Here is a 144,179-nt window from a genome sequence, read left to right as displayed (position 1 = left end):
GAATATAGGGCTTAAGCCCCCATTTGTGACCATAAAAGAGTTTCATTTGTTTGGCTATGGCTGCCGTCCGGAGTTTGAGATCCTGCACGTGAGGGATCCAGGTCATCTTATGATCAAAAGTGACCCCTAAATATCTTAGCTGGTCCACTATCTGCAGGCGTTGGTTGTTAATCTTTATGGTGGGGCGTCTTACTAAGGATCCTCCTTTTTTCGGAATTAAAAGGACTTTTGACTTATGTTCTGCAATTGTGAGCTTAAGTTTGGTACACTGGTCATGAAAGATCGCGCAAACTTCATTGCAATTCGGCCCAGCGCACGATCCTTGCGGACATCCTCTAGTTTGCACCTTTTCGATAATGCCTGCATTATGCACCGCCAATAGCTTCCGATCTTGCAGGTAGTTGCTTATTATACTATATATGTTACTTGGGCAATTGGCCCTTCGTAATGCCTGCTTGATAGCCGGCCACCACAGCGTATCGAAAGCATTCTTTAGGTCTATGCTGACCATAGCCGTGTGGTGGCCGCTGTGTCTATTTTCCAGAATTGCCTCCTTTATATTATGGAGAGCATGCACCGTCGATGAACCAGTCCTGAAGCCATATTGGCTGCTGCTGAGATAACCATTGAGATGCAAGTGGTGGCGCAGTCTGTTGATGATTAGCTTCTCCAACACCTTCCCCATCGCCAACAAAAGGCAGATGCGTCTGAATGATGAGGCTTCTGAAGGATCTCTGTTTTTCTTGAGGAATAATACCACTTGCCCTATTTTATATGGTTTTGGGAAAAGTCCTACTGACAGAAGCTTATTGAAATAGCTTACGAAGAATGTAGGGTATGCCTTTATGGTAGCTTTTACGATTGTGTAGTCCATGCCGTCTGTCCCGGGGGCTTTCTTTCGCGGCAGATTTGCCAGCACTCTCTGCAGTTCTTGAAGCGTGAATTCCGGATCTGTTTCTGTGTCTACACTATTTGTATCTGCTCGAAGGGCAGCTTGTTCGGCGGTGTCTTGCTCTGCATCGTCCTGACTGAACACAGTTTTTAAAACTACATTCAAAGTGTCAGTCGTGTAGCTTTGGCTGCTATCCAGTGATGACGGGATTTGAAGCTGCGAAGGCTTGAACACCTTCCCCGTTGCTATCTTGTGATGCAGCCCGTATACTTCTTTTGTATTGGAACAGAACTCTTTCCAAGATGTTACTTTGGCCTAGATGATCATCCTTTTGTATTTTGCTCGCTCTCTTTGAAAAATGGTGAGTGTGTCCGAGGTGATCTCTAGCCGCCTCTCGTACTTCAATCTCCTTCGCAAAGCCCTGCATTTACGCTGTTGTTTCTGTAATGCGCCCGTCCACCAGTGCATTTCCTTTATCTTCTGAGTATATTCCGAATACTCACTCGATACCGAAATATTCTGGTATCGAGTGAATGGTCAATATTCCATAATCGGGGTGAGCGGCAATCTTGGCGAGAGTTTTTTTATTTGGCGCGATTTTTACTTGGTTGTGGTTTCCGACTGTATGTTTTCTTTTTCTTGTGGCAAACCTCGAGCTTTATTTCGGTAATTGTAAAAGTGCGAATTCAGTGTAGCCAGAAGATTTTTTTAAAATTTAATTTTGAAATACTGTGTTTGTTTTTAAAAGTTTTACTGTTTAACATTATTATATATATATTTACACATATATATGCTTAATATTATATTTATATAAATATTTGCAGAAGGTTAAGCTGTTCTCCGTGGGAGAATGTTGGATTTCTGATGACGTGAAGTTATGAATATTTTCATTTAATTTTATTTAGTTAATTATTTGTTTTAAGTTTTGTTTCTTGCATGTGGCAATTGAAAGATGTGGACGTTGTTTTATCATTTTTAAAGTTTTTAAAGCTATTTAAAGTTTTGAACGAAAGTTGTTTATTGTGTTGAATTCTACGACGTTGTTTTATCATTTAATCAATTTCATTTACTATTCTGTTTGTACATAATAATCGCTGTTCACCACTGTAAATAAAATTTTGTTATTCTATTTACTTTTAAAACTCACTTCGCAGGGCTCTGATCTGATAAGTGTATATATTTATTTACTCAATAATTATTTACAAGAATTGCTCATTCTACTATTTTATGATGAATTACGTAAATAAGACTATGTTTTTACTTGCAAAACTGATGTCATCTCGCATTTTATCATCTCATTTTACTATTCTGTTTACATAAAATAACGGCGTTTCGCTACTGCAAAATTTAAAAGTTACTATTCTGTTTACGTTTAAAAATCACATCTTAGTGCTTTCATTGCCGCCAAAAAAATTCATCAAATTTTGAAGGCCAGAATAGTTTGTCGCCAACTTACCCCGGTTATGGAATATTAGCCTAAAATACACATAAATAAGTAATATGTCTTAATTGGGATAAATAATTTTATTTTATATCAAAGAGCGCTTTCATCATTAAAATGAATGCTTTTACAATGTCTAAAACTAGTATCTTATCTCTGTAGGGAAATAACTTACCTCTGTCTTTCTTTCTATATATCATATGCTTAGATTTTCTGAAATGAACTGTGGGTGGCTCAGTTTCTGGAATATCTATCACGGTGCTTCTTTTTCTTTCTTCTTCATATTCCTTTCCCTCTGCAAAAATGTAGCATTTATCAAACATCCAATAATTAGATTATATTTTTAATAACTCGTGTTTCATTTTACCCGCTTTTCATACCTTCACTTATTTCGCCTTCCATTTCACTAATTTCAGATTCGCTTGAAATATCTGCATTTTCTTCATCAACAATGGCTTTCTCTTCATCTGATATATCCAACATTTCTTCACTTGCAGCATCCGTTAGCTGTTCTTTGCTAGAAATTTCACTTGAAGTATAAGACACCCCTTCTCCTGAAATTTCTGATTGCTCTTCTGAAACCTCAAATTTATCATCAGAAACAGCCGATAACTCTTTACTTGAAATTTTTGGCCTTTTTGACCTATGAATTTCTGCTTTTTCTTTACTTGAAATATCCATCCGTTCTTTACTAGTAACTTCCTCTTTTTTTGAAGCTACAGATTCTTCTCCATCTGAAATTTCTGTTTCCTCTTCATCTGAAATTTCTGTTTTCTCTCCGGCTGAAATTTCTGCTTCCTCTTCAGCTGAAATTTCTGTTTCCTCTTCATCTGAAATTTCTGTTCTCTCTCCGGCTGAAATTTCTGCTTCCTCTTCAGCTGAAATTTCTGTTTCCTCTTCATCTGAAATTTTTGTATACTCTTCATCAGAAATTTCCGTTTCCTCTCCATCTGAAACTGCTGTTTCCTCTCCAGCTGAAATTTCTGTTTCCTCTGCAGCTGAAATTTCTGTTTCCTCTCCAGCTGAAATTTCTGATTCCTCATCATCTGCAATAATTCCTTCCATACTAGAAACACTGAGCTGTTCCTGAGGTAATCCTTTGTGACCTTCAACACTTGAAGGCTTTAATATTTCTTCACCTGAGATTTCTTCATTTGAAACTTCCAACTCTTCTTCACTTGTAGTACGTTTAGTAGAAATTTTCCTTTCTTTTTCTCTCAAAGTATCCCTCACTTTTTCGTGTGAAAATACATCCTTTTCTTTTGAATCTTTCGTTTCATCTGAACTTGAAATGCCTAACTCTTCTGTACTGAAATATTCCGCAGCTGTTTCTTCTTCACTTGGCATGCTTTCTTCACTTGAAGTACTTGATCTTTCATCGGTTGAAATACCTAGTTTCTGTTCACTTGTTTCGCTCATCTTCTTTTCCCTTGAAATATCTGACTTTTCTTTAGTTGAAATACCTGGTTCCACTTCACTTTGATCAGTTTCTGAATCTGTTTTGGTTTTTTGCCTTTTGGACGTCTTCCTCGCCCTTCCTAGTTTTCTAGGTTTAACAGTACTTTTGGCCCTGTCCGGAATTAAATCTTCCTCTAGAATGTTTGACGACCTTCGACGAGATATTTCATCACTATATTCGTCTTCAAATTCATAACTTTCTACTTTAAATGGCCTTATACCCTTCTTCAGCGCCACAGGAATCTTTGCTTTTCTAAATCCTACGAAACCTCCTCCTGGTATATTAAATCGAGCCATTTTTTGATATTTAAAACTTTAGTGTTTAGTAGACTTACTTTGCTTAATTTAGCAATTCCACATTCAAAGACACTACTAAAGTCTACAGGCAAGCGAAGAATTCAAAAGATAATGTAAACATACATCCTCGTGAAATGCTAATTAAGTAAACTATTGTTTCACTATACGCAAAATAACTGCAAGGCATTTAGTAGAGATGAAATGTGTTGTATCTATATTCATTTAAATTTAATATGAGTGTTTCTTATATTGATCCTGGCACGTGATAAAAACATATCATAAATTTAACGCAACGAATGTTAAACATTTCCCGGCATTTTCATGAAAGAATCATGCGATTTGAAATTGAAATTATGTTATTACTAATTCTCACTTGTTAGTAAAATTGATATAGCATAAGTTTAAATTGAGAGTGCACTGAGCAAAGAGAAAAGTGTGTACTCAGCGTCAAAAATTAATATATTATAACCCTGAACCATTTTTAATTTTTTCCCTCCCAAATTTATATATTTTCACAAAATTTTCAGCTCTTATTTTAAAAACAGATGTTTTAGCTTTGATATGCCTGAATGAAGCATAAAAGCATAAATAAAAGTACTGATGTGTACACCACATGACTTCCTTGTACGGAATATTAAATTATACGTTGTTGCATTTCATTTAAACTTATTTCCTCGAATTTCATTAGAGATAGATTTCTCATTCAATTAATTCAGTTCCCACTTCGCGGCAAGGCAAAAGTGCATAAAATCCTCAAAATATCTTTATAAAAAATTGAAAAATATATAAAAATACGTATAAAACACCAAATACAGTTAGAACAATTAAAAAATAATTTTTACAATTAAAATTAGAGTTTCTACGCAAAAACGAGCAATACGGCCTGCAGGTAGGAAGGCAAATATTTCGGTGCACAAATCTAAAAGATTGCTCTTGGTCCTACTTGGCAAAAAAACATTGAAGTTGTAGAAACTGACTTAATTCACTATTCTGATAAGTTTCAAATGCAAACAAATATGGTTGCTATGGTAAACAAAAGGCACGCAAAGGCATGCAAAGAAAGTGGGAGAAATACCTTATAATGTTAATAATTTTAAACTTCATTTTTGGTATTAACTACACTGGTGACCAAATATTAAAGACGAGGTGGAGAAATTAGCATAAAAGCGAAACAACACAACAGAATGGAGCGGAAGACCAATCAGGAGATCTACTTGGGATCAGTAGTGTGCGGCATGTGCAAATATGGTCCATAACTTAGGCGGAGAAGTATCAGAAGGATGTAAAGCACACGGGCGGTGTACGCTGATCTGCTCGGTGGAAGTTATTACACGGTGTATAGTGATTTCAGTGACGTCGAGTTGCTACTACCGTGTGATATGATTAACAGGCAATCAAGAATATACCATTTCGATGACTTAGGCAAACTTCCGCCATTGGGAAATAGAAAGGAGGTCGAAGTGCGACAAGTGGGGTGGAGGAGTACCGGATCGCTCCTAAAATCATTTCACGACCCCGGAGAGCATTTCAAACGACAGGAACAATTGTCCGAAAGTTCAGTATTGATTCCCATGGGTAAGAAAGGTGTTGAACGATCGGTATATTGTCCTCCTGGCGAGAAGAGACAAATGGGTGATATCGCAAGGCACATGCAGCAGACTAGTGAACGCCCAATATTACCTTTTACAGTGTCCAGGAGGCTGCATAGACGCACTATTTACAGTACAGTGTGTACCATTACCGCCTGCTCATTGGAGACGTTGGTTTCTATGGTGCCGGGAGCTGACCAGAAGAGTAGTGGTATCGAGTGGTATCGAGTGCTCTTTATGGATGAGCTATAATTTATTCTGAGGAGCGAGTGTAGACGTATACACATCTGAAAGGGAACACGCAATCACCCTCCTAACATAATCGAAAGAGAGCGTTTTTGAGTTAACAGAGTTCTCATTTTGGGTGGTATCATACTTGTTAGCCGTACTGATCTCCATATGTCCCCAAAACGTTCAGTCACTTGTGTCCTCACCGACATTCTCTTGTCTAAAATGCGTCTGTTTAGAGATGCGATGCTGTGGATCCGGATTTCCTTTTCATGAACAACACTGCTACAACTCATCGTAGAGTAGCTGTCGTAGAACTCTTGGAGGATGAAGATGTTCAACTCATGGAGTTACGTGCAAAGCCACGAACCTATGGAACTTGTTTGGGTACCTTTTTGGGAATACATTGGCAACTGTCAGCAACTCTTTTAATGCTGAAATTGGCCCTACACGAGGAATAGCGAGCGATGCTTCAACAGCTCCTTGTCCTCAGTATGGACAGACATTTTAATTCCAGAAACGCAGTCAGGGATGAAGATATCACTTCTAAAAACTGGAATTTTTTCGCAAGGCCCCTGTCACATGGACGTTTCTGTTTTCTCAGCATTTGTGGAGAAGGCTACTTTTCTAATAAGTGCTTTTTATCCTTTGATTGGTTGTTTGGATAGTTTTGCTCACTTGGTCCATATTTTAGCATCTTGGGGATCTTATGATATGATTTGAGTCAATGTATACCATTTTTGAAGGATATTACATTCGAAAATTAATCTCGTCTTTAAATTTTACCTAGAAAATGTAGTTCAAATTTTTAGATTCAAGTGCATGTTCTAGTAAATGATTACTTAATTACACTTATTGCTAATAACGTGCCTTGTGTAACATTAATTTAATGAAAGTCAGTTGCTTTACTGCTGCAAAGAATTATGACTCCCTCCTTTCTGCTCCTTAAGTCTACAAATCGAACCCGTTCTTTGAAAGTCCATGTTCGGTTCTGCTTAAGAATATTGATTTCAGTTGTTTTTTTACTTCACTTCCTATTTATTTTTCTTTTAAATTTAAATGTTGTAACGTATTTATTTTTCGTACAAATCTATGCATTTCTTTTTTCTCCAGTGTAACGCTTAAGATTTCAACCATGAGTTATAAAACATTTGTCAGGCACTCGGTGATTCTCCTCCGGCACGTAGAATAAGTGCTCTAAATTCGGATATAAAGAAATCAAATTCAATTTTGAAAGTCTTCTTATGCTTAGAAAATGACTGATGAACTCGAAAGTAATCTTTAAAGTTGAAAGGTGAATTGCTGAGCATGAAGCAGTTTTTCTTGACGTGTTTTCGCGTGACATTCTAAGTATATTTGAAGAAAATTTAATCCTTTGTCAGAAACGTTCGAGATAAAAGGTCGTAAAAAATAGAAAATTGCATTTATCAAGTAATGATCCTAGCTGCTATCAAAGTAGTCCCTTGGTTATCTGTACACAGCTGCCAACATTTCTGGAGGTCTTGGAGGCAAGCGGGGAAATTCTAAACTGCGATGCTTGCAAACTCATTTGTCACAGCCCTTTGGATGTCTGCAATAATTTTGATGATGATTTTTTTCAGTCACCTTTTCACTCACGGAAACAAGAAAACAATCCCAATAATCTTTGACACAAATATGGGATCACGTCTGGCTCTATCCAATAGTTTAAAAGAAATTCTTCGCTTTTTCTCTTTCTTTTCATCTGTTAGTGAGTGAGGGATGATTCTTGCATTAAGTTTCCGTTTCCCTATATCTAAGTCTTATGACACACATCACGATTTAAATTCAGTTCTTCTGACATCATACGCAGAGTAACACGACGGACTTCTTGCAGTAACTGCCTTACACGCTCCACGTTTGCATCGGTATGTTCTATAGAGGGGACCATCTCTGGGATCGTCTTGCACTGAATCTCTGCCTTCACAAAACCTTTTGTGCCACTCGAAAACACGACTTCTTCTTGAAAATGCCTCACCTGCGTATGCTTGCTTAATTATGTTCCTCGTTTCACTGGGGTTTTCTCGAGCTTAACATAGAACTTGATTTTCACTCTTTGCTCACAATCAGCATCCATTATGTCACCTTAACGAATGCGGGAACAATCTGAACAGTGTGTTGCTAAGCGCAGGCCTTCCATTTAGTAAGTTTTCATGGAAACGTGGCCAAGGTCATGTCAGTTAAGAATACATAACAGGTCAGATAAAAACAACATTTCTTCCTTTTTAGTACTGCAAACTCGGAAATAAAAAAAAATGTCCTAGAACCTTTCTGAGAAAGGATGTGTTACAAAGTTAAGCATGAAACTGCCCGTAATTGTTAAGACATTAAAGGTAATAATCCTTTTTAAGAAATGAAAAGTGCATTTGTGATTTGCATCACAGCATTACTTTCAGCGATTATTTTAGAAAAGATTAAGGGATTTTCAGAGATTTTGCAAATATGAGACAATTCCACTAATTTCAAAGCTTTTTGTTTTTGTAACATTTATTATAAATTTAAGTTTACAAATGTAAATATCAATTGGGAAAAATATATATATATTTTGTTATAAATTCTTTATTTAGGTAGCTGATTTCAGTAGAACTGACATTAACATTGTTGAATTTCCTAGTGCAATGCAGCGCCAGACAAATTTTAAAAGAAAGCTATGCTGAAAAAGTAAGAATACACATGCATTTAACTTTGCGTATAGGGATATCCCGGTAATTTGTATTGAAACTGAATAAATGTATTGACCACTATGTTAGCTGCAACCGTTATTTCATCTTCTTATTTATTGCTTTCCAAAAATCTCGAGAAACAGAAAGTACTAGAAATATCTCGCTACGGGATGAAAGCCATAAAACGGTATAAAAACGAAGAGAGAGTCTCCGTTCAGTTTATTCTAGTTCATGTCTGGCGCAAAGGCAACCTATGCTTCCACAAGCAAATAGTTTCTGCATTTGTTCTTCCACTGTAAATTATAATCCGAACTTGTGAAGCACTCTTTACTTCCTTCTAAGAAGTAAAAAGGAAGTATTGTAATCACAAAAAGTTTCATGCAGCATATTTCAAAGAAAATTTTGACCGCTATCGAATGCAATTTAGCGATGTTTTTGCGTGACATCTGTACGTAAGGACAGAATAAAAGACTCTTTTCCTCCAAAAAATTATAAAACTGCTTTAAAATGAATTCTGAAGAGAATTTTTTGTGCCGTCTGTACGTACGTACGTATGTATCTCGCATAACTCAAAAACGAGTAGCCTCAGAACGTTGAAATTTTGTATATAGGACTGCTATAACATGTAGATGTGCACCTCGTATTTTGGTTGCAATCGGCCGCACCAAACGTACATAAATATATTTATATATATATATATATATATATCCACTCTGTTAACCGGCTCAGTGATCTCAGTTTCTTTACTCTTATACGCTTGTAAATTGTGCATTTTTTTACTTTAACAATGATTGAATTATGTTGTTCTTATCTTCCGGTTAAGGATATTATGCCTTAGTAAATCTGCATGCAATATGTTTAGCGTTATCAAGTATTTAAAAGTTGTTAAGCCTAATTATTTTTGCGATGGCGGCGATGTTTATTTACATTTGAAAAATTTTGTAAAATAACGAATTTGTTGCCAATCTAGAGAAACTTGTAAGGATCCTAAGTTTTACTAACGTTTATTTTATTTTAAATCTTTACTATCACTTTTTATTTTCTACTCCGGCCAGAATTAAAAGCTTTAACTTATTTATGCAAATTTGTCTGGCGAATGCCAAGTACTTAAGTTGTGGCTTTTTGCCAAGCGAGAGAGAGGAAGGAGTTAGTCGAAGCAGGCCGCTTGCCTTAGCAGTTTTACTCGGTTGCTGGTTGCCTTCAAGGCCAGAGGTTTAGTCCTCTTGATAATTTCAAACGTATCGTAGTTTTAGCAGCTCTCTGTACAACATACGGACTTTTGTTTATTAACGGCCAATCTTAAAGCTAGGCACTTGTATATTAATTCAAAGTTAGTTATAGTTAGAGTTTTAGTTAGTAGTTTTATATTCTTACGTTCAGACCACAAGTGGTTGGTCTCTGTATTCAGAAGTTCCGGAAATCTCTGTAAAGATAGAAAAATAAAGGGTTTCGTATACCCTTCCTGTGTGTATTGTCTACTTCCCAATTTATTTAACATAGCTTGAGTAAGCTCCCTGTTCCGAGTCAGGACATTTCATGTTTCCAAAGAAAGTCAAAAGGAACACAAGTCCTGATAGTGGCGCCCGACGAAGAAGAATAACCATGGCCGAGTTACAAGAAGAACCTGTGCTGCCTGCAGAAGCGGCTCAGAATCCAGAAATGCCAGCTGCCGCCCTGGAAGGATTTGGTTACATCGTCCAGACCATGCGCGCTTTGATGAAAACAGAACCGTCAATGGAACCGGCCATGGAATCTCACCGGTAACCAGTTTTTTGGAAAAATTGGATGACCACTTCATGCTGTATCCAGTCCATGAATTCCAGAAAGTCACATTACCTACCAGCGCTTTGAGGGGCCAAGCGCTTAATTGGTTCAAATGTATAGGCAGAAACCTCTTGGGTCAAGCGGGAAGTCCCACCTATACTTACGAAAATTTCAAGACTGCCTTAGTAAAAGCCTTCCCTGTCGTAAGAAATCGTGCAAAGTTAGAAGCGGAACTCTTCAGCATATACCAGCAACGAATCGAAAATCTTTCCACCTTTATTTTAAGAAAAATTCACGTCTTTAAACTCTTGAATGGAAACCGTCCGGATCCTGAGGTAATCCAAGTAATTTTGCCTAGGTTGCTTCCCCAAGTACAAGACTTTATTGAATTAAGGAATCCGACTACACTGGAAAAGTTATTTGAGCTAGCAATCCAGTTTGAAAGTAGAATGGCGGACATTGAAAGAAGACGCCAGTATGAGCAACGAAGCCAATTTGGTGCGCCAAGACCACAGCAAAGGCAAGAACACGGCTACGGAAGCAAATCTAATCAGTGGGCAAGGAAACCTGAGTATCCAAAAACAACCGGCGAACGTCGACAGTTCAATAGTAAGCCAGAAAATAAGTCTGAAGGCCAGCGGAAAAAGAAAGAAGGCATGGAAAGGAAAAAAGAAAATTTAAACTAAAACGGATTTCTGCTGACGGGAGGGTGCGGAAATCCGAAGGCCAAGAAAACCCTTCTTCCTTCAAGTTAAATACAGTTATTTTGAAAAATTTGACTCTTCCAAAGATTGAAGTTTTGGTGAACAACATCCCAGCCACCGCACTCCTGGATACAGGCGCGCAGTGTTCCTGTGTGGCAGAAGATTTTTTTAGGAAGTATTTCAGTAGACACAGAATATATAATTCGGATTATACGACAGTGTTAGCTGCGCAGGGAGAAAGATGCAAATGCATAGGTAAAATACCATTATACACTGGTGTGCAAAAATTAAGGACGAAGTCGAAAAATTAGCATATCAGCTGAACGAAGAGGCAGAGCGGACAGAAAGAGCAATCAGGAGATTAAGTAAGGTGATATACGGTAGCACATGCGCAGATATGCAGGTAGACGCAGTGGGGGAGTGTCTGAGTAGTATAAAGCATGTTGTCGGTGTAAGATCAGTATTTCTGGCAAAGAGATTGCACGCCGTATAGCAGTTAAAATCACACCGAGTTGCTGCCTCAGCGAGAAATGGCAAATAATCAATCTGTTAGACGACATCTGGATGCTTTTACCCGAGGTCGAATCATTGAGAAGTTGGAGGAAGGCCGCAGTGTGACAAGTGTGGTTGCAGAGTTCGGAATTGCTCACAGCATCGTTTCACGACTTTGGAGACAATTTCAAACTACAGGAACAGGTTTCCGGGGGTTTAGTAGTGGTCGTCCACGAGGAACCACACCCGCAGATGACCGGTATATTGCCTTACAGGCCAGAAGAAACAGGCGGCAGACAGCGGGAGAAATCGCTAGACACACGACACAGGCGACTGGACGACCGATATCGCGTTTTACCGTGGCCAGAAGACTGCACGGTGGTGGTCTGTTTGCACGACGCGCTGTACGGTGTGTAACTCTAACGCCTACCCATCGGAGAAGGTGTTCTCTGTGGTGCCGGGAACACCGGAATTGGAGAGACAATGAATGGGGACGAGTACTCTTTACAGAAGAGAGTAGATTCAGTCTGAGTAGCGATTCTCATCGCATACTCATCTGGAGAGAGCGGGGAAGCCGCAATCATCCCTCGAACATCATTGAAAGGGACAGGTATGAAGGTGGCGGTGTTCTCGTTTGGGAAGACATCACGCTTGGTAGTCGTACAGACCTTCACATCTTCTACGCAGGTTCAGTTAACGGGACCCGTTATTGTAACGAGATTCTTCTTCCATATGTGCGTCTTTTTAGAGGCGCTATGGGTCCGCAGTTCCTTTTAATGGACGACAATGCACCATGTCATCGCACAGTAGCTGCCGAACAGCTGTTAGAGAGTGAGGATATTGAACGTATGGATTGGCCGGCACGATCTCCGGGTCTCAATCCCGTCGAGCATGTATGGGATTTTCTAGGCAGACGCTTGGCAGCTCGTACCTTACCACCAGTAACGATTCCGGAGCTTCGATTGGCGCTGCAAGACGAATGGGAAGCAATGCCTTAACAACTCATTGACACCCTCATTCTCAGCATGGACAGACGCTGTGAAACCTACCTAGCAGTCAGGGGAGATCATATCCCCTATTACAGACCGCATGTTTCTTGCTGGACACCCATCACAGGGATGTTTCGGCCTTCAGTCGCATTGCGCTCCATGCTACTTTTTCAATAAAGCTTCTTTTTATCCCTCTGATTTCTCTTTTAGTAAGTGTTGCTTACATTACTCATGTCCTTACGTATTGGGGATCTTACGGTATTAAATGTGTTGATTTGGAAAGCTTTTGTACAAAGTTATATTGAAAAAACCGTCTCGTCCTTAATTTTTGCACACCAGTGTATATTAGCATTAAGGACGAGCAAATAAAGATCATGTTTTTTATCGTAAAAAATCTACAAGCACATGTAATTCTAGGGATAGATTTTCTTTCAGACGCAGAAGCAACGCTGGATTTTAACGAAGCGTCCCTTAAGCTGACCATGAAACCAGTTCTGGAATGAAAAAGAGAACCACTCACGTTAAATCTCACTCACCTGCCTACGGGAGAGCAACAAAAAATTCGCCAAGTGGTAAGTGAATTTACTTCGTTATTTAGTGATATTCCCGGATTTACTCAAGTTACTAACCATAGTATCGACACAGGAGATTCACTGCCAGTTCGCCACAAGCCGTATCAGTACGATAAGAATAAAGAAAAAATTATAGAATGGCACATTCGAGATATGTTACGTAAAGATCATAACTCCCATCTCAAGTAGTTATGCTAGCCCGCTTGTGCTATGTAAGAAAAATAATGACTATCCAGTAACACATCCGAAAATGTTGCATTTTGCAATTGACTATCGTAAATTAAATTCCATGACTAAATATCCGGTATATCCGTTACCTATTATTGAAGACATTTTAAGGAACAGAACTTCTACGAAATACATGACTACGTTAGACTTAACGACTGGTTATTTTCAAATAGGTGTTAAACCAGAAGATGTGCCTAAGACTGCTTTTATAACCAAGTCTGGCTCTTATGCATTCTTGCGTATGCCGTTTGGCCTTTCAGGGGCACCGGCAACATTTCAGCGATGTATGGACATTGTGCTAAGGCCTATTCTAGGAAAGACCACATTTATCTATTTAGACGATATCATTATTACTAGTGATAATCTGGACCAACATGTACAGGATTTAAGACAGGTGTTTTCATTATTAAATGAGGCCGGTCTAAAAGTTAATGTCGAAAAGTGCAAATTTGCAGCCCCTGAATTAAAATACTTAGGTTACAAAATATCTCAGAAAGGAATCGAGACGGAAGAATAAAAAATAATCGCTGTGCAAAAGTATCCGCCACCAAATACGGCGAAGAAGCTGTCTTCTTTTCTAGGACTTTGTTCATATTATAGGTCCTTTATAAAAGATTTTGCAGCTATTGCTGAACGATTGTTAAAATTAAAAAGGAAAAGGCAAGATTCTCGTGGACGGCCGAAGCCAATAGTGCTTTTGAAAAATTAAAGCAAGCATTAATGTAAGCCCCTGTTTTGAAATTTCCTGAGAACGATGAGAATTTAGAAATTTCAGCGGATGCTTCGGATTATGCGGTAGGAGCTGTACTTTCGCAAAATCAGCAGCCCGTGGCATTTTTTAGTAGAACTTTAAATCAAACACAAAGAAATTATTCCGCGACTGAGAGAGAGGCACTTGCAGTTCTGTTAGCAGTGCAAAAGTTCCGAGTCTATTTTGGAAGGGTGCTAATAACAGTGTATTCTGATAATGCGGCGGTAACTACATTGTACTCAGGGAAAAACTTATCCCAAAGGTTAATAAGATGGGCACTCAAGTTACAAGAGTATAATTTGGTAATTAAGCACACCCCCGAAAAGGAAAATATCGTAGCAGATTCCCTATCCAGAATAAAAATAGATGAAGAAGGTAATACTGTAAAGGTGGCAATGCTCACAGCATGTACGATGCATTCCCGGGAAACTGTAATAACCGAACTGGGTAAGGATCCGGAATTTAAAAATATTTATGATTATTTAAAAGATCCTGAAGATTTTAGCCACCAAGATATTGTGGCGATAAGAAATAGGGCGGCCCATTACGAACTAATAGATGGTCTATTATTTTATACAAAAACTACGAATTCCAACAACGAATTTCGACCTGTTATCCCAGCTAGTCTTAGATTAAATATACTGCAGGAGTTGCACGACTCCCCTTTAGCTTCTCATGGTGGTATTCGAAAAACCATCCAACGCGTACGCGAAGCAGTTTATTTTCCTAAGCTGCAAAAGTTAACAATGGCGTATGTTCAGTCCTGCCCAACATGTCAAGCAGTTAATTATATTAATTTCCGCCCGGCTGGGTTTCTAAATAGCATTAAATCGGAATTTCCAAATGAAATAATTGGCATGGATGTATTGGGCCCTTTCCCGAAAAGTCAGTTAAATAAAAGTCGGTATCTCCTTGTTATGGTTGATCATTTTAGTAAGTGGACCGAAATTGTTCCCTTAAAACGAGCCTCCGCGAAATTAGTTACTGATTCTATTTTAAATAAATATATTTTAAAATACGGAGCGCCCCTAAAAGTTATATCGGATAATAGTCCTCAATTTGTAAGTAATATATTTGAAGACATGTGCCAAAAACTGGGCATACGTCATTTAAAAATGGTCCCGTATCGGCCGCAATCAAATATAGCGGAACGGGTCAATAGAAATATAGTGAAAATTATCCGTAGTTATGTTAAAAATTTTCATAAAAGCTGGGATAACTATGTCAATGAATTAGCTTTCCCCCTTAGGACCGCAAAACATGATACGACGGGCAAAACTCCTGCTGAGTTATTTTTAGGCAGAAAGTTTATAACGCCGTTAGATAAAGTATTTTATGTTCAACAAAGAGCCCCAGAATTTAAAATGGGGGATATAGAAAAATTAATTAAAGAAGCAAAAAAGAACACTGAAGTAGCACAAAGAAAACAGAAGCTGTATTATGATATGAAACGACGGGGAGTAACTTATAAAGTAGGGGATGAAGTGTTAAAAATTAAGCATTCACTTTCTTCAGCACCAGAAGATAAAACTGCCAAATTTTATCCACGATTTGAAGGACCATATGTCATAGAAAAAGTAACTCAGGCTGTAGTGGTGTTAAAAGCCAGGAATGGTGAAACCTGCATCGCAAACGTTAACCAGATAAAACCATTCTATGACCGTAATAAAATGCAAATATTTAAAGATCTTTTGCAGGATCCGGCACGGCAGGCACTGCAGGCACAAGCTCCAGAGGTGGAACAACGACAATCACAAGGGCAAGCCATTAAGAGGCAGGAGCAATTGAAAAGAAAGTTTCCCCGTTGGAAAATTGAAGGTAACAAGAAAAAGAAGCCGTTCCACTGACCAGAAAAGAGAGCGCACGACCACCCCCAGAATGAAGGGAGAAGTACGACGAATGCAAAGAGAGCCAGGAGAAATAACGGCAACTATAACCCGGCTCCCAAACGGAAGATCTAACCATCGGACAGGAGTCTACGCAGCAAATATCGACGAATTGTGGAAGGAACACCAGCTGCGGAGGCAAAGAAACAAGAAAAATTTGAACAGCCAGCAACGAGATCCAAGCAGGAACGAGAGAGAAGTGTCCCGGTTCCGCCAAGACCAGCTGCCATCAAACGGCCATGACCACAGGCAGAGGCTAAAAAGAAGGTCTTCAAGGGTGACCGAACTGGAAGGAAAAGAAATCTCATAGAGGAAGGAACTGAAGGGCGAACCCGCACAAGAAGGAAGATAAACCAGACGGTAGTCTTCGCCACTTTCCAGGACTGGGCAGAAAAAAGGATGTCTGAATATCACAAAGATAAGTAAAACTTTATGTTACTTTGAAACTTTTAAGTTAATTTTTCATTCTTACTGCAAGTGGCGGAATTCAAGAACTTTTACCTCGTGTGAGGCCTATCTTTATCGCCAAAAAGGCGAGAAAAGAGTTGTTACCTATTTTGGTATTATGTTTTTCAATTACTCGCGAGTAAACTAAAATTAATGTATAATAGGAATGTGTAAGTACTCGAATATTGTAAAAGCATTGATAATAAAACTGCTCGTTAACCTTAAGAAAATTGTAAAAATGATTGTATAAAATTTTATTTAAAAGATTCTGGCAAGAAAGAAGTTTTAGTCTGAAAGACTTTTGAAATGTAGTATTTCAGTCTAGAAGAATTGGCACTTGCTTGGAAAAGAATAGAAGTTAACAAACAATGTACTACTAATGTATGTTTTAAAATGCGTAAAATTAACGGCATGTTAATATGTCCTTATATACAATGTGAACTGTTATCTTAAAAGTTAAGAAATACTGTGATATGTTAAAAGTGAAAATATTAGAGTAATGCCAAAAAAAATTTTTTTAACTTATTGGTGTGACTGTAAAAAGAGCAAATTATTGTGAATATGTGTTAAAGGTTGAATGAATGTAGTTAGGCTCTCTGACGCTACACTTCAGAGTTAGCCACTTTTCAGAATAGTACCTCAGGGTTTAGAGATGATTATAAGGTGTGTTCTGAGGTCTTGTTATGTTGAATTTTAACACGTTAGTGTTTTGATTGCAGGCGGTAGTGTTGAACACTTGTACATAGACACGCACGTGTTTGGTGTTTTTCTTTACAACACATGTCAGAGAGCACGGAGAGATAATTAAATAACGTCATGAATGAAATAAGAATTTTAAAAGAGAAATATAAATATTCATGTTACTTGGCATTTGATTGTGTAACATTTCACTAAACTTCCTTCCAGATCTCTGGAAGGAACCAGATTCAACCAGATTAAGTCTTGCTAACGCCAAGTACTTAAGTTGTGGCTTTTTGTCCAGCAAGATAGAGGAAGGAGTTATTGGAAGCAAGCCGCTTGCCATAGTAGTTTTACTCGGTTGCTGGTTGCCTTCAAGGACAGAGGTTTAGTCCTCTTGATAATTTCAAACGTATCGTAGTTTTAGCTGCTTTCTGTACTACATACGGACTTTTGTTAAATAACGGCCAATCTTAAAGCTAGGCACTTGTATATTAATTCAAAGTTAGTTTTAGTTAGAGTTTTAGTTAGTAGTTTTATATTCTTACGTTCAGACCACAAGTGGTTGGTCACTGTATTCCGAAGTTCCGGAAATCTCTGTAAAGATAGAAAAATAAAGGGTTTCGTATACCCTTCCTGTGTGTATTGTCTACTTCACAATTTATTGAACATAGCTTGAGTAAGCTCCATGTTCCGAGTCAGGACAGTTCGTTTCCAAAGCAAGTCAAAAGGAACACAAGTCCTGATAAACTAAGCTTCGCAACAACAAAGATAACGCCTTCTTTTATCATTGCGAATTAAATCATACTTAATCCATTTTGGAATTTATTCGAAGAAATAAGTGTTTAAGATTTACTTCGTAATTTTTAATTTTAGATATTTTGAGTTTTTATGTATTTTTGCTTTGTCGCGAAGTGAGAACTGAATTAATTGAATGAGAAATACTGAATCGTCTGTGAAAACTGTTTCTTTTTTGTTTTGTTTGCTTAATTTCTCTTATACATCGTTCTAGATTTATTATAGTATTTGAATAGAACATGTGGAAACAATTAGATAACTCTTCAAATGATATAAATTTTGTGCATTCTGAGTTATAAAATGAACTGCAAATTGCGTTTTTCATCATTTCACTTTCCAATTATTGCTTATCAGAAGAATAATTTTTATGAAATTTTAAAAATGCCTTACAATACATCCTTCAAGAGATGGCGCAAATAGAGCTCCAGTGAACTAAAATGCTTTTCATCGCTACTAATAGATGGCGCCACTCGAGCGCCTCATTTGTTCAAGTTTACTTATTCTACGGACGGCGGCACAGGGGCCTCCGTCGCGAGTAATCTCTGAGTTCTATCACAGCATGTGCACAAGTACTTCCATATTAGATACAACTTACTCGATTCCTCAAGCATTTAAAAGAATATTAATTTAATATTCCGTATAAGGAAGTCATGTGGTGTACACATCAGCTTTTTTCATTTAGTTTTTGAGTTAGAAACTTCGTAAATATTCGGCGAAAGCAAACTTGGTTTTTACTACAATAACATCACTTTGATTGAAATTTCGTGACTACTCATGTGTATTCTCGCCTCTGTGCGTTGTTGCTTTAGTTAAAGCATCTTATTTTGAGAGCATAGCAAATGTTACTGTTACGAATTTCATTATACTGGTAAAATCTCTCAGAAGCTATAGGCCAGGAGTTAGTTTTCTTTTTTAGATGCGCTTTGTATTGCGTCGTATTTAACGTTTTGAGTAGTTTGAAGTAAAACTACTAATTATACTGCGTGATATTGTAAACACTTGTACGAATATCTAGGAGGAAAATTCCAGAGTTCAGGTATATTTCTTTTGATAAGAACACATTTTTATTGACCTATTATCGGACTTGTGCATTCAATCTATTACAAACCCTTACGCACGCAACAATATATTATGCCTTTTTAAAATCACTTGCTAATTATTTGCTTTACAATTTCAGGGAAAATAGAATAGAAATTTTAAAATTCCTGAAAGAAGCGTTTAATGTTTTTATAAGCGGATTTCATGTCTTGATAAATGAAAAATATTGCTACATGATTGAAAATATTTGCAAGTCTTTGGCTGAAGGTATCCCATCAAATAAATAGATTGTTACATCTTCAGTAACCAAACCTTTTGTTTTTTAAATAACCTCACCATTCCATGTGTTAATTTATGCTAAAATAGCATAGTAATATTTGTTCTATTATTTAGATTTGCTGTGTTTCACCCTTAGTACTCGAGGGGCGCCGCTACGGTGCCCGGCCGATTTGAAGCGTCCACTCACTGGTTCGCCAGAGTGAAAAAGGCCTCCATTGCAAAGGTCTTGTTTTAACTATAATACGGTCCGCTTATTCGACTCCCTGGTTAATAAACTCAGCAGCTTATTAAGCTAAAATTTCCAGGAACAAAAAGTAGTATTTACTAAACAATAGAATAATTTTTTTTTTAAATTCCTAAGGCTATTTCTGTTAGCTTGATTCGAACTTAGTATACAAAAAAATAATATTGTGACTTCCTGACCACAACGTTCAAAAATTGCTATTGCTCGCGCCAATAAATATAAAGACATTAAAGAGCAACTGCAAGTTTTGAGCGTTGTGGTCAAGAAATCGTATAATTATTTTATTCTATACTTTTCAGTGCGAATCAAGCTAGTTCACTATTTCTATTTCATGTTAAGGATTTAGTACTGTATTTTTTTATTTTATAGAATATTTTTAATTCAGATAATTACAAACAGCCACAACGTCTGAAGCATTTCCCCACACAGAAAGATGAGTAAACGGCGATATACTCAAAATTTTATAAATAATTTGTTAGAAGATCAGGAGTTAAAGTATAGAAAACACACATTTAAAACAAACAATTTTAGTTTATTATAAAAAAGGCGTCTTATATTATTTGTTGTGGATGAAATTACCGAGTAGCACAATGTACACAGTCTGCTGACAGAATTCGTTCTCACACTTTACCTAATATGCTCATAAATATCACTGACATAGCTACAGCATCATTGTAGCCTTGACCTCTCATATGTTTCATATCTGTGTTTATTAATGTCCAATTATCTATTGAAATATTCTTTCAAGTTCTTTCGCATATCTTACAGAAACAAATTGTGGGTAACCGGCGGCAAGTAGTGCTGACTCCATGAATGATCAGTACATTTGTGAGGTTGCGTAATACTTTCTGCATTTTTTATCCTAAACCACATTTATTACAATTACGAGAAGTTCTTTTCATATATGTACAGTTCATGGATAGCATACAATAATTATTGTAGTGAAGTATAGTCCGAGTGACGTAAGGATCCTGTTAACGAGGGTGTCTCTGTTCCTCTATTCGAGAGTTCAAGAGCATACTGTTCGGTTGGAAAAAATCTACAGACTAAACTAGCCACGCCTCCTTATTTTTTCAGTTGTATTTTGCATCCTCTGATTCGTTGTATCTGGAACGATATCAGAGGAGAAACAAGATCATTGGTTCGTCAGTCCTCCTGAAATCGAGAGGCTTTGATGACAGACACAATGCAGAATGCTAAAATCTCTTGACATTGGTCGCGAGGTTATGTCTCTTGTACTGTGAACGGGAACGAATTATTGCGTTTGCGATGTCAGACCATTTCGTGTGACACATCGTAAAAGCTTGAAAACAGTGACTTGCGGAAACCGCACTCATGATTTTCTTATCTCTGTGTGGTCCGCCGCAAGATGCTTTATCCTTGAGAAGAAATGTCTGTAGTTTCATCAGTTATAATGGAGAAGAATTTGCTTGCATTAGATTTTTCAACCTTTTTGAAATTGGCTCCTGTTATGGCTTGATGGCTGAACTTGTTTCGCCCGGGATGGCCTGGGACTTCACCCCTTACAACAACCTTCCGAAAATAATTTTATTGCAAGTACTTATGATTTCTGTTAAAATATGCATTGGTTTTGCTGCAGGATTCTAAATGATTTTTATACGTCTTCTCCTGCATCTACTTGAAATCTGAGGATTAGAAAATTTTCCTGCGTCTTTATGAGATTCTACATTAGCATAATTTACTTTCGTTTTCCCAAAATGAAGACGGCCTCTTAATGGAGATCCATTTCTCTCGCAGAAGGTCACTGTTTGTATAAAAGCGTAACATTCTTCCATTACCTTTAACTTGATGAACGTTGGCGACATAATTCGCATTAACAGTGGATTGTTTATGATCAACAACAATATTTTTAAAAATTATCAGCAGATAGTAAGAAATGCTTTTATACAGGAAACTTTCGTTAGTATTCCTCTAGTAGCGAAAAGACTCATTCACTAATTGTCATCAAATCTTTATTGTCTGATTGGTATGCACATTCCTTGGCAAATATTATGGAATATTTACCACATGATCCATCTTTAATTTTATAAAAATCCAGTCTTGGGTGTTGAAATAAATAGCATATAATTAACAATTCTATTTAAACTTACATCGCCAAATGATGAGCTTGGAAACACGTACGTTGCTATTGGATCCGAAGTATTTTTAAAACATTCAAGTTTTTCTTCATCAGTTAATTCCCAATTTACGAAAATTAGTATGCCGATTTTTCATCTTGAAGACGGGTTTTAATTGCAGCTAAAGTGTTCTTATAGATTTCTGAATTAGAATCAAATGTATCTGTAGAAGTAGAACTTAGTGATTGAGTTTCACATTGTTTGCTGCTGAGTCTCAGCTTTCATCTGTTAGTATTTGATACTTTTTTTTTTTTTTTAAATTTCCTTGTACGAAGTAAGAGAGTTATTGTAATCACGAAAAATTCCGGTTGTCATATATCAACGAAAATACTCATTTCGACCACTCTCGAAATTATTTGAACGATGTTTTTGCGTGACATCAGTATTTACGGACAGAATAAAGAACTGTTTTTGCCCAAAACGATTGTAAATGGGCTTAAACTTGATTCAGAAGATATTTTTTTCTTGACGTCTGTACGCACGTAAATATGTACGCACCTCGCATAAACTCAAGATCGAGTAACCATACAACGTTAAAATTTTGCACGTGAGACTGCTATAACATGTAGGTGTGCACCTCCCGTTTTCGTTGCAATAGGCTACGCTAGTCTTATATAGATATTTTCCAACTCTTTTACCTGGCTCCGTGAGCTTAGTATTTTATCCTAGAAGTTAGTAAATTGTGCATTTTTTTGCTTTAAATGTGACTGAATTATGTTATTCTTATCTTCCGGTCAAGGTTTTTATGCTTTTATTTAATCTGCACGCAATAGTTGTTGTTGTTTTTGTTGTTACTAATGCTCACTTGTCTGACCTATAGTCAGCCCAAGTCCACGAAATTCCTCGTGGCAAGGAGCGTAAGTGCACGCCTATCATTGGCAACAGTCTTGAACACGATGCAGGTGACAGTGCTAGTTAGCACCCCGGCGGGACGTGTCCGAGGGTCTCCCACGACTACCACAACCTCTTGAGAGGACTTTCGGTTCGCCACATGTTTAGGGGGCCCCAGTGTCGCACGGACACTACACATTTACAAACATACATACCTTTCTCGGGATTCGAACCCGGGCCCTTCGGCACGGCAGTCAGCGACGCCACAATAGTTGTAGAATTATCAACAATTTAAAAATTTAAGTGTCGAGTTAAGCCTAACGAACCATCATTTGTTTACATTTGAAATTCAGTAGAAAAGTCAGTTTCTGTACCTTCTGTATCTTTTTGCCGAATGAGACCAAAAGTAAGCTTTCAGTTTTGTGCACCGAAAAACCGGCCATCTTTCCCGCTGGGTGAATTGCTTGTCTTTGCTTAGAAACTCTAATTTTAATTGTTAAAGAAATAATTAATGTTTTAACTGTGTTTGGTGTTTTACGTTTTTCTACATTGCACAATTTTGAGTTTTTATGTATTTTTGCCTTGCCGCAGTATGAGAACTGAATTAATTGAATAAGAAAAATATTTCTAATGAAATTCGAAGAAATAAATTTAAATATAATGCAGCATAAAATGTGTATAATTTAATAGGCCATACAAGGAAGTCATGAGGTGTTCACATCAGACTTTTAAATTCAACTTTATGACAGCTATTAATAGAATTTAAGAAGGAATGTTGTTCTTTTTTACTCATTTTGAAATTAGTGGATCAATAGGGATTTCTTCACTATGTCACTCTTTATCTGAATTACTCGATGATAAGATAAATACTAATTAATTTTATTGAATCATGTTACTCTTCACTAACTTTACAAGTTAAGAATAGTCTAATTCTACAGAATCTGCAGTCTGAGTCTTAAGTCTGCAGAAAATGTGAAATTAATTCTCTTGTTTTAGCAACACTACCACCTGATATTAAAAGAGATTGTAAAACGAATGTGAGGAAGGAAAGCTAAAGAATTAATGAACACCGTTTCAGTAAGCATACTTTAGTCGCATTTCTCTTTCAGCAGCACATGGGAAGAGAGAAAAGAAAGCATTGCTCAAGCAATGGGGCTTGGGTTTCTAAAGGAACTCAAGCATCTCTTTCTTAATTTTTTCTTTTTAAGGCCTATTTTGGTAAACGAGACCTGATGTGGAGCTTGAGGCTCGCTCAGAAATTATCCGCAGGACCCTAGTTGACTGTCTGTTGTCTTTCAACATACACTCACTTCCAAACGTTAAGCACGAAGATGTAAAATGCAAAAAAATCAACAAATACTGCTTTGATTGACACACAGTTCAACAGGAAAGTAGGATATATATTTATGCATAAAACAAAATCAATAATTATATACAGAAATGAAAACAATATTAAATTTTTGTAAGTTATCAGATAATGACATACTGGAGACTTAAACAGAATTATGTATAAAGTGAAAATAAACAGAATAAAATAAAAAAAGGACATTAATAGGGTATGTGATCCCCCCTTATCTGAATACAAAGTGACCATGTTTTCAATTAGGTGCTCAACCACCTCAGAATTAAGCAATCGCCATTCTTCTTGTAGAGCAGTTTCCAGCTCAATAAGAGTGGCTGGAGGTAGGAAACGTGAAGATATAGCACGCCGGAGATCATTCCAAAGATTTTCAATGGGATTAAGGTCGGGCGAATATGGTGGCCATACCATACGCGCAATCAATTCACTCTACAGGTAGTCATCGACGATGTCAGCTCTATGGGAACATGCGTTATCGTCCATTAAAACAAAAGTAGGCCCAACTGCTGCAGCGTACAATCTCACAATGGGTTCTAGGACTTCGTCTCGATACCGGACAGCCGTCAAAGAACCCCGTTTAAAGATGTGCAGGCCGGTACGGTATCCTAATAAAATCCCTGCCCACACAATAATGCCTCCGCCTCGGAATGCGTGATGTTCGGTGATGTTTTGGGATTGATTGCGTGTTAGTTGTTCACGCAATATCCTTATACGCTTGTCATCTGGCTCCAGAGCAAATCTTGACTCATCAGTAAACATGACATTGCCCTAGTCAGACACATTCCAATTGACATGTTCCCGGCACCCCTGTAATCGTGCCCCTCTTGATTGGACGAATAGAGGAACACAAACTCGAGGTACCCGGGCGTACAGTCCACTCATATGTAATCTTCGGCGTATAGCAGCTGCAGATATCGCCTTACAAATGGACGCTGTAGCCATAGATGTCACACGTGTGGAGGTCACTCTGCGATTCCACTTGGCTACAATAGCAAAATCTTCCGCGGGGGTTGTAACCCTTGGGCGACCGGCTACAGGCCTTCGGACAACTGTCTGTGTGGTTTGGAATTCTTTCTATAAATGTGAAATTACAGAATGATATACGCCGAAGAAAAGAGCAACATCTGTGATCGACTGTCCTGCTTCAATGCGCCCCACAGCACGCCAGCGCTCAGAATCTTCCATTCGTCTTCTGGAAGTCATAGAAACACGTATGTCTTTAAAACAAATTGTACAACACCTTCTATCAGCACTTACAATCAACTTCTGTAACCCTTCATAAAGCTGGCTTCTTATAAGACTGCCTTTTTTTTGCATATTTCTTGACATGAAAGCGCGAATGGCTGGTACCTAACATATTTGCATACTTCCGTCTACCTCTGAAGCGAATTGCATCCTCTTCAATTCTGATTGACTTCCGGAAATTAGCATTTTCCTCTCCGTGCTTAACTTTTGGAAGTGAGTGTAGTTTAAATTTGGATGGGACTTCGCGAATGAAATTGGCACACCCCATTACTTTCTTGGGGATTTCTTTTCACAAATGTGAATAGTAACTTTCTTTCACACATTCAACCATCTTCTGAGATTCACTAGCTTGAGAACTACATCTTATCTTCATCCACATTTAGTGAATGATAGGCATAAGCATTAACAGAACAGGCATGTGTGATCTCTTTGGATAAGAAAGAATACGGAAGGAAATCAAAACAAACTTTCTTCAATAAGAATATTAGCAAAATAATGTCATCTTTATTTTTTATAAATGTGTATACAAAAAAGGGGGTTGCTCATGGCCCTTTGACGCCCTGGATATGACACTAGCCAGTGAGGATGTATTAGGGATATTTTGGGATGTGAAGTTACTAATTTGGAAGAACGTGTTTAGGAGGAAACTGGGATGTACTGGGATTTCTCGAGGATGCATTAATAAGACTTCAAATCTGATAACACCCCGTGCGCTATCTATGGGATCTAGTCAGGATGTCCTGAGGATATACTGGAATGTGATACTAAACACTCAGGAAAATGTATTTAGCAGGTTAGGGAGATATTTTGGGATGTCCTGAGGATGTAGTAAGTAGAACTTCAAACCCGATAACATCCCGTGTGCTATCGATAGGACCTAGTCAGGATGTACTGAGGATATACTGGTATGTGATATTAAGCACTTGGTAGGATGTGTGTCGATGGTTACGTCGATACTCCGGGATATCCTAAAGGATGTGTACTTATCCCATGAGCAACATCCTCACGATATTCCGAGGAAGTTCTTGGGATGCTTTCGATATAAAAATGTTAATGTTTACAAGTGATGTACAACAATATATATTGTTTGATTTAAAGAGAATTAGAATCGTGTACTGATCAAGATAAAATAAAATTTCATTGTTTAAAATTAAAAACTCACAAAACTATAAGATCGGATATTGGAAGCTAGAAAACCCTCTTAAATATCTACTGAAATTTCTTATAAGGTTTCTGGTCAATGATTTTCGAAAGGATTGTCAGCGTCAATGGAAATTTCATTTATAATTATCCAGTTTGTCTGTTTCTTTGTAAATTCAATTCTCAAGCATTGTACCTGTTCCAGTCTTGATGTAAAATTGGACGAGACGTCTACTTTGCCTTTCTCAAACACAGCTACTGCACGAAATTCTTTACAATGTGCTTTTCTATCTGTGATCATATTCTCGTAATAAGGAGAAATTTGCAGCTCGGCATATTTAATTACGTCTTCTGGATGTGACTTGTGCCCGGAATTTATAAATATTCTTTTGATTTTCGTAGATTTACGGAGAATGACATCAAAAGTATCATTGACTTTGGGAGCGCTACCCCAGAAGAATTTACTGGAAGGATAGTAACAGGATTCTGGATAATGCTTTTTGTAGACTTTCAAAGTGGTTACAACGTCCGCTGGAGGATTTTCAAAATTAAATACCCGAGGGCTGGACAAGAAACTTCTGTCTTTTGCCTTTTGAACTTTTCCATCAAGTGACGAAAAGAGTCCTATATGTTGGAACAGTCCAGGTATTCTACGCGTAACGTATTCGGTGCTTGGCACCAAAAGATCTAAATATTGCATAATCAGTAGATCGACAGGTTTTTCTAAATGAAACATGAGTAAAAAATTACTAAGTTTCTTTAAGTCTTCGGTTCTGAAAAGCCTTCCTATGATGTAAAATCCAGAAAACGTCAAAGATACCCAATCATTGTTGGATTTCGAATTAACGAATTTCTGTATAGCAGACACGTAATCCTTTGTAGCAATAATATCGTCTTCCAAAATCAGGAAGTATTTCGATAAGTTCTGGGAGCAGTTAAGGAGAAAGGCAAAATCTAAGACCTGTTTTGATCTCCATTTAATTCTGTCCATAGAATCATTAAACGTCCGTCGTGTTATTTTACTTTCGGGGTAATATTCGGGTAAAAGTTGAACCAAAAGTAGTAAACCAGAACCTACCGAGTCCGAAAACTGAAGAGCAGTTTCTTTGGCTCGTTTTGTTCGTAGCTGTGCATCGCTGTCTGCAAAGAGTACCAGTATGATAACTAATTCATGTTCTTCAGCATCCATATTCTTTAATAAGGATTCTAATGTTGTGCGAAGATAATTTTCTTTTCTCCTTAGAACTGTTGGAATCGCTATTGTCAAAAATTTTTCATTTCTTGGTAACGTACCATACAAATGAGCACGCTTTAAACACACATCTCCGAGTAGTTCTGGCACATCTGTCTTGTTAATTAAAACCTAAAATATATTGAAAATGAAATTAATTCTTTTTGTAAATCTGGTTTAAATCGATAATTAAAATTTCAACCGGAATCACAAGATCTTAAGTTCAATCATGATAATATATGATCCTGTTCAATCAGGATAATCAATGATTATCAGAATCCTGAAGAATCAATAATTATCATAATTATCCTGGTCTTAATTTCAAACATGATAATCATAATAATCATAATACAATAATGATAATAAGATTTAAAGTATGCATGATCATCCCTGTAAGAGAAAATGTAGAAATGACATTTCCCATTCTGTTCTGAAAATTATTATCATCATAAACTTTATTATTAAATAATTATTTTGGTTTTAGCGTATCAATGACTGATACCTAATTGGATTAATTAAAGTTTATATATCTCAAAGAGATTTAACTGGTATTGGAAGGGCTAAATTCTTTGTCTGAGATAAATATCCCGCTCTGTTAGGGGAAAAAATTGCAAAATAGGTATATTCTATTCAAATATGTTTATAAGTACAATTTTCCGCAGCGTTAAACTTTTACTTCCTTGTACGAAGTAAAAGAAGTGTTGTAATCACGAAAAATTCCGAGTATCCTATTTCAACGAAAATATCCATTTAGACCCCTAGAATGCAATTTAACGATGTTTTTGCTTGACATCTCTACGTAAGGACAGAATAAAGGACTCTTTTTCCCAAACGGATTATAAAAATGATTTAAAATGGATTCAGAAGACAATATTTTCGTGACGTCTGTACGTATATAAGTATTTCGCACAACTCAAAAACGAGTAGCCTCAAAACTTTCAAATTTTGCACATAGGACTGCTATAACATGTAGTTGTGCACCTCCGTTTTTGGTTGCAATCAGTTGCACCAAAAGTATATATATATATATATGTGTGTGTGTATATATTTTTAAAATAAAAGTAATTAAATGTCAATTAAAAACTTTCTATACACCTTCTCCAAGGAACACAAATTCAATTTAAAAACCACGAATGAAAAAAAAATTGTCAGAATTTTAATTAATTTTTTTAATTAATATTATAATATCTACTTGTTTAAAAAAGTCTGCTAAGAGAAATCTTAATCGCAAAAATACCAAAACCAAAAGTAAACATTTTAAGTATTGAAAAAGTAGGTATTGTCATTGACTGGCGATTAATAGACTTACTAAGGGGATAAGCCAATGTACCATCAGTTAACAACAACTAAATTAAGCAAGAGTGTTTCATCTTACTTCTGAGTAAGCATGAAATTATTTGCTAGATCCCAATCAGAAGTCACAATTAATTCTCAATCCAAATAAAGATATTAGTCCATTTAAACCCAAAAAATCCTGTTAAACAAAATAAATGGCAAATAATCTTTAAATTAAAGTTTCTCAGTAAGAACGCAATTAAACTTGAATGGGATGCTTAGTTTAGAAGTCATACCCCTACACTCTCAATTTCAATCTCAAAAACAAAAGTATATTTTAGAACATAAAATGGTAATTCAAAATCATAAAAAGTTAAAAATGATACAATGCTTAAAATTAAAGTAAAAGCAAGTATTTAACTTTGTGTTCTTTGGAGATGGTATATGGAAAGTTTTCTTATTATAAATTATTATGTTTTTTTGGTTTATTATACATTTATATACATCTATGTACCCACTTTGTTACTCAGCTCCGTGAGCTCAGTTTTTTTATTCTCATATAAATTATATTCTCATATGTTGGTAAATTGTGCAATTTTTGCTTATAAAAATGATTGAAGTATGTTATTCTTAACTTTCGGTTAATGTTTTTATGTCTTAGGTTAATCTGCATGCAATAGTTGTAGAATTATGAACAATTTAAAAGTTATTAGAGTTCGGCTTAGGCTAATGTTTGTTTATTACAGTGAATTAGGTCAGTTTGTGCACCATCTTTTTGCCGAGTGAGACTAAAAGTAAACTTTCAGTTTCGTGCATCGAAAAATCTGCCTTCTTGCCTGCTGGCGAATTGCTTGCTTTTACGTAGAAACTCTAATTTTAATTGTAAAAATTGTTTTTCTAATTGTTTTATCTATGTTTGGTGTTTTATGGTTTTCTCTATTTTGTCAATTTTTACTGAAAATATTTCATGGTTTCATGTATTTTTGCCTTGCCGCGAACTGAGAAATATATCTCTAATGAATTTCGAAGAAATAAGTTTAAATGAAATGTAGCAAAAATGCGTATAATTTAATATTCCGTGACAAGGAAGTCATATGGTGTCCGCATCAGATTTTTTTAATGTTGGGTAAAAGTAAAAGGATTTTTTATATAAAAAAAGGAAAATAATAATGTTTACTTTTTTCAAATTCTAAATTGTAATTTGTTAAACTCAAAATGATGAAAAAAATCTTAATTTTGCCATTATTACTGAAATTATACGCTATAATATGCAAAACGCATAAAATTCTATAATTTAATTAGCCAGGGTTTATTTTTTATAAATTTTGCTTTTTCTTTGTGATTCTTAACTGAACTCTGCTCAAAAGCTGCAAATTTTTGCTCACCGTCCGCTACCTATATAGGCTTTCTACATAAAATGAAAAGTCACTAAAATTTGTTAGTTTTCAAATTTTGTACACCCAAAAATTCTGCTCAGGAACTTTCAATTAAATTTATGAACTTTGTAGGGTTTATATTTATTTTAACTAACTTTTATTTTAAGCTATCTTTCCTGTCAAACCTTTACTTTCCCCTGGAATTGCCAATGCCAGAGTATGTAAATTTTAGTAGAACGCGCAGAGTATTCAAATTTTCAGCAGAAGTAATTTTAGATAGTTAAATAGAAGGGAAGCGAGTTTGTAGGTGTGCTTTCTTGATTCACGAGTGTGAAAGTTGCTAGGTAGAAATTTAAGATCCGCGCGTTTCAGCCTGTGTGCCTACTTCGGCAGTTAGTTGAATCTTTCAACTTCTTATTCAGAAAGTTTGCTGAAATCTCAGCTGTATCTTAGAACGCGGTTAAGTTAGTAACGTTTATAGAGCCTCGTAGGTAGTGACCTCGTTATTTAGTCATCCTGTTATTTATTTTTAGTTGTACTTTTCTATTTTTATTTAACCGCCGGGTCGGCGTAGTTTGTGAGCGTCAAGTGAACGCATCTGTAACTTCTAAAGTGGAATAAAAAGGGAGTTAGACCCTTCTTAAGAGTTTGTGTAATTTCCAGTTCATAGCAGTCATTACTACTGTTGCGAGCAAGTTGGGGCCACGCAACACCACAACTTCCAATTAAAGAAAATGTGATATAATAGTTTCGATGAGATTTATTTTTGTTCAGTTGCGTTCACTGCCAGATATTTGCGTTCACTGGCATTCTGTACGCAATACGAAACATTCGTATGAAATTCTTGCCTCGAAATGAGAACGAATTATAACAAAATGGCACCACTGAAAAAAAAAATAAAGGAACTGATAGATATTTTCACATTTCTAATCATATGACCAATCAAAAAGTAGATATGTGAGCGTGCTTTTCTTTAGGAAATCCGAGTTGACAATAAGTGAAAAAAATAAGCATGGCAGAAATCATTCTAAACTTGTGCGATCGGCGAAAACATTATGTCGAATGCTAAAAATTCCCTTTTTTTTCATTATATAATTGCAAACTAGTAGGAGAGAAAATATTTCACTTCATCCCCCTTTAAATTCTTAGAAAAATAAAAAACCGTTTCGTCCATTACTTTTAAATAGCTCTGTAACCTATTAGCAGAAAAATACAGGGAATACCCAAAAATTATATTTCGGCCAACAATCAAGTCTGCTGCCTTTTTTTTTTTTTTTTTTTTTTTTTTTTTTTTTTTTAATTCGAGGTACATTTTCTTCTATTCAAACCAAATTTTTTTAGTAAAAAGATCCACGCCTGTTTCTTCTATTCAAAACAATTTAACTAATTACTAAAAAAAAATCTGAAAGAAAAAATCTGCACCGTTGTTTTATCACAATGTGGAAACATTTATGCAGATTCTTCATTATTTAATTTTATTAATACAGACAAATTAATTTTATTAATACAGGCTTCTTGGCAATAATTTAAAAAAAATTCAGAATTTAAAGTTTTCGAAGCAAAATGCCAAAACGAAATTAATAGCCTTTAGGCTAATAAAATAAGTTTTGTCCTGCAAAATTTGTAGTACACTTTTTAGTTATGAATTCTTTTAATATTTTTATTGTATAATTGCAACGGATTTATTTTCCCATTTTTGTTAAATTTTAATCATAAAAAATTACAGAATGGACCACAAATTTGCCAATGACCGGGAAAGTCTAATTTTGGGCTCTAAATGTGTAATATTAATTACTCCATAATTAATGTAACTTGATCCCTACTCAGACTGTCGCGCGACTTATCGTCCTGCCTATGGAAATAACAACAGAATCATAACACTTTGAATAGATGCATGAACTGTGTTTACAACACAAGTTTGCACTACTTGCAGGATTTCAGATAACATATAATGCCATTTATAATTCAAAGTAAAATTGATGTTTGAGATTTACAGAGCAAAACGTTGGACTTTATTTTAGTTAAATGCGTAAGTGATTCGACTATCAAAAGGGCTAACGCCAGATAATATAAATCTCAGAAGTGGGCTAGGAAATAAATATGACTACATTCGGTGCCGCTGCCAAAGGTCTCCCATTAAATTTCAAGAACTCAATTCTTAGGTACATGTATCTGATTTACATACTGGAGAGAACTAACAGAAAACAGAAATAATAGTGTAATTAAAAATCATATACGTTGCTATTTAGCTTTCTGGCCTGATATTAAAAAAAAAAAAAATGTTTATGATCGAAATTGGTTTTATTGGTTTTCAAAATATTCTCCATGAAGATTAATACGCTTTTGTATGCGTTTGAATCAATTTTCGAAGCACGTTTTTCACTCCGATTAAGTAACTCCAAAACATGCGTTTTGAATGCATCAACCGCTTCTTCGGGCGTCGCAGAACGCTGGCAACGGTTTTTATTTTGATGTGCGGGAATAAAAATAGTCAACTGAGTGCCAAATAAGGGCTGTACGGCGAATGACCCATCAACTGAATGTCTTGGCCAGTCAAATATTCCTTTGTTTGAACCGATAAGTGAGGTCGCATAGTCATAATTCGCCTCTTCTCCCGTTTTATTTTTTTCCGAAATTCTCCGGACTTCTGGCAAACAAATGGTAGTGTACCATTCGGAATCGACTGTCCTGCGTTGTTCTAATTGTTCTAACTGTCGCAACGTGACCGGTAATGCCGAAGAAACAAGCAACCATTTGCTTCGATGTGGTTCTTCCGCGAACAACTTTTGTTGTATATGTCTCCTCTTGAAAGACCCATCCATACAGTCGGATGTTTTTTTTTTTTTTTTGTTTTGTTTTGTTTCGGGCTAATATGCATAGATCCATGATTCGTCCCCTGTTTAGATATATATAGATATATATACTTTCAAGGTGCCTTTGATGCACCTTGAAAGCATTTTCCCAACCTTTCCTTGCATTAATCGACACGAGCCTTCTCTTGAGCGTTTGTCAGATTATGCGGGATCAGACCGAACAAATCATTTTGACGGCCCAAATGTTCACATAACATTTTATTGATGCTTCTCATACTAATGCCCAAAGGTGCCTCAATCTCACGGTATGTCATGACGATCTGGCTTTATCAGTTCACTCACAGCATCTATATTTCTAGTACAACAACCGATTTTGGACGACCTTTACGGAATTCGTCCTGAAGCAAGCGTCGACCACGATTGAATTTGTTATACCAGTTTTTTATAGTGCTGGTAGGATAGTGCTTTATCGCTGTATGAAGAATTAAGTTCATCGAAGCACTCTTGTTTCGCTAATCCACGTCGAAAGTTATGAAAAATAATCGTACAAAAATGTTCACGAGTCAATCCATTTTTTGCCGGAAATGAATTTTTCAGTTTACCGTAAACAACATTGTGTTGTTTACGGTAAACTGAAAAATTTACATCACACTTAAATGGCATAACGTTCTGAAGAGATTATGGTTAAAGATATCAAACTTTCGACTGGAATCGTCTGCGGTCTCCTAGCAACACATACTGTTGCTAAGGCCAGAAATATAAATAGCAACCTTCGTAATAATGGGTTTATTAAACTAAATAATTTACAAATATATTATTAATCATTCATTTGCTGGAAGAAATATTTCAAAACGTTGACAAAGGAAAATATTTATAATAAAATTATATTAAACGAATAACTAAAACAATAAAAGAAATACCTTGTTTTCTTTCGATTTGCATTTTTCACACATAAAAACATCGTGCCGACGAGCAGATCTGCAGTCCTCAACAGATGAAAATACTCCTCCTGTTAAAAACATAAGAATGAACATAATCAGAATTATTTTTATTATCTGCATACTATTATGCTATTTTCTCTTTTAGAGAAAGTTTCGCACTAACCAGCACCCCCGTTATAAGGTATTTTATCCCTCTTTCCAGCATGCCTTTGTGGAGTAATGGTTAGCACACTCGGCGCGTATTCCAGAGGTCTAGGGCTCGGGTTCCGGCGAGGATATTTTTCTTTTTTCAGCTTTCTGATATCAAAAATTACCTAATGACTCTACATTGACGCACGAACTAAAAAGGTGGTGAATGATGGTTCTTCACCACCAGAATTTGGCGACTGGGTGCCCTGATCTCCAGTCGCCCTTTAAAAAGGGGGTATATAAAGTATTTTCTCCCTCTTTCCAGCATGCCTCCGTGGTGTACTAGTTAGCACACTCGGCGTATATTCGAGAAGTTCAGGTTCGAGTGTCAGTGAGGGCACTGTTGAATTTTCAGCTTCCTGGCATCGAAAATAACCTAATAACTCCACAGGGCGCCCGAACTAGAATAGTGCTGGATGAGGATTTTTCATCACCAGGATGTGGTGATTGGCTTCCCTATTTCCCAGTCGCCCTTTAAAAGCGGGAGTGTATAAGGTATTTTCTCCCTCTTCCCAGCATGCCTTCGTGGTGTAACGGTTAGCACACTCGGCACGTATTTGAGAGTCCAGCGTTGGAGTTCCGGATAGCGCATTACTCATTTTTCAGCTTCCTGACATCGAAAATAACCTACTGGCTCTACACCGTAACTAGGGCGTATAAGCGTTTTCCACAGACGCAGCTTGATTAGGGAGCAAATTTTGCAATTGTTTTCCATTATTTTCGACGAAGGGCGTTTTTCGATAAATGTTCGCAGACATGTTTTTCTTTTAATTTATTTCTTAAAGAGTTAATTCGTGGATAAGAGAGGCCAAGCTGTATCCCAAACAAAGGCGCCAGATGAAGGAACACTATTTTTAAAGTAACAGTTTACGATGATTCCTTGTGTTTCTGCCTCCTCAACAAAAATTCTTGGAAAGAGGTAAAGAAAAGTTAACGAAAGGGGTTTGTACAAATCTATTTCCTCATTGTAAGAATTTTACTTTCATTCACAGGTTTCTGTATTTTAGACATTTATTAAACAAATTTTTAAAATATATTAGGCTTTTAAATTTTAAATTGTCTATGCTTATAATGTGGTTGTCATTCTAGGTTACTAGAGTAAACTATTTAAAAGAATACGCCTTAAATTCTATCTTAGATCCACAACCATTTCCTCTCCCTCTTCCTTTAACGAGCGAAGAGATTTGTAGGTTTCGTCAGCTTCGATATCGAAGATAATTCTAAAAGTTTAAACAGCAAGGCAAAAAGGTAACCGTTGTTGCCTAATTATCGTATTTCCGATGCTACAGATAAATCCTAAAATGAGGATCATGGCAGTTAACAAATTCCAATGAAACCCTGAAAAGGCGCTTCTCACAAAAAGCTTTAAGCAGAGAGTAGGGCAAATTTATAATTAATAGTTCTTTCCACATTTCGTACTTCGAAAAAAAGGATTCCAATTTGTATTTTGAATTTTCATGAAACTAAATAATTATGAGTACAAAGATAATAAATATAGCATTCAACAGTAATTTGCACTAAATTAAATAAATAAGCCAAATTCCTATTGAGTATTATGGAGTGATTGCATAAAAAATTTAAGAAATTATTAAATGCAAGCTTTAGCTGTATTTCTGAATTGGTAACTCACTGGCAGATTCGATTTAAATATTTATTCAATGTTAATAAAATATTAAACTATAAAAACTCGACAATGGATATTAAAAATTAAATTTCTAGATTATTTCGCCAATTGCTTTTAACTTGCTAGTATTGTGAATATGCATATATCTTCTTCGATACTGATGAATATATGATATGCAGACCTCTTCAGCTGAAGGTTTTGCCTGTACCTCTTCAGCTAAAGTAAAATGGGTTCCCTGTAAGAAGATAAGATTTAACTTAGGAAATAAAAAAGTCGCATGGAACCAAATCAGGTGAATTAGGAGGATGCTTCCCTCTGGCGTGGTTGGTTAAGTCGAAACTGGCTGCATGGATAGAGGAGGTTTGTGGCATGATGTCACCCAAACAGTTGTTGCCAACTCCACTCTGTTTTCAAGCTACACACTCTCTTTTTTTTTGTATCACACCTCGTACATGTGTGCTACAGACGTACAACAGCTTTGAAAATAATAAGAATATTTGCATCCAAATGAAGTGAGAAAGCCCGGACATTCAAATTTAAAATGTTGACATGGTTTAAGCGAACTGTAGCATATTTTAAAGTCGTACTCTTACCATTTTTCCAAGTATTACGAAAATATTTGGACATCCAGTACCAGTTGAAGATTAGAAAAACTGCAGAAGAGCACAAAATAACAATAGGTAAAATATTTCTCATCTTAAGGCATAATTTTTGTCTTGAGATTCATCAGTTGTTTGGAAAGAAGAGACGAGTTAATTCTCTGACCTAAAATAAAATTGATTAAAAAAAATTAAAATCTTAAATATGGAATTTGGCAATAAAAAATTGGTATTTGCATCAATTCAGAAACCTTATTTTACATTTGTTTACGTGAGTTTTTGTTAGAAAGCAGGTTTCAAAAATATAGTTAAATAAGAATGTTAAGGGGACTCATACACCTTAAAATCCGCAAGATCTTCGAATATGTGACTGTTGCAAGATTGGGGATAACTTATTTATTTTAAATGCAATTACTTCCAACGTTTTACAGCTGACTACATAATATAGCTACTTTCTGAAATTGTAATCAGAAAGTTTGTGTTGCCACAAATATTTTTATAATTTAATCCGCTTTGTGACAAACTTTTTCGTCATGTTTCCACCTTGCGTGCACAGTTTAAAACAATCTGTTGCATAATTTAATTCCATATTTAATATATAACTTTTACAACATTTGAAAACTACTGTGAACCTAAAATTCTAAAAATTCATGTTAAATTTTTATTTATTTCGAGTTGAGTTTATAAAAGGGATTTTATTAAAAAAATCTATAATATTTCGTCCATAAAATTTTTCTATATTAAAACATTCATCAGATTTTTTTTCAGTTAGAAAATAGTGCCCATATAAAGAATTCCTTCAAATTTCAATTATGTACCATTAGCCATTTTTAAAATATCATGCGCGCAAGGTGGAAACATGGCGAAATATTTTGTCACAAAGAGGATTAAATTACAAAAATATTTGTGGCAACACAAACTTTGTGGTTACTAGTTTCCAAAAAGCAGCTATATTATGTATTCAGCTGTAAAAGGTTGGAAGCAATTGCTTTTAAAATAAATAAAATATCCCAATTCTTGCAACAGTCGCATAGTCGAAGTTCATAAAGGGTTTAAAGTGTATGAGCCCCCTTAACACAAGTGTAACTGATAATATAATGTTAGCTGTTGATACCTGTCTTCTACTCCTTTCGAGAAATCTGCAATGTGATAACAGATAAGAATAAGTAACATATAAGAACATTAGCTCTTGACACCTCCTTCTACTCCTCTGGCGAAATCTGCAAGCTAATAAAAGAAATTTGCATGTCAGAACACATTTCCCGATATTTCAGACACACATATCCATGTACAACATAACATTTGACTGCCTGTATCATCTGCTACAGCGCGCAAGTCGTCCCCATCGTCATTGCGTTCGTCACTGTTAAGTCAGCTTTCTCACATGTAGTCATACCATTAGGTAGCATCAGAGCGTTAAGATTTCTCTGTCTTCTTGCACCTCTTCAAAAGTATTGCTTTACCAGTCAAAGACCATGCACACAAAATCAACGAGATAATCAGTTCAATGTCTCGTCTTTGGATATTTCCAGTTCTAGTAAAATTGTGCTTCCCTGCTGATTTCCACTCGTTTTTATTAAATTAATTATATTAATAGCCCAAAAGACGTTAGCCCAGAAGGGCTACTATTTTCAAAACTGCATTTTGCGTCGATTCACTTTTCAAGCTGTTGCCACTAAATATTATCGGCCTATATTATATTTAAAGAAACTAAATAATGAAGAAGCTGCACGAGCGGTTCTCGCATTGTGAAGAAACAACGGTACGTATAGCCATCCAATTTTGAATAACGTCGTCCTCCAACCGAACATGGGCTTTTGGAAGCTCGAATTTGAAATTTTTTTTATTATCAATTTCAAATTTTTTAAAGCTTTATCGTATTTTTGATTAACAAACTCGACGATTTCGAAGCGAGCAATGGCAACACTGTACAGAAAAAAAAAATATCTCCAGCACCCGAAACTGTGTATCGGGAATTCTGAAGACATGCTCTTTTAAAATTATGTTGTGATATTGCTGTTGAATTGAATTTTATGTGTTTTAAGGGCGAAGAACACGATACTTAATCAATAGTACACTAAACGTTAAAAAAAAAAAGTCCTTTTGGGCGTAATATGAAATCTGAAAGCTTTCAGATTTTTAAAATTTATTAGAAGATGTGGTATATGTCCTCCTGGAATAATGACAGGGATGATGTTTTGTTCTGTTCATTTTTTTCATCTTCCATGCTATGCTCACGGAAATTTTCTAACACTAGTAGTGACTTCTTATGTAGAAGAGCAGCCGGCAGACGGTTCCATACAATTTTGAGCCAACCTTTTATTGAATAGGACAACTTGTAACCTTTTCCATGAACCCTAACTATGATACCACGAGGGATATCTTGTTTCAGCATCGGGTTACGTTTAAAAATTGCATTTTATTAACACAGAAGACGTCCCCTTTTGATTAACTGTAGTGTTCTTAGGCATATAAAAGATATAGGAGTATTACGTATACAATTTATCCGTTAGAATATGCGTGTAAACACGCATATCTTTAAAACGTAGTAAATGGTTATAGAATTTACTATTAGCACGAATTTTCTATTACCCATAATTATAGAAAATTAGCCCGAGCGTGTTATATGTAATATATATATAATGGCAGCTTTTTAACGAATGAGAATATAAGCCGTTACTCAAAATGAATTAATCAGTTACTAGATTCTCTGTATTATGTTATTATAAATCTATAAAATATTAAAAACTCAAATATTCATAAAAATTTGAACTGTTAATTAAAAGTACTGAAAAAAATCAATAGGTTTGCTGCATTAAAAAATATGCTCTTTTATTTTAAAAGTGCATTAAATCTATAATCGTTTTTACTATTTTATGAGTTAAAGCAAATAGCCAGATAGTACTTAAAAATCATTATGAAAAGGCTTTAGACTGTTACAATTAAACGAAACCTTAATGTTTATTAAAATTTTAATAATATTTTTCGTCCGACAAGACAAATAAACTTTTTTCCAAGTGGAACTTGAAAACTAAAGCCAACCCTATTTCTGCTACGCATGGCACATCGTGTTTGCATATCTAAGCACTCGGTGCTACCGATACATGTTGTATCAAAATAAAAATCACATATTAGTAAACTCATTAAGTACTGCAGATATTTGCTTACCAGCATTAAGCGATCAAAGAAGTTCATCTGTGACAAAATGTTTCCGAACGAGGAATAAAGTTCATTGTTTTCCTTTGGGAGGCGATCTTAAGTAATAGCAAATGAACGAAACATTTGTACCCGAAGCAAATGAATTGAGTTTGTGTTCGTTGCTTAGCAACGAACAGCAGTGGGACGTTCTACCCTTGCTCCACTTCCCCTAAAACTTTCCTCGCTCATGCGTAAGCATTTGATAGCCGACAGTAATTTTTAATTATTTTGCATCTTGCCATAGAAACATCTACTTATTCATTCATAGCAATACAAAAATTCTGATACGGACACTACATGACTTCCTTGTACGGAATATTAAATTGTACGCATTTTTAACTGCATTTCATTTAAACTTATTTTCTCAAATTTCCTTACAGATAGATTTCGCACTTAGCGGCATAGCAAAAATACATAAAACCTCAATATGAAAAGTATAGAAAAAGTTAAAACACCCAATACAGTTAAAACAATTTAAAAAAATAATTTTTACAATTAAAATTTGAATTTCTACGCAAAAATAAGCAATTCGGCAAGCAGGCGAGAAGGCAAATTTTTTGGTGCATGAAACTAAAAGTTTCGTTTTGGTACCTCTCGGCAAAAGGACATTGAATGTGCAGAAACACTTAATTCATTATTATGCTACGTTTCAAATTTAAACAAATTTGGATGCTATGGTAAATAAAAATTAAGCTTAGCCGCATTTTAACAACTTTTGAATTGTTGATAATTCTACAAATATTGCATGCAGATTAAGTAAAGGCATAAAAACGTTAACCGGAGGATAAGAATAACATAATTTAATCATTTTAAAGGAAAAAACGTACAATTTACCAATATATAAGAATAAAAAAAATGGAGCTCACCGACATGAGTAACAGAATGGATATATATATATATATTTGGTGCGGCGGATTGCAACCGAAAAGGGAGATGCCGCACGTAAATCTTATAGCAGTCCTATATACAAAATCTCAACGTTCTGGGGCTACTCTTCTTTGAATTATGAGAGATACATACATACATACGTACGTACTTACAGACTGGTTTGCTACATACACTGCTGTGCAAAAATTAAGGACGAGACGGTTTTTTCAATATAACTTTGTACAAAAGCTTTCCAAATCAACACATTTAATACCGTAAGATCCCCAATACGTAAGGACATGAGTAATGTAAGCAACACTTACTAAAAGAGAAATCAGAGGGATAAAAAGAAGTTTTATTGAAAAAGTAGCATGGAGCGCAATGCGACTGAAGACCGAAACATCCCTGTGCTGGGTGTCCAGCAAGAAACATCCGGTCTTTAATAGGGGATATGATCTCCCCTGACTGCTAGGCAGGTTTCACAGTGTCTGCCCATGCTGAGAATGAGGGTGTCAATGAGTTGTTGAGGCATTGCTGCCCATTCGTCTTGCAGTGCCAATCGAAGCTCCGGAATCGTTATGGTGATAAGGTACGAGCTGCCAAGCGTCTGCCTAGAAAATTCCATACATGCTCGATGGGATTGAGATCCGGAGATCGTGCCGGCCAATCCATACGTTCAATATCCTCACTCTCTAAGAGCTGTTCGGCAGCTACTGTGCGATGACATGGTGCATTTTCATCCATGAAAAGGAACTGCGGACCCATAGCGCCTCTAAAAAGACGCACATATGGAAGAAGAATCTCGTTACAATAACGGGTCCCGTTGACTGAACCTGCGTCGAAGATGTGAAGGTCTGTACGACTACCAAGCATGATGCCTCTCCAAACGAGAACACCGCCACCTCCATACCTGTCCCTTTCAATGATGTTCGAGGGATGATTGCGGCTTCCCCGCTCTCTCCAGATGAGTATGCGATGAGAATCGCTACTCAGACTGAATCTGCTCTCATCTGTAAAGAGTACTCGTCCCCATTCATTGTCTCTCTAATTCCGGTGTTCCCGGCACCACAGAGAACGCCTTCTCCGATGGGCAGGCGTTAGAGGTACACACCGTACAGGGCGTCGTGCCAACAGACCACCACCGTGCAGTCTTCTGCCCACGGTAAAACGCGATATCGGTCGTCCAGTCGCCTGTGTCGTGTGTCTAGCGATTTCTCCCGCTGTCTGCCGCCTGTTTCTTCTGACCTGTAAGGCAATATACCGGTCATCTGCGGGTGTGGTTCCTCGTGAACGAACACTACTAAACCCCCGGATAGCTGTTCCTGTAGTTTGAAATTGTCTCCAAAGTCGTGAAACGATGCTGTGAGCAATTCCGAACTTTGTAGCCACACTTGTCACACTGCAGCCTTCCTCTAACTTCCTAATGATTCGACCTCGGGTAAAAGCATCCAGATGTCGTCTAACAGATTGATTATTCGCCATTTCTCTCTGAGACAGCAACTCGGTGTGATTTTAACTGCTATACGGCGTGCAATCTCTTTGCCAGAAATACTGATCTTACACCGACAACATGCTTTATACTACTCAGACATTCCCCCATTACGTCTACCTGCATATCTGCGCATGTGCTACCGTACATCACCTTACTTAATCTCCTGATTTGGTCTTTCTGTCCGCTCTGCCTTTTCGTTCAGCTGATATGCTAATTTTTCGACTTCGTCCTTAATTTTTGCAGACCAGTGTACATACTGGTTTGCTCATTGTGGCTTTTCTCATAATTATTAACATTTCTCAAGCATCTTTCTTTAAGTTATTAATCATAAATGGATCTTATTAATCTTTGACTTGACAGATGTTATTTTCTTTTTGACTGATAAACGGATGGACAAGTACGTATACAATTTATCCGTTACATCTTTAAAGTAGTAGTTACAGACGTCACAAAAAAAAAAAAAAAAAAAAAAAAAAAACTTTTCTAAATTCATTTTAAATCAATCCGTTTAGGCAAAAAGGGTCCTTTATTCTTTAATTTATGTACAGATGTCACGCAAAAACATCGTTAAATTGCCTTTGATAGCAGTCAAAATAGATATTTTCTTTGAAATATGATATGCGGAATTTTTCGGGATTACAATACTTCCTTTAATTCGTATAAGGAAGTAATGACGAACTTGCCCACTGTGGACAATGCAAAATTTTTATTTAATGCATTACAAAGTTAACAAAATAGTTAATCCTTTTCTTACCCCATGCGAAATTTAAATTATTGTTGTTGCTAATGGTCACTTGTCTGACCTATAGTCAGCCCAAGCCCACGAATTTCCTCGTGGCAAGGAGCGAAAGTTTTCGCCTGCCGTTGGCAACAGCCTAGAGCAGGCTCTCTTATACCTTTTTCAGTCGCGATCCTTTTTTATCCCTGGGAATTTTCACATTGTTCTATGTGTTAAAATTAGAAATGAAAGGTAATGACCTAAAACTGCAATAATATATTATAGTGCAAGTGAAAAAATTGGAAGACCCCCTCAGAACCCCATAATATTTACAAAATTTTGTGGCACACCGTAAGTATTGCGCAAAACCGACACACGCGTGAGTGAAACTGTCAATTTTTTCACTTGCACTATAATATACGATTGCAGTTTTAGGTCATTAACTTTCATTTCTAATTTTAACACATAGAACAATGTGAAAATTTTAAATAAGTAACAGACGAAATGACAGCGTCACGTGCAAAGCAAGGAAAATGAACATTTATATTATAAAAAGAATGCTTCAAAACATTTTCGTTTTTTTCTTTGTTTGTATTTTCTTAACTATATTCAGATACGTTGTGTAAAACTTTTTGGTAACTGTAAAATTATTATAATAAGTTAAAGAAATATCAAAACTGCTAAAATTTTTGTCGAAAAAGTTTTGTCATAAAAGTGCATGAATCTATATATTTCAAAATTGGGTATTCCTAAAATAGGGAATCGGAGAATGGGTCAAATTTTTGTTCGGCTGGTATTTCAAAATTTTTTTAAAAATCTAAATTTTGAGCATAAGGAAAATTCTATTTATTATCCGCAATCTAATGGGAGAGGGAGTTCATCGAACAATGAAAGAAAGCATAGTTTTTTTCTTTTATCTGATAAGGTGAATGAATGGTCAGATAGATTGTCCTTCTTTAAACTGCATTATAATAATTTAAAACATATGTTGACAGATTTTTCTCCTGCAGAGTTTTTCTTTGGTCGAGAACTCATTACACCTTTAGACATAACCAATGAACCAATAGTAGTACATAATCCCTCATAGTACTTGTTGCTTCAAGCATTAGAACCACTAGAGATTTTGATAAACGCAATGAAGAGAGGCATTTCCAAATTCAAGATAAATTTGTGAAAGGCCTTGTGGCCCCTGGCAATTTTGATGTGTGCTTCTAATATATATGTTACCGGCAGAGTTTGAAATACGTCATTCTACAGAATGCCTAGGCATTGTATATAATGCCTAAAAATATCCGGCAGTGTAAGAAACAATTCATATTTCACACATTTCCTAGGCATGCTAAATTTCCTAGACATTTGAAATGCCAAATGACGAACCGACAAAGTATGAAATACATTTCCGATTTAGTTTTGAAGAACCGAAAGTTAAAAAATGATGTAAAAAGGCCAAATATGACTGCTAAGAAGGAGAACCACGGGACTACTGGCCTCTGAATCACTATGCTGTGATGTTTGTGGAAAGCAAATGTATGTGTGTGTGATTATGGCAAAGCCTCGAGGGCTATCTGCCTAAGGGGAGGCATGCCTTCGTGGAGGACTTTCTAAGGGAAACTGGCTCGTATACACGTTACACATGGGGAAAAACCACAAAAAAGCTCATGCAGTCAGCCCGTTCGCGGGATTCGAACCTCGGACCGAACTACCAGTTTTCAGCGACTTTACCGCTCAGCCGCTGGTGGGCGCACCAAATATGGTTTATTAATTTTATTACAGTGAATTGCCATAGCTATTTTTAACCTTAAATTTCAAATAAATTTTTACGGAGAATTCTACTGGGTCGATATGGACTTTTTTCCATATGGAATTTTTTCCCTCAATGATGCGTAATAAATATTTATTAATACTATATGAAAAACTATTTTTTAAAATAATAGATGATATTATTCAAATTTTTAACTCTTTTTTTTTAATTTCTTTCTTTTTTCCTCTTTTTTTTTTAATATTTGTAAGAGTAAATGTTTACCTTCGCCGTGTTTATCGTCTGCTACTTTACTTTAACTTCATTTAAATTAAGTTGTCTAAAACTGAGAAACGTTCGTTTGATGTTTATTTTTACAATGGTTTTAAGCAAACAAGACGTTGACACTTTGGGTCATGTCCCAGCTTTAAAAAACATATACATAAACATAAATGTTTACATTAATCCTCTTAGAAAGAATGTTTTAACTAGTAATTTTCTCTTGTGTTGTAGATTATATAAAGAAAAATCATCTTTCATATAGAAATTTTTAGGCTTAAAAGCTCTAACTAATATGATTAAGATTTTTTGCATCCGATATAAGAATTGGATTACTTGGTGGTACAGGATAAGCGCTGCTGGAGGGGTTTATTTCTTTCTTACATAACAAAAATCTTTTAATTCAAATATTTATCGTTTGGACTTTGCTTTAAACTTCATTTATAGTTAAAATGGCTAGAAGCTGTCTTCATTTGAAACGCATTTAATGCAACTGATATTTTAAAAAATTTGACAAGAATGCAAAATTTATGAAAGTTTAACAGTCTAAAAATCTTAATTTGTATCAGCACTGAAAACAAATGTAGAAGGAAAGAAGGAAATTAGGGGGAGGGGGAAGCAAAAATTTAAAGGGGAATCTACTTCAAGGAAGTTGGGTGTTCAAAGAGAAAACACTTGTGCGTGTACACCAGCAAATAGCAGCAATTGAGTTTGTGCTAACGGTAAAAGACAAAAACGATATTATTGCAAATTAAGTGAAGAGCGACTGGTTTTCGACTATATAGTTACATAAAATTAATTTACTTCACAGAACATGATATCGTATCATAAACGGAGCATCTAATGATTTAAAGATCCCGGAATTTGTCCAGTGACGTATATAGGATATCAGTTTAACACGTTTTTCCTCTTGTTTCCTTTCATCTCACGCCGTCAAAATGCTTAGCCTATAAAGATTGATAAAGGCTCTGACTAAACACTGATGAAATACACTGGTTATCATAAATTAAGGAAAAATCACAAAAATTAGATTACTGAAAAAGTTACATGTAGAATTTAATGAAACTTACCCACAATATACGACACATAATAAGGTATCAAATAACATAAAAAGAAATTGCCAGACAAATATGGTAGTATAGAAATTAGCACATTTATAAAATAAACTAATCGAAGGTGTCAGTTTGCTATAGGAAAGGTACCTTCAATATGGAATATGATCGTCTTTAGAAGCAGTACAGCACATACAGCGATGTGTGATGCTTTCAATTATGCGGTCTATCAGTTCCATAGGAAGCGAGAGCCATTGCTCTTCCAAAGCAGTTGCAAGCGCGACAAGGGTCTGAGGGGACGGATTGAGAGCAGATAGACATCTCCCTAAAGCATCCCAAACGTGCTCGATAGGATTCAAGTCCGGGGATCGAGCTGGCCACTCCATGCGAATAATTGTTTCCTGTTGAAGATAATCATCTACGATGCGAGCCCTGTGTGGTCTTGCGTTGTCGTCATGTAACAGGAAGACATCACCTATTGCTCCGGCATATAGGCGCACATAAGTATCAAGGATGTCATCTGTATAAACATGAGCATTCGCGGTTCCCCCTGGAAAAACGTAAGGGTCTGTGCGTCCACCCAAAGAGATGCCACCCCAAACACAGACACTGCCTCTTCCGTATGCATCTCTTTCACGGATGTTTTGACGGATGATAACGGGTTCCAGGTTCTCTACATATCAAATAACGCTTACTATCACGTTCTAGACTAAACCTGCACTCATCCGTAAAGAGAACGGTCCACCATTGATCAGGCGTCCAATGGACATGTTGTCGTGCAAACGGTCCCTCCTATGGCGTGACGTGAGCGGTATGTAAATGGCTGGTCGCCTCGCATACAGACATCCTTCGTGAAGCCTTCTATGCACAGTTGACGTTGACAACAACCTTCCGGTGGCTGCAGCAAGGGAGGATCTAAGAAGAGTCGGAGTAGCGGTTCTATTCCTGAGTGCACATAATATCAAATATCGGTCATCGGCGCTTGTCGTAGCAGTTGATCATCCTTCGCTGAACCTCCTAGGTGCTCTGTGATATGAAATTGCCTCCAAAGTCTATGAACCACAGAAGGACTCACATTTAGCCATCTGATCTGGCCACTTCTGTTTGACTTTGTCCTGCCTCTAGTCTCTCAATGGCTCTCTATCGTAGTTCTGCAGGCAAATGATGCCTGTAGGTCATTGTTACGAATTGACTATCTCAGATTTCTGATGTCACTATCACAGTGAAGTATGTGGGCTCGCTCTCAAACATGGACTTTTATGCTCTTCGCAGATGACGCATTCCGAGTGCAGTGCCACTAATTTGCATATTGCAGTTTTACTCAGCTACTCTTACTTGGCAACATATTCAAATTTTACATGGTTTGGTTTATTTTTTAGAGAGTTATCGCTATTTTTGTGATTTTCCTTAATTTATGATAACCAGTGTAGATTGATTTGGATTATTAAGTTACGGCAAAGCCGGGCTCTGTGTTAAAGGAAGGTTGCCCTCGTCAAGAACTTTCTAAGCGAAACCAGCTCATATACACGTTACACATGAGAAGAACCACGAAAACGCCCATGCAACCAGCCCTTTCGCCGGGATTTGAACTCGAAGCGAACTACCAATATTCAGAGACTTTACCGCTCAGCCGTTTGTGTGCCCTTTTGAAATGGAAGGCAAAAAATTCATTTAAAATTAATGTCAGAAATACCAATATGTTTCGAAAAGTTAGATGCTTTTTAATATACTTGCAGAATGCTTGAAAAAAAAAAAAAAAAAAAAAAAAGAGCAAGCCATTAAGAAGAAAAATTAAATTTTTGCATAAAATTTAGTATTTTTTTAATTAATTTTTTTAAAATTTTATGGTACTTAATTCTTACGATTTCAAAAATAAAATATTTGACTAAAATAAGAACAACATTTTAAGAAATTAAATATAGGATGATAAAATTGTGTAAAGCAATGGGCACACTGATAAAACTGTTTAACGCAATGTATGCAAGTCGTCCTAAATTAAAATGTCGGATATATATCTCGCTTATTTATATATCTTTTCTGAATGAAACATTGAAAGGCGTGTTAACTGTGCTTTTCTGTATTTTCTCTTTTAATATATGCAGTTTTCAAACGCATCGTAGTCTGGGTCGCAAAGTATTCTTCCTAAAGAAACGCAATTCAAATAAATAAAATCAAATTCTGAAAAAATTATATTAATAAATATATTTAAAATGCGCAGTTCGAGCGAATTAATAGAAAATTTTAAAACAATAATCTGAAAAGACAAACGCAACACAAAATTAAAATAAAAGTCTAAAAATTCAAAAATTACTAAAATAATAACTATGATTAAAAAAAAAAAAAAAAAAAAAAAAAAAAACGATTTGAAATAATAATAATAATAATAATAATAATAATAATAAGCGATGCACCTTTTATTTACACTACGCAGTTTGAATGAGTAAATAGAAATTTTTAAAACAGTTATTGGAAAGAAACCATGCAACTTAAAAAATTAAATTAAATTCGAAAAAGAAAAATATTTAAAATAATAACATAAAAATATAATATAAAGAACATTATTTAAAAGAAAGAACGCTGTGACATTTTTTTTCCTCTCATGCATAATATAAAAAAGAAAAGGAAAATAGGTTGCCATAATATTAAGAAGTTCGACAAGTAAACTAGTCTTGGTGCAAACCGAAAAAAAGCGCCAGTATAAATTTTTGAATTTCTCGGTAAATTTCACAGCATATTTTACAAAATTTTATATTTAGCATAATTTGAGTCGTAGAATCGAAATATGTAAAAAATTTGGCATGTTATTTCAGAAAAAGTCCGATTTTGTGTCAAAATACCTATGTTAGAGTAGTGCTATATATAAATCTAATATATATCCGAAGTAGCACTTTCGAAACATGAAAAATGCGCAATGTATATTCATTTATCATGTTAAAGAAAGCGTCAGTACTATGCAGTATTACGTCATGGGCGCCGAGTTATTTCTGGTATTTCATGAAAACTCGTTTGAGTACTGTCCACGGACGGCGTGACAGAATGTCGAAAAAAAATTTTAACCAAATACAAAAACGTTACACGTAATGATATAGAACCTTTGTTAGCCCTGCCAGAAAAAACAAAAGGGTATTAAAAAGAGGATTGTTGTGAAACTTATGATTGGTTCCTAATTTAATTTCCGTTATAACGTAGATTGTACTGATTCTCAGTCTCACCCAGATAGAAAATACAAATTTATTATGTTGTATCAAGATCATCACACTATTTTTTATATACGTATTTCGAATAACAGTTTTTAATACCACACTTTATTAATTTTTCAAAATAACATTCGTATTTTTGAGGAATGAACGTCGTTTAAATAATAGCCTTATCATAACCTTTTTTTATACTTTGCCTGAAGATCATTTGCCATTTTATAGAATGCTTAGGTATTATATACACTGCCTAGTAAAGTATGTAATCATTCTCATATTTCCCATTGCGTCTAATAACGTCCGGCATTATATACATTGCCTAGGCGTTTCACAGAATGTCGTCATTTCATACTTTTCCGGTAACATATCAAGAATAATAATTATAATACAAAAAATAATAAAAAAGTTTACATGTGAAGGTTTGTTCTTATTATGCCTGGCATTAATTACACGGTCTGGGTAAATACTATGAATAATGTTTTCTTTCCTTAGGTCACATATTGTACCTTATGTTCAAGTTTCTTAGAGTTATTGCTGTCGCAATATCAACTTCTCAATTCTACCATTCTAAATTTTTAATAATTTACCACCCTTTGACTATGAATTTAAAAATAATTACCTCGTTTTCTATGTAAGTTATAAGACATTTCTCCCGCTTTCTTAGCATGCCTTAATGGCGTAATGGCCAGCACACTGGACGCGTATTCGAGAGGTCCGTAGTTCGCGTCCCGGCGAGGGCATTACTCATTGTTCACTTTCTTTCTTCGAAAATACCAAATGTCTCTACAGTAGCGCGAAAAAAGGATTTTCCACCACCAGGATTTGGCGGCTGGGTCCTCTACTCCCCTGTCGACTTTCCAAAAGGGGAGTGTATAAGGTATTTCTCCCACCTTTTGAGCATGTCTTCGAGGTTTAATCACAAGCACACTCGACTTGAAGTTATATTTGTATTCGAGAGGTCCGTGTCTCGAGTCCCAACGAGGGCATTGCTCATTTTTCTCTTTCCTTCTTCGAAAATACCAAATATCTGTACAAAGTTAACAAAATATGTCAGAAATAAGATAAATTTAGCATTTGGGATTGTTTTGACAAACGGTTTTCAAGCGAAAGGCTGGGACGGCTATGTCCCAGCCTTTCGTTGTCAGACGTTACACACCGGGAACTCATATTTGTTCGTTCTTTTCTCTGTGCTCATTTATGTACGACAAGAACAGCGGCGTCTTGACTTTACAACTATTGGAAGATGATCCCCAACATTCAGGAGATTCTAAGTACTGCTTTGTAACCCAGCAATAATTTTTAAACTTTTAGTGGGACATATATGTCTCGTTTGTAGTCAAAGGTTTAATTGTGTCTCAGTTCATCTTATAACAACAACTTTTATTATTACATAATTATTACGGCATCTTAGTTAAGTGTCTAAGAATTAAAAAAATACTTTATTACATTACATGTGCCTTAATTATTAATTTTATATGCACTGTATTTAAAAATACTTGGATAAATAAAAGCTTTGCATCACTCCTCAGGATTTTCTCAGTATTTATACTGAGAAACTCAGGATTTATACTCGGGATTTTCTCAGTATTTCTCAATATTCAGTATTTATACTGAGAAAATCCGAGAAAAAATTTATACTGAGTACTCCTCAGTATAAATACTCCTCAGGATTTTTATACTGAGAAACCCTGATCAGTATTTATACTGAGAAAATAAAAGATAAAATGAAATTAGCAAAGATTGTGAAATTTAGAATATCGGACTAAACGCTCATATATTTCCCATCATAAGTAAATTACAGATAGGTCAGCGACCTGAACCATTCATCATAAAATTAATTAATGTCAGTTTGAAATTTGGCTTAAGAAATGACAGCCTATTCATAAAAGTGGTCAAGTGCATGAAATGTTTTAGCACTGGTAGTTCGACCAGAGTTCAGTTCCTGGCGAATGAGTAAGAGATTGGTTACATAACGTTTTCATACGAGCCAATTTTATTCAAAAAATGCGCCACTTTTAGGGTTTTGGTTTGGTTTGTTTGATTACGGACTGGTAGTATTAGCAGGAGTGAGACTGGTAGACTGCGAGCTCAGCGAGAACTTAGAAAAACCGTCATCCATTTGGGAGACTATTAAAAGCTATGGCCCTTTCAGATTTTCCTTTTTCTTATATTTGGTAAGAAGAAGTTCCATTTGTTAAGGAGTGAATGACACAATTAAAATGGTGCAAAATACTTGCTTCTTTCAATAGTTCTGCTGACTGCAGCATGGCTGGAATTTCAGCCATTTCTAAGATGTCAAAACATCTATATCTCGATTAGATCAGGTAAGATTAAGCACTACGCCCATCCTCAAACTATATTGTGAAATTTAAAATTTAAAATCAGAGACAAGTATTGCACGTTCTTTAAATAATTTAATATTGATTACGACATTTTTTGACTATTTTATATAAAGTACTCACGAAAAGTACTCTTGAAGTTATATAGAACTTATTTAATATTTAAATTTCCTATCTGCTTGAAATTAGTTGGATATTTGCGAATACAGCAAAATGATGGCTCTGGATACTTTTTCGAAATACCTTGTAAATTATACATCATTTAATAGGTGCATAGTTAACATTAAAAACGTGATATAATATTAATTTTTTAATTACAAACAGTTGTGTAACGAATGTACAACAGTAAACATTTCCTAGACCTATGCTAAAAAACTTCCAGGTTGCTTTATCTGATTCTATATAAAAGGGAGTTTAAATCTTTTTATTCATCGATTTCTTTTGTGTTATGAAGTGAAAATACAAACATATATTTATTTTTATTATTTTGAGAATACTGTAAAGTAGTTTCGTTTGCAAAAACGTTAATATTGCAGAAAAACCAACTACAAACTTCTAATGTTCTTAATTCACATTTGGTTTTGTATACAGCAGTAAATTTATCTCGAATTTCTGAGATTATTTTTGATTATATTTGATTTATGCAAATTTTGTTATGCAGTCAGTCGAAAAAGACTTCTTAAACGCAAAACGTACATTTGTAGTTCTCAAATATTTCTTGAATGATTTTTAGTTAAAAAAATCTTCTCACATCTAGCAATACTTACACCCATTGAGAGGAAAATTCACACTAGTATTACAATATTTGGAACTTTGTTTTGGAGATTGTACTATCGAATAAACTACAAAAATTCAAAACACTGTCTATCCAGGTTCCTGTTTCGATTTCCCTAGCAATAACGGTAATAAATTTCTGAAATATTTCTTGCTGAACGAAGAATTCCGTAACCGTGATCATAATTAAGTTGATATTCGGAATTTTCAATGAAAAGTTTTCGACGGAATGAAAAAGGTAACAAGTTTATGTAGCTGGTGAAGTCTCGTGGTAATTTATTTTAATACTTTATCTAGAGTAAAACTATTTTTCTTCGCGAATTAATTCTGTATGGCAATTTAGAATCTCATTATTCTTAAACTGCTTCGACGATTCACCAGACTAACTCTTATAAAATAATAATTTCAGACAAAATACCATTGAGGCGGACGGCTCCTTATGCCCCCTCAAGCTGTGTCACTGCGATCAGCTTTACTTATCATAATACATGTGCAGCATGACTTCTGTATATATTTTTTTTGCGTTACATCAACCTATGTCTACACCAAATATCACTGAAATCTAACTCGCAGTTTTCGAGATAACTGACCAAATGTGGAAATTTTCTTTTATTTTGAATTAGTAAACCCACAGGAATGCAATTTTTTAAAAACTTTCTTAACTCCTACAATCACCATTATGACTTCTGTAAAGGTTTTTTTTTTTTTTTTTTCCCCTCCAGAAAAGTACTTTTTAGTTTATTGAGAATATACTGTAATCATTGAGTATCTCAGTTGCTATGATAACAGCATTGTTTATAATACAGGGTGATTCTTTTGGAGCTGACCTATTTTATTGACTTGTATTTTTGTTACAAAGTATCCGATTTCCATGAGGTTTGCGGCAGAAGATTCAGAAAGGAGGAAAATTTAACCACTTGCGCTGAAAGGACTCAAACCGCGCTCAAAAATGAAAATAATGTGGTGCACACGTCGCCTAACAACGAGATTGTTTATTTCTCGAGTTACAGCTCTGGATTGCACTCGCAGACGCGTAGCGGCATAAATGAGACACTTTTCCGCTTGTTATATTGTAGCGCACGGCACCGCAAACCAGGAAGTTTAGTCGTAACGCAAGTGGTTAATAGTTCCGTCCCATTTCTTGATGTGCAATACCAAAAAAAGAAAAAGAACTAACAATAACCGCAAAATGCTATACAAGGAGGGATGGATTGCGCCTATAAGTTACTTAAACCTCTGATTGCCATGTGACATGCCAAACGTGACTAGTAAAGGTTTGTAAAGGTTTATAATCATTTATCCTACAGTTGGTGTTGAAAATGACCACCCTCCTGGCGTAGACATAAACGAACCCTCCGCTCCATGTTGGCTGCAACACTCCGCAATTTGTTGGCAATGATGTTTGCAATTTCCCTAGAAATGTTGGCCTTTGTCCAATTTCCGCGGTAGACACGACCCTTCAGAAAAGCCCATAAGAAATGTGGGATGTGGCACCATCATGTTGGTAATAACGCTCAGTCGGTTCCACGTCATCGAATTCGTTGTTCACTTTTCTCTCGAAAAATATAGTTCGCGGTTTTTATTATTTCTTCTTTTTTTTCCCGCATTGCACATCAAAAACTGGGACGCACCACTAAATTTTCATCTTTCTCCGCAAACCGCATTAAAATTGAAGACTTTTTAACTAAACTATAGCCCAATGAAATAGGTCAGTTCTAAAAGAATCACCCTGTAGAATAATGGAATAAGTTAAAACATTAGTGACACGACATAGTTTATCCTCCGGTACTTTCGGTGAAAATTAGGAATGCAGCTTAGATATACCTCGAGCATTTTGCTGTAATTAAGGCTAGTTAAGAATTAGCCTTAATTACAGCATTTAGAATCCTTGCTGAATAACTTCGACTATCCGATGTGGCATTAAATTAAAGAAGTACTGGGGCCGTTACAGAAGGTTACGGAATAACAGGCACGTTCAAAGGTTTGTGATAATTGAGTCTTGTTAGACTGTCGTAAGGTCTCTGGGGCCATCTTCGTATGTCTCGTATAAATGGTCAATTTGGTATCTATCATCCAATAACATCACTATATTTGGAAGTCCGTAGAGTATTTACTATGTAGTTTTACGCTATCGTACACGTTAAGGTTATATATCATCTTGATGGTAAAAATCATTATCGGAGAATTTGCTATGAGGGTTGACTTACAGGAACCTAGTATATGACGTATTCGATAAACAGGGAACTTTTGGGAAATTTTTAGCGACACTATTGCAAAAATAATATATTAAATAAATATTGCAATTTGAAAACTTGCAAAAATTTATCCTGCCTGGGCGTCGACGGTCTAAATTTATTTTGTATGGTGTTGGATAGTTAATTAAAAATGGTAAAATGGTGGATGCCCTAAGACGTTGTTGGAGATACAATGGCGACTGTGTTCGACATAATTTTCATATTCCTGTTAGAAGCTATCAAAGAAAGTGTCTGAGTGTTGTGAACTCTGCCTGCCAACGAGAGATTTCGGAAGATTGGCCATTGGTCGGCGCTCTTATTCCGCAAGGCTGTTCCTAAAAAAGAAACAGTGGAGGCTAAGCTTGGCATTTGGACAGTTTTGCAAGGCCAGTGTTTGTCTTGCGACTAATTGTAGAAATAAAAATAAATCTAAGAGATGTATTAATAGTACCTCATCGAATCAAAGCATTGACTTAATTTAAAATGTGAACATAGTGGTTTTGATAAGGATTGTCCAATACTTTTGAGACAGATTAAATTTCTTAAAGAGCACTTGAATATTGAATTTAAAACTGCATTTTGATGTATTTGTGAGTTTGATTTTATGTATTAATAAGGTATTAGCAGGTGTGTTTTCATTGACTGATTTAATTTTATTACATTGGATTTTGTATTTTCTATTTTAACTATATCTATAATATTGTGACATTATCAGTGTGCATTCATTAGCTGCTGCCCAGGTCTCCGTAGTTGAAAATATCATTGATGGATGTGCAGATCTGATTTTGCTACCGGAGCCTTATTTGACTGGAAGCAAAGTTGCCTACATTTACAGCAAGTGGAAAGTTGGTGCTTGAAGGTAAGTCGATGAGCTATTGTTGCCAGGGTTGTGGAGTCTGTAGGGAAAATGACAGACTCCGAATTCTGGAATTTTAAAGACTCTTACTCCCTCATATATGTATGTAAACATATACACATGGGTTACAGCTTATTTTTTTAATATAAAAGAAGTAATAGATGCTACAGAAAAAAAAAATGATCGCACAGCAAATTATTTATATTAATTAGCATTTATTATGAAATGGAAAAAATGGCATTAGTTATTTCTAAGAAACAGTATAGCTTTGGCAAGATCTTCTTTGTTGGAGGGCCATAGATCCGATTTGATAAATTTCAGAGCTGAGAAGAGCATTTCCACACTAACTTGAGTAGATGGAAGAGCTCTCACTGTTAGGGCGACTTCTTATTTTTATAAGTTCTAAAAGAGGTGCCTAGCAAGCGCATTCATTTCTCTTTACTTCTTCAAAGGCCGTGTACAAATCTTGTTTCTATTTTTTCATTTTTATATCTAAAGGCTCTTGGTTCTTTATTTTCATTCGCCTTGCCTTAGCCTTTTCAATATTATCCAAAAATATTTCTTAAAATATAATTCATCACTAGGAGAGGATGATAGAGACTCAATTGCAATGTCTGCAGTTTGACTGTCCTGATTCGAATTCTTCAATTGTTCTGAGAATGATTTCATTCTTAATGAAAGTTCATAGATGACTTCATTTGCCTTTTTAATTTGTTCGTCATCCAAGAAAATTCGGTGTTTCGGATCTACATATATTGAACCTAGCAAAATCTCATTGTCTAGCAAACTAGTTTTTCTTTTCTTTATTGAAGAAATGATTCCTTCTGCAATAAACCCTTCATTTCAGAAAGAACAAACATCCCATTCTTCCATTCTCGCCTCCTGTCAATTCTTCAGATTGCAGCCTTTTTGTGGCTATATATGGTGTAGAAAGAAGAGTTTCCAATTCTGGAAGATCATTCCAAAGTCTTTCTGTTAGTGTAACATTAGGGTTATCTACATCTTCTAAAAATGTTCTTAAATCTAAAAACCTCTTTATCATCAAATATGTAACTCCTTATCACGTTGCTTGATCAATAATTGCTCCTTCTCCTGTTGGTTTCCTAAAAATGGCATCAATTTTGACAGTTCTTGCTGCTTACCTAAATTTACCAGTGAGATTTGTAACTAAATGAATCAGTTTAATCTCTAATGGCAAATATCACATCCATCCTCCTCCCTTATATTTAGTTATTAATATGTCAATAAAATAGAAAACAACTATTTACTAATGTATATAGTTCATAAATAAAATTAAAAACTCAGCTTGTCATTATATATTTTCAATTAATTTTAATTTCATTTCAAATTCAAACTGTCCAACAAAAACTGGAGTCAGAGTCGACCTGTTTTCAGCGACTCCTTTTACCCCCAAATCTGCCCCACTCCGACTACACAGCCCTGATTGTTGCTAATGAAAACATATACTTTGTAATTGATTGTAAGACCGACGAGATTTTTGGTATTTTTAGGAAAAATAAGTTTGGGAATTATTTCAGTGCAATTTTCTCTTGCAGAATATATTACAGTCAGATTGGTGAGCATTTTTACATTATATTCTATATTAATTACTTTCTATACATTATATAACACACACAAAGGGTTTTTAATTATTGGAGATTTTAATGCGAAACATTTAGCTGAGCAAACATCTTCACAAACTTAATGTTTGCAAAGAGGAGTCAAGTGACTTACCCTCATTATATCGTATTTTTAGGCAAGTGATGTTTCTCTTCAGCATGGAAGTCGTATATTTGTTTCTAAAAGTGCTTTCAAGATCAATAAATTCTACAATAAGGTTAAATCTACTATTGCTAAGCTCGAGGAGAAACTTGATATTATTTGTAATAAAGACGATTGATTATATTGATGAATTCGAGAGGTTAACTAAGAATCGATAAAGATCTTTTGGCTAAGAAAGATTCTTTCGTCGACTCCAGACTTAGAAAAGTCCAAAAAGCGTGTGCATGGTCTCAAAAAGTACACAATATACTGGTCTTGATGAACTCGCTAGAATTTTCTGTCAGATTAAGTATAAAAGAGAATTGACCAAATATACACTTTTAATTAGGAAGACCAACAGAGCAAGTAAAATCAATTATTTTTTGAAAATCTTTATATCTTCTGATGGTTTACATAAATAGCTATAAAATAGCAATTTTTAAGTGGAAGCTGTTTTTTTGTTAAAAGAGCATACCCCCACCCCGGGGGGAGTCGACGCAGGTAAACCTGTCAAGCTACTGGCTGGGATCTCTACATAGGCTGTCTCGACCACAGGGTATAAAATCAGTCTTCACAAGCCTAAAACCTCTGTTCATGGGATGGGATGGCTCGACAGGGACCATGGGACTGTCTTGTTTGCAGCTTGACTATCAGGCTATAATGGTGATGATAGCTTCATGGCAAAGCACTACAGTTTCTGACTCGGTTCGGTCGTTCTCGGTACTCAACGTACTCTCAAGATTCTCCATGCTATAACTCGCGATGCACTCGATAGCCTCAACGATGCATATGCTCAATACACTGATGAGACACCTCGGCAATAGACAGCTACTGCACTTACAGGCAGGGTTACAGCTTTTTGGGATGCCTTCTACAATATTCATTCATGGATATTTTTTTTAACATCCAACACGAGTTTTTAAAATTTTTGGTTGAATGAAAGAACCATTTTTCTCAGATATTTTATCACTCAGGTACATTTTTTGAGATGTTACAAAAGAAAATCCTTGATATTGCTTACTGTAAAAAGAGATCACAAAATTTCAATATGTAGAAGAAATATGGGAAAATGCTAGTGCGCAAAAGACACATGAATTGTCAATATTTCCCCAAAAAATGCAAGTTGACAAATATGGAATTAGGGAACTTTGCTTTGAGATTTTAGATAACATATTCAGTTAAACTAAAAAAAGATTTGGTTCCCTCTCTAAACATGAGTTCTTTTGAATGAAGAGAACTTGTTACTTGTAATTTAAATTTTACTGTAGTATTGGTAAACAGTGCCAGTTCATACTGTAAACGTTTCGATTTTGTGAAGCTTAAGAATGAGTAGATTGCTTTATATTCTTCTGCAGAAATTGAAAATATACCTACATATAAACTAGTACCATGTATTAATACTAATAATATTAATAGCATTAAGAGTGAAACTTGCAAATTATCTTCACTCATTCTGTCAATACCAGTTTTTGCTTTAGCAGAATGATCATTTTCAGCTTTGAAAAGAATTAATAATTGTATTAAATAACAGAGTCACAGGAGAGATTAAGCACCCTTAGCATTATCTATCGTGAAATTTTATGAAGGTTTTATAAAGGAATTTATTATTAAAAGGAGAAGGGCGGAATTCACATTCAAATAATTGTATTGCCATAAACCAGATAGTATGTGCATCTTTATTAGTGTAAACTGTTTATAAATAGTAATAGATTTTATAATAGTCAGAAAAACTCAAAACTGGCGAGTAGCAATTGCAATACTGGTACATCAGTACAACAAATACCCATATTTTGTGCTATTTCACAATTTTGTGAAACCGGGATTTGCTACGTAAAGTACCGATATTTTCAGTAGGTTTTAACTTACTGTGCATCTCTTATTATTGAAATACATATTTTATACATTGATGTTGGCAGTAACAACATCAATCATTTGTTATTTCGCTTCCATTTTGATAACTTCTCTTTGTCTATATAATGGTATGGTCAAGCAGACTACAAACACATTTAAAAACACAACAGAACATTACTTTATTGAAAAGAATATAAAATAAATTATATGTCACCTAAAAATAATATTATTAAACCCAAGATATCGCAAATTACAGATTTTTTCAATAGAAAAAATGATAGTTTCAATGAAGTTTTACTTAGAATAACAGCATTATATGGCTTACCAATGAGAGTGTTTTGTTCTTCAGTTGAATTGAGAAAGTCATAATTGCAAGAGGTTTCCAAACTATAAGTCTGTTAATACGATAAGAATAACTCTCATAAACTATAGTAGCAATGCTCACAATTCTTGGATAAAAGAATTAACAAAATTAAAATTAAATAGTGCTAAATTTAGTCTCATGTTTGATGAATGGACAAATGTATAAAATAGGCGTTACTTAAATGCAAATATTCAGTCAAAAAGAAAATTTGGTATATACAACTCGCACAGGTCTCAAGAAATATCCCAGCTGCAAAATGCATAGAAGTAGTTAACTTCAAATTGGAGGAGCATGGATTATCTCTGAAAGAAGATACTGTCTGCATAAGTACTGATGAAGTAAAGGTGGTGAAAAATGTTGAGAAGCTGATTGAAGCAAATCAGCAATTATGCTATGCTAACAGATTTCAACATGGATCAATCAGTATGCTATATTAACAAAATAAAGAGTAGAAGAAGCAAAATATTCTGGATTTAGGAGCTTCTGAAGAGAGTAACAATGAAGAAAATAACAATACAATCATTAAAAGTACCTTATTTCGATATGAAGAAAATACTAGTAACGGAGATGAAATATTAACTTACCAAGGATTACTTCCTATTGCAAGGATCCTAAGTTTTACTAACGTTTATTTTATTTTAAAACTGTACTATCACTTCTTATTTTCTGCTTCCAGCCAGAATTAAATGCTTTAACTTGTTTATGCAAATTGTCTTGCTAACGCCCAATTACTTAAGTTGTGGCTTTTTGCCAAGCGAGAGAGAGAGTTTTAGGAAGCAAGCCGCTTGCCACTGTAGTTTTATGAGTTTTCACTCGGTTGCTGGTTGACTTTAAGGCCAGAGGTTTAGCCTTCTTGATATTTGCAGATGTATTGTAGTTTAAGCAGCTCGGCATACTACCTACGTACCTTTTTAACCCTTTGCGGTGCACTATACGTTAACATCCCATGAGGTGGAACACTGCGCCGCCAGAGCTTTTAAAAGTGCGACTAAGCAAGCATTGCAGTGAAGCACGAAAATGAGTAGAAGCGGTTGTATAAGAATGAAAAAACTCTGTATTATGGCTGTATACATGGTTTCCTGGATATACACAATATTCTTGAATATATACGGATAAATGAGATAAATATCTATATACAAATTTTCGGAAAGAGTTAGACCTCTCCGCGCCATTTATGGAAAATTAATAATAAGAAAATTAACTACGATTAATATTAACAATAAAGAAAAATAAGCCTATAATATATACATACACGAAAAATATCTACACAATTATTGAAAATAAACGGGAATGAGACTAAAATGCGACAGCAAAAAATTCGTGCAGGTCTAAGTAAAGCTGAGTCAAGCTACTAATAAAACTCCCGCATGAAAACTATTCAAAAAAAATTCGAGATACCAATATTAGGCCTTTCATAACACAAAACACACCTCACCCCTCAATACTGCTTTGTTTGAATTCATTCCCCCAAAACAACGGAAACAGAAAACGTAAACAACGGATGTTCTCTCCTAAGCACAGATGTTCTGATTCGTAACAGCATGAGATCGCTAAAGGCGCAGTGTTCCCGCTAATGGAACACCCGGTTTCATTCAATGATTCTGCGTATGGTTTTTGTATGAAAGATTAAAAAAAATATAGAATAAATAATTTGGAGTACAGCTAGCAAAATTATGCCTAATTTTTTTTCCAAATAAAATTTTTTATATAAAAAAATAGAGAAAATTACTTGAAAAAAGTGGATTTTAATAACACATAATAAATGAAAATTCTGCATCTCCTTGTGATATGCTGCTATCTACTGTTTACAAAGAAAAGTTCAAAGTATATTATAAAGACATTTTTACCTATTTACGGTTGAATTTAAAGGTTTCAGAAGCGATTAAATTTGGGTGTTCCATGTAGTGGAACACTGAGCCGCAAAGGGTTAAGTAAAGGCCAGTCTTAGTGCTAGGCATTTGTATACTAATTCAAAGTTAGCTTTTAGTTAGTAGTTTTTATATTCTTCCATTCAGACCACAAGTGGTTGGTCTCTGTATTCCGAAGTTCGGAAATACCTGTAAAGTATTGAAAATAAAGGGTTTCGTATACCCTTCCTGCTTGTGTTGTCTACTTCACACCTTCTTGAACATAGCTTGAGTAAGCTCCCTGTTCCTATTCAGGACCATTCATGTTTGCAAAGCAAATCAAGAGAAAAACAAGTTCTGACACTATAATTAAGAAACTTAAAAAAGTTGTTCAGATATTTAAATGTTCCTCTACTAAAAATTTTGTTTTAGAAAAATATATACTTACTGAAATGAAAAAAGAACTTAATGCTGAAGTTATATTCCAAAACACACTTTGAACAGTTCGCTCTTAATGATGGAAAGAGTTTTTAAATTAAAAAATCCAATTCAGAAAGCTTCAATTTAATGAAATTAACAAATTAATTTTTCTGATACTGAATTCGATTTAATACCTAAACTGTATCAGCTCTGCTTCCAATGAAGGTGGCTGTGGAGGCATTATGAATAACTTCTTAACAGTGAATACATTTTGTTGCAATTACTTAAAAATCAGGACATGAAACTTTCTGAGAAATTATAAAGTGATTAGAGATTTACACAGAGGAAAGCCATAGTGAACTAGAAAATATTTTAAGTTATTTAGATAAAGCATGACTTTAATAAAAAGGAAAAAATAGGCTAATAACATGAAACTTAATTTCAACGTACATTTCCACAAAAACATTGAAGGGGGGGGGGGAAATGAAGAAAAAGAGTTTATTCAAAACCCTCCAACAAAAGACCGAGTTGTTAGAAAATAAAGGACTTTGAGGCAAATATTTAGAGGAAGGATATCAATCATTATTAACAATACCAACAATCAGCATGGATGCAGAAAGAACATTTTCAACCACAAGTAATTTGTGTGCAAAAATACATTGCAGGCTTAATGACAGTTAAATACTTGCATTAATTTTTTTTTTTAAATGTGAAATTTTGAAATGCAACTATTATTTTACATTATGCAGTTAATAAATCAGTTGTATTTTTTCTATTAATAGGTATTATAACTAATAATATATGTTTTGCTCCTTTGTTGTATTGTAATACTGTATATTTTATATTATATTTTTATATATGTTTCCAATGTTATAAATTATTATTTTACTGCTCTTATAAATAATTTTATAATTGCTTATAACATTTATTGCTTTATTTTATATCGGTACATAACAAAACTGCTTATGTTATTATAGTTTCTGCACTTTTGTATAAAAGTAAAAAAATATAGCAAAGAAGCAATTGTGTTTTTGTACTTTTTCTTCCTAATACTAGTATTCCAGCACAATGTTAAAAAAATGTAAAATACCGGTAATGTACTTTTGGTCTAGTATTACAATCAATACTGGTGAGTTTTAAATTTTTATTTATATCTCATAATTTTATTTATTAGAATACACATAATGCTAATTCCCATTCATTAATCTAGACGTTTTTAATAACATTTAATAACATGCCTTTTATGAAAAGAGAGGATATGCCCTTGATAGTAGCATTAAATCATTTCTCCACACAATCACATAAGTGTTGTAAATTATTTAACATCATAGCCATAAGAATGTAGGGGGGATTCTCTATGATTGAACACTTTTCAGTAATAAGAATAAACATTCTTGTTGCAATCACCTCTGAAAGTAATCAATATTTAGGATAAAGTAAATAAATATCATCAGTAAATATGACAAATAATAAAATCAAAATTTAAACATCTCTTTAAGTCTTACAAAGCCTTGAATAACCTGGGAATGTGAGTAGTCACCTTAGAAGAGAAAACTAACTGCCAGTAGAAATTAAAAATATTTTTTTCCCTCCATCATAAGGATCAAAGTTACGATGAAGTGGCTAAAAGTATTTTCTTGTTAATGAGAAAAGGTAATCCCAGTCAAAATTTTCTCTAAGAAAATGCAAATTCATTATTAATAGAATTCAGAATCTTAATATAATGAAAATGCTGATCACATTAATAAAATCCATTAATCATTTTGGGATTGATTTACAGAAGTAGCTTACACATACACAAGACATGCAACCAGATGACTACTAGTTAAATAATTATCTTTTCAAGTAAGTTATAGAATCAGCATTCCTCTAATACAGCCATACTCAACCTTTTTCATCCACGGCCACTTTCTCGGAAGCGCTATTTCAAGTGGAAACACAGTCAACAGTGGAAAATTTAACGAAACGGGTAGTGTTATTGTTTTTGCTGTAATTGCATAGATGTTTGATTTGCAACTTAAACAGTTTACTAACAGGTAACAGTGGCATCAACATTGCATTCGCTTTATGATTTATTGCTGTGCAGAATTTAAAAGTGAGCTTGTGGCACAGCCTGTTGTGAGGTCTAGTGACGTGCAACGGTAGTAAGAGTGGGGACACTCGAGCTCGCTCACCAGGTGTCGCAAACGATATAATTGTTGCCATGTCGCTTTGGATTAGTTCTCATTGTTAAACATCAGAAGAAATTTGTAGTCTTCGTGGCTATCACGTCTAGTATTAAAATGCTTCCAACCACAGCAACCCGACTAAATTCATTCCAGGCATACTTTCTCATGCCACACAATTACTGAGACGGACTGCACAATAAATGACATGCGTTGTGCAGAATGTGCTGCTTAAATTCAGAGCATTGGTTTCGTCGTTATCCCTGTCCACATCTCGCCCATTTTTATCAGCCAATCATTCGAGATTTTTATTGCGAAATTTTGCATACGGGGAATAGCTTGTCGGGCCACTAAACAAAGCTCGGCGGGCTGCAGGTTGAGTACCGCTGCTCTAGTAGAAATGAATACAGCTTCTCATCCTTATGTACCAAAAACAGTTAAAAAATATATTTCCGTGCCAATAGCATATATAGTGAGAGGTTATTATTTCCAAAAGCAGCCAAGGTACAATAATTTTAGAAAAAGTGTTTAGCTGTTAATCTTTTTACACTAACATAACTTTAGCAATTTAAAAAGTAACAAAACAGTATAATCTCCAGCAAAGAAGTTTTGAAATATTTTATTACTAAAATTAATGATTTTGGATTAGGAGGAGGGAAGAATTTGTTTTGTTGATTTTTAAAAAATGTTTTGCCATGATATTTTAAAGAAATAAAAATCCAGTAAAGATCTTGGGGGGGGGAGGCGGGTCAGCAACTTTTGCTTTTTATATTGATTTAATTAATCGGATTTTGAGCAAATAATCAGCTGTTGTTGAAGGTTTGGCATCTAGCAGATGTTTGTCATATAACAGATAACAGATGTTTGTCAGATATCCATAGAGTCCTAAATTTATTTATTTTGGAGATACAATTTCAGAGTTTCGTACATCCGTAATAGCTCCTTCGTGATGGCAAATTGAGCACAGATGTATAACTCATTAATTTTCCAAAGTGGTGCCCTTATTTTAGGAGCTAAATCCCCAACTTTAGTAAAATCCTTAACTGGCATCTAAAAATGAAAACTTTCAAATAATATCAATATATATAGAATCAGCTTCTAGGTTGCATTATAGCATACAAATTTATAAATACTGTAATGGATAATAAAAAGGTTCCATCTTTTTCTAAATTCTTCACAGCTAGCATAAATATTATCACAGTTTAGTTTTGAGAATTGGACCACCAATAATGTTATTTATTCCTTACTCACCTAAATTCTGCTATGAATCCAAACTGCATATGAAGTAACTCATGTAAGATGTAACAAAAACAGCAATACTAACTGACAATGCTACAGGAGGTAATTTCAAACTTCTGGTATCACGAAAATAAGCTTTCTTAAATGGAAAAATTTAATAGCTGGGAATTTCATAAGCCTAAAAATCCATGTAAATACTTTTGGGTTTCATTTCAAAATTTTAAATATCAGATTTTGTAGAGAAACAGCTTTTTAGACAGGAATTTTTTTGGGGGGCACAATTATTATACTTAAGACAAAAGAATATGCTGTATAAAAAATTAATTTCTAAATCATACATCAATAAAAGGTAATTTGCTCTTTTTTTATTTTTGCCTTATATAAATGCTCATATTCTAAATACAAGAAGTCTGAACAGCCTGAACAATTCATCTAATTTAGTATCTTGTGTGACCTTGTGCATTCACTAATTTACAATAAATGTTGCTTAAAAATTTGTATACATATTTTTTATTTGTTCTTATAATACTGTTATAAAATATTCTTTATACACATGCAAAAATAATTCAGACTGTAAAAATGCCTTGTAAATAAAAATTACATTAAAATCAATATTTTAAAATTTCAATTCATTCCATGCAGCTTTTCCTAATTAACGACCAGCGCCATAACCAGGAAACAAAGAGAGAAGTATTTTTTGTAGACCTTTATTTACTTTAATTGCAGAGTCTCTTTCAAGTTCTTGTCGACACATCGGACAGTTAAAAACTTCAGCTTTAAAAGATCGTTCGAGACAAGACTGCAAAATAAATAAATAAATAAAATGTAAATCTGGCACATTTTTATTAAGATAAAAATACAGCTTTTAAGTACACAAATAAAAAATTTGATTCAAAACAAAAATAACTTCTTTTAAAACTAGAATCCATGTATGCGATTATTTAACATAAACTTGCTTAACATAAGCAAATTATTTATAATTAAAATAGAAGTAAAAAGTATAAAAAAACTTTTTACTAAATTATGTTTAGGATCTGTATTTCAAATGTCGAGCAATGATTTACGAGAAATACTTTTTGAAAACCGAAGAACCTTTTTTTCTCCCCCCCCAAAAGCAACATGTAAGGAAGTTATAAAATAGATTTATGAGTCGATTCATGAGAAATACTTTTTGAAAACTGAAGAAAAGAAAACCTTCCCCCCCCAAAAGCAACATGTAATGAAGTTATAAAATAGATTAATGGAGGGGGGCCTCAAAATTATATACTTCATGCATCTAATGCAGATGAGACAGGCTTATATGGGCAGCTTTTACCAATAAATTGCTAACATTTTGTATGAAAATGCCAAACGTACAACTAAATTCTGTAAATTTTCCTGATAACATGCATACAATATGAAAGAGAATACTGAAACATGCAACAAGTTTTTATATGGATAGTCAAGAGTTTAACATAAAATGCATATTTATGAAACTATAGGTATTTTATATATAAATAAATTTTGATATAATATTCTAAATCTTTAAATAATACCTATTCATCTTTAAGGAGGTTTTGTATTATATTTGATCAAAGGATACCACACATATACTTATGGTGGCGTTGTTATTTTATATATCAAACATTTGGGAAGAGACTTTGAAATTTCATTTGACTGTACCATTTTGTTAAAAAAAATTAGTAATAACAAAATAAGCAGATAAAATAGCTTTAATTCAATTACCTTGAAAATAAATAATTAAAGGTTTTCAGAACAGAAATTTTCTTCAGATGAATTTTATTAAGTTTTAACTTTTTTCAATTCAATGAATTTGTTTCACCTAAGAAATTTGAAAAATCAATTATTTTCTTAGTGATTTTGAAATCACTGAATAAATCAGATTTTCTTTATCAGTAAATCAAAGTCAGACATTTTTGTGAAATCTCTTGAAAAACAGAATCCTTAAATTCAAAGTAATTCACACTTTGTGGTTTACTGAATACAGTGTTCACACTTATTAAGGGCCTATTAGCAAAGAGAACTAAATAAATTGTAGTAATTGTCTAAGCAACCAATTTCATTCTTGCAATATCATTCTAAGAATCTAACAGAAATATGTAAGATGCATTATTATTAAACACAACCTAATATTTAACATAACAGTAAAATGAATTTGAGAATAAAACCATTTCCCTCGAAATTTTTAGGAGTTAACATTAAATAATGAATAGTTTCTTAAACATGTATATTTTATATATATATCATGGCAGTACATTTTAAAGAATATTTGCATGGTCCTCACTATTAAAAAATTCTTTTATATTTTAAAAATAATGATTGAAAAAGCAAAATTAAAATAATAAACTAAGGAAAATCGAAAGTTTAAAGTAACACATTAAAACATCTATAATTTATTACAACAATGGTTTTAATAAGATAATAGAACACTTATACATTAAAAGATTTTAAAAAAAATTACACTTAAATCATGAATTTTTTTTAGAAAATCATAATTTTTTTTAAATCATAAATTTTTATCTAATTTTTTATATCAACTTCTTTTACTATTTTTCTAAATTCATTTATTTTAATAAACAAATCAATGTTCCTGTTTCCATTTTAATAAAATGGAATTATAATAATCCGTGCTCATTTTCAGATAAAAAAACAAACAAAATTCCTATTTTCAGAAAATTTATCATGGCAAATTTAATGGCAGTTCTTTTTTTCTAATATATATATGCAAACAAATATTTTACACAGATATTTTATAACATATTTTGACTGATGTAGTGAATTTGTTTTATTATTCCAGCTATTTAGCATTTTTTTGCATACAATGATGTTGCTCTCATTTATAATAAGTGTAAATAGTAAATTTCTGCAATTTTTTTTGTTTTAGATAAATCTCTCTTTTTATATACATATTCTACTGTTCTTTTAAAATTAATCTTGAGATTATTTGGATATGTGTGAAAAATTTATTTGTCCTCAGCTTTTCAGATATTGAGTTCTAATTTCAATGCACTTCACTGTTGATTTGTTTCATTCTGCACAATAAGTAAGCTTGTTTACATGGATACATTGTTAAAAACAGTACTAGAAGATTTTCCTAAAACCAAAAAAATGAAAAACATACATAGCATTTTTATTTTTATTTTTATTTTATTATTATTATTATTATTATTTGATTACTGTTAATAACACTGTCAATCTAGTTGCACATGAACGGAATGTACTGGTAGAATAGGCATGGTTAATTAAGGAAAACTTTAAAAACTTTATTGTGTGGAATTTGTAAACACCATTTATTTATTTCCCCCTTCTTTTATTTAAGAATATAAAAACTGTTTTGAAACTGATTTTATTGACGGATACACCAATTTTTTTATATAAAATATTTTGATGTTTTTTTTCCCTTGGTTAAAAAATTTCTTCCTCTTCTCAAAATGCTGGGAGGGATGTTCATCTCACTTTAAAAAAAAAAAAAAAAAAAAAAATTCAATAGAGAATACCTACAGAAATTATGAAATAACATATGATGTGTTGAGAAATATAAGATAAATCTTTTAAACTTTCAATTTCTTTATTAACAGAGAAGTTCCTTTCAACAACTGCCTATCCATATAACAAGATAAGAATGATTTTAGCAATTTTTCCATGTTTCTGAATAGTAAAAATCCCAAAATTAAAGAAAGAAAAATTTCCAAGATAGATTTTTTTTTAAATGGAAAGTAGAAAACGTTTATAGTTTTATGTTCACTGCTTTACCTAAAAATTCTTGAAACAGCAAGATAATTTCCTCACAACCTGGTTGCAAAACTCATATTCTGTGCTAATACCTGTGCTTAATACATTTTTCACTTGTTCTGGACTTTTCTTTGCCTTTTAGACATAAATCATAGATCCATAAAGGTCTTGTTAAAATATTCAATGATATACTGACTACAGTCCAAGGAATATTTACCTCAAGAGCCAAACAATGTCAATCCTTCTTTACTTGCCAAGCCATTTCTTTACTTGATAAGTCATTTCTTCTCCAAAGAAATGCTCTAAAAGGCTCCATAATTCCTATTACCACTTGTTGAATTCTTTGTGTAAATTTATGTCTCTTCTTGTAGATTGTCTAATACTAGCAAATGCTTTCAGGATATCCCTTGCTTTTACAAACTTTAGACAAACAGTGAAGAATTTTTGATTCACTGATAAGAATGAATAAAAGAAGCACCTTCTTAAGTTCATGCATCGACCATCACAGATTCGTCATAGTAAATCAAAACACAGCTATAAGGTCAAATTTCATTCTCTGTTGATCCAGACAAACAAGATTTTTATTAAAAATACCTGATTTGATACAGCACAGTAAACAATCAATCAAGCACCCTGAAATCTTCATTTCAAGATTTCTGATTGCTCTTTGTCATTCGCAGTGGCAATCTGTGATGGCTCTATATGGATAGACTTCCATATTCATAAAATATGCTAATTTATACTGAGAACGATAGTGACCCAGACTAGAGAGAAATGACAAATAAGGAAAATTGAGGACCTTTTGCAAATTTTGCCTGAAATTAAGGTCTTCCATGGACATAACTGATGCTGTGGGTAATTTATCACCCCTACAAAAACTGCACTCTTTCTTTTGTGTATGCAATCCTTAGTTGACAAAACAAATGCCCAAACCATTCACGCTTTAAAAAACTGATCAACAATAATCTGATATTTCAATGGCATTTTGACACAAAATTGAAATTTTCTGAAGTGACATGCCAGTTTTTTTCCATATTTCGATTCTACGACTCAAATTATGCCTAAATATTAAATTTTGTAAAATTTGGTGTGAAATTTATGGAGAAATTCAAACTTTTATCTTGCTACATTTTTTTCAGTTTGCACCAAGAATAATTCACTTGGTGAACTTCTTAATTTATAGCAACCTATTTTCCTCTTCTTTTTTTCATTGTAAACGAGCAGAAAAAAAGGCCAACATTCATTATTTAAAATAATTTTAACATAGTGCGTAAACCACATTCGGCATTATTATCACTTATAATAAGTATGGCAAATTTTAAAATGCGCCAATATGTAAATTCATCTATATCTTAGGAAATTTTGGATTAAAAAACTCTAATTTTTTGCAGGTATGCTTGGAAATACATCTAATTTAACATGATGTTAAAAAGTTTGTAGGTTATAATACAAAATGTTTTTCGAAAAATTTATAAAAATCATTTAAAAATAAAATATAAAAAATGAATGAATTTTATTTGGAATTAACTTAAATTTCAAATTCTGTAAGAAGGAATCAAGTAAGTTTAGTAAAAAAAAAAAAAAAAGAGGAATTAATCAATATACATCAAATTCAATTAACATATAGGAGCTAAAATTTTGAGAGCTAATTTTTCAAAAATTACTCTTGCGATTTTTACAAAACTGGGCAGTTTGGTATAATATGAATCGTAGAATCAAAATATGGAAAAAAATTGACATGCTATTTCAGAAAAAGTCTGATTTTGTATCAAAATACCTACATTAGAACAATGATATATATAAATCTAATACATATCCTAAGTCGTACTTTCGAGACATGAAAAATGAAGTTGAATTTCGTCAATTGGCCCAGTAGAACGGGAGATATAGAACTGTCACCTTTTTTCTTTTTGTACAAAACACTTTAAAATACATCCTCAGATTTTTTTTTTTTTTTTTTTTTTTAAAACCAGAAAAGGTAATATTATTTTCAGTTAACATATAAAAATCATGTAATGGCAAAAATAACTAACATATGAAATCAAGTGGTGGCAAGATCATGCTGAACATGATTTTCATGTATCTTTCGCTCACCCTCATGCTTGTTTCTCAGTACATTGGTATTTAAAAAACTTTGAATTAAATATATCTGTCACTGATTAACAAACTGAATAATAATTTCCCTTAAATAATTTAAATCTTTTTTTACTTTAAATTTTACTTTTTTTTATAATGTAGCCGATTAATATAGATTAAAATACATTTAACTAAGAATATATCCAATGGATAATTTTTATGAATATTTGCAGCTTTGCTGTAATAAATAAAAGATGTTTCTAGCACCACATATCACAATATTAATAAAAATCTCTCTTAATTGAATGTTTTTTTAATTTAAAAAATATTTTGAAAGCTTTTTGAAAAAATAAGCTTTTTTTTTTTTTTTTTTTTTTTTTTTAAATAAATTTTTCAAGTTGCATTTTCCCCTTTCAATTTTTAAAAATGCCTTCCAGATGGAAAAGTGGTTATTAACTCTGACTGCTATACTGAAGGGCTTGGCTTTGAATACTGAAGAAGGAATGGATGTTTGTGAATGTATGGTACCTTTGCAGCATGGGGGCACTCTAACAATATGGCATGTTGAAAGTTCTCTTGTGTGGTTTGGTGGTAGGAGAGGGACGAGAGACCATCTGACCTCCCACGTCCCTTAGTATGGAATGGAAAGTAGAAGTCCAACCTCTTTGAGACCCTGGCAACCATTTTACCATGAAATATAGAGTCAAAAACAACAACAGTTATTAAAAATACATATTAAAGATTTTATAGAATGTATTTATTTGCCATTAATAGAAAAAGGATGAAATAGGCGAAGCTTTCTAACCCCGAAACCCTTATATTCAAGGGCTTTTTGTTTAAACTGAAGTGCCATATGTTAAATTAAAAAACAGCAGAGGAAAAAAAAAAAAAAAAAAAAAAACACCGCATCCAACTAAGAAACAGTTTTTATAGAAGAACCATTTTATCAGAACTGAAACTTCTTAAATACATTGCAATGCATAAATAAGCATTAAGTGCCCCCTCCAAAAAATGAAAACTGATTAGTTACAAATGTATATTAATGAAAAATATCAAACATATAATGCACTTACTTTACATATATTATGAGAACATGCAGTAGTTACAGGTTTAAAAACTAATTCTTGGCAACATATACACAAGAAAGCATCTTCCACACTTTTCAAAAATTTCTGCAGAAAAAAATAAAAATTCAATAAATAATAAAAATAAAAATTCAAAAAGCACTTGATAAACATAAAAACTTGTGCATGATCAACATTTTAAAAAAATCAATGATTTCACTTGTATGTAAAATTTAATTGGTAAGTCTTAGAATTTTAAAATTAAAAATATACCATAAAATCACACATACAAGTATTAGCCTAAAAGAAAGATCAAATGCTTATAAATCACAAAGTGTTTGTTTTTATTAAGAAGAATTCAATACTTTTTCATACAGGAAGCCTTTTCCCCATGATGCGATTGATAGCATCAGATCATGCGAGAGCTATTGACAATCAGCTGAAAAATATGGGCTTAGATAGAGAAAACTTTTTATATGTTTGAATATGCAAAAGACAAAAAATCTGTTACTGTTGTACAAAGTTAATTTAGAGCATGGTATTTTAAAAGCCATTCACAAGACAATCTATGATTGCAACAAGAAATTTTAGGAAACTGATAATCTGTGCAAGAGTTTTGAAAGCCCATTTGTATCAGAAAAAATACAGAATTGTGTTCATGTGAGAGAGGCCGACAACGTATGAAATGATTCATATGTCACACATTTCCTAGGCATTCTATCGAACTCCAAATGACAAGTATGAAATACATTTCCAATTCATTTCAAAGAACCAAACTAATAACTAATAGTTAATAAATGATGTAAAAAGGACAAAATGACTTTTAAGAAGGAACCACGAGACTACTGGCGGCTGAATTGCTAGGATGTGATGTTTGTAGGAAACAAAATGTATGCTGTTAAAGAAAGCGTCAGTACTATACAGTATTATGTCACAGATGCTGAGTTATTTCACACACTTCATATAAACTCATTTGAATACTGGACACGGATGATGTGGCAGAATGTTGAAAGAACTTTCAACCAAATACAAAAACGTTACACGTAATAAATATTGAACTGTACAACCACCTTTGTGAACCCTGACAGAAAAAACAAAAAGGTATTAAAAAGGGCATTATTGTGAAACTTATGATTGTTTCTGAATTTAATTTTTGTTGTCAGGTTAATCTTACTGATTCCCAGTCTCAGCCAGGTAGAAAGTACAACAAATTTATTATGTTGCATCAAGATCATCTGACTGTTTTCTTTCTAACATATTTTGAATAACGGTTTTTTAGTTTTTTAACGGCACCCTTTCATTATTTTTTCAAAATAATATTTGTATTTTTGAGGAATAAATGTCTGTTAAATAATGACCTATCATAGGCCATTTTTTTCATACTTTGCCTAAAGAGCATTTGTCATTCTATAGAATGCCTAAATATCATGTAAATCATGTATCATCATTTCAAAAGAAATTAAGGCCTATAGAAGACATTTAATGAGCTAGTCAGATTTTCTTATATCCTAAACATTTCATTCAAAGGCAATAAATCAGAGCTAGCAAAAAATATTTTATCTTTATTATGTGATATTTAAACACTAGCTCAAAATGTAAATGGCACTGATACATCTAGCCATGATGAAACAAAAACAAAAGTAGAAAGTGAAAATACTTTTTTAATGCAGCGTGATATTTTTTAGAAGAAAAATTACCTCGATTCTTCTATATAATGTGATTATGTTTGTAAAAATATAGTCAATTCAGAATGTTAACATTAAATATTCTGACATTGAAAACACTATTTCAAATTTGACGTTGAAAGCACAGTTACTAATGCAGAATCGCATGCGAATATTGTTCGTCGGGTTGAACATTTTCAGAATACTTCTCAATTATTTAGTTTGTCGGATTTACAAAAAATTATCTTCACCAAAGGATCACTTGGCAGTAATGCTGCATTATTTGTTGAAACAGAACCAGAACTTCATTTATGGCCCAAACTGAGGAAAGCCTTATTTGAAGAATTCTCTTTTGAAATAAATTCTGCTAATATAAGTTTTTTTGGACTCACCGAATATTTCAGGAAGTTTATGCCAAAATAATCCATTAATGCTAAACTCTTGAAAAAAGACCAAAGGTTTAAATTTGACAAGGAGGAAATTTCTTTCAATTGGTTGAAGTCATTATTAACTGAAAAGCCTTTCTTAGGAATCTAATTCCAGTTATGAGTCTGAATTGCATATTAATGCTAGCTTAGAGGGATATGGAGAAATTTTAATACAGACGTTTCCAAAAGATAACAGTTTCCACTGGTACTTTTCCATTTTGCCAGCGCAGGCGATGATGTCACCAGTAATGGTACAGCTGATGCCAAACAGAATATTCTCGCTGGTAATCTTTTATGCCCCACTTTCAAAATAAGTCGCAGCCATTTCTTATCAGATTAATTGTTTCTTTCAATACTGGCATACAATTACATAGAATTTTTGCCAGATAGTTCAATTTTATGCCCTAAGGCCATTTGCGGTAATTAAGTCAATTAGGATGCAATCACACCACTCACCCAAAGGCAAAAAAGGCAAAGTCAAGGGTTAATTTCATCCATTCTAATGAGAATGCACTAGCGAAGTAAAGCACTGCAGTTTTACATAATTTCTGAGTAAGCTATTCGTACGAACTGAATTTTTGCATTTAAATTTATAATCAAAATTATGATTTAACTTGAAATTAATGTAGATAATTAGTGAGAGAATTAGATTTTTGTAACGTAGTTTACGTGAAATGAGATCACTTGGGGTCAAGTGATTTGAACCAGTGAATCAGGATGTTGAATAATGAAAGCATAGTAAATTCTTAAATTAATGTCTTTTTACAAATTTATTGTCTTTATTTACTGGCTTTTTTACAAAATTTTAAAATGCTTCTGCCTTCAAAATAAAAAATTCTTAGAACTAACATTCGTTAACATTTTTTATTTGTGTACATTGTATGTTGTCGCCAATAAAGTCTGCTTGGCGAGATTTGCGCCGGCGAAATGGAAAAGTACCTATTCACTCTACCTATTTACGTAAGAAAACTACAGATGCTTAAAGAAATATTCTAGTTAAGAACTTGAAGCTACATTGAAAAGATTATGTCAAACATGACTTATCAACTCATACTGCTTGTTGGGCTTTATTACCACAGGAATTTAATTATGTGATTGAGTATCACTATGACACGAGGATGGCTCATGTTGATGCCCTAAGTAGATTTTCCATTAATATTTTTTTGTGTTTCAGTTGATAATATCTTACCAAAGTTGAAATCAACACGGAATAAGTATAATGAAATAAAAATAATTAAAGTATTACTTAAAATTTCTAATTATAAAGATTATTGTGCTGGAAATTTTGTTTAAATTTGTTGATAGTAAAGAGATAGTGGTTGTTCCTAAAAGTATGACAAACAGAAATCATAAGAAGTGCCCATAAGAAAGCTCATTCAGGAGTTAAAATACACTGAGAAAAGCATCAAAGAGTATTGTTTTATCCCTAAACTCAGACACAAAAATAGAAAATATCATAGCCAAATTGCATTCATTGTATTCTAGCGAATTATAAGAAAGGAGAGAAAGAAGGTGTCCTACATCCATTGCACAAAGAAGATGGGCCATTAAAAACATATCATTTATCTCACCACTGACCTTTGGAACGTACACATAAAAATTATAAGCACATCTTAGTAATTATTGAAACATTTACTAAATTTTTATGGATTTGTCCTACAAAGTCCACAATATATGCTTGAAGTTGGAGATACAAAAGGCTGCATTTGGCAGTCCTTCCCAAATAATCTCGAACAGAGGTACAGAATACACCTCCAGTGAATTGGCCAATTACTGTTCTAAAGAGAACATTAAGCACAATTTGATTACTGCTGGCCTCTCAGCTAACGGTCAAGTCAAACGCATCCACCACACTATCATATCAGTTCTTTCAATGTCATCTTTAGAAAATACGGCTCAGTGGTACAAACATACAAGTGAACTGCAGCAGGCTATTAAATCGACATACAAACAAAGTATAGATATCACACTCTTTGAATTGCTCTTTGGTACAAAGATGAATGTTGAAGATACTGATAAGTTGACTGAAATGATCAAAGCTGAATTTCAAGCAAATTTTGAAGCTAAAAGAGATAAACTTAGAAAACATGCGAAGCAACTGATACTTAAAATTCAAGTAGAAAACATATAATTACATAGAGAACAAAGTTCTCACAAAGTCGAAGATTTGGAAGCTATAAAAAGAATGCAGTTTGGGCCGCATTTGAAACTAAAACCAAAGTATCTTGGATCATACAGAATAACTAAATTTAAAAGGAAACACATAGGACACAGTCAAAGAAGGAAGTAACGACAGTCCCAACTATATGACGACGTTCATTGAGTTTCTAAAATGATAAAATACGTGCTAAAGCCACTATAGAGAAAGGAAGATTGAAGAAGAAAAAGAAACGTAAATTGTATTTTTTTAGCAACGATGAAATGAAAGAAGCTTAATTACAAAAGGAAAGAAGTTCACTGACGAAAGGAAAAATGCCTTTAGAAGAATGACAAAATGCCTAAAGTCAAAGAAAATGTGGTTAAAGATGTTAACTACTTTTTCTATGGCAAATGAAGCTTGAAAATGATTTCGCTCATTTTTGAAGCTGAAATATGATCAAAGACTCTAAAAACATTTAGCCTTTATTTTTATTATCTTCTCTGTTTTGATTTTTTTTTTTTTTTTTTTTTTTTTTTTTTTTTTTAAGTCCAAAGGGATTTGAATCCCGAAGGACTATTAGTTTCATTTTGGCATTTTGCGTCGGACGGATAAATGTCGGTTCACTTTTCAAACTGTTGCCATAAAATGTTAGAGTCCTGCATTATATTTGAAGAAATTAAATAATGAAAATCTGCATAAATGTATGTATATTTCTCACATTGTCATAAAATAACGGTACATAGAGTCATCAAATTTTGAATAACGTAATCCTCCAACGAATATGAGCATGTGGAAGACCAAATTTGAAATTTGTTTTATGATCGATTTCCTATTTTTTAAAACTTTGACGAATTTTTGATTAACAACTCAAGGATTTCAAAGCGAGCAATGGCAACGTTGTGCAGAAAAAACATTTTTATCTCCAGTATCGGAAATTCTAAAGATATGCTCGTTTTAAAACTATTTTGCGATATTGCTGTTGCACTGGATCTTATGGTTTAAGTGCGAGGAACATGATATTTAATAAAGAAAGGTAACACACAAAATGTTAAAAAACGCCCCTTTGGACGTAATTTAAAATCTGAAACATTTCAGTTTTTTTTTTTTTTTTTTGTTTTTTGTTTGTTGTTGTTGTTGTTGTTGTTTCAGTGTTGCCTTGAGAACCAGATGAATCTAGGAAGGCTGAGAGAATGTGGTGTCAGTGTTGAATGCCAGATGTGCATCATGAAAATTCTCTCTGACATGTTCAGTTGGCAGTTGGAATTGAGACATGTTGAATAACAGACCATAATGGATTAAAAGACGTAAACCATATTATTTCAAATTAAAGAGGCAAACTGAGTTTATTGTATTAGTGAAAATGTGTATGCACTTTAATGTAATTAAACGTGTTGTCCTATAAAGAAGCTTTATACATGTTTCTATTATCTACAAGAGAGTAGTACTACATATATATGTTACTGTAAAAGCCCAAAGTCTGGTAAAACCTAGCTTTTACCAAAGTAACTTAGTAAAAGTCTATAATATGATTCCATTTCAAAGAAGTGTACTACAAAGATGTGCTTATGCAAATCAGTTGATCTATTTTGTCATTCAAAATGCCATAACAGTCAAGCTTGTTGTAACATGTTGTAAGAAGTATTAAAGAAAAAACATATTACATTTTTCTTAATTTTTTTTAATTAAAATTTTTATTTTTTTCTCTCAGCCATCAATTTAATTTTTTTAACTATTGCCAAAATTATTATTAAAATCTCTTCAGTAGTTATCGAGAGAGTTGTGAATTAGTTTAGCTTTTTCACATGGGATCCTATTTGTGAAATGGCATAAATATTTCATTTTTTTAAATTTTTATTTCTTGTAACTCTTTGAAAAACAACTGTAAGACAGTTTTGGGACACACTGTATAAAATATATCTGTGAATGGAAAATCCTATCGTAAGTAAACCCTCGTTTCGGGCTTTTGCTGGAAGGCATTGGTAACTCCTAGGTTTTATCACAAAGGCTTGGCAAAAGGCTGAAATGGAATCATATTAAAGCATACTTCAGACTTTTAACAAGCCACTATGGTAAAAGTTAGGTTTTACCAGACTTTGGGTTTTTTACCATTACATATACAGTTAAAAGTCTTTAATCCGGACTCGTTGGGACTTCGGCGATTCAGGATTATCGTTTTTTCCAGATTAGAGATCATCAGTTTAAATCTGGTAAGATGGCATGCAGAAATTATAAAATTAAAAATATGAAACTGTAATTTATGAAATAAAGAGCAATTATGTTCTAAAGGGTATCAAAATTTACAAAAAAAAAAAAAAAGCTTAATATTTATTTGTTTACTTTATTAAACATTTCTTTCAACGTGCGCATGCGTAAAGCATACATTACGCATAGTCGAAATTAGAAAATTGCAACCAGAAAACTATTTGATGTGTATTCGTGATATTTATAATGACGAGGAATTTGATTTAAATCCTATCAAAGGCGGAGTACAAAGAGATGAAATACTACATTTAGTAAGGAATTATAAGCCGAATAAAATAAAAACATCTGCCCTGAAGATAAGGATAGTGCTGACAGATCAACTTCCAGTTCATTGCCCCCCCCCCCCGTCCGCAGAGCAGCGTGAAATTGATAAACAGATTTCGGAATGGTTAGAGAAACAAAGGATATGCCTTATCCATTTTTTGCAGCAATTCCACTTTTTGTTTGATGGACATCGAAACATGCTTTCGCTTTGTAGATCCTTTGGCAGCCCCAGAATTGGAAATTCTTTTTGGCATAATCGAAAGTTCAAGCTTACTTTTATAAAATTGCTCTAACAGTCTGCAAAACAATAATAAGCCATATCCAATTAGAAGATTAAGGAACAACACAATCTGCAACATTAACTGAAATAGATAATTTTAGCTTAGCTTATACTGTCCGTTATACATTAAACGCGCATTATGCACATGCGTAAACGCATTACGTGTTTACGCATGCGCAGAAAGTTTGTAGTTTTGAGGTCCAGATTAAAGATTTTTGACTGTATATAAATGTACACAATCTTTTTTCATGTTATTTTAGAAAACATATGAATGACATTAACTGTATACCATAGAAAAATAAGTCTGTCAAAATACATTAATTTCAGTTTGAAAAAATAATTACATACTAAGCTAATATATTTTACCTGTGACCCTTCAGTTACATTCTCTAAACATTCTTGCCATATCTTTTCATTTGCACTATCTTCTTGAATTAATTCTTGCACTTCGTCTGGTACCTGATAAAGAATTTTCTGCTTTTTCTTTGGTTCAGAAGTTTCACCATCTAAAGAAAATAATTCAAAACAAATTAATTACAATAAGATATTTTCGTAGTCACTCGCGACTTTGGCAAGAAGCACGTTTGGTTGTCTCTATTTCTCGCAGGTAATATTTTCATAGATGATTTAAAAAAAATGCACACTGTAAAAAATAAAATGTTATATGGAAACACAAAAACGTATAAATAGATGACATTTCCAGTTTTACAGCCAGCAGATAATCTTCAGCTATTGCTTTCAGAATTTTTTTAAACAATCTTTTCTTTTTACCTGCTGAATCTTCTGTCAAAAAAATTCAGCAATATAAATCTAAAGGCAGCATCTTGCAGTTCCTTTCTGTTTCTTGTTTCTACATTTGAATGAACCCCAAAGTTATTCAACATGTTGCATATGGATGCCATTTTCCAAGTCTACCAAATTACAGTTGTGGTTCACTTCTCAATGCTCATATCTGACTTCTTTCAGTTCATGAATGCTGTGTCTCATCTCACATCAGAAAAAATGGTACTTTCTTCTTTGGTGTGTTTTTGCATATTTACCATCAACATCATTGTGCTTTTTGCCTGAAATGGTCACCAGAAAAGTTTCCTTTGTTACACGGCAAATTTCTACATAAGTCTATTCGTGTGAGAGCAGTTAAAAAGCTTGTTCTTTTTATGTCTCATAATTAGGCTCTCATCTATTTTGATGATGAATTTACTGTCACTTTATTATTTTTTGTAACATTCTTCCTTTTTCATGGAATGCATGCACACTTATAGGTGATAATTACACCAATTGATAGTCATGTGCGAGGATAATTCCTGTTCTTTTTCACAGAATCTGATTAACATACATTTCTTTGCTCAACAATAAACAAAATGAATAGCTACTGTAAAGCAGATATAGCTATCTGCAAATCAGTTTTCAACTAGCATTCTAATATCTGGTGTGTAGTTTTTGATGCTGCATTTCCATAAAATTTACTCTTTTAGCAAATATAATCTCACAAAATGAAAATTTTCACATTCTCTGTTGTTGGGAAAAATGACAAATTTCAAATGGGAAAATCAATGTTTTTTTTTTTTTTTTTTTTTTTTTTTTTTTTTTTTTTTTTTTACAACTAGTGAACTCTATAGTCCTGTCATGATTTGTTGTGACAAAGCAATGAATGAGAAAATAACACTGATAATAAAAATGACAGTTAATTCTAAAAATATAAATCTACATGTATTAAAATAAATACAACAATTCTACGGTAACTTAGCAGTTACTTCAATGCTGGTGCTGAGATATCTGCTAGCAGGTGGATCATTAAATATTCTCTATATAATGTCAGCATTAGCAGCTGAAAAATCTATTTACGTATCCTATTAACAGCAATCAATTGAGACAAATGTCTTATCTAAGCAGCACTGCACCATCACTGGATCTTCACAAACTGGCACTCCTGATCAAATCAATAGCAGTACAAACTGCTTCTTACCTGGACCACCGGTGTGTTTGGAGAACTCTTCTTACTAATGTGAGCTACATGCAGATAACAGCCAACCATCTGCCCCACTTTCATGCCAACTGCATGCTGTCCATATCTACATTCAACAGATTTTGCTCACTATTTTGATAATGGATACTTTCAATAACTTAGTGAGACTCCATTACAACCACTGCTGGCTGAAATTGCCTAGAGGAACACACAAAAATTTCAGTCTTTATTGAACTTAAGAGTCTCAATACTTGCACAGAGTCAAGCAACTATGACAGGTTTGCCACTCAAATAAGAGAATGAAATACCAAGATTCTTCCAGTTTTTCCAGGTGTGTTTCAAGAAAATTCCAGGCTATCCACATAGTGTGCGTTGGCTGCACTAAGGGTAAATTAATTATGGTGCCATTTATAAACGCAATTCCAATTACATATGACTTACACACACACACATATATATAATCCCTAAAGCATTACTTTTATAACTATAATAGGAGTTGTTTTCTCCACTGAGAATTGAAATTAGAGTCTAACTAATTGGGATTAAAAAAATGTCTTTTTTGCAGACATTTTGCAGCTGAAAGAAGAAAGAAATCTATTTAATGCTATTTTTAAATAAATTCAAATATTTTATATTTATTTAACAGCACACATAAGTAAAACGTATGTGTACTAAATTTCGTAACGATATGTCATATTACTGCTAGAATCAGTTTTGTCTGAAATTTGAAAATATTATTAACTAATAATAAATAAATTTAGAAAGAAGGAGACACATTAAATGATGCAAATAACATTAAAATATTGCACTGCAAAATATCGACGGTATTTTGGCAAATATTAAATGATTAGCCTAGATGATTGATTATAATTATTTTCTTTTTTTATTTTACTGCAAAATGACAAATAAGGCATTTAAGAAAGAAGAAAAGTTTTAAGAGATTTTGTTTTATACAAGAATGGGAGGAATTTACTTTCACCAACGTGCACTGCACATGCGAATCTGCGGATTTTCAAGGTCACTGGAAACTTGACCTGCCATTCTAAAAGACAATCTGACTGGTGCTGCAAAAACTGGCTCTACACCAGCTGTCCGAATGATGCTCACACGAGACATGATTTGCCGACAAAGTTATCGTTTCCAATGTTGGCGCGAAAATCACTTTTTTGGGGATTGCCGTATGAAATTCCCTGACTTGTCCAGATTTTGACTAAAATATTTAAATTCCCCGATTTTCCCTTGACATTGAAATTTCAAATTTAATTAATATATTAACACTTCGTCATGAGTATGTATGAACTTTAAAGATAAATAATCTTCTATTTTTGCTTACAATAGTTAGAGTTACATTTATGGAGAGTTGGACCAATAAAGCCATTTGAATGTGTCCTGAATTTTATTTTTATTTATTTATTTATTATTATATAAAGGTAACTGATGCCGTAGTGGCACAATCATTTATGATAAGTAACCATTTACATCAGAAGCCAGAAGCCTCTGCTGTTGGTTAGGAAATTAAGATGATGATAAAGGCACTTTCACAAAAATGCAAATTATTTATTCAAACAAATCACACATTCTGTAAGAACAGAACATTCTGTAAGTGGACTGACAGAAAAATTTATATACACACTGTTCAAAAGGTACAGAAAAAGATTCAGTGGGAGGTTAAAAAAAATGTATCATATAATCATAAAGAAACATTTATTGTAACATTTGCACATATTGTAAATGAAATCAAAGGAAGAAATCTCATTTTAAGCGCTGCATGCAATCAAACACAATACATCCTCAAGTTATTTGGGAAATGATTATGCGCTTGGAAAAGACTAAAAATTAAGCCCTAAACATGATATAAAGTATAAATTGGTTTTTGAACAAATTACTGATATTGTGATGGCTGTTATTAAGCAGTCCATAGCACATTATCTTCATCCCTATAATAAAATATGCAGTACCTTGATATTGTTGCGTGCGTACGGGTTCGTTATGAAATGAATGCACAAGTCCGATGAAAAATGAACAAAAATTTATTATTATCACAACAAAAATGCTTAAATTTTCTCAAATTATCATGCAGTATTACAATATCTCACAGTAGTTTTCTTTTAACTACTCAAATGTCCAATAGAACGTAATTCAAAACAGCTAAAGAACGCTAATCCGCGAATTCGCTACAATCCACAACAGTAGTTTTCTAAACAACAACAAACTAAGCAACTACTACAAACTGAGATGTTTTCCTCCTTTTATAAGATTTTAAAATCACGCGCTAGAATTTTCCAGTACTTTCTCGAAATCAAAAAGAGATATTTATTTATTTAATGCACGCGCTCTTGTATTTTCAATTTTCCGGCTTAGCTTTCTTTTAATATTCGTCACGCGCTACACTGCGCGAGAAATAAAACCATTTAATTTATAATTGAACTAACATTAGCTTTTTAAATACCAAATTCGTAACAATATTTAGATACCTTATGAAAGACTGTAAAAAGTGTTGTGAGAGTTAGCGCATTTTTTTGCTGTACAAATTCAACCAAAACAACTGTATGGTATTGACACAAACTAGATCTTATCACCTTATTCAATAAAATCTCACTTAGCAACTACTTTCTTAAGATGAACATCTATGAAAATGATGAGTATTTCAAAGAATAAAATTAAATAATAATACTGAACATTATAGATAATCATACTGATTATCATATCATATTGGTTTATTGTTATATGCTTTGAAATTCTAAAATAAATTTGAATTCCCTTTTAACTACTTTTGAGATCTGTACAGATTAATTTTTAAAATGAAAGTGAAGAAATGTTTTGTTTCAGATTATTAATTAGATTTCAACATATATAGTATATCTATAATAAACAGTATCACAAAAGCATTCGCTTTTAAATTTATTTCCTTGCTTACAGAAAACTATGCATATTCTCCAAGCGCACCACAGCTTTCTGCTATACACACTATCTTTAGACTTTTATTCAAAAACATGTTCAACCTATGGTGCACAATTGTTTAAAAATTAGAAGAATTTTCAAACTGAACCAAACCTCATATTATAAAAATTCTTATTAGCATGATACCAACTGATTTATATCCCTAAGGCATCAAAGATAGAACATTTAGAAGCTTAGTTTGCACGTTCTGGCATGTCTGAAGAGCAAACTCTAATGCACACAGGCAAATGAAAAGATAATTTAATAATACATTAAGCAAGTTTTAAAGATGATTTCATGCAAACCTTCACTTTGCTCTAGCCTAATACAAATACATTAATATACAGAAAATAGAACATTTTTGTAAGTATCATCATGCACATATTTACTGACCTGTAAAAAAAAATATATTTATTTTTAATCAAAGGTACATTTTAGTGAATAAAAAATATTTTTGTTTAGTAAATAAAATACACCGCTGGCAATTAAAACTGCTATCCCAGTAGAGAAAGGAAATAGCTGACTTTATTTATTGTACATATAATAGTATAATGAAAGGAAGGCATGATTAAATTTGCAACTGTTGCGGTATACAGAATGCAAAATTCAGTACAAAGAGCTGCCACCTCTGGCAACAACAATGGCTGTAATCTGGGCACAGAAATGAATTGAGCTTGGATACAGACATTTCATTCAATAAAACCTTCAACTCTATACCAGAATTCATCAGTCGTAGGCTGACAACTCATGACCAGATGTTTTGAATGGCTGACATATCTGGAGAAAATGCTGGCTAATGCAAAAGTCAAACATCCTCTCTATGAGGAACATCAAGCAGAACAGCTCAAGCAATATACAGTTGTGCATTACCTTGTTGAAAGATAGTGTTACAGAGATTTCAAAGGTAAAGCACAGCCACAGATTTTAACATAATAGAAATGCAATGGTAGCTGTCTATATTACTGGATATGCAAACAAGAGGTAACCATTATGTGTCCCTAATGACAACCCCCATCAGGATACCAGGCAGTGGACCCATATGATAACAATGAACGCAAGCTGGCTATGTCTGTTCTTGGTGCCTTCAGACACTGATTCACCTATCATGACAATGGGATTCATCTGAAAAGGAGTCATGTTGGCATCTGTGGGTTCAGTGGCACTGTTTATCATACCACCATAGAAAAGGCTTGTCTCTCCACAACAATTCGAAGTGTGTTGACAGTTTGTGAAGCTTCATATGTGATTGCAATGTCTACGCGGACACCTGTCACCCTGCACATGAGCTAAGTTCCTGACTCACGGAATGCGACATGGTAGTAAGATTCCACAAAGTGTAGAGGACAATATATCTATCCTTTTAAGTGTTAGTAGCCCAGGCTGCATGGCGTTCAGTATGGCCCTCGTGAACCCATCAATTTCATACTCTCTGATCATCACAGAATTCCAGTTGACATGAGCAGCAATGTCGCAATCCTGCTGCAGCTTCAGATATATGTGCTGAAGTCCAACAAATGTTGGAAGGAGTTTCTTTCAAGGTTCTTTACATGAGGCATAGCATGATCTTTATACATAAACAACTAATGCTCAAATGCAATTTCCAAATGAGGAACCCACTGTGCAATCTTCTTATTTATATACAGCATAAATGCCATTACTCACAGGAATTCCAATCACCTGCATATCCTAGCATGTAGCACCTTATATGCAAATTTCCCATTTATTATATGTAGCCTTCACATTGTAGCAATTTTAATGGCCAGTAGTGTAAATCTGATTGATGTGGTTACTTGAAACACATTTTGTATCAAAATAAATACCAGACTAGACTTACTAGACTTTCTTTTATTTTTTTTCTTTTCAGTATCATTTGAGGCTTTCTCTTCTAAAGACTCAAGATAACCATCTGGATACTAGTAAAGCAAAAATAAAGGACAGAGTGAATAAATAGAAAAACATTCTGAAAATATAGAATGAATTTCCAACATGAAAAAATGGCAATAATTGAGGAGTATGCTACAAATAAATGAAAAACTCCTACATATATTAAAAGAAATTTAATTCACAATTAAGTGGCAATCTTATTATTCATTAAAATGATTTCATGAAACAAAAGCCTATCAAATGCAGGATTGTGTATAAGGAACTGAACATCAAACAGCACATATTTGTACTTGGATACAATATGAATTCACATTAATAAAAAAGAAATCATCGCTGAAAAGAGATTCTAATACATTTTATCAAATGTGGAGAAATAAATATATTAATAAATAAAACTGGGTACTCTCTTACATAAAACAAAACACTTTTTTTTTTTTAAATGCTTGGCATTATTTTAATAGTTACACAGTCAAATTTAGAGAAGATCATAATAGAAATCAATCCAAAATGACTGATCCAACTTCAAACGACTATCGTTAAATTTTATAAATATGTATTATCAAGTAATACATGAAATGAAAACTATTCAAGTTTTCTTTTAAGTGTTTCATATAGCTTTCTTTTGTCACAGTCAACAACATGATAAATTCCAACCATATTTGCTTTATCGTATTTTGTTTTGTTTGTGAAAAAATAAATGAATACATAAATAAAACTAGGTACTGATCCAATTTCAAATGACTATCTTTAAAACTTATAATGTGAACTGTCTGGACTAAAATGAAATGAAAATTATTGAAGTTTTCTTTTAAATGTTCTACATAACTTCTTTTTCTTACAGTAACATCAACAAGATTATTAATTCCAGTAATACTTGCTTGATTGTACTTTGCTTTGTTTCTGTATTCATAGTAGTAATGTAGTTTTTCATGTAGGCTTGCATTCAAATATGCTATAAGCACTATATTCTTAATATACTTCCCAAGAAAAAAGTCACATAGAAGTCGCTTTCTAGTAGTGGCCTAGGACTGAACAACAATAAATTATTTGAATTACAGTGAAGCACACAAGAGATATCTATCTAAGGGGAGATGCACCTTCATTGATGACTTTTTTTAGGGAAACTAGCTCTGGTCAGAGATTATACATGGAAAAACCATGATGCAACAAGTTACCATAACTCAAACTCAGGTTGAACTACTAATTTTCAGTAATTTTACTGCTCAGCTGATCGTAGGCTGATGACCTAGAAAAACAGCTACGGAATATCAACTCATCCTCCATTTATAGACATCATTAAAAGTGAAATTGAAAAGGATTACCCACTGATTCATCGAAAAATATAACACATAAAATGCCATTTGGAAGCAGTTCACATTTCCCCAAAATGCAGCTTTTTGCAGACTGGAATATAGTAGTACCTTCTTTTAATGATAGTTTAAGACTAGGAAGTTTCCTTATTCATTTGATGTAAACTAAGTTGAGGCAAAAGGGCAAACAGGGTGAATCTGAACAGGAGGGCAAAACTTTAGGAGGTGATAGAAGGCAACTATATGAGCAATATTCGTCACAGAATGTATAGTCGGTGGGCGAAGAGTGAGCCGCAAGGCGGCATTGTAAATAAACAGCATGAAAAGGGGCAGTCCTCTCACCCAATGGTATTTTCTACTGTGGATTGCCGAGAGGACTGTTGTTTACACGAACCACAAAATTTCCTGGGCTATGGATTGGTTGAGGTGGTCCCATAGCTTGGCCATTAAGATCATCAGATCTCTCATGTTTGTACTTTTCCCGTGGGGCCATATAAAAAGCCTAATCTACAAGTGCTCCATTGAAACCAATATGGATCTAGTTGCCAGAATCACCATTGTTACTGGTGATATTCGGGAAATGCCTGATGTCTTCGCAAATGTACGTTGATCCCTATCCGGCAGGCGTGAAAGCCTGCATTACAGTTAGCGAAAGGTCTTTTGAGCAATTTCTATGAGCATGTTCTGTTAATAAAATGTTTTCTGAAGTATCTCCTCTCATTCTTGTGTTAATTCTTCCAATACGACAGTGGCAAACTACCCTCTAACTTCTCACCGCTTGCTTTCCGACCATACATTCTGTGATGAATACTCTGTGATGTGACCATACATTCTGTGATGATAATTCTGTGATGAATCATATAGCTGCCTTCTAGCACCCCTACAGCTTTGCCCTCTTGTTCAGATTCACCCTGTATATTAAGTTTATGCAATTTATAATTATGCTGAAATTAAATATGATCAATAGCTTTGAACAGTTTTGTAAATCTGAATTATTTTATATAAATCTGAATAATTTCAAATGGCCTGTACTTTCATGCAGGTTATATTTTTTACGTTATTTTTTCTCAATTTGGGTACATTTTTTAATATTAAAAAAGCTAAATTATTCTTGTTAATAAAATAGTGCATTTATTTACTATGCATAGCATTGCTGCACTGCATACTCAGTTTTATGAATTTTCCTATGCCAGCATAAAATATATTTTATAATAAACAAGTTTTAGAAATGATGAATAGAACTTCACAGTATATAAGTTACTGAATTAAGTAGCTTGAAATGTCCATAATAATACACAACTAAAATGCATTTATATCAATGTTCATTAAAACGTTTGTGTAATACTTACCTGCATAGTCAAACCTAATTCTTCGATTCGCTTTTCCCCAGCTTTAGTCCAAGGTGCTGGAATTGGGTCGTCCCGTCTTAATAAATACCTCCAAACTAGATATCCAGATTTTCCTTTCTCTGGCCAATACTTCACTACCTAAAAAAGAAAGAAACCTCTCCAATTAAATGAATAATAGATATTGTTATTAAATATAAATCTGTCCACTCTAAAATAAATGCATTTCAAATAACATGAATTTGCAAAGGGTAAAACGAGTGGGTTCTTTCTCATAAATAACATTGATTTTGAATCATTCAACATTTTTAATATGAATTTTTTTTTTCATACAGAGGCTGCAATTCAGTTGAACAATTTGGCTGAAAATGTAACTTTCAGATTTGGGAAATCATAATATGCCAGATGAGAAAAAAAAACATTTCCTAATGAATGAAATTTCTGTAATTTTTATAACTGAAGACTGGCTGGTAAATCTGCAAATTTATTGAGATGGGATTTTGGAGCAGAATTGCTATTCAAAAGAAATTACACCAGTTAAAGTTTACAAATTTACATATTATTTAGGCAGAATAAATAATTCTTTATACATATGGGTGACAGACATAACTCCTAGGTTTCAAATCTAAACAACAACAAAAGATATTATGTAAAATTTTATTTCACAGTTTGAAGGAACAAAGTTGATCATTTTATTTCCACACCTGACTAAGAAAGAACTTTGTGGATGGTGCCACAGTGCATGTAGCAAGCATGTCAATGAACATGTTACATGAAATATTTCCTGGGCATCTGATCTCACTCTAAGGGTGTCATTCCATACCCAGATCATTACTTCGATCTTGCATCTTTCTTTTTCCTTTAAGTAGGGTACATAAAGACAACGTTTACTAAGGATGGCCGAAGAAAAACAATGAACTGAAATGTTATCAGACAGGAAATTGAGATTGTGACACTGCCTCAATTACTCATTATAATCTGTCACTTTAAAACAGGCACTTCACTGTTATTGCCAGCTCCCTGTTGCAATCGTAACTGGTGTTGTCTTCACCATGTAGCACTTATTTCCTCTGCCTGATTTGAGACTGCAATTGAAGTCAGCCTTCATTCGTGTGCTTTTCACAAAATGATGCTTCCTAAACAGAAATGAAATGTGTGAGTGGGGGAGGGAACTAAGCAACTCAACCTTTTTTTTCTTAGGAGTTGTCATCACAGTTAAAAGTCAAATCAGGCAGCAGAAAAAAATCTTGAAGTTCTTATTTTAAAATGACAAATTGGAGTAAGGTGTTGCAGAGCCTCTTAGCAAGACTTCATAAATGCATATACTGTACAAGCCAGTATTTGGATGATATTTTCAAAACAAAGTGAATTGCATCACACAGAATGGTGTATTGTTGCAAATTGTTAATTTTGATAAATATTGTATACATATTGTTCATTGTAAATGTGCAACAAAATAATACATTTTGGTATTTGCAAATTAACAAAATGACATAATTATTTTCTTTCACATTTTTCCCTCTCTCTCTCACATATCTATCTCTCTATATATTAATTGTAATTTTTTAAATTTAAATTTGGGTTTTAATTTTTTTACACTTAGGAATAATTCTTTGGTTTTATTGACTTTTCAAAGTGACAGTAAGTTTTTGAATAAAAAGTTTTTTAGTTTCAAAATTCTTTGCTTTGTAGCATTATTTCACCTTTTGGAAGATGGCTAGTTCAACTAGAGTTTTTAGTTTTGCCAAAGAAGCCAAACTGGTAGCCCTTGGTGTTTCAGATTGTAACTGAATTTCTAATGACTTTTTCATTGTCAAACTAGTGTTTGATTAGAGGTTCTCACAAATTTTTGTCTTAAGATTATTTTGAAATTTTCACTATATGATTTTAAGTTTTTCTGCATGTTAAGGGAAAATTTTCATTTTAATTTAAGATTCTTTTTAGATGAGAAAAATCCTTTTAAATTGGAAGATATTGTTAATGATTTTACTTCATATTTTTGCAATTTCCCTTTGCTTTATTGAGGACCAGAATTTTTAGGCAAACTATTCAGATTAAAAAATATATTGAAATGGGTCATCAGCTAATTCTGGATAGAGAAAAACAGAGGATTTTGCTTTGGAAGGGGAACTGTAATTGAGTTCAACATGCCTCCTCCTGATAATGTCTTTCAAAGTGTCCAACATGCCTCAGAGTTGATTGGATTCTTCTTCTTTCTTGAACTTTTATATTCCTCTTTGGTTTTTATGGTGATGGTTTACTTTAATTTTTACATTTAAAAATATTCTTATTCTACATTTATAGGATTTTATGAAGTTCATTTGTATTTCAATTTTTCGTCTTCGTGAAAAATTGGTTTTAAATTTCTTTCTTTACACATCGACTGATCAATTTTCAGCGGCATAATGCGAAAAAATTGAGAGGATTATAAATTTTCCTTTTAAAAATTTATTTATTTGTATCTATCTATACATATATATGTGTGTGTGTGTGTAATAAAAACAAAATTAGATGTACTGATGTAACACTGAGACGTAGAAACACAGAAAATACTGATTACGCAGATACTTGATGGTTTAGATTATAGATCCATAGTGAAAAATAAGAATTTGATTTCTTAGTTTGCTAATACGTTGATTTGTAATATTTAAGAAACTTCCCCATTATGCTAATACATTGAGTTTGTAATATTTAAAAAACTTCCCTATTGAGGCAGATTAAATTCCATTTTTATTTAAGTCTACATTTGTGGCCTTAGAGTTTAGGTTCCAAATTAACAATAAGTCTAATTAACTATTAAAGCTATGTCATCAGCATTGTGCAAGCAAGCTCTGTGACATATATTAATCTAGAAATAACTTAGTCCAGAAATGTCACTAATTTTTTTAGAATGAAGAGGAAATAACCAAGTTGAAAAAGAGGAATTAAAAAAAAGGGGGGGACATACAACCTCGTGGATTAGTTCAATTTATGATTATTTTAAGAGGTTTTATGGTCAAAAATAACTGTTGTTGATTTTTATGGTTACAGCCAGCATCAGAAAAATTAAATAATTAGCTCTTCTATTGTTAATAACTAGCTTCCAGTGGTAACTCTTTCAGTTAACAGAAATGAGAATTTTATTAGAAAAATGACAATGTAAATTTTTCAAATACCTTATAAATGCCATCATAGCGATTACCCTCTTCTGGGCAATATTTTGAATGCTTTCGCCCTTTGCAGTTTCTAACAACTCTCACGGGTTTTCCCTCCTTCCACTTCTTTGATTCTGCACCATCCTTACTCAAGGGTGCATTACAATTTATTGCAAGAGCTCTGAAATAAAAAAGTAAAAGATAAAAAAATCAGTTAACGTTGTATAATAAAGTCAGAAGAAAAAATTTAGTGTTTGCTAAATTCCTTTTAAATTTACAACTTCCAATTAAGATGTAAATTTTATTCTCTGAGCCAATATATTTTAGAAACTGAAGAAAATTAGGGACAGCTAAGTTTTGAAGCCTGAAGTCAAATAGATTGCATAAGATATAATATATATATCAAAATTATTATAGCCCCACATTATTTTATACATATATGCAACATTTACTTACAAAATTTAAAAGATAAATAAATCATCATTTGTAATTTTCCTGCTCTTGGCTTCCTCAGTAATTAATTTCTGTTATTTGCTCTGCTGATTATGTTTCTTAAATTAAAATTGTTGATATTTCTGAGCACTTATTTGTAACTTTATTTGCTTGAGAAACTGCAATTTAAAATGAACAAAAATCAATGAAAAATTGGCCTTAAAAATGAGAAATTTAAAAGAGAAAATTTTGAATTGTGTGTAATATATATATAAATTGCAATTCAACAAGAAAAATTTAAGCCTTTGAGTATGCAAATCTAGTGTAAATGCAGCTGAAATTGTTTGCATTTAATTTCTCAAAAATTAATTATTATACTATCCGGGAAAGTGCAATATGCTTGTGTGAAGGAGTATTATAGCTAGTAAAAATATTTAGCAAACAAAAGTACAGGAAAAAAAAAAAAAAAAAATAACATTAAAACATTAAATAGAAATTAAAATTAAACAAAATAAAATTTAATTTTCAAATTAAGAATAAAAAACAATGAATGGACATGGTTCATGTTTATGCAGAACTCAAATGGCCTTCTGACATGTTTTATTGGTTAAGAAAAATTGGTGCATAACAAGAAATCAAATTTGGAAAGACATTTAATAACTAAACATGCATCATTTGGCAATAAATGTCCAGCCACTGACGCAACAAAAAAAGCAGTTGAAAAACCTCAGAAAAGTCAAGAAAAATCAATATCTGTATTTAATTATTAGGTGCAATCTTGCAACAATGTTAATATTGCCAAGTTTTATTTTTAGTCAAGAGATTGCTCAGAGAGACAAACTATACACAGATGGTGATTACAATAAGGTTGTTTTATAAATGTGACATGAAACTATTTGGGATTTTAAGAATAAGGCTGAAAATCTTAAAAGAATTAGAGTTACTACTGTCAGCTAAAACAGTAAAAGATAGAACAGTTAAAATATCTTTGAATATAACCAATCAATAAATCAAAGATCTTAAACTGGTTTCACCTTTAATAATAGCTGTTGATGAATCTTGTGATATGAATGGCACAGCGCAAGTTTAACTTTTTGCCCAATTAATTTCATCTATGGATCCTAATAAAGAACTTTTAGGATTATTGCCAGCAAAAGGTCAAACAAGTGGCAAAGATATTACAAATGCTGTAATTGAATGCATGGAGAAACATCATATTCCATTGGTAAAACTAGTTCAATTTCAACAGGGCAAAAAGTATGACTGGAATAGGAAAAGGTTTTGTTTCTATTTTGAAAGAAAAAATTAATCATGTAGTACTTGATTATAACTGCAGCATTCCTCAAGAAGCACTTTGCAAGATGAAGAAATTTCCAATGTTATAAATATTGTTAATACAAATTGTACCTTAAGCTATTTATCACTGGCAACTTAAAGAATTTTTATTTTAAATGGAGAATAAATATGCAGATCTTCTGCTACATAATAAGGTACACTGGGTCTCAAGAGAAAACATTTTGCTTCCTTATTATTAGAAAATAAAACATTTCCCTTTGAGAAGGGTGTTATATATCATGAACTAAAGGATGACCAATGGATCCAAAAATTTTATTTCATGGTGGACATTATGTCTCATCTCTTTACTCAATATTTTGAAAGAGAAGCCTTAATTCCTTTTCCAAGTCTGCTGAAACATTGACAAGAAAATAATTCAGTAACTGATATTTACTATTTCAATACAACAGTTTTGAGGGAAACATTTCTACAGAGGTTTTAGGAATACAGAAATAGCATAGGGACTTTAGCCTTGTTACAAAATGATTTTGAACAAGAATGAACAGAATTGTGATGATGTAACTTTTTACAATGTGCTTATGTAACATAATTGAATATTTTCCCCTTTAATTTTTATTTAAGCATAGCACACTTATTTTTTTATGCTGATACTTTTCAAATGCAATCACCGGAGTTTAATAATAATAATAAAAAGGGCAAGGAAATATGGAGCACCAAATCTGAATGTTTTAATGCTGACATTAAAAAAAAAAAAAAAATTGGAGAAAAATAGATGCAAACTTACTTCACAGCAAAACTGTTCTGCTTTGAAAGACCTGGTAAAGGCAGACATAATAATTTTTAGCACCTGACTCGTATGGTGAGTTCAGAAAACTAGCATTTGCTTTTCTTCCAGTCTTTGGCTCTACATATTCATGTGGACAATCTTTTTAAAACGTGAGCATCATCGAAAGTAAAGTTCATGCTTAAAATGTTTCATGTGATCAGTCTTTCATGACCATTCATGCCCACAAGCGGCTGAGTAATAAAGTCACTGAACACTGGTAGTAATTCTTGGGAACTAGCTGGCTACACAGGTATTTTCCTGGTTTTCCCTACATGTTCTCACAGTACCCTTAAAAGGCAGTTTGTGCCAGTGTCCCTTAGAAAGTACTCCATGAAGGCATCCCTCTCGTGAGGCAGAGAGCTCTGAAGTGCTTTGCCATAACCAAACCAAATTTTCAAGGCTATTCATGAATATTTATTTCAGGAATATTCATATGAACAAGTTTTTCAGGCATGACCTTTATCAAAAATAAGATTCATCAGAAATCATCTCATTGATAAGAAAGGGCCTGGAATACTATTTGAAATTAAAAGCAATCTTCAACTTTAAGATGATTATCCAAAATTATTTGATGGTATAAAATCAACAATGTTTCTATGCAGAATGTTTCGATTTCAGATGTATGACAAGCAAAAAGGTGAATCAAATTACAGATCATATAGATTTATGTTAATGAATAATTGTTTCTTCAATATGTAGGTATTTTATTTAGTGCATAAATGAAATTAAGAATCAAGATTTTCCATGTATTTTGTTATGAAAAAATATCAAAATGTGCAAGTAAAAAGCATAAATAAATTAAAAAAAAAAAAAAAAAAAGAGGTTGCTCATGATTCAGAGGTCTGGATTGGTCATTTCGAATACTAGATGTCTGGGTTTTGAACTTTATATATATACATAGAAAGAGAGAGAGAAAGGAATTGAAAAAATCTTTAAAATGGAAATACTATCTAAAACAAAATAATAATTACGCTTCAACAGCAAAATTACATTGCAATTGAATTACATTAAACACTAAAATTATAACCTTCCAAAGTTTTACAAAAATGCACTAGAAAAATTTGAGAACAAGTAAGAACAATTTTTAGCACTAAAGCAAATTGAAGAAATCAAGCCTAAATGTTGAAATCATTAGAACAGTCAGACTGAATCATTTTTGCTCCTGTAAGAGGATTGGGGGAAAAATTAATTTCAGAATGGAAAATTAAATTATAATAGGTAACCAGATAAATGCTTCTGATGCCATGCAATTTTAAACCACTAAAGCAAGTTATAAACAACTGTATTGAACCATCTCCTACATGTAATCTGAACAACCAAATTAACTAAAGCACTTTCAAAATGTGGGATAAAAGTAAACTGCAAATAAGATGCAAAATTATGGAAGTATATAAATCAAATAAAAATATCAAAATAGACAACAACAAAAACAATGGGGAGTGTCAATTAACTCCTAATGTATAGTTAAAAAATGTTAAATAATGAAAAAAGGATGATTGAGATACTGATGTTTTACTGAGATAATGATTCAGCATATCGTATAAATGTACAGTTCGGCATACTGTTTAATATTCAGAATACTTCCTTTAATGTTCACGTTTAAATCTTATCTAAAGTATTAAGCAAGAAATGGAACAAATTTTGAAAATAAAACACTACTTTAAAACAACTGAAATTTGTAATACAAGATGACCAAAGGAATAAATAAGCTAAAAGTAATTAAAAAAAAAATCTAGCTGTTACCATGGGGGGGGGGAATCCATGTTTTGGAAAATTTATTAATAATCCAGCAAAATATTAGAAAATGCTCAGATTTATAATTATTTCATTAAATAATAAGCATTTAAACACCTTTTTAATTATGATTTTCCTCTTGAAAGAAAGTAAATTTTTATTTGGAAAAAAATATATAAGATAAGAACAACATTAATTACATACAATTCAAAGAAACTTCACACTTTATAGTGTCAATTTAAAGAATTTTAAAATTTTACATTATTTTCAGAAAACTTGTCGAGACTTTTTTGACACACTGTACATATCCTTATTTTCAGTTTCCAGATAATAGAAAGGCACAGAAGCTATATATAAATTTAAAAAAAAAATATATATATGACTGCATTTTTCATAATAATTTATTTCCTTTTCACACTTCCTTGTCATTTATTTTGGTTCATAGAAAAATATCCACATTATGTATACATATTACAGCAATACAGATATAAATTATATTCTTACATACCAGTGTTCAAAGGGAGATATTGAAATACAAATATGTAATTACAACTAAAATGAAAAGATTTCAAAAATTATACTTAATAATATAAATAAGTTTTTACTTGTTCATTCGAGTGAGTGTTTGATCACATGACTGCTCAGCACAACGTTTATTTCCAGATAAATCCCTGCCTCCACTTCCTGTATACTTAAATTCTTCGCCATCATCCTAGAAGATATTTTATTCATTTTTAGATTAAAATAAAAAATTAATCAAAAATAATTTATTCTATTTCGTAAAATACTACATAAAGTTTTGCCCTTAAATATGACTGATTTCAAGTACCCATATAACATCATCAGTAAACATTCTAATTGACTTATTTTTGATTTTCTATAATCATATGAAAATACATTTATTGAATTGAAAGGAATGTAATGACCAGATCATCTTCATATCCTCCAGACAGTACAATAGAATATGCACCATCGCTCTCCCTTCCATGTATGCCTGCAACATGAGGTCGATGAACACCACTTTCTGAAACCTAGAACAAATGCTTTTAAAAATCAGAATAGCAGTGTAGTATTAAAACATACAGAGTAATAAAATACACACACTAATAAATATAAAATAATAAACTATACAGTGATATTCCAAAGTTATGAAGTAATTTGCTCTCAAATCAACAATGGAAGCTGATGCAAATTTTTCATAGACATTGTGTCAAAACAGGAAGCATATTAACAGAGGATTAATTGTCACCAAAATAAGTAAATAAAAATTATAAAGACCACATTCTGATTTGAATAGAATTAAAATTATGACAAGCATGTTAAACAAAAATAACTAAAAATTCACAATTATATTATTATTAATTATTTACATCATAGATTACCTTGTAATGAAAGAATCTTTGAAGATAAGAAAAAAATCATGTGTTATTCTCTGCACTGACAAAGACCTCTTTTTTCTCTTAAAAGTGGATGAGAATACATTTATGTTCTTTCTTTGAAAAAAGTGGGTGAAAATACATTTTGGTCTTTGTTTGTTATTCTTGTACTTGGTGATGGCCTTGTACCTTGTACGAGCTCAAATATTTTCCTCCTTATATTGATGAGATTAAACACTTTGCTTATTATCAAGCATAATATGTTTTAAATGTCTTGATCACTCTTTGATTGAATGAAGCACATAGTAAAGCACATTTAGAAGTAAAGAATAGTTTTAATTTTTATGTTAAAATCAGAAATTAGTCAGGACAATTAACTATCAGTGACAATTGCAATACAAGTGGTTTATATGTGTAAACATTTTCTTCAATGTAAGTTTCAAGGTCAACAATAACACTACCTTTTCAGCATAAAATGGTAGCAGAGCTAATTCTTAAACGCAGAAGCAACTATCAAGAGGGCAAAACAATTTCCTCTGAGCATACCTAAATGAAGGATGGGGGGGGGGGAAACCCTCATTTTTTACCAGTGGCAAGATGATACTTGTTAAGTAAGAATATAAGTGCATATATGTTTGTCATCGGATACAGTGGTTAGAAATGCTTGCAGCTATATTATCGAATTGTTGAATCCTAGGAAAGGTATGGATCTTTAGGATTGCAATAGTGTCTGTGCAGTATATGGGCACTTAATATACTGCCAAGACGAAAGTTCTTTCGAGTGGTTTGGCAATATGAGTAGATGGATGAATGACCATTGGCAAAAGCTGTCCATCAAAATTGGGGCACAACACACACACATAAAAAAAGGGGGGACAGTTCTATATCTCCTGTTCTACCGATTTTCGAAATTTAACTTGCGTTTTCCATGTTTCGAAAGCATGACTTAGGATATATATTGGATTTATGTATAGCATTATTTTGGCACAAAAATCATGCTTTTCCTAAAAAAAATACCAATTTTTTAACAGATTTCAATTCTACGACTCAAATTATGCCAAAGTGCCAAGTTTTGTAAAAATTACACAAGTAGTTTTTAAAACATTAGCTCTCAAAATTTTAGCTCCTACGTGTTAATTGAATTTGGTATATATTTATTAATATCTCTTTTTTATTAAGCTTACCTGATTTTTCTTTTCACATTTCGAAATTTAGGTTCATTTCAAATAAAATTCGCCCATTGTTTCTAATTGATTTTTTTAATTTGTATTTAAAAATAATTTTTATAAATTTTTTGGAAAACATTTTGAATTATAACCTATAAAATTTTTGGGAGACCTTGGCTGTTGTTACGAAAGCTGTGCAATTACATTTGAAGCGGGGAAATGCTGTTTTTTGGTGCCTGGAACAAGAGGTTGAAGTATGCATTAGTAGACCTCGAACAATCACTATGAAGCAAAGTCTAGAATCAAATAATTAATAAATAGTGTTCAACTTGGACAAGAGACTCTCAGTTCTTTTCTATTTTACTGAACAGCTTGCCATGACATGGTCTAAACCAGGATCCAGAGTACTTAACTCAGTAACTGTAATATGGCATGCACTTATCCAGAAACTGCCCAAGATACATTTGTAGAGCAGCTTTGGTGTTACCATTTGCACGGCCATGCATGTGATACATATCTGCTTTTTCGTCATATGTGAAGTTTCCCATCATTGACAACGACACCATCCTTTACTGAGATGCACACCTAATGCCCCTACTTGCAATGATGTTTTTTAATGTGCAAATGTGTTTTGTGGCATAGTTTGAAGCAAGATTTTTTTAAGTGAGTAATAAAAGGCTATATGGGTGCAGTTCTTCCAGGGTTCGTACACATTTCTGCACATGGAAACGAAGTACTTTTAAGGATCGTCAATGAAAACAATTAAGGACCTATCAACCAAACAGGAACTGAATAAGCCAAAGCAATTATCTACTCAATAAGAACTTCAAAGGAGTCTTCAATAAGAACTTCACTTTCATAATTTGTAAAAATAAAATAAATCTGTAAGTTGGATACATTATTATTTAACTGAATCTAATATTTAACTTAGTTAGAAGACAAATCATGAATAAAATTAACTTCACAAATTTTTTCAAGTAATTAGCTTTAAATTATAAAATTTCTTGAAACATTTATATTTTACACTTATAATAGACCAAATATTTTAAAGCAAATTAGTGGTTTTTTTTTTTTTTTTTTTTTTTTTAAATTGTACTAACAGTTAGCTTTATATTGAGTATCCAAAAGTATATGCAAATTTTATGCCAAGGGTCATAAGCTAAACTGGAAAATAAAAAAAATAATCAGCATAACTCATAGCAGAAGCTTGGCTGTTGCCACCACAGTTGCTTGCTTAGACACATAGAGCTGCTGATCAGAACAGACATGAATGCCTGACTATGACAAGTGTCGAAAGTTAGTTGCATTTTGTCTGAGCCAGTTAGTGCCTTAGCTTTGAGTAAATTTGCTGAAGATGTAACCCATTAATAGTATTTAATAAAATTTCAATAAGTCACTGAAGTATCAGAGACGATAAGTTGTTTTGTATTATTTTAAATCTCACTGGCTGCAAGGAATAAATTTTTATCTTAATTTTTACATTTTTGCATTGTATTCTGCATACACAATAATGATTAAGGAAACACTCATCTTAACATGTAGAGATGACTTCTAAGGGTAAGCAGTTAGTTACATATAAGTAAAATATGTAGTTAGATACTCATAAGTCATAACAGATTTACTTTAACATCTGTAATAATACTGATGTATTCTCCACTTCAGAAACCATTTATTCTCAACATGGATGTGTGCAATAAATAAATTATCAATGTGCCATACCATAATGCAGCAAGTGTCTATCTAAACTGGACAGAAATTACTGCCCCACCAGAAAAGAGTTGCTTGCCATAGCTGTAGAACATTTCCACCATTACCTCTACAACAGAAAATTCCTGCTCCCCACAAATCATGCATCTTTTACTTGGCTCTTAAATTTCAAGAAACCCCAAAACCAAATAGCCAGATGAACATAGGCTCCAGGAATATGACATCATTATCCGTCATTGGAAAGGTTAGTCGCATGGAAACACAGAGCCCTGTCTAAAAGACCCTACCCAGTAAGCTTCCGATATTGTTCCTGGGTCAGAATGAAACCTGAGCTGGTTAATCCGATCCTATGTCAAGTTACAAATTCAACCTTATCTGACCCAGACCTATGGAGTGATGAAGTCAGGAAAGACCAGTTGGAAGACAGTGATATTAAACACATAATTTACTTAAAGGAGTCTTCAAATAGGATAGCAACTGGCAGAGAATTTCAATCTATAGCCCTGCGAGGAAACAATACTGGGCTCTCTGGGACTTAGTCCATATTCAAAACTGAAATTTCTTGCACTGGAAGATCAAATCATACGATGAAAAGGAATTCTGATGGCAGCTAATACTTCCAAAATCGTGGATGTCCTTAAAGAATTACATAGCAATCAGACAGGAGGCTACTTTGGAATAATGAAGACTGCACAGAGTCTGACAGTGCTCCTACTAGAACAAAGCAAAAGCTGGTATGCAAAAATGTTGGCAATCTTGCGATGCCTGTGGAAGTCAGAAAGGACCGAAGAAACACAGCCAACGGAAGGAGCATCTTTTGAACTCATCGCCTTCGACATCCTGGGACCTGTGCCACAATCTGCTTTTGGCAAAAAATACATTTTAGCTGTCATCGATGACTTTACAAAGTGACCTGAATCATACTCTGTCCCTGATCAAAAGGCAGGCATGGTAGCAGAAGTAATGATACAGCATTTTATTGTCAGATTCAGTTATATTCCGATCAAAGAAGGAATTTTATGTCAACAATATGTAAAGTACCCGACATAGACAAATCCAAATAACACATTTACACCCATAGTCAGATGTCTTTGTAAAGAGGTTTAAATGAACTATCCTTAACAATCGTTCACTGATTGTTTTCAGAAATCAATAGGACTGGGACCAGAACTTAGTTCTGTTCTTACTGGCCTAACATACTGCTATCCACGAGATTAATGACTATTCTCCATCCCATATGCTCTTCAGTCATGACCCATCACTGCCTTATGAGCTCTTGTTTACTATTCCCTTCAGATGCAGCTTCATTCCCAGAGGAGTACATTTAAGATCTTCAAGCATGGTTTGAAGTGATGCACAATTTTGCAAGAGAGCGAGTCGTGGCAATGCAGAAGATGGAGACCCGATGCAACTGGAGTGCTACAGGACATCGATTCAACAAAGGTGACAAGTTGTGGTTATGGAACCTGATTTGAAAGAAGTACTTTCTTCCAAGCTATAGTAATCCTGGGACAGTCCTTACACAGTCCTAAAACATGCTAAATAATGTCATAGTTCAGATCATCAGTTGTTCCTTCTAACAGTCTAGCCCCTTCCTGTGGCCATAGTATGTAGTTTCTATTGTGTATACGATGTAAATAATATACTAAGGCCAAGGTTCTCCGTGTATATAAATTTGTCCACCATGGTTCTACAAGTGGCTTTATTTATTGATTTAGTATTTTATTTGTTATTTACTGAAATTATTACTTTGGTATTGCGTCTGTTTAACTTTGTTGTAAGCATGGCTTCCTGTTTGGGTATATAATGCAAACAGGGAAGTATATAATGCACGTTGCGAATTTTATATACATTGCTCGACATTGAAAATGCAACACCAAGAAGGAGTGGTCGCAAATTTTAAAGTAGACGCGTGTCACTGAGTTATGTGATTGATGTGAAATGCGCAGCTCTCCTCCGAATGTGAAGTAAGATATAAGAGAAGGAATGTGCAGAATGGGCAATATTTGTGTCGTTATTTCTGCCAGATGAATTATCGAAAAAAGTTGGTTTTTGTCACGGAGGATAAGTGTAATAGGAGAGAATGCCAGGCTGCCATCAACAAAGAGACTTCCAGCAGATAGACGATTTTATGAGGGGTATGGTGATCGGACTGAGAAGGGTGGGTTGATTCTTACATCAAATCGCAGCTGATACCCACATGGATGCGAGCACAGTGCATCGGCTATGGCGAACATGGTTGGAACGAGGAAATGTGGGAAGAAGGAAGGGTGCAGGTGCAGCCAGAGTGACGTCAGCACGCGTGGATAGACGCATCCGCCGACAAGCTGTGGTTGCCCTGCAAGTCACCTGTACCGTGTTTCTGCAGCATGTGCAAGATACCCTGGATGTTCCCGTGTCAACCAGAACCATTTCCCGTCGATTGGTTGAATGTGGCCTGCACTCACGGCGTCCGTTAAGAAGACTGCCATTGACCTCACAGCATAGATGGCAATGTTTAGAATGGTGCCGGACTGGAGCGATGTGGATGACAGAATGGTGCAATGTCGTGTTCTCAGATGAGTTATGTTTTTGATTATCCAGTGACAGTCACCGCATACGTGTGTGGCGTCGACGTGGAGACAGATCTAATCCGGCAGTAACTGTGGAACGCCCCACCACGCGACAATGTGGTAAAATGGTTTGGAGAGCTATTGCCTACGATTCCAGGTCACCTTTAGTTCGTATTCAGGGCACTACGACGGCCCAACGATACTTGGATAATGTACTGCGGCCAGTGCCAATTCCCTACCTTCAGGGCTGCCTAATGCAATTTTTCAGCAGGATAACGCTCGACCACACAGTGATCGCATCTGCCAACATGCTCTGCAAGGTATACAGATGCTTCCTTGGCCACTGTACTCTCCTGACCTGTCACCAATCGAACATGTGTGGGATGTGATTGGATGCTGTTTTCAGACTCTGCCCCTGCCTCGTTCAGAAGACGAACTGTGGCAAATGGTTGAAAGGGAATGGAGAGTCACCCCTCAGGACACCATCCGCACTCTTATTGACTCTATGCCTAGATGTGTTTCTTCGTGCATCACTGTCCACGGTGGTCTTACATCCTACTGAGCCGACGCCCTTCTCGCTCTGTATTCTGACTATTATTTTGAAATAAAGATCACTTATTGCTGCTTGCTGTGTCTGTCTTTTTTCTAAATTTCATCACTTTCTGACCACTCCTTCTTGTTGTTGCATTTTCAATGTCAAGCAGTATATATACAAATAATTTTAGTGAAATTGTAGTATCTCTTTTTAATGGAGCATAAAAGACCTCAAGAGAGTGAAGCTTCGCCAGAAACATACATAGGCAAGTACATTTAATATTGAGGTAAATGGTTCATTGAGATAGTGGCAAGGTGTCAACAAAATAACCATAATTTGTCTGATCCCTATATGTAATACATCTGGCTCTATATTTAACTGTAACTGAACAAGCCTTCCAGCAATTTCAATAAATAAAAGGTACTGTAAATCTCTCGGCGGATGTGTCGAGAGTATTGACAGGGAAAACAATAGAAGACTAGCGAGAGCATCAGTTCTGAGTTTTTTTAATGAGAGATATCTGTGTCAGCTTCACTCTTTAGAAGCACTTTGCACTGCCACTGTGTTTAGCATTCTTAGTAGTATGAGGTGACAACTATTGATTGTGCTCTGTCATGCTGAGAAGAGCAGTACAAGTTCTAGTGAAAAGTTCCAGAACTATAAAGTGCTTCTTTTGGGAAAATAAATTTTATCAATCAACAATTGGTTTTGTGCGCATTCAATCTGTTACAAACCTGTACACATGTAACAATATACTTGTATTCAAGCAGCATAAGTATTAATGTAAATGTATTCAAGACATGCTTTCTTTTGGATAGATCAATTAAAATTTGTATTATAACAAATCTGATCATATTTCTCATACATTATCAAAAAATCATTACCTAACTCATTAAGACATGCAGAGCAAAATATATAAATTATAAAACTTTTTGCTTTGCCTTCAGCCTTTAAAGAAATTATGTTTTAATTATGGTTTCATCAGCAGATGGCACCACTAGCTTATTTTCTGTCCAGGCTTTCTTATCTTATCTGATCATTATATCCTATCTCGTTCATTTGCACTTTTGCAGCTGACGATAGTGGTTCGGTAAAACCATCGAAACTAGTCCTGAGAAAATTTGAAAATATAACGCTGATTTTTGTTGTTTGACTTCTGAATTAGTGTCTTAATTACAAGAATTGTTTGCAACAACTTTTTAAAATATTTAAACTTGTGTTTGTTACAAAGAAATCAGTAGAAAATGCTTCTGCTGTTAAGAAAAAACATCTCATACTTAAAATGGTTTAGTTCATACAGAAGAGAATGCTTATTTATCCAACACATAATGAAACTGAAGAAGAGCAATTTAATTTTCCTTTGTCAGATTATAAGTATACAGAAAGCTTACCTGCACACGAAATTTCCACATTGTCCCAACTTCAACTCCAGGTATAGGGCCAAAGTGGTTTGGTGGGACAATGGTACATTCTTTTGTTCTGCCAACACAAGCCATGCCTTTACCCCAATCTCGGGATGTTGAACTTGTTGCAGAAGCCATTTTTGATTTCTTCTTACTAGCTTTCAATTTTTCTCCTGCTCGAACAACTTCAGTTTCATCATTTTTACATTCAGGACAGTACCTGGAGTAAAACAATTCAGCACATTCTATTTTATTGAAAAATCAGTAGGAACTACACCACTAGATATAAAGTAAATAACACATTCATGCATTCTCTACAAATTGACAGGGTTTTCAAAGTCTATACGAAGAATTTTCACAAATTTTTTTTATTCATTCCTGAAATTTTTATCCGGTGTTCAAATTTATTAAACAAAAAATAAAAACATTTATCTAGAAAATCAACAATTTATTTACCTGAAATGAGTTAAACTACTTAAATGGCAATCAAGGATAGATGAACGGCAATTATTTCCAGCCTTTTCAGCTAAAACATTATTAGATTTTTACAAATATTTTACAATCTATTGTTATTACACTGTTTTTAAATAATTCCCCCCTTCTTGATATGGAAATTATTTTTATTCATACACAAAGGAACACTCTTTTAGACCTTCTGCCACAGTTGCTTTAGGAGCATTATTTCTCAAACTATCACAATATAAGCAGCATTGGTTTCCCAATATGCTCAGATCATGTTTCAAAAGAATGTTCATTTATTTATTTTATTTTTAGACTAGCAAAATAAGAAAATCTTTAATCAAATAAAATTTTTTAACTTTTCAATCTACATCAAATAAAAAGTTGTGCTATCTAAAAAAGAATAGTGTTTAGTACTAATACTATAAATTTATAGATTGCATTGGACTATAGTTAGAATTAGTAGGGAAAAAATAATTTAGGTTGTTTGCAGGCTAGATAATTTTATCCTTCATGTTTCATGCGTTTTGAAATGGAAACTCTCATGTCTTTCAGTTTTTCTCAGTAGTTATGAATCACAATTAGATCTTGGAGACACATTACTGCTACATCTCTGGAAAAAAATTAGCTCAATAGCTGTGTGAGGTTTTGGTGAGCATCTTTCGTCAATGCACATCTTTTGCACTTCTAATGCAAGTTTTATATTATATTTTTAATTATCTAGAGCTTAAGACCTAGAGCAGGGTCTTAAACCTTAAAGGTCTTCTTAAACCTTTTCAGTCGCGACCCCTTTTCATCACTGAGATTTTTTTTGCGACCCCCAGGACCCCATAATATTTACAAAAGTTTTGTGGGACCCCATAAGTAGTGTGCAAACCGTAAGAGAAACTGTCAATTTTTTCACTTGTACTGTAATATACTATTGCAGTTTTAGGTCATTAACTTTAATTTCTAATTTTAAGACATAGAACAATGTGAACATTTTAAATAACTAACAGACGAAATGACAGCATCATGTGCAAAGCAAGGAAAATGAACATTTATATTGTAAAAAGAATGTGTCGAAATGTTTGTTTTTTTTCTTTGTCTGTATTGTCTTATCTTTATCGATTTTCAGATACAATGTGTAAAAATATTTGGTAACTGTAAAATTATTAAAACACTTGTAAGTTAAAGAAATATCAAAACTACTAAAATTTTTGGCAACCCACTGCTGCAGGTCCTGCGACCCGCAGTTTCTGGCCTAGAGAGACAGCATCCATTCTCTCAGAGAACTGGGATAGACTGTGCAACTTGGCATTAAATTTTAGGTTTATTTTATTATGGAATGACAAGAATTTTTATCCTATTGCACCAATAACATAATTTAGTGGCAGTTCTGATTAAAAATACCAAGCAATAAGCAAATTTGGACCGCAGAAGAAAGCCTCATTTTGCTACTGTAAAATTTAACTGCCCACCCAGTAATTTTCTCCCCCAAAACTGTGGTGCAGTGACACAGTGTGACTATGGAGAAAATTAGAACTACAGTTAGGGCTATGGTGAAATTCTAACGTCCTGCCCACTTGTACGTGTACCAGCACTGTAAAATTTGAAAAAAAAAAAAAGCTGTAATAGAAGTGCAAAGCTCCTTTAAGGCTCACGCAGCAATTTAGTCTCCCCAAGCAGCCCAGACTGCAGTTAGTTTCTACTACAGAACACAAAAAATTATTTTAACATTTTTTATGATAAGTCAAATTGTCAAGATTTCCTAAAACATTTAATTAAAAAAATCATAACAGATAATACATTACTATGTTTATCCAATTTTTCGCTGCTTCTTGCTGCTCAGAAAGTTCGGTTCTTATCGCTGTTACTTATAAAATAGTGGAGATTTGAAAAGCCACAATAGCACATCAAGTAATTGTTGGCTCGTCACAGCAGCACAAGTAACATGTGATCTAGTGCTTTCGTGTTAAAAATTAGCTGCTGAGTGGCTGTATGATCAAATCAACATAATTTTGAGGTGTTGGTGTGCCAGGAAAGAAGACTAAAGAGGACAGCTTATTATGCAATATGCCAGTGGTCTCAAACTGATGGCCCACGGGCCACATACGGCGCGTAAAGCAATTTTATGCGAATTTTCAAATACAATGTTATAAAGATTTTGTCTACTTGAAATTTGAATTTACATTATTTTCATTTCCATTAGAAACTAATGTGAATAACACATCCGAAAATCTATAAATGGAGCTAAATAATTTAGAGTGTGGCAGAATTTTTTCCCCAAACTTTTGGAGATACAGATCTTATAAACCTTTATTTGTATTCCTCAAAAAATAAATAAATTTAAATTATGAATTTTTGCAATAAGAACAATCTATTTGTTCAGGAAGGCCTTTATATGTGAATAGTGTTTTTTCACGGTACAGTCAGATGGCGATTTATACTGTTTTATGAGATATTCTTCAAGTTCCTTGTTTGTGTATTCACCACCGTTATCACTTCTTAGTGTTTTTACTTTTCTTCTGAATTTATTGTTTGCAAGAGCAATAAATTGTTTTAGTTTGGAAATTACTTCCTTTTTCTTTTTCATTAGGTAAATCATTTTAAACCTACTGCAATCATCAATAAAAGTTACAAAGTATAGGTAACCACTGACAGATGGTGTTTGTACTTGTCCTAAAACGTCAGTGTGAATGAGTTCAAGCAGTTTCGATGCTCTGAATTTCGATTCTTTGAAATGTGGAAAATCAGTTCGTTTATGTTTTATGCACTGAATGCATTTGGTATAATGTTTTAAAATTATCTATTTGATTCCTTCAGTGAGTTGTTCTTTGTTTACGAGTTGTTTGATCATGTCGTCGTTTCTGTGACAAAGGGCGTCTATGCCAAAGTTGAACACAGTTCTCCTTTTTGCACTGAAATGCTACGCAAACTGATGGTTCATTATTCCCGCTGATTAGTTTAATTTGGTAAAGACTGTTAGTTTCATGACATTCTAGAATAATTTGATCCACATGACTATGCATCATTCTTATAATTCAGCTGAAAAATTCTAATACGGTTTATTGACCAGAACTAGTTGTTTAAGATAGCTTTTGCTTTACTCCTAAGAGCAATATCTTGCTGACATAGATTTTAACCTTTCCAAGCATATAAACTTAAACAATTTAAAATCATTCTTTAATGAAGACAGGACTAACTTGCTTGATAAATGAAGTCAATGTATACACTAAGGAAGATCTTTTTTCAAGAGTAAAACATATTTGAAAATAAAAAATCCATGAAAGAAGATCACATAATAAATTGTACACCTAATACCAGTTAACACAATTAATTTAACAATTTCATTTAAAAAAGATGAGATAATATGACCTATTGCATGGATTTTTGTGTTGAATGTATGTGTACTAGCATGTGCCTGAAAATTTTAAAAAGGCAATCACAAATCACCAAAATAGCATTTAATATGAAATTATATAAAACCTCAATACTGCACCTTGTATATTTTCTCTGCTTATGACATAAACTGAATTCACAGTATATTCACTTTAAAAAATGAAAATTAAAAGCAATCAAATAGTTCAAAATAACAACTCATGCAAATGAGTGCACGTGAGTAAATTGTAGACTGCCAGATGAAAAATAGCATTTGAAAAAAAAAAAAGGGGGGGGGGGAGGGAGGGGACATTAGGTCTAATTGAAAACTAATCTGCTGCTTTCAAAGTTTTATCAAACACTGCCAAGATGGTATAGTGGTTAGTGGAGCCTGGCTGCGATACCAAAGGGCCCGGATTCGAATCCAGAAGGCATGGATGTAAAAATTGTCTGTCCCTTCAAATGAGGCAAAGGTGACCCACCTATTAGGTGCCTCCATGATAAATAGACCCCGATATCTGGCCTTAGGAGTGGCCAATGTCGGCATAGGCAAGTGCCCGCCATTGGAGGGGGGAGGGAAGTTTTATCAAACATTCCTGTAAGATTAAGGTCATGGATAAAACAATAATTACAGCACAAAAGTACATCTAAGCTGGAAATTTCACTGAATCAGCATTAGAATTCCATATTTATAAAAGTCAGATTTTGCCATAACTTTTAAAATGAATAAAGAACTTTACTGCTAATTTAGTGGAGGGAACTTACACAATTTTCCAAAATTCTGTTTTATAGAAAAAATGTTTGATGGCCTGGGAGCAAACTAGCAATGCATAGTATTTTGGAGGAATTTTTAAGGCATACTTTTATAGTATTTGGTGCAGCACTCTCAAAACTAATTTTATTCTCTCACTCACCAATGCATGAAATAAACATGTGTAAATGAAAGCTTTAAATCTTTAATCTGGATGAAATATATAGGGGGGAAAATGAGCATTATTAACTTTTCCTCAGGATGACTTTTTCATTCCATGCATGACAAAAAATTCAAGTACTTTGTTTATTTTGTCAGAACATTTTACAAATCTTAAAAAAATATACAAATTTTCAAGAACTTTTGATACCTTTCAAGAAGTATATGAACTCATAAGAATACAGAAAAGAAAAGATTTCATATAATTAATTCTGAAAAATGCTCATTAGAGGTGGAATAAATCCTAAATACTTTGGAATAATAATCCAAATCCTCAAATCATAAGAAAGAAAGAGATCCTTATATGATCATAAGAAAGAAAGAGATAAACAAGTTTTTATTTAATATTAAATTATACTTAAATAATAATTAAAGCAAAATTCAAAAGCTGAATTTGATGAAAAAGAAACTACTTCATATACAGACTTAAGGAGAGAAAAAAATGGAATAATGCATATTTGGAATAATGCATAAATGGAATATGCAAGGAAAAACAGAATCGTAAGCAGCTAAACATCAGCATTTCAGGTACGGTGTTTCCTCATCAAAGCTTGTGAAGTCATATGGAGAATATGTACTATTTTACAAACACTGTGATAGTCCTGTACTTTGTACTTGGGCGAGCTGATGGTAAAGGATGAGCCACTGCTAATAGCCATGAAAATTCGAGTATCTTAAAAAATGTTCTGCAATCCATGCAATGTTGGTGTCAAACATGTATCACTACAAATGGTTGGAACTTGAATACTTCTTGTGAAACCTTATTATATGTCTACCAATTGCTGTACTGTTAAATTTCATGTAATAAAGTCCTTTACACTGCTTTCTGTACTATTTTCCTGCAGGATCTCACCTACTTTCTGTGAATGGTATGTGGGGACATACTTTTTGCAATGTGAAGATGATTCTTATGTTTTCTACCTTCTTCCAAAGCCTGTATGCTGAAACAATCTATATTTATTAAGCAGATATATAAAAGAAAACTATTTAATCTTGATGTTTATCTTCTAAATATAATTTAACAAAAATATATGAACACTACTGCATATTTTTTGCATTTCCCCACAATTGTTTTTAAAATCAAAATAAGAGGCAGAGGACCTTTTCAAAAATTAACTGCATAGATGATATACTGAAACAACATGGAACTCGGGCCGACACACAATGAAAATAGTAATCTACTCGGTACTGAAAAAGTTTAGTAATCATGTTCCTTTTTCCAATGAATATTGTTACAAAATGTCCAGGCGTGGTAAGACAGCTTCTCCACAAAGCAAGTTTAGGGTTGCAGGAAAATGGCAAGGGAAGGCAGGGTTGCCACACTTGGCAAGGAATCGTCCATTTGGTGACATTTGGCAACAAAATTTGCAATATGCCATAGACGGACGGAGAACCTTTTGGAATGAATTCTTACTGGTTTAGCCCAGAATGTTCTCGAACACCAGTCAAAAGCTATATAAACCATGCTGGTACGCAGAGAGTCAGTCAGTGTCTCGTCTAGCAAGTTAATCAGTCAGTGAGTGCCTAGTCGAGTTAGCTAAGACTCAGTGAGCGAGTGTCTCAAAGTCTAGTGCCGAGTTGGTCATGGAAAGCACCAAAAATGTCTCTTAGTGTATCACAAGTTAGTGCATCGTCAAGTTTTATCTTAGAATGTGTTGAGCTCTGAGAACGATTAACCAAGGAGTCGGAAGCTGTATTCTAGTGTATTGTCAAATGCATTGCGACTTGTAGCATGGAGAGTCTCGAGAGTACATGGACTTTCAAGAACGACCGAGGAGAGTCAGGAGCTGCACTCTGGTGCTTTGCCGAGAAGCTGTCTCCACCATTATAGCCTGATAGCCTGAAGTCTGTGTTGCTGACCGTTTCATTGAGTTTATACTAGTTCTTTGATGACTGTAAACGTGTTATTAGAGCTGTTTTGAATAATACTGGTCAATAAAGTGTGTTTTGTTATTTCATCAAGTGTCATTGTTATTCACTCTAAATCTACGAACCTTTATGAAGAGAAAAACGTCACAATACAGTCAAAAGTCTTTAATCCGGACTCGTCGGGACTTCGGCGATTCCGGATTATTGATTTTTCCGGATTATAGATCATCAGTTTAACCCCTTAACTGCCGCGGGCATATATATACGCCTTGCTCAGCCGATGCGTTAACTGCCCCCAAGATGCGCCCAGATGCGCAGCCGATGCGTTAACTTTGCGAATAATTTTAGGTGTAGCAGCGCAAAGCAAATGATAGCAGTTTGGAAGGACGTATATATACACCTGGGGCAGTTAACGCATCGGCTGAGCAAGGCGTATATATATGCCCGCGGCAGTTAAGGGGTTAAATCTGGTAAGATGGCATGCAGAAATTATAAAATTAAAAATATGAAACCATAATTTATAAAATAATGAGCAATTATGATCTAAAGGGTAACAAAATTTACAAAAAAAGAAGCTTAATATTTATTTGTTTACTTTATTAAACATTTCTTTCAACATACGCATGTGTACCTTACGCATAGCCGAAATTAGAAAATTGTAACCAGAAAACTATTTGATTTGTATTCGTGATATTTATAATGACGAGGAATTTGATTTAAATCATATCAAGTATATTACATCGTACATCGAGATTGTACATTGACATTGTACATCGAGATTAAATACTACATTTAGTACGGAATTATAAGCCGAATAAAATAAAAACATCTGCCCTGAAGATAACGATAGTGGTGACAGAGACAGATCAACTCTCAGTTCATCGCGCGCTGCGACGTCCCCCCCCCGGTCAGAGTAGCGTGAAATTGATAGATTTCGGAACGGTTAGATAAACAAAGGATATACCTTTATCCATTTTTTGTAGCAATTCTTTTTTTTTTTTTTTTTTGATGGACATGAATCATACTTTCATTTTCTAGATCCTTTGGGAGCTCCAGCATCGGAAATTCTATTTGACATAATCGAAAGTTCAAGCTTACTTTTATAAAATTGCTCTTACAGTCTGCAAAAAATAATAAGCCGGATCCAATTCGAAGATTAAGGAACAACGCAATCATCAACATTAACTGAAATAGATAATTAGATAATTTTAGCTTATACCGTCCATTATACATTAAAAGCGCACGCGAAAACGTATTCTGCGCTTGCGCAGATGCATATGCGCAGTAGTAAATGTCTTGTGGGCACGCGTAAAATGCCTATGAGCATGCGTCAACGTGGTGCATGCGCAGAAAGATTTTAGCTTTGAGGTCCGGATTATAGATCATTCCGGATTATGGATGTCCGAATTAACAACTTTTGACTGTATATCTTTTGGACATTAATAAAATTAATTTTTCCAAAGTTTTGATTAAAAACATTAAACAGTGTTTTTAGGTTAAAATTTGAAATGCAAAATATACACAAATACTTGAGATTTCAAGTTTTCTATCTATACTAATAACACGTAAAATTTCATTTACTTACCATTCATCAGCATCAGGTAGTTCAAGCAGGGGAGGTTGTAAACACCACATATGATAAGGAAGATCGCACTCATCACACATAATTTGCTTCTCGGGTGAATCTTTACCACCACATATATGGCAGCTGCAAATTTTACATTTCTTTGAGGGAATATCTTTACAGTGTGAGCATGCTGGCAGTTTTTTCCCTTTAAGAAAGTAACATTTATCAGGCTTTTGTTTTAACATATGAATCTAAAATCTTCATTAAATTTCATTTTCATTATCTATAATATTCCTCTGTTTATACAACTACCTCTAACTTGTGTTTTACTTGAATTTATATAATTAATAAGAACTTGAATAAAAATTTTTAATGAAAAAAAATTAAATTTTCTTAATAAATGCTAAAATATTTTTAAAAAATCAAATTTTACATCATATTTCTGGATAAATAAACTTTTATACAACATAAGCATAAGCAGAAATTTTTTTAAATTTATCTTCTATGAAAAATTAAACAATTTTTTTAATTCCTTAAATTTATATAATTAAGTTTTAAGTAAAACTATGTTTGAAATGCTTGAAGTTATGTGACTTTCAATGTGTTCTAATTACTCTATAAGGTATTTCTCTAGTGTGCCTTCGTGGTGAAGTGGTTCTGCAAGCTCGGCCGGTATTCCAGAAGTCTGTGGTTCGATTCCTGGCGAAGGCATTGTTAGTTTTTCATCTTTTCTGCCTTTTCCAATTAACCTAATGTCTCTACAACTCAATCTACTTCTAAACTTTGTATCACACAGAATTAAATAAAATATGACAGATTTATATGAATTATTACTTTTAAAATTCCCAATTTCCTATGGAAACAATAAAACTAAAGATAATTTTTGTTTGGATACGAAGGCACTGTTCAGTTATCTCTATAATACGTTTGTGGCACTTTCTTTTGTTATACAATAAATATCCTGATCATCATTCATACACAATGTAGATATGTAGCATTCGCACAAAACAACAACGAAAGGAAAAAAGAGGGGAAAGAAACAAGTTAAAAGACAAATACAAAAATATAAAACACCTGTTTTGTTTTCAGTGCAAAACACAATCTAGCAATCATAAGTATACAGAAAAGGTTTTCCTCTTGCAAAAATTTTTGCCAGATTAACTCTGCTAATTTTTTTTTTTTTTTTTCCTTTTTATTTATTTATTTATTTTTTAAATTTTTTTTATTTTTATTTATTTATTTATTTTATTTATTTATTTATTTTATTTTTCTTGCAAGAACCCACAGAAAAATTAGTGTGCCAAAATAATATGCTCAACCTCAAACATCCAGATTTACAGGGGAAGAGTAGAAAAGAGATATAAATGCCAGTGTTGTTGAAGATCTCTTTTGTTGCTCAAAAGTGTGAATGAAGATAACCAAAAAGTACTGAAAGAAATTATCTGATACCACATTTATACTCAATAATAATGTACATAAATAATTCCTCTTGCTCTCAGAAAATGAAATATTGCAATTTAAATTATAAATTCAAACAGAAATAAGAAATATATCTCTGTTCTCAACTTGAAATAAAATGCTATTTTAATTCAGGTTGATTCAAAATGCATTTGCAAAATAATAATAAAGGTATAATGCATAGCAGAATTATAGAAAATCTGAATATAATCTAACTTATAACAAGCGTGTCGATCAGTGTAATTTACATTAGAAATATAATTTTGGCTGAAAATTAAATTTACCATATTGTTTGCTTAACATGCTGTCAAGATTGATGTGTTGATTTAACATGCTGTGAAGCATCTTTCAAACTCTCTATGGCTTAAATCAATCATATATTTGATAAAAAAAATTATATTGCATTCAGCCTGAAGCACAAATTATGTTTTAGGAATCGAGACATGCTTAGATATTTATGCAATTTTACATTTTAAGACATTTATTTCAGTTTTGTTAGTAAAAATTTTAATTTTTTATTTAAATAAAAATGAAAGTTTTTTGTATCAATTTTTTTAAATCAAAAATAACTTTGCATTTATTGTTAATGCCATAGCAAATAAAGAAACTGATTAAAAAGTAGTGTATCGAAAACTTTATCACATTACTAGCTGCCAGCTTAAATCATTAATTTGCTAAACAAATTACTTTAGACACAGAAAGAAAATGATACCTAAGCCATAAATAGATTAATTTGTTGACTTAATGCTGATGAATTTATTAATATTAAAAAGTAAAATACAGCCTACTATAGGATAAATTTTAATCATCACTCATGATACACGATTTATGAGCAATGCAAAAGCTAACCACGTACAAACTGATTTGGCATAAATCAAGCAACATCTGCATTTTGAATTACTTACTTAAAGGTATGTCCTCTTTTTCAACTCTATTTTCTTCAACCATAACTGTATTCTTTTCAATAGCAAAAATTTCATCAGTTGCTCGAATTTTGCAGTCTTCTAGTTTAATTTGATCAGGGCTTTTAATGAAACAAAGGGATATCAGAATTAAAATATTCTCTTTTCTTTTACATGCAATGAATATGTCATAAAAAGCCATAATATTATAATTCTATGTAGATGCGGTAGAGTGAAATGGAGACATCATGATATCACAGGCAGGAGCTATCAGACTATGCTTAGTAGTCGTTCAGTTACTGTCTTGCTGTCGCTTGTGAAAAATATATTCCATATTATTATTTTTTATCATTTGCTTTTCAGTACAAAGCAGTTTACATGTTTGTCCCCGAAGAAAATGACACAAGACAGAGATAAGAGAAGCAAAATCACCAAAAAAAAAATCAAATGCTAAATCACTGAGAAGCAAGAACAAGGTGCGAGCACACCCAGTACACAATCAGTTTACATCAACAATTCATACTATCTTCAAAAACAAGGATAAGATTAAGGAGACTGATGTCATATATTCTTGGCAATGTTGAAAATTTGCTTCTCAGAAAAGCAAATGCAAGGCAACACTATTAACAAAAACATAGTTTGTAAGGTGAAACTGATATTTGCTGATCTCATTAAGATACCAGGATATCAACAGAAGAAAAGAAATATTTAACGCAAGCTGTGGGTAATTTGAAACGCTTGAGAGACGAACCAGCATTCACAGTATTGTATTGCATGGAGAAGTATCAAACTCGGTCATTAAGGCAACCAAAAACTTCATTGGCATATTCAGAAAGCCTGTGAACTCTGAAGGTTACCTGCTGCAGCAAGTTTCTAATTATGATGAGATGGGTCTCTTCTGGAAAAAAATGCCGAAGTGAACTTATATTAAAGCAGAGAAGAAGGCATTTCCAGGCCATAAGCCAATGAAAGACCGTCTCACCTGTTGTTTTGCAAATGCAAGTAGCGATTTGAAAATTAGACTGCTGCTTGTTTACAATCCAGGCACGCCTTGAGTCTTCAAGAAGTATAAAGTTCAGAAGATCAAGCTTAATGTCAAGTGGAGATCCAATAATAAGGCGCGGGTAACATGTGGCTTTCTAAATTGAATCAGTGTTTGGTCTGTCAGTAAAAAAATATCTGTTTGAGATGCATTTTCTACATCATGTTATAGACAACGCTCCTGCGCATCCTCCAGGTCTAGAAGGTGACCTCCTTGAAGCGTTTAAATTCATCAAGATCCAGTTCTTGCCTCTGAACACCATTCCTATACTGCAGCCCATGGGTAACTGGTCATTTCAAATTTTAAAAAGGCTCTACAATAAAGTCCCCTTCAAGCCTATATCCATGTTTGACAAACAATATTCAAAAACAAAAATATTAATGAAATTTTGCATCTTGAAAGAAATAATAACCATTTAAAATTTTTTTAAGTATTATTCATTAATAAAACAGAAAATCTAGTTTTGATACATTTATTTACATATAGAAAGGAGGGAACTAACTGTAAGCTAAAAAGCTGAAATGGAACAACTGAGATCAAGTACTAGAAATATAACCTTTTTTATTCAGATAGAAAATATCTAATCTGTATATAAGTATTAATACAATTAACACTGGTAGAAATTGGTAAATTTTCAAATGCAGTCCAATTCAGTTTTCAATGCAAATTCTCAATTAAAAAAAAGAAACCACATGCATAACAATTCTATAATTTTAACAAGTAACTTAAGTTTTTATATATGTTCTTTCTGTTGTGCTCATGAAACTTTCTGTCTTAATTTTGAAATGTGTTTGCTGTGGAACAAACTGTAGTAAAATTACTTCAAGAACACAGAATTTTGCCATAAAATCACTTTTGCCGCATGAAAGCAATAAATGTTTTGAGATTATTCTTAAAATATTTACCATGAAAATTCTATTAGAGCAAAGGAAACAAAAAAAATACTTATAAGTATGTCTATTGATTGATTTTTATTAATAAATACCTAATATATAAAATATGTATACAATAAGAATTTTTTGCGATTACGAGTCATTACTATTTTTCTTTTATAAAAAATTGCTAAACTGTGATAAAGTGATTCCACTAATATATATCACACAGTGAAGATTTAATTTGAGAAAAAGTGGTGATAATTATCAGACAGAACAAGCATTTCTCAGTCAACTCTTAATTAACAGAGGGTAGATTAAACATGCTAAAAGTTATCTGAGCCTCATTTTTAAAAAGAAAATGTTAAGTTTGTTCATAGCAGAATTATGATTTAAAATTATATCAAACCATCACAATAAAGCAAAATTTTTACAAGAAATACAAAAAAAGATGAAGAAAATGCACGGAATAACAGAAATGATAACAGTTGGGAATTGTTCTTACTCATTACAATGCACAATTTAAAAGTACATAAATTTACACTAATGTTTGTGAAAACTGTAACACCATGAAGGAACTGAATTATACAAACTGAACCAAACTTACAGGAAATGTAAAGTGAGGTAGGACATGCGAATGATTTAGAAATACAAAGCAATTGCGTATGCGTGGAACGAGAACCAGCCACTTTTTCCGTGTATATAAAGGACTGACTGAAGTGAACATTTAATTAGTGGACAATATATCTCATCAACAGCAGAGGGTGCTATAACAACAACCAATGGAGTTCGAATGAGGCCACATCGTCGATATGCGAGAGAGTGGATTTTCATATTGAGCAGTCACAGCTTGCACGCAATGTATTGCAACAACAGTGACGTGTTTGGAAGAAATGGAATGTTAAGAAGAAAAGGAGAACCAAACAATACGAAATTCTGGTAGTGGGTTATGTATTAGCCCAAAGGCAAAGGACGACAGATACATCATCTGCATGGCTGTGACAGATTATCCTCTCATAGCTGTGACAGCATCCCCTCGTGTGTTAGCACAAATGATGGATCGTGGCTACAAGGGTTCTATGCAGGATTTCCCTGTCGCTGAATCGCAGATGCCTCCGACTCCAGCCCAGCAAAACAGTGTGTGGCATGCCTTGTGGGAACAAATTGTTTTCTCTGATGAATATCACTACAATCTCAAGTACAGTGATGGAAGAGTTACACGTCAAACATTACAGAGGGGAGTGCCTGCTCCCACAGCGCGTTATCCAGTGTCACAAGGCACAAATACATGGTATCATGGTGTAGAGAACTATTCGGTATTATTGTCGATCCCATCTAGCACAGATTGCAAGCAACCTCAATAGTAATCTCCACATTTGAGAAGTTTTGAAGCCAGAGGTCCTCCCCATTCTTCGGCACATTCTGGACACAGTATTTCAGCAGGACACGTCCCATGCATGTTTCTCAGGTTTCTCATGTTCCAAGCCTTCTTTAGGACACAACAGGTTTTGCTTTTTCCATGGCCTGCTTGTTCCCCAGATATATTGCTCATTGATCACGTCTAGGATGTCTTTGATCGGCAACTCCCATGTACAGCTGGTGGTGCACAAACTAAGACCAAACTTTGGCTTCAAGTTCAAGCGTTAGGAAATGCCATTCCCCAGGATTCATTCAGAACCTGTATGATTCAATGCCATGACATGCTCTCACTGCTCAGCGTGGTGATTCAGCGTCTCCAGTCATCTACCATGAACTTGTGGCATTCATGCCAAAGTGAGCTGCAGCTGTTTTGCAGATCAAAGGTCAATACAATATGTTATTGAGTAGGTGGTTATAATGTTTTGGCTCCTCAGTGTACAGTCCAAATTAAACTGCTTAAAAATACAGAAATAATAGTACTGTTAATAGTATTTTTCTATTGATTATAATACAGATTAGTCCTCTTTTCATGTGTATATGTATTGTTTTTAAACTTTTTAGATGAACTGTGATTTTGGGTTAACCATGGACAGTGTCTCTGGTATCACTCCAGTTACTCGAGAATCTGTTGTACGTTTATAATCATGAAACAAATTTTATCATTAACAAATATGGCTGATTTTCATAAAATACTTATTTTTCAATTTTAGAAATATGATCTTCCCTTTGAGATTATTTTGCCCAAATAATATTTGATTTCTATGCTTGAACAAGGCTCACATTCTTTTAATTTCGAATAAATTATTTTATTATTAATCATTCGGCTAACAATTTTCAACTCAATGAATAAAAATTAAATCTACTCTAACTTAGCAGAGAATATTTGAAAAATTCACCAAAATTCTGCTTGAATAGCAACAACACTTCAGCTTAGAAGAATAATATAGCGCAACATATATTATTAGGTGCAATTTGCAGCAATCACAATGCTGCAGTGGTGAGAAATCATAAGTAGTCATTGCAGTAACACACACATATATATATATATATATATAATGATACAAAATTATACAATTAATAATGTAAATTTCTTAAATGTAATCTTAAACTGTTTTTAAATAACCAAAGGAGGTCTCATGGAGTAGCCTCTATAAATACACAAAAATTATTTAATAGTATAGGTTTAATTAGAAAGACACAAAATATCATTTTTAATATATAAAACAAACAATTTTAGCATACCCCATGATTATAGTGCCAACAAGTTCTTTAATTGTTCTAGTACTTCTTTTACTGGTGACCATACAATCATACCAAAAACCAGTTTCTTTGGGTTCTTCAATATTGTAATTAACCATAAGCCAGTCTCCTACTTTTACATCATCAAATTTTACATATTTTCTGGCTCTTGGACGTATGAATGACAATGTCAGATCCACAGGATCTTCACAATCTTCATAACTGGAAGTCAAACTATGATTAATTTTTTGTAACTGAAAGTCAAATTTCAGAAATTGTTACAGATAAATACAGAAGAGTAATTTTAGGTGACAATAAAAATCCATAATGAGGGGAAATGAAATTTGTTTTTAAAAATATATAATAAAACATTAGGGAATGGTATAAAAAAAGCATAACATATTTGGAAATAGTTATCATGATAGATTGCATATCTAAACAGGAGTCCATTTAGCTGTCCTATTTATCAACAGAAAAATACATAAGAGGCAAATTCTTCTACAGAGTAAAAGGTGAGGGCTGAAAATGCGTAGTATTTGACACAATTGAAACTGAAAAGAATGAGATATCTTTTACAAATGTTTTCACCATTAAATGCCACAACTGCTAAAGTAGCCAGGTAGATCAGGATATGCAAAACAATATTCAAGAAATTTATCAGTGGAACCTAAAGCGAATAAATATCAGACGAGGAATCTCTAATTTTATACATAATAAAAAAGCTTGGTCATAAATTAAGTTGCAACACTAATTTTTTTTTTTAATAAAAACTTTACCATACTAGCTAAAATTTATTCTACGGCTACATTATAAGCATAAAAAACATAATGAAAAAGTGCTTGTAATTGATGACAAGATTAACAAAATGTAAAATAGATGAAATCGAAGTCATAGACTGAACAGAGATTATTCAAATATTAAGTAAAAACTTCAAAGAAGAGAATAAACTATCATTGTGCATTGCACATATCAAAAATCATCTAATAGTTCTCTCTGTTAGAAAGATAATATATATATATTTTTTAATTTGTAGTACTCCAAGGAATCGAAACCAGATATCTCATATCTCACATTCTAAATTTGACAAAGCAAAGAGAGAAGTTACCTAATTTATTCAGCAAAAGAAAAATTTTAATGTCTAGTGACTTATGAAAATAACATGTAGAAGTATAGAAATTAATTCCACTACAAACTCTCACACCAAATATGGCTTCTAATTTCCAATGCTTTAAAATACTTTTAAAGCTCAAAAGAACATAAGAGAGAATACAGCACAGATGAATATGGACAACTTCGCATTTTTTAATATTTTTTTGTTTTTTTGCAAGTTTACTGATATTAACCAATTTCATTACTCACTTTCTCTCTGCAAAACATAAGTATATCATTTAATACAAAGAAAAAAAATACCTTTAATCTAATAACCAATAAAAAAAAAAAACCTTTAATAAAATGCACATATTCTTCACATTTCTTCATGCACTTTCTATTTCAGCTATCCTAACTATTTTTGACTTGTAGCCTTGGCTACTAATGTTTAAAATTAATTTATGACTAGTAACAGCATGAATTATAAACAAATAGCTAAGTTATTGCATTTTATTTTCCAGCTATCGAAATGCGACGCTACGAGCAACGTTTTGAAACCAAAACCTAGCAATCATGAATCAGAACTAGAACTAGTTGCCACTCAGCATAAAGAAATTTAAATATAAATATGAACTACTTATTGCCATTCAGCATAAAAGAAATATAAATATGAATATTAACAAAATATTAAAGTTAATTTTATTAAATAATTAAATATATGAACAAATATATGAAATAAAAAATAATTATTTCTCATGCAATAACTGGGCCACTACACTACTCCCCCACCAGTAACTAAGTTACGTTACGAAGATGGAGAAATAGGTAGTAACTAGTATTGCAGTGTTAACCACTATCAAAATAATTTAGTCAGTCCTTGAATCTGACAGGTAAACGTATAGTTCTGCCTGTGCGAGAATGTTTTTGATTCGCATCCGAATTTGAGTCCGGTCTCTGCAAATTAGTGTAGTCAGGTTGTATCAACTGAGAATTTTCCTCAGCTAAAATATATGCTGGTTTCAAGCGATCCAGGGATACATTAACATGTTTTCCTTTTATGCTAATAGTAAAATATTTGTCCTTGCGATCAATAACAGGAAATGGTCCTTCATAAGGAGGTTCTAAAGGTTTTTTTACCCGATCTATTCGCTGAAACACATGAGAACAAGTTTTTAAGTCTTTATGGACAAATATCTGCTCAGATGAATTTTTACGAATTAGTCTCGGTCCAACAACTTCCATCTGTTTCTGGAGTTTATTAGCAAAAGTCTCCGATGCTGTCTGGATACTTGGTTCGCTGAAAAACTCTCCAGGAAGTCTGAGACTCTGGCCATAAACTACTTGCGCAATAGAATGATTGGTATCTTCTTGAATAGCAGTACGCAAACCCAAAAGTACTGTTGGTAACGTGTCCGTCCAAGATATGTTGTTGTGGGCTTTTAATGCTGTTTTTAATGTTCGATGAAGGCGCTCAACTTTGCCATTACACGAGGGGTGGTAGGCAGTAGTGTGTTGTAAATTGATGCCACAGATTTTGGACAAAGCTCGTAATGTATCACTTTTAAATTGGAATCCACGATCACTAATGAGTTTACTTGGCGTTCCGAAACACGCAATCCAGTTGCTATAAAAGGCTCTTGTGACGTTCTCAGCGGAAATATTTTCTAAAGGAATTGCTTCCATCCAATTCGAAAATCTATCTATGCAAGTAAGACAATAAATATTCCCTTTAGATGGTGGAAGTGGTCCTATGAGATCGATATGGATGACAGAAAATCTTCCTGGTGGTACTTCAAACTCACCTAATTTTGTTTTGGTATGCCGACTGATTTTAGCTTTTTGGCAAGAAATGCAGGTTCTTGTCCACAACTGTACATCTTTTTTTATGTTAGGCCAAATGAATTTTGATGTCATTAATTTCATAGTCGATTTTATTCCTGGATGTGATAAACCATGAATTCGTTGAAAGACGTGTTGTCTGAAAGCCTGAGGAATATACGGCCGAACATGTTTAGTTGATGTATCACACCACAAATATTTCCCCGAAGGTAGAGAACATTGCTTGAAATTCAAGGAAGTAGTGGTTTGCAAACTCTTCAGTTCTTCATCTTGAGTTTGTTCATCAGATATTTTATCATAATCTATCGATGAAATTTCATTAACTCTAGATAATGTATCCGCCACAATATTATTCTCACCTTTTACATATTTGATATCAGTCAAAAACTGAGAGATGTATTGAAGTTGGCGAGCCTGTCTAGGTGCTGCTTTGTCAAGTTTTTGACGAAAGGCGAATATTAAGGGCTTGTGATCTGTATAAATTGTAAATACTCTTCCTTCTAGATAATGCTTAAAGTGTCTAACCGAAAGATATATGCTTAATAGTTCTCTATCATAGGTGCTATATTTTTGCTGAGTATCACTTAATTTTTTAGAAAAAAATGCTATTGGCTTCCACGAGGAGTTTTCATATTGTTGCAACACTGAGCCAATCGCCGTATCTGAAGCATCTGTAAATAACGCCAGCGGTAGTTCAGAATTGGTAAAAGACAACAGTGCCGTGTTCACCAGGTCATTCTTGCACGTTTCAAACTGTTTTTCAGCTTCTTCAGTCCATTCGATTTTACGTTTGTCCCTCTTTTTAGCTCCCTTGAGATACGCATGTAACAATGCTTGATTCTTCGCTGCATCCTTTATATAACGACGATAAAAGTTAAGTATTCCAAGAAAAGTTCTAAGTTCATGAATTGTTTCTGGTCGTTTGTAGTTAGTAATAGCTTGAACTCTTTCTGGCAAAGGACGGGAACCCTTAGGTGTAATTAGGTAGCCTAGAAACTCGATTTGGGGAACAGCAAAGACAGATTTTGAAACATTAATTCTTAACCCAAATGTATGTAATCTTTCGAAAACTAATTTAAGGTGATTTTCGTGTTCTTCATGGGTACTGGATGCAATGAGTATATCGTCTAAATAGGGAAAAACGAATTCTAATCCTCTAAAGACTTCATGAATAAATCTTTGGAACGTTGCAGGAGCATTTTTTAAACCGAAACTCATTACATTAAATTCGTATAAACCGAAAGGAGTGATGATAGCCGTTTTACATTTGTCTTCTTCTGCAATGGGAATTTGAAAATAAGCTTTGAATAAATCAATTTTAGAAAAAATATTTGTACCTCTTAAAATATGATGAAAATCTTCAATGCGAGGAATTGGGTATCGATCAGGTATCGTCTGCGCATTCAATCGTCGGTAGTCTCCGCAAGGACGATATGAACCATCCTTTTTCGTAACAAGGTGCAAGGGGCTTGACCACTGGGAGTTTGATGGACGAATTATTCCATTGTCAAGCATAAATTTAAATTCCTCTTTAGCTATAGCTAAGCGTTTTGGATCGAGCTGTCGTGCCTTAACGGATTAATAAACGGGTTGACCATCAGTCGTAATAAAATGTGTAACACCATGTTTAATTTGTGTAGGAAAAAGGTTAGGTTTAGAAATTTCGGGATATTTCGACAGTAAATCGAAAATTTTTATGGATTTATTTAATGTGGTTACTGAGTAATCACTGGAAATAGCAGCGACATCACACTGGACACAAAGCTGTGTTACGCCATCAATTAATTTTTTCTTATTTATATCGATAAGCAATTTATATTTGTGAAGAAAGTCAGCTCCTAAAATACCTTTTGTGACATCAGCAATTATGAATGGAAACTGAAAATCACGACGTAATCCCAAATCAAGAGTTAGCGTTTTTATGCCATAAGTGGAAATATCTGTGCCATTAGCTGCATATAGTTTATATTCAGTTTTACATTTATTCTGTGAAGTAGCAGGAATTATGCTTACGTCAGCTCCGCTATCAATAAGAAAGTGCAAATTTGATCTTTGGTCACGAACGAATAAACGAAATTTGCGACAATCCTTCATATTTTCTGCAGCAGCGTTTGCCGCTGAACCTACTGCAGATTCGAGTTTTCCTGGTTTTTGAAATCGTTTTTTACCCAAGCACACGGAGGCTTGCATTTCTCTGAAATGCATTTTGCTCCAAAACGAAAGTGATAAAAACAAAATTTGCCAGTAGGGTCATATCGTTTACGAGATCGGCTTCGAGATCGTGAACGTGAATTACGTAAATCCGAGTCCCTGCGTCTTGAGCGAATGGTGATTTGATCAATTTTTTGTTCAAGAAAGGTAATTCTTTGCAACAAATCATTTGCGGGAACGGAAGGAGCATTAGCACTAAATACTTCTGGTTTCCGATTCATATCACTAATTTTATCTGCCATAGACGCTAACTTGGTTACATCTTCATCACTAACTAATAATATATTTTTTATGGAGTCAGGTAGCTTCTCCAGCCATAAAGTTTTGATTAGATTTTCAGACACATCTGTAGTAGCAACTGATCTCAACTTCTGCAAAAGTTGGCTTGGTTTCATGTCTCCAAGTTCGATACCAGTAATCAAATGTTTAATCCGTACATTTTCACTTTCTTTGAATAAATGTAATAACCTAATTTTAGCAACCGAATATTTTGTGGCACTATCGTTCGTTACAATGTCCCAAATATTTTCGACGAACTTAGGTTCAAGCTGTGAAACTAAATAATTAAATTTCGTTTCTTCTGAAACGATATTACTAATTTTGAACTGAGCTTCAACTTGAAAAAACCATATTTCCGGTTTATCAGTCCAAAAAGGAGGTATTTTTACACTCACCTTATGAAGCTCCGGTGACTGCATCTTATCTTTCATAGCAGTTTCAGAAGAGTCATTTGTTGACATTTCGAAAATTAATCAGGGTCACCACGATGTAGCCTTGGCTACTAATGTTTAAAATTAATTTATGACTAGTAACAGCATAAATTATAAACAAATAGCTAAGTTATTGCATTTTATTTTCCAGCTATCGAAATGTGACGCTACGAGCAACGTTTTGAAACCAAAACCTAGCAATCATGAATCAGAACTAGAACTAGCTGCCATTCAGCATAAAGAAATTTAAATATAAATATGAACTACTTATTGCCATTCAGCATAAAAGAAATATAAATATGAATATTAACAAAATATTAAAGTTAATTTTATAAAATAATTAAATATATGAACAAATATATGAAATAAAAAATAATTATTTCTCATGCAATAACTGGGCCACTACAGACTCATGAAGCCCTCTTTAGAATGAATTTTTATGGTTAAGCCCCTACCTCATGTCTTACAAGTTAATAAGTTTATGAAACTAATTGGACTCATTGAAATCATTATTTTTCTTTTTTTATAGTAACTATGTTGGTGCAGGCAGCTACTTCTTAAAGAACTAATGTACTGCATATAAAAAATGGTAACACTTTATCGGTAATTCTAAATATATGCTGTTTTTAAACATTTGGAGATTTTGTTGTTGAATTTTATGCAGCAAAAGTGCAAAAAAATGTGATATTTAATAAACAAGGTGAAAATGACAAAAAATTAGCAATAAAAGCCAAAAAACAAAGATGTCTGAGTCATTTTACTAAGAAAACTAAACATCAGGATGATGAACTGAGACACTTAAGAAAAAATAAAAAAATGTATGCCAACAATTAACACTATATTGGAAAATCCAAACATATGCTGCTTTTGGAAACTGTGTGATTCTGAGTTGAATTTTATGTGGCACAAGTGCAACACAAGTGATTCTTAATAATAAAGCTGAAAAGACAAAAAAAAAAAAAAAAATTGTTAGCAAGAGCAAGTCCAAGAGCAAACTGGTCGACTGCAAGCTCAGCAAGGGCACAGAAAAAAAAATTAACAAATGTTCTAGTTCAATGTTAAAATCTGAATCCTTTCTTTCTTTTGATTTATTTTATTTGGTTTCTGTTTGGGAGAATGTATGTAGTTTTATGTGCTTGTAATGAAATTTGTTTCTTAATTTTTAGACTGGTTTTAAAACTGAATATCAGTTCATATCAATGACTAAAATGAGAAAATAGCATAATTATTTAAAAAGAAAAGAAAGCAAAATTTAAATAAAAAATATGTGACAAAAATTAATCTACATTAGTCTAAAAACAATCTGTTTTAGAAACTTTCTGCTATTACCATCTTCCATCTCAACTACATTACAAATTTCGTATGAACTTGCACAATTTGCCTTCCTTTCTACAATACAGTCAAAAGTCGTTAATTCGGACACCCATAATCCGGAATGATCTATAATCCGGACCTCAAAGCTAAAAACTTTCTGCGCATGCGCCGCGTTGGCACATGCGCACAGGCGTTTTACGCGTGCGCGTAAGACCTTGACTACTGCGCATATGCGTGTGCGAAAGTGCAGAATACGTTTTCGCCTGCCCGTTTAATGTATAACGGACGGTGTAAGCTAAAATTATCTAATTATATATTTCACTTAATGTTAATGATTGCGTTGTTCCTTAAACTTCGAATTGGATCCCGCTTATTATTTTTTGCAGACTGTAAGAGCAATTTTATAAAAGTAAACTTGAACTTTCGATTATGTCAAATAGAATTTCCGATGCTGGAACTTCCAAAGGATCTACAAAACGAAATTATGTTTCGATGTCCAACAAACAAAAAGTGGAATTGCTGCAAAAAATGGATAAAGACATGAAGAATGTGACAGAGAGGTTAGTGAAAACGAAAAAATTTCGATTGACAAGTTAGTCGGTATTCTCGGCACAGCAATTAACGGGACTTGAACAGCGGAACTTTGTAACTGAAGAAGAAATTATGTCTGTTTATAGAATTAAAGAGAAAGTATTATCACATAAAACAAAGCAACTTAAACAACTTACATTGAAAGAAATATTTAATAAAGTAAACAAATAAATATTAAGCTTCTTCTTTTTGTAAATTTTGATACCCTTTAGATCATAATTGTTCTTTATTTCATAAATTACGGTTTCATATTTTTAATTTTAGAATTTCTGCATGCCATCTTACGAGATTTAAACTGATGATCTATAATCCGGAAAAATCGATAATCCGGAATCGCCGAAGTCCCGACGAGTCCGGATTAACGACTTTTGACTGTACAAGATTTACTGCATTGCAAATGGCATCAGTGTAAAGTGAGATTTTTGACATGGTACATTCTCAGCAGGGTTAATATTTTTCATAATGAAGAAACTGGCTAGAAAAATTGGCTTTTTTCTTATTTTAAATTAATATTATTATGTTAATATTTTATTTATATAATATACAGCTACGTATCTATAATTTTATTATATGGAATTCTGCGGAAAATTTATTTAATTATGCTGCATTTTCTTGCAAAAATAATAAAACATCTATTTTCAAATAATTTGAAGTGTTATTAACAAATTTATCCCTTTTAATTAATAATACACCCCTTAATAGCTATTACCGTATTTGACAGCATAAAAGACGCACTTTTTTTCCTAAATTTGGTCTCAAAAAAGTTACCTGTGTCTTATACGTGAAGGACACAGTCTTATATGTGAAGGTAATTGCATTCAATAATTGTTTATTTGGCTTTTATGAAACGTGAGAACTAAAAGAAACCACGCTATTGAAACCTTTTTTCCTTGTGTGTGGCCATCTAAATAAGGGTGCGTCTTATATGCCAGTGTGTCTTATATGCCGTCAAATATGGTAATTATTTAATCAAAAACTATTATTTACCTAATAATTAAAATGTGCACTTACTCTTCATATACAACACGATAAATTAGATCATCCACTTCTGCTTTGCTTTCCTGAGCAGCATCTTGATCATCTGTAACAATCTGATTATTCTTTTGAACAGACTGAAGTATCTGTTTCTCACTCATTGTAACTGATTTAATAGCAACAATTTTTGCTTCAAACCATGCACCGTAAGTAAGATCCTTAGCATCAACAAGATCTCCAACCTTAAATTAATCCAACATGAGGTTTAACATGAGTGAATTTAGTGAATAAAAGCATATATAACAGAGAATATACCTAAATAGTAAATATCACTGATAAAGAATAAATTTTTACAAAAAAAGTAATAAATGTGTACAAAAAATAAATAGAGATAAATAAATAAATAAAAATAAAATATATAATAAATCACAATCAGATAGGAATTTTCTTATATGAAAACGTAAATGTATATATAAGATGTCACATGTACAAAAAACTCATGCAGCAAAACACATTCAACAGATATTTTCCTACACAAAAATGTAAATCAATAATACAAATGTGTTATCTGAAAATTAATGAAAATAAGTGAAATAAAAAAATAAAGAAACTTAAATTTGAATTTAAAATTAGGTTAAAGAAAAGTCCTTTTTGGTTAACAAGATGCCAAATGGCATGAAATATAACAAGAGGTCAGGCAAGACACAAGTATAAAATATATAAACTTTATTTAACACACCAATAATGACATTTCGATGAGAAGGGAAATTCCCGCTTAATGCACACCGCTCTCTACTCACCATCTGCTGCTCATCCGAGACGGGTATGCGCGGAACTCACAAAACTTCGCACGGTGTTTCCATGGCAACACCACACACTCTTACAAATAAATAAATAAATAAAAATAAAAATAAATCTGATGTGTACACCATGATTTCCTTGCAGGGAATATTAAATTATAAATATTTTTTCCTGCATTTCATTTAAACTTATTTCCTCGAATTTCATTAGAGATATATTTCTCATTCAATTAATTCAGTTCTCATTTTGCGACAAGGCGAAAATACGTAAAACCTCAAAATATCTTCATTAAAAATTGAAAAAATATAGAAAAGTATAAAACACCAAATATGGTTAAAACAATTTTTACAACTAAAATTAGTGTATCTGAGCAAAAACAAGCAATTCGGCCAGCAGACATGAAGGCAGATTTTTTGGTGCACAAAACTAAAAGTTTCCTTTCGGTCGCACATGCAAAAAGACACTGAAGGAGCAGAAAGACTTAATATACTATTCTGCTAAGTTTCAAATGTAAACAAATATAGCTGCTCCGGTAAGAAAAATTAGGCTCATCCGTACTGAAACAACTTTTAAATTATTAATAATTATACAACTATAGCATGCAGATTAATTAAAGAAATAAAAATCTTAAATGAAAGATAACAACAACATAATTCAGTTATTTTTAAAGCAGAAAATGCCCAATTTACTGATATATAATAAAAAAAAAATGAGTTCACTAAGCAGAGTAATGGAGTGGATACATATACATATATTTATACACTTCCGATTGCAACCAAAAAGAGAGGTGCATAACCACATGTTATAGTAGTGCTATATACAAAATTTCAATGCTCTGAGGCTACTCATTTTTCAGTTATGCAAGATACAGATATATGCACTTATGTACAGATGCCATGAAAAAAACTACTGAATGCATTTTAAATCAGTTTTATAATTCGTTTGGGAAAAAAGCATCTTTTATTCTGTCCTTACGTACAGATGCCACGCAAATTGCATTCGAAAACGGTCAAATGAATATTTTTATTGAAATATGATACCTGGAATTTTTTGTGATTACAGTACATCCTTTACTTCATACAAGGAAGTAAAAAAGGCTACTGAAAGTGTCAACGGGAAAACTAATGGATCACTGTTCTTTCTTCTCGCTTATTCATAATGATGCTATTTATTTCATAGCTACATCTAAAGTGAAATAAACACATTACCATACTTGGTGCTTTAGAACACAGTTATGAATAGAATATCAGTAATTAAAAAGTAAAAATTTATAAAAAAAAAAAAAAAAAGTTTTAGATTAATGTAGATTTTGAATAAGCCTCTATCAATTTTTTATAATAATAAACTGACACAAATCCTTCTTTATTGAAAGCAACAATTTTTACTTTTGAAGATGTAAAGCTGAAATTTTTGAGTTATTGCAGTTTTACGAGTGGGGGGGGAAAAAAAAAAACTGAAACAAAATGACCTTATAAAACATATTCTTTCAAATAAGGGTGAAATACATTCCTAAATTAAGTACTTAACTCAGCTGAAAATACTAAACACTCAGCTCAGAAAATACTAAACACTAAGTTCAAAACTTTCAGACAGTTTTAAAAAAGTGAAAGGACAAAATGGGAATAAATGTAAGACTCAAATGTGGAATATAATTTGGGACAAAACAATATAACAGGAATAACATAATAAAAATAGCAGACAGTATACATTCTAAGAATTGAAAAATCATTATTTATGCATATTCAAAACTCCTCTTTGCTGTGTATATGCTATGTATTTTGAAAAGAATAAAGATGTTATATTTTATAAGACTCCTTATAAAACTCCTTATAACTTTTATAAGCCAGAAATTATACATTTTATAAGCCAGAAAAGACTCTGAAAGAAGTGAGAAGTTTGTGATGTAAAACATGCATAACTGCAGCCAAAATATATGCGCAAAAGCTCCAAATCTAGCAAACACGCCCATTTAACAGCGCACCAAATTTAGCCCACGTGCTGATTTCAAATTGCATAAGTTTAAGTTTAGATAGTTCTATATTTCTTAAGACGCCATTGAAATACTAGTTTTATTTTTAAACCCTTTTTTGATATCCTACGGATTTAACAATTTGGGATTACCAACGATGAAATGTCTGAAATAGAATTTTTTCAAAGAAAAGGCATAATTCATTATAGAAAATTATGTTTGAACAACTGAAATGAAATTATGCTTTAGCGATAACTCTGTAGTGAAATAGCGATGCAGGAATCCATCCATTTATGTTTAGCCTTTTTTTATATATAAATTATAATAATGATCTGAAATAGTTATTGACTCTTATGCTTCTATTCAGTTATGTTTAGCCTTTTTTACATAAATTATAATAATGAAAAAGTATTATATGAAATTAACCTTTCATCTAAATTAAAACAATCTTAGATAGTTATATACAATTATACTTCCTTTCTTGCGTTACAGTTACCGTAATTATTTTTGGCAGCACTGGCAACAACAATCAATAGTTTTTTCGATTTTTTACGGTCCTCAAAACGGAATAGTACCAAATATTATTTTCATGTCACTAGATGAGAAGCATTATTAAACCGCACTGGGTCCATCAGACCCACATGATTAAAGAAACCTTTCTCAAAGCACACCTATTTCACATAAATTGTTAAAATCGAGTGTAGTCATGTCTGAGGTCGACCTCTTTATATTTCTGAATTTTCTTTACTGGGGCTTTGATTTGGAGTCTTGATTTTGATCTGAACGGGCCTTTTAGACACAGGGCGCCTATTTGTATTTATTATAGTTGATTTGTGATAGTATAGAAAGCAGCAAACATGCCACATAATTTTTCTTACAAGGAAGAAATGTTGCAAAGGTTTTTAGATGCATCAACTGGCATAGAATATATTGAAGAAAATGAGGATGGAAGTGATCATGAATGTTTAGTTCATGTAATAATGATTCTCAGAAACTTATAGAGATTCTGAAAACGAAAGTGAGAATGACATAAATTGCTTACTGAAAAAAAATTATCGGGAACAATAAAAAAAATGAAGATTTTACCCAGCGAAAAAGCACACAAAAACGAAAATGCACTGCACAGAATGTAAAAAAATATCTGTATGTGGAACACACAACACTTCGTACAAAGTACTGCTAACATTTGTTGTTGCATTTTTGCTTGGTGTCTAGAGTGCTTATAATGAAAATAAAGAATCAATAGCGTAAACAACAGAGCTAATAAAGAAAATAAAGAATCGACACAGAGATACAGTATTTTTTCCCTATGCTAATATACAGTACAATTTTCTATTCCTTTAAGAAATTTTATTTCATAAAAGCATTTGCAGGAAAAAAATAATAATGTGCATATTTTTTTAAGTTTGATCCTGAAATTTACTATTGGCACAGACGTAACACTTTTTCTGAAGATTTACAATTTTTTTCTTCAAAAATCCCAATTTGCGCGCACTCGTGCAACTCATATGAGCACTCATGGGTTAACACCTGAAAAGCAGTATCACACACTAAAACTGCACCTAGTCAACATAACATACTTGCAAACCTATGACACTCAAAAATCACGAGATTTTTCACAATGTTAAAAAGACTTTTTAAATGATAAAAATATAGTTTTTAATAATGAATTAACTTTAAATAGTTACTAATTCTTAAATGCAAGCAACACAAAAATACCTGACACATAAAAGAAAGAAAGAAACTTCATAATTTTGTTCATAGCAATTGCCACGTAGGCCTGCTTTTGCTAATAAAAGTTTTTCTAATGTGTCATCACCAATATTAGATCTAAATTTAGTCCTCGTTTTCGCAACAACACTGAAAATCCTCTCACACTCTGCATTACTATTGGGAACTGTCAAGATGGCCAACATAATTCTAGACAGTTCACTATATTTTAAAATTCCATCAGCACCTTTCAGTTTTCAAATTAAACTCCAATGGGTGTCAATCCTAGCTGATTTTATAACTTCATCCAAGTTTTCTAATTGTAAACTGCAAAATTGCGACTGCAATATATCAGTGGCAATATCAAAATCATCATCTTTCATGACTAAATGAAGTAACACAGGAAATCTGTTCAAAAAGTACCTTATATCAGAAAAAAATGCATTTGCTAAAACAGAAACATCAGCAAGAAATATCCAGACCTGAAAGCATGCAACAGCTTTATAATTATTTAGAATATTAATTACACTTGATAAACATACCAGATTTTTAAAAATCAATCTCAGTTTCAATAATAAAGAAATCTAAAAATTCTAATTTGTGAACTGAGGTGCTATCACCAGCTTTTTCTTGAAAATTATACGCGCTGCAATAGACAACTATTGTTAAGTTTCTGCAAGTCGTCCTTACTCCTCCGGATGTGGTTGATTCAAGATTTCAAGTTGTGATTTCCGGTAAGCAATTGCCGTGGGCGGCATCCTGTTTTCATGAAGGCGGCATCTTCAATACAAGTGTTTTTCCAGGATTAGCGGCAATGTTTTTCCAAGCTGTGATTTCTTGTGTGTAACTACAGTGAGCAGCTTTTGCCAGCTCAAGTGCACTCAAGGTTTAGTTTAATTTTTCAGGTGCCTTCTTAACCAAAAAGCATGGACTTATTTATAATGAAGTGAAATTCATATTAATCGCGTAGTTTTTGTTCTGTGATATGTTTTTCGCGTATTGAATGCCAGTATTCAAAGACCAGGCAAAATATTTACTGTATCATTAATAGTGTAATATTCTTTAAAGGAAAAACCCTTGGGGTTTAAAGTCAACTAAGCGTAATCTGACAATGATAATGTTACACTCTTTAAGTTTCTGATATTGATTAAATTTATTTATTGTATTTTTATTTTTATATATATTGTTAATAAATTGGTTAAGTTTAAAACTTTTGTCTTCAATGTCTGCACAGTATATAACCTTAGGGAGCTTCTATTGCTATTTCTGCTAAATGTTTTTATAACTTTAAACTTTGCTTTTGCATCATTAATCAACACCATATGATCAGCAGAAGATGGCCGACAAAATAGTAATAGTGTAGAGAAGGAAGTTTCTACTCCTAGCGTTCGAAGCAGAGGTTCCAATAAAATTGAGGGGTCTAAAAATGTCAGAAATCAATTAAAGCTTTTTCACAAAGAGCAAAAATGAAACAGATCATAGAAAATTTAAATTTAGGCCAGAAAATTCTTGGACTGGTTTTTATTTTTCTTGCTCAATCAATAGGATGTCATAGTACAGCTATTCATGATATGATATAAAAAGGTTAACAAATCTGGCACTGGCGATTCGTTAACAGAAAATTACCGAAAAAACAATTATTTGTTTAAAACATATTTCATAATGTAAAAGTTTAAGCCAGCTTTAAAAAAATCTGATAGCAAAGTCTGCCTTTAATCATTTCAATTCAATAATTTATTCAAAAATTACGCAAGGACTTGATAGGCAAACTGTCAAAATATTTTTATGTTTTGTTTCATGAAAGAAAACCTTTGATACATTTTTAATTTGATTTTTACACACAGAAAATGAAACTGTAAGATAAATTAAATAACAGAATGTGTTTTTAAATCTCTCCGATTCCCGCAACAGTCAATTTTGAATTAACACTAAATCAAATATTTTAGATTAATCAGTTCTAAAATATTTTAACTTAATACATACAGAATCAGTTAAAAATTTTGAATAAGTAAAAATGATGTTATCTTAATGTTAGAAAGATAACTATGATAAATCATGGTTTTTATGTCTAAAATTAAATAAAGCTTCAGATGTACAGAAGTATATTCATAAATTAATTTAGAAAACTTTGGACAATTAAAAAATTTATATAACTTTAGACGTGTATAATAAATCATTTAAAATTATATTCTATATAAAAGAACTTACTTTAAAATATTTGCTTGTGCAGTTACTAGAATCACAAACAGGTGAAGATTTGCCTATTTCCAAAGGCTAAATAACGACATACAAATAATAAATATTTTAAAAATGAAAAAGACAACAAAAAATTTCATGTTTAGAAATTAAAAATACAATTTTTTTTAGAGTACTCATGGCAAAACAATACAACTACAATAGTTTTAGACAGACTTGACTTCAAATAGCCTCACTTCAGTAATTTCCACTTGTTAAAGAATACAGCAAGACACGCAAATTTAAAGAAAGCCAGGAGGAAATAGTATATGTGTCTTATTCACTGCCAGAAACTCTGCCTGATGTCAAAATAACTTTAATGAAGATTTGGGTACTGATGGTTTCTAGAGACTGGTTTTAGTAATGCAATTACTTGTTGATTCCATTTCAGTAAAGCAAACTTTTCTAAGGTGACTATTTCAGTTTATGAAAGTTTTATTGACCATATCCAGTTCTGACTTATATTAACTTCTTGATGACATTAACTGAAGATAAATCATACTATTATAAATGCCATCCTACTTCTTTCAAATGCTCATTTTACACTTACAGATATACATTATAATAAAATGCAGACAGATGTTAACATCTGTCTGCATTTTATTACAATGTGCTTTTTAGTAATCTATAAATTCATTGCCTAAGAATTAGAAAATGTGCAACATTTTGGCAATATTCAAAGATTCTAATGAAAGTTGAAACCTTCAATTCCTGTTTGGTAAATTCCAGTCCCATGAAAAAAAAATAACAAGTGTAAACTACCTTGAAGGATAAAACATATAGAAGTTAACAAAGCAATATACATCATATGCCTAAAAGAAGATACTAAATGTTAAGGGCACTGTAGCAACAGGAAGTCAGTCATTTACTGGCAATTTATTGCCTTATCTCAGTGCAAAAAAGTATTCTTATAGCATAAAATAACACACAAGTGTAAAGGAAACTGAATCTAGCAGACTGATAATGGTCTCATGCATTAACAAACACAGCTCACAAAAACATTATCAAAGTGCTTTTGTCCAGATTTAAATTTTTGATTCAGACAGAAAGCTTTTCTTTACAAACATTCAGTTACAACAGAAACACTGATTCTTCTAAAATGGAAAAATAACAAATACAAGTTTTGTAATTTAGCTAATAAATAAAATTAACAAATCAAAAAAATAAACACAAAATTTTATTTGATTAACTGGTACAACACAAAATCTGAAATTCATATGTCCAATATTCAGAACGGTCTAATATCTGGACACCAAGCAATTTTTTTTACATAAAATTTAGGAATGGAAACTACGATACTCCCGAAAAGGCAAGTATGCTATAAAAGAGATTACTTTCCTCTGGACTAATTGAGAAGCCCATATGTCACCTTCAAATGCCTGCTGGCTAGGGAATGACACCATGGGCCAATGAAAACATTAATGCCCTGTGACCATGACAACACTTTCAGCCTTTGAGTGGTTATGGAGGTGAGAGGGGCTTAATATTTTTTCACCTGACCTAAGCAATAAGTTAAGCTCCAAAATATATTTGGAGTGGGAAGCTGCTAATACTGGGTTCTTTTGTTGGCACAGCAGCAAAACAGAGAAAAAGAATTAGATTCAGAAGAAATTCAGTTAATCTAGCAAACTGTGCTCTTCCTTAACTAATTTGATCCAGCTTATTCTTCTTTGTAGGCTATTATTATTGCAACTATATAATATAAAAATTAAAGTTTTAATTTTTGATTGTGTTAAAAAAAGACTTCCTAGTTCTGAAGATGTAGCAGGGTTTGCAAAGTGAAAGCATATTTGGTGTTTGCCTTCTCCAATGTCCTTAGTGCGAGAATATGGCGTTGACAAAATTCAGGCTAGCGATTTCAAAAGTATGCAAAATAGCAACTTTATTTTGCTGCAGAAGCTTGAAATTTTCCAATTAATGGAATTGTGAAGAAGTGATAATAAATGAAGATGATATAGCAGATGGTTTATCATGACAATGCTCCAATCAGCAATAAATTAACAGATGGCTAAATCCATAGTTTGGTTTCAAATCCAGAAAAGTGACAAAGATTTTTGTGAACAAAAAAACTTCAATTGATAGTTTAGTGGAAAGTTCTGGAAAAAAAGACTTGAACGATGAAACTTCAATTGAACGAGAAATTTTTTCTTCTTGATTTTTCAACTGATTCATAGCTTATTTCATTATTATTATTATTATTATTATTATTATTATTATTATTATTATTTTTTTTTTTTTTTTTTTGGATACATACTTGCGAACCTACATCAAAAATTAGAAGACTTTTTTTCAGAAATCAAGAGAATTTTCTCAATGAAAAAGATTTTTTTTAAATGACAAAAATATATTTTTTAATAAAGAATTACCTTTAAATAGTTACTAATTAATATTTGAAAATTAAGTTATTAATTTTTTAATTCAAACAGTAGAAAAAAAAAATTATCTTTTACACTCTTGAATAGAAAAATAATACTTTAATCAATTTTTGTGCAAATGATTATGAACAGTGGCATTTAAAAAACTCCATAATTTTATTCGTAACAATTGGCATGTAGGCCTGCTTTTGCTAATAAAAGTTTTTCTAATGTGTCATTACTAATATTAGATCTAAATTCAGTCCCTGTGACACTGAAAATCTTATCGCACTCTGCATTACTGTAGGGAAATGTCAGGATAGCCAACATTATTCTGTACAGTTTACTATACTTTAAAATTCCACCAGCACTTTCAAGTTTTCCAATTAAACTCCACTGGGTGCCAATTGTAGCTGATTTTATAACCAAAGTTTTCTAATTGTAAACTGCAAAACTGTGACTACAGTTTATCAGCTGCAACATCAATGTAGTCTTTTATACCTAAATGAAGCAAAAATTGGAAATCTATTCAAAATATACTTTATATTAGAAAAGATGCATTTGCTACAGCAGAAACATCTGAAACTTATGCATGTAAAATTACTTCACCTTTGATTGGAAATTTATGTAGTATGTAATCACATACTTGGCAGAAGTAGGTTCCAACATAGAAATAAAACTTATATTTTTCTTCCTCTGAAAGTTCTTCCACTACTTTTTTGCAGCCCCTATTACCAAATCTTCATCTTTCTTCTAATATCCTATTTCATGATAAATCAGACCATGACAACAAAATTTGGTTTTTACAAACTTTGATGAAATGTCTTTAAACAGATCGTGAATCATTGGTTGCAAAACATGAATTGATGAAATTCTGCTTTGTAGAACTGTGTTAAGAACATCAAATGATGGGAAAATACTTTGTTAAGGATAGAAGACAAAAATTTAAATATCCATTCTTCACATGATAAACTTACACTAATTGGAAAATGTTTCTCTTATTGAGCATTTTTCTTCTTATTATTATTTTGAGAGAAATTTGTATCAGTTTTATACTTATATTTCGCAGTATTATTTTGAGAACTGTAAATTAAATTGCTCACAGGTGCAGAAATTATTTCTCTCACAATTATTTTTAACAGCGCAAGAAGTGACTGCATCCCCATTTAATAAAGGTATTTTATGACATCAATAGTCTTTTATCTTAACCTCTAGAAGCATTTATTTCTTTAAAAAATGCAAGAAGTGGGTTCTATTGGTCCAGGATTCTAGATAAACATTTCTTTAAACAACTGCAGCCATTTTTATCCTATGACTTGAGCATTTCTTAGCGACTTCACTACCAAGAAACATTTTTCTAAATAAAGCTGCAGCATAATTCGATGCATTCAATGGCAGGTTGTGCTTCAGTAAAAAGGCTGAAAACAGGCATTCCGCATTAATAACCTTTTGATTTTTTACTTCTACAGAAAAATTTAATTTTCCTTTTTTTCAATATAACTTCTGTTGTTCTTTTGTTTTTGTGGATGCACATTTTTGAGAACATTGGTGCTTCCCCTCTGCAAAATTGAAAAATTGCAATGACAAAAGGTACATATCGCAAATGTATTACGTTTCCTTGAGAAAATAATAGAAGGAAAGTCATCTGTGTATGATTTTTAAAAAATACATGAGTATTTTACCTTTGCAAACGTAACGACGACAAATGATTATAATATCTTAAACCATTTTTCGAAAGCATGTTACATCGTTCAGCAATGAGATGAACAAGATAACCCTGATTTTGTGATCTTGCTTTATGCCCATTGGCTATTATATGCCAGATGACAGGCAGTGACACTTGACGCTCATTGGAGAACTGAAACACGACATTTTCAAACACATGTGCTCTCAATCACAAAGCACAATCGCACTATAACTTCTCCCTAATGAAATGACTTTGGTTCTCTATGTAATCTAGAGAAAAACCAAGTGCTTTCAGACTCCCCAAATCACTTTTTTTGGGTGCAAATAATGAAGTGTTAAGCCAAGCTACATAAAAATCATGAGAATTTTTAAGAATAAAAGAAATTTGAGAGAAATATGTTGTAGATCAGGTTGGAGTATGTCGGAAGTCGGGAATCTCTTGCCTAAACTGGGAGAGTTGGCAATTCTCTGTATATTTATTAATACGAAATAACTGAATTAGATTAAAGTTTAAATTATTTCAGATTGTACAAATTCTCCCTTTCTTCCCCCCCCCATTGTTAACAGATTTTCATGTATAGAATTTCTTTTTGGCAGATTAGGCTTTTTTATTTATTTATTTATTTATTTATTTCCCCACCCCACCCCCATACTTAGCAAAAATTTGATTCATTGAATTTCATTTGAATAATTAAAGTTGATTTAGATTTTGACAGACTGGTTATATAGAGGTGACATTTTTAGTTGTCAGAGGTTACAAATGATTTAAAATAATTAATTGTGGTGCCTCAGCTAATTGACAACAAACAGAAACCAGGGTTCATACACATTTCTGCAGATGGAAATTAATGATCTTTAGAGACCATTTATGAAAAAAAATTAAGGACCTATCAGCAGAGGGAATTTAATAAACGAAAGCAATTATCAATACCTGAGCTTCGCTTCTGTAATACCATTCTAAGAATAAAATAAATCTGCAAGTAAGATACATTATTATTAAACATAGTCTAATCTTTAACATAAATACTCATGTAATTTATGACATTGATTCTAAAACAATATTAGGATAATTGCACTTTAAAAGCTACAAAATATATATGCTTCATAGCAACAACTCAGAACAAAACATTTAAGTGTCTTTTTAATTTAAAAATTTTTCAGATATTTTAGCTAATTTTCATTTCTCTTTAACATCTTTTTTAAGTTAATCTGTTACAATAAACAAATCAATGGGGTAGAGTTGACTTTAAGGTACCCTTTGTATTATCGCAAAGTTGTTGCTTCATTTATCGCCAAGTTGTTTCGCTTTTCGCCAAGTTGTTGTATCATTTATGGTAACCTGAGTAGTTTAACGTTATGGAAACCCTATTATGACGTAATCGTTTGCATTACTCAGGGAAATTTTGAATCATGGGGTGTTTTGCAAAGGCTTTTGTGGTGTGTGTTGCTTAGGAAGTACATTGCTTGTTTCATTGTTTAGATGATACAATGGCTGAATGTAGTAGAATTAATTTGAAGTTTCTGTACGATTTCGAACGAAAGGGGAAAAGTGCATTAATTGAGTGAATTAATTGTGTAAATGAAGGTTTACTTAGTAGCCATAGTCCGGAACTACGTAGTATATTTTTTACTCTTATTTTTGTGCATTTCTGTGGCGATGCGGATATCCGAATTGTAGTTCAGATAATTTTAGGAAGTTTTTGGATGCTGTTAAGGAATTTTGTGTGCCACAGACTGAAGACGAACGAATTTCTAGATAAGGCAAAGGGATTTTTGCTTTGTGTAGTGCTAAAATAGATAACAGGTTTTTCCTTTTTTGTGTTATTTTATTGTTTGCTTTAAAATGTAGCTTACTGAGATTATGTATTTTTTGTTTGCCTCTACTGTAGAATTGGGTGCTCCTTTGACTTTTTAAGTGAGAATATATCGATGTGTACATGGACAAACTTAAGGGAGTGCATAAAGCATAGTTTGTGCAATTCGGAGATGTTTTTTTTAAGTGAAAATAGGTCGATGTGTACATGGATAAAGTCAAGGGAGCGCACAGAGTCAATTTTGTGCAATTCGAGGATTTAAGTGAAAATAGGTCAATGTGTACATGGATACCGAGTTTGTGCAATTCTTTGACTTGTTATTTTGGCTTGCGTAGTGGCAATTTTTTCGCCAAAAATCGCCGCTACACATGCCAAAATAACAAGTCAAAGCATTGCACAAACTCAGTATCCATGTACCGCCAAAAATCGCCCAAGGGTACCCTAAAATATACTTTTACCAATCAATGCTCCCACTAGTTTCTGCTTTATTCCCTAATCTGACAATGCTTTAACAACATACTTTTGAAGAAAATTTTCTTTATGCAATCAAATTTTTTTCACAATAAGTTTCCTCTTTATTTCACGATTTCTGAGTTAATTGATGATCTCTGTTATTCTAAAGAAGTGCATGTATATAGAATGTATAGGAAAAACTGCTAATTTTATTTCCTTAATAATATGAGAATTGAAAATAAATGTAAAATGATACAAGATCTGGGCTGGTGCCAAAGCGATTGAGGCAGAATTTTAGAAGTTAATGAAGCACTGAGCATCAAAATTTAAAGATTACGGATTAGGAATTAGTAAAATTTTTAGAATTTAGGATAGACACTGAGCAAGACCCATAGAGATCACACCAGGTGGCAAAAAGCCTATCCCTGCATATAATGTAAATGCGTGAGACATATAAAATGGATCTTTTAAATTGTCAGTTTTGAATTATTCATAGAAAGTCTATTAGTCAATTTTACTTCAATCCTGCAGCTACAGCACAGGACAGGTATAAAAATGTGCTTTTAATTTTAGCCTCTTATTATTTTTCTTTTTGTATATATATATACAAATTGGTCTTCCAGTATTGTAATTACTTCCTTGCTTGTTAATTATATATATATATATATTGGAGTTTTGTTATAAAGTTACACTTAAGCAATTTACAAATTCCACTTACATAAAATTCCAATGATCTATATAAAAATAAAACACATTACTTATATCACTGGGGAATACTGTACACTAAGGAATTTGAAATAACATAACTGGGGAATACTGAACACTGAGGAATTTGAAATAACATAACTGGGGAATACTGTACATTGAGGAATTTGAAATAATAGGTTCAAATGCATTTTATACATACAATTATGCAAAGAAACTTTTACACTTGAGTTCACACTTATTAATCTCATTATACATGCTACAAATAGTAAAAAGCAATATTTATGATACAGATTAATTTGAATGTCATTTATAAACATTAAATGCAATTTTAAGAATAAATAAAAACTCAAAGTAAAAATTAGGAACTTACTTCATTTTCTTTATCAACTATCTTATTTACTGTACTGTTAGATGTTTTAGGAGACATAGTGGTCTGTTCTTTAGTGGGATCTGGTTGCCTGACCAAAATTTGAATTATATCATTTAGACCTACATCATAATCAAATAATGTGTGCCCATCTTCAAGCTAAAAACACATAAACAATGATTATTAACATAAACATTTAGTTACATTAAGATAAATGCAAACATAACATTTTAATAATATTTAAGACCACATTACATTTCCTTTAATTAAACGCAAACCATCCATCTACAAAATAAGAGGCTAAAGCATTAACAAACTGGTTAGAAGATTGAGCAAGAGGAGAAAAAAAGTATTGCCTGATCCTTGTACTGAGATTCCAGTTTAACACCAGAAATGAATCTTTCATTCAAAAAGTGAAAGAAAAATTTAGAATCACAAATCATTGAAAATAATTTACTTAAACACCTTTTCTAAGAATGAATCAAAACACAACATGCTAAAATTTTAAATATTCTATGTTTATTCAGAAATCACACTTCAACTGGCAGTTTAAAATTTATGCATTAAACATTTAGTAGCTATTTCTAATGTAGATATTAAGAGAAATGGAAATTATCATTATATAATTAAACAGAAATCATGCGAATGTACTTAAACATATATATAACGTACATTCCCATGATTTTTGTTTCGTAATAAATTACATATTTACCTGTTTTCCCCTGTAAAACAGTCTCTGTTGAATAGCAGGAGCGTTAAATTTTTCAACTAATAATTTTCGCAATTCTTCGACTTTTGTCAGTTTCGAAAGGTCATCTATGCGACACGAAGTCTTTCCATCCATCGATCTCACTTGTATCCACATGTCTAAGAAAACAGCATTAAAAAAAAGTAATTCATTAATCCTTTTACTTTGAAAAACCGTGCGATTTCACGGTTTAACCCTAGTATCCGGTGCATACAGGATTTGGCTTCTTTTGGCGACTTTATGATGAGCAGTAAAAACGAAACATATACGATGAGTAGTAAACGGGTCATTCAAAGAATATAGTGTATAGTATATACATAGACGTTCTTTGGATCATTTTTGGTGTTGGCGATAATTTTCAAAATCGCGCCAAGGCTGCACCGTATACTAGGATTTTACTCGATTCACTGATAAAGTGATCTAACACAAATAAAACGGAATTAAATCACGAAGTAAATATCAGTCGGTCATATTTTAAACTTATATTAAGGATGCAAAATAAGGAATATACTCGATAGTCTAATGAATGAAATATATCTTCAGTGCTTCACATAAGTACACCTAATCATTTCATATGACATGTTATATGAAATGAAATCAGTTTCCGCAACGATGTGCAATGAGATTAAACATTATGTAAATCGCTAGAGAAAATGAACACTTTAAGATACCTAGTTCAAAGGGAAAATACATGAATAAGGAGTTTTTCTAAACTTACTCGCAGATAACGTGAAATCCTCTTGAATTGATAATAACTCAATTCAATCAAAAAGACACTTTAAGATCACCGCTTTTCAAAACGCGCGAAACAGGAGATTCCCTGATTGCCAAATCTTAGCTACAATTTCTGAAACAAAATACATGGAATAAAAGGCTGAGTACAGTAATAACACTGTAAATTAGATAAGAATCTAAGAAATTTTCTAAGATTATTTGGCACATAAGTGTATTAATATTACTGCTTTTAAAGTAACCAACGTTGACCAGATTATCGTTTAAAAAAAAGAAAGAAAGAAAACTAAAAAATTGTTTCACTAAAGAGCTAGAATAATGATAAAATAAGATACTAAAAAGCGAATCGTCTGATAAACAACTCCAACACACATTTGTTCTTGGAAAATTCTAAAACAAGGCAGTTAATGTCTTCTTTTTCTAACTATGAATAACTTTATGGACTTGCAGAGACCTTGCGGTCAAATTCGGGAGGGGGGGGCGATCAAGAAAGATGGCAACGGCATTTTAGCAGAGCTCCGAGATTTTTAAATGTGTAGTCAGTATTTCTCACTTCCCTAAATAAGTCTTTTGCATTTTTCCCTCCGCAGTGT

At 33.2% G+C, this 144,179-nt stretch overlaps 2 protein-coding genes across 4 annotated transcripts; both read right to left on the bottom strand.

The window, feature by feature from the left end:
- Nucleotides 1-19,967: 19,967 nt before the first annotated feature.
- Nucleotides 19,968-39,518, bottom strand: LOC118180358 (alpha-1,3-mannosyl-glycoprotein 4-beta-N-acetylglucosaminyltransferase C-like). The gene is made up of 4 exons (XM_035349460.2): nt 39,387-39,518; nt 36,213-36,384; nt 33,786-33,874; nt 19,968-27,533 (listed from the first exon to the last, which is right to left on the bottom strand). The coding sequence occupies exons 2-4, from the start codon at nt 36,313-36,315 to the stop codon at nt 26,268-26,270; spliced, it is 1,458 nt and encodes a 485-aa protein (XP_035205351.2). The 5' UTR covers nt 36,316-36,384; nt 39,387-39,518; the 3' UTR covers nt 19,968-26,267.
- A 22,814-nt stretch (nt 39,519-62,332) lies between these two features.
- On the bottom strand, nt 62,333-143,678 carry LOC118182710 (E3 ubiquitin-protein ligase UHRF1-like). Of its 3 annotated transcripts, none has more exons than XM_085817759.1 (17): nt 143,573-143,678; nt 142,819-142,973; nt 142,110-142,265; nt 134,698-134,763; nt 128,046-128,251; nt 119,284-119,514; nt 114,712-114,830; nt 112,367-112,553; nt 104,112-104,343; nt 96,311-96,415; nt 95,990-96,096; nt 91,118-91,277; nt 87,966-88,103; nt 85,257-85,335; nt 78,883-79,022; nt 71,488-71,586; nt 62,333-65,405 (listed from the first exon to the last, which is right to left on the bottom strand). In XM_085817759.1, the coding sequence occupies exons 2-17, from the start codon at nt 142,969-142,971 to the stop codon at nt 65,259-65,261; spliced, it is 2,325 nt and encodes a 774-aa protein (XP_085673885.1). In that variant the 5' UTR covers nt 142,972-142,973; nt 143,573-143,678; the 3' UTR covers nt 62,333-65,258. The 3 variants fall into 3 exon arrangements, with proteins under 3 accessions (XP_085673885.1, XP_035207987.1, XP_085673886.1); XM_035352096.2 differs by having other exon boundaries at nt 119,284-119,502; XM_085817760.1 differs by lacking the exon at nt 142,819-142,973 and having other exon boundaries at nt 143,573-143,648.
- Between the last annotated feature and the right edge of the window lie 501 nt (nt 143,679-144,179).

Source organism: Stegodyphus dumicola, chromosome 5, assembly GCF_044657685.1.
Source record: "Stegodyphus dumicola isolate Sdum_Otavi_A_Nest chromosome 5, ASM4465768v1".
NCBI lineage: Eukaryota > Metazoa > Arthropoda > Arachnida > Araneae > Eresidae > Stegodyphus > Stegodyphus dumicola.
The sequence above is the reverse complement of the archived record's forward strand: the minus strand, read 5'-3'. Positions and strand labels throughout refer to the sequence as shown.

Excerpts from the sequence above, each read along its gene's own strand:
- LOC118182710 (XM_085817759.1), bottom strand. The coding sequence starts at position 142,971 with ATGTGGATACAAGTGAGATCGATGGATGGAAAGACTTCGTGTCGCATA. Across the intron at positions 88,104-91,117 it reads GCTATGATGGCATTTATAAG|GTAGTGAAGTATTGGCCAGA; the intron begins GTATTTGAAAAA and ends TTTCTTTTTTAG. Across the intron at positions 65,406-71,487 it reads GTTCTCATAATATATGTAAA|TCTTGTCTCGAACGATCTTT; the intron begins GTAAGTGCATTA and ends TTTATTTTGCAG.
- LOC118180358 (XM_035349460.2), bottom strand. The coding sequence starts at position 36,315 with ATGAGAAATATTTTACCTATTGTTATTTTGTGCTCTTCTGCAGTTTTT. Across the intron at positions 33,875-36,212 it reads TCGTAATACTTGGAAAAATG|GAGGAGTATTTTCATCTGTT; the intron begins GTAAGAGTACGA and ends TGTTTTTAACAG. Across the intron at positions 27,534-33,785 it reads GCAAATCGAAAGAAAACAAG|GTTTTAATTAACAAGACAGA; the intron begins GTATTTCTTTTA and ends AATATATTTTAG.